The 106,497-nt window shown below is 30.9% G+C and overlaps 1 long non-coding RNA gene across 2 annotated transcripts; it reads left to right on the top strand.

Moving 5' to 3' along the window:
* Positions 1–4,095: 4,095 nt before the first annotated feature.
* On the top strand, positions 4,096–95,394 carry LOC142320178 (uncharacterized). Of its 2 annotated transcripts, none has more exons than XR_012755310.1 (3): positions 4,096–4,227; positions 88,088–88,295; positions 95,328–95,394. It is a non-coding gene; the product is annotated as an uncharacterized LOC142320178 (long non-coding RNA). The 2 variants fall into 2 exon arrangements; XR_012755311.1 differs by lacking the exon at positions 4,096–4,227 and adding an exon at positions 86,625–86,827.
* The last annotated feature ends 11,103 nt before the right edge of the window (positions 95,395–106,497 follow it).

The following is a 106,497-nucleotide window of genomic DNA, read 5'->3' as shown; positions in this document are numbered from 1 at the left end:
TATTTAGTTATCTTGGAAATGACTAATACTCATGCATTCAGAAGATTAGTATGGTTTACTTTTCTTTTTAGAGGTTCAGTGTGAATTTTAAAATATTTATTATTTTACACCTTGAAATAATTAACAAGATACTGAAAGAAAAATTTCAAAGAAAGTAATTTAAATATTTTCATATGAATTTATCTTTCAGAATTAGTGATAATTTTTTTACTGATTTTGTGTATACATATTTCTGAAGTAGAAAGACACACATACACACATACACACACACGCATATATATATATATATATAAATGAGTAAAATTACTCAAACTTTTTTATACTTAAAAAAAAGAAAAAAAAGTAACACTAAAGCTACCTGTTAAATTACTACTTCATTTAACAAATTATCATTTGGATTTTGACATTTGAAAGCAGACCTATTACTTAGCATAGGCCTCACTCCCAATATTCCATGCTTCTCTAAGACATTTCTATACCAATATATTCCTGCAGCCTCCATCAAATCATTCTTCCATTGTTTCTTCCATCTAATTTTTATTTTTACCACAAAAAGTAACTTTTTTGTTCACCTTACACCATCCAACCTTGCCAGGTAGGCAGCCCATTTCCATTTCAATCTCTTAATTACTCTAACTTCATCTGCCATTAGTTTGTTGGTTTATCTTTTCACAGTCTATTCTGTCTTTTATTTTCATACTAAGTATGCTTCTTTCCATTGATCGTTGGATGACCCTCATAATTTATTATGGATTTCTTCGGTAAAATCTAAGTTTATAAACTGTAGGTGAATCAAGGTATTACACAACAGTATAACAACTTACCTTTCTGTATACTGTTCACTTGATTGTTTTTCATAATGAATTTTAGGGTCAACACTTTTTCCAATCTGCTGCTATCCTTTTTTGGGTCTTCTCTCTTGTTCTATCCTCAAAGCTCGAAACATCCTAAAAATGATTAAAAACAGGTGATGTATTGTTAAACAACTGTTCAAATTGAATAAAACAAGTTAATAATTAATCATGGTTATGACTAGTTATTATCTAACTGATTTTAATTGTTCTAGTTCTAATTATGGTTTTTTTTTAGTAATTTTTACCAGTTATTTTGTAATGAATAAAAAAATGTGGTTTATCTGAAATTGATGTTTATATTTGAAAGCTGCCATTTTCTTTTTATAAATTGTAGAAGGTTGAAATTTTCACAGAACATTTTTAGAACCTTTGTCAAAAGGGCTGAATAGTTTCAATAGAATTGGTAGGGGAATGAGTGTCCCTCTTTATGGGACTCTTAGTATATACATATATATATATATATATATATATATATATATATACTAGCTGGTCAGGACGTGCTTCACTTGCCTGACCATCAGGAAGTTCTGCTCCTTGGATCCCCTATGTATTCTCATTACCCTCATGGTTCCCCCTGGACCTTTGACATATTCATTATCCTCATGGTTTTGAGAATATTAAATATTCTACAGATATTCATTAAAGAAAAAAAGTCAGCCATTTTACTTCAATATATTTCTTTTGCCATGATGACCAAAACTAATAATGTTTTTTCCTTTAATCAATATCTTTAATATTTTAATCCTAAAGAGTGTAGGGCCTCAATGGCTTAAAACCTTTCCTGGGCTAACATGAATGTATCCTGAAAATTTGAAAGCAATCAGTTGGTTGGTTCTTGTGGGATGCTGTTGCAAATAAACAGACAGTTTCACAAATTTTCACATTTATATGTAAAATTTAAAAAAATTTCGGTCGCAAAAGAAAAAGCACCTTCATCACTCTAAATTTTTTTATCAGTTACATTAATACTAATTTTCCATCATGTAGAAGAAAATTTACCAGTTTTTATAATACAAAATTTACTAAATGTTGAATACAAAGGCAAAAATTGCTTGCACAAATAACAAATATATTTCTATTATGTGATCAAAGGAACTACTTTATATTATTGTACTTTTTTAGCAACATATCTTAAGAGAAAAATGTTGTAAGGCTTTTTAAGACAAAAAAGTATGATTTTTAAGGCTTATATTGTTGTGGAATACTTCCTATTATACTTTCTAATGAAAGCCAGCATATGATTACATGTTTCAATATTTCTTTGTATTCCATGAACAGGAGTTTAAATGAAGAGGGGGGACTCCAGTAAAATGCATAAGAATTAACATGAATGCATAAGAATTAAGCGTGCCTGCTCTAGCTTTATTAAATATGCAACAATTAATTGTTGTTACATTTTGATCTTTATCTGCCTATTCTACTTCTGACTGCTTGATATTATTTCACCAGTTTTAAAATCTGATAATTTTTATGTAAAATCAGTCTTTGGATTTAAGTTATCAGTCTTTAATCAATGATAAATACCAACCACTTCTTTTCTTATTCTATCCCCCATCATAAATGCTAGATTGGTTCTAATCAATGACTTTACAAATGAAAGGTGACACTTCCATAAGGTGTGCTAATATGTGCTTAAAAATTTGAACCATGTAAAAAATAACTTCATTGACAACAAATTTATCACTTAGATTATGTTTTATTTTGGCTTTGTGCAAGAAAATTTGAAAAATGCTTTCTTACAAAATTATGAGATTTTATTCAAAATTTGTTAATTTTTCAGATTCAGGAGATGATGAGTGAGAGCTTTGAATTTTATGTATGTACATAACTAATATTTTTTGCTTAAAGGTTCGACAGACGTTTCTACTATCCTTTGGGTGTAATAATTTAGTAATATGAGAGGAATACAGTAGCAATACTAGTTATGTATCGTTATGGTCAAATGTAGTTGAAGGTTGTTATACAGCAAGATAACTTTGTTAACATGATCTATTTAAGGCTGGTCACCAACCCTTATTTTAATATATCATCTTTGAAACCATGTAAGTCTTCAAATTTGATGGTCATTTTGATTACTTTTTTACTTCCTTCCTATTGTAGAATACTAGTGATTTATACTGAAAATCACCATTATTCCAAAAAAAATTCTTTTATTAATTTTTTTATGGAATTATTATTACTTTTTTTTAATTTGTACATAAATTCACTGCATGAGCTTTTCTGAATTATTGTATTTCATTACTTAAATTCTTAATTTTCTGTTTTAAATAAGTTTTTTCTTTAAAAAAAAAAGAGTTGATAAAAAATATAACAGGCACATTAACTCTAGAATCATAGCAATAAACACCTATACATTATTCATGAGAGGTTTGACAAACTATTCCTAAAAAAAATATAAAAAATTTTAATTAATTCTTAAAAAGATTATGTTTAATTGTAACAATCTTGCAGTATACAGTATTTTACAAATTTTTTGCACTGTCACTGCCTCAGGCAACATACTATCTTGATGCTTCACGCAAATGTACTTTTCACAATATCAGTCTTACTACTTAATTTGGCTGGAAGAAAATCATATTTTTTCAACAAAAATAAAAAACAAATTTATGGTTCAAAGCTAATAAACTTACTTATATCTACAGAATATTGTTGTTATTACATTTTGCAATTTAGGTTTCAAAAGAGTAAATAGTTGAAATGGCTTAAATTTACATACCAATTATTTTTTTGTTTCAAGGATTAGTAATTCAAATTGTTTAAATTTTATTTTTATTTATTATTCCTAACATTTATATTGCAATCTGTTCAACTATTAAACAATAAGCAACTTCCTCCTGCATGGACCAATGAGATGAGGATGATATGTATGACATGTAAATTTGGAGGTGTAGTTTCTCTTGTAGACTCAGGTTGACCATTACTGAGGTGTGTGATTAATTTAATCCCAACTACCAAAGTACAACTGTATTCATTGTCTAGTATTCAAACCCGTATAAAAGTAACTATCCTTTACTAGGATTTAAACCTTCGACTTCGAAAATCAGTTGTTAAACAAGTGATTTCCGAGACGAGTTTATCATTGAACTAGTCCGTTGGGATGTTTAAACTTGGCGCTAAATTTATATTTGAATATCAGATGTTTGACTGGTAGATGTGAGATAATGCAGGCGTTGGATATATTTACGCACTACCCTTGGGAAAGTTTCGCTTGTTCACGGACCTGTTTCATCAGGCGTAGAATACGTTGTTATTACGCTTTTCGTACTTGTGTATTGTAAGATGAGTTTGCTACAGCAAATTTTGTGATTATTAATCGCGTATTTTTTGTTTTAATCTCTGCAAGCATGAAATGAACTTGAAGAATTTGTAGTTGGTAAGATGTTTAATATTAATATTAATTAGTGTAGTATTTTGTATTTAACGGGTCTTGTTTCTAATATGCCTTGTTTTTCTTTTGGTTTTTTATTCAGTTACTAGCTTTATTTTCTACCGCTAAAGTGACTTTTCATTCAGTGAGGGAGGCTGCATATTTGAAATCAGTATAAGATTTAATCATATTTATGATATTTTAACTTCATTTTTAGGTAGCATTAGAATTATTTTTGTTAACTTTTATTAGCTCAACCCAAAATCTTAATTTATATGATAAAACGATAAACCAAAACGTTGATGGGTTAGAAGTTAAAATATTTTTAAGCAAAAGGAAAATCGTTTGTGGGAATGTTAAATCAGTTGGTTATCTTTTTTTTAATTGAAATTAGTACTTTTATATTAATCCTTATCTGATTTGGAGCTGTTGATTTAGGAGCATAGAAGTTATTTACAATATATTATAACAAAAAAAAACTGTTTTTAATTCTCTCTGAAACTGCTGATTTATTAAATGAAAGATATGACAAAATTCTAATTTGGACTAAAGTATATTCTGTGCTACATTAATTAAATAAGTACTAGTCAGAAATAACTGTTGTGAGACCTTTTCTATGTTTTGCTCTTGAGTTAGTGATAAAAAAAATTAAAACTATAAAATTTTTCATTGACAAAACAAACCAAATTTTATTAATGTTTGTTATTTTTTTTTTGATGTTTTAGAAAATAGTTCTATGATTTATAAATTTTAGGATTTTTGCAGGGTAGTGGTTTTTTGTGTTTGTCATATGCTTTTTGAAATCGCATAGTTTTAGTGACGTAACAGTTTTACAATCTAATACTACAGATGATTACGCTACTATGTTAAACAAAATAATTTGTGATAGTTTAAGAAATTCATGTTGTCCAACACAGACTAGCTTGTTGCACGGCTAGTGAAAGATCTCACTCAGGTTTCAGCTACTATGGTGAAATGAGGTCGTACTGAAATTTTTAGGAACTTAATTAAGGAGCAAAATTAGTGATTGCTTATGGTTTTTGAACTAAAAAATCATATAAAATAGGTCCCAGAACCTTATCTGCAGTAGTTTTTGAGAAATTTGCTGTGAAAACAAGTAAATTGGGGTAAAATACCCTGTTTTTTATGTTTGATGTACAGTAACTTATTAAATAGGTAATAAACACATAAAACTTTTAAGTAAAACTTGTAGATAATTTGAATTTTAACAAAATGGTGTAAAATAAGTTGAATAAAACAAAGAAAAATTAGAAAAGTTCAGATTTTATTTAGAAAGTTTCTTAAATCAAAGTGCGTTATTTGTAGCAGTTTATAATAAATGTTCAAAAATGAACACGCAATTTTCAACACATATCTTGGCATGATTCTGTGTTGCTTTTGTTGCTCTTTTTAGTTCTTCAGGGCTGTCCTTAAGTTGCTCAGCTGCATCTGTAATGCACACAATTAATCCCTGACAAGAATGTATTTTTCAACCATCCTGAGACACAAAAATCTAAAGGTGTAAAGGTGTTAGATCAGATAATCTAGGTGGCCAGGAATGTGGTCCTCCACGACTGATCCATTTCTCAAGAAAATTATGATTTAAGTGAGTGGAAATGGCACAAGAGAAGTGGGGAGGCACGGTGACATTGTGCTAGAAGTATACTTTCAGCACTAGTCTGAGGTCCAGGAGGAAAGCGCCCTCGCAAGACGATTGGGTGAGTCAGGCAAGCCTGACAGCCTCTCTTTTTTTACAGAGGAAGCAAATTTCAATCGAGATGGCATCAACAATTTACACAATGAGTGTACATGAGCAGAAGTAAATCCTCATGAAACAGTGGAAGGCAATTTTCAACACCCATTTAGCATCAGTGTGTAATGCCACAATCAGCTGTTTGAACTATTCATATTACCTGGACACTTAAATGATGAGGTCTGCTTGCACTTTCTTTAAGAAAATTTTCCGCAGCTGCTCAAATTTTGCTCCTTAATCAACATCTTAAAAATTTCAGTACAACCTCATTTCACTAGATTAGCTGAAACCTGAGCGAGATCTTTCAGTAGCTGGAACTCACAAACAAAGCATTTTGGGGCTTATCTGAACTTTTTCCATTATTTTCATGAGTAGAATCAATTTTGAAACTCCCAGGAGAACTTCATGATATGATGCACCTGTATCTTCTACTTGTATTTTTTGTATACTTTATGTTGAGGCTTGAAGTAAACAGTCTGCATGTGTGTAGTGCGTGTAAATACACAACACACATACATATGACAACTTTCAACCAATTGATGCAATCCACCAAGTGGACAAAAATGACACTTCACTTTTAAAAATAGCTACCACATGATAAGAATGTTAATCATTACTTATGCCTGTAATTAATCGCAGATTGTCACATTATTAGTTATCATCCAAAAAAAATTACAATGAACTTATAAACCGTACGGTAAGAGTCTCGCAGTTATTATTTCTTCTGCTCATAAAACAAAAATTTCTGTAATATAAATTACAGTAATATATAAAAAGTAAGACACTACAATTCTATTATGAAAATCTGTTATTTATTTAATTTTGTTTAAAACAAATAAATTTTATATATATGTAATAGCAATAGATATAAAATAATAGATAATAAACAATGTTTAAGCATTCCATATAATAGGCAAAATATAGAAAAATTTGTTACATAACTTATCGGCCCAGTTTCATTTATATGTAATACATTTCGCATTTACAGAAATAATACAATTCTTAGGATTATTCATTGTTTAATAAATGAAATCGGGGCGGTAAGGATTTTGTAACCAATTTTTCTATTTTTTGCTTATTATATGGAACACTTAAACATTGTTTATTATCTGTTATTATATATCTATTGTCTATTACATATATTTAACTTGTATTTTTTTTAAGCAGGGGGATAAACTCATTATTAATTTCAAAAATGACCCCTCGTAATCTAATGTTAGTGAAGATGAAAATGAGTTGAGTGAATGTGGTTATTTATTGGGTGATTCACCCTAAGAAATTAAGAAAACCAACAAAAAATGGTAATAAATTATAAAATAAATTTTAATTCATTTTGTGCAAGTAAATAATATTTCAGGGTTTATGTAAAGCACTTATAAAATTATTTTCATCTTTATGTTTATCATTTCATTAAATCTATTGTTTTGTATAGCTACTAACTGTATCACAATTACTACTGTAATGGTAAAACTAAGTTATCATCAAAGATAACTTTAGTATATTTAACAATTTATAACATTTTCTTAATTTAATAAACATTAAATGTTTTAGAAATACTGAGCAATGGGCAGCTATTTCTGAATTATTATTATTACAATAAAAAATAAATCAGGTGTGCAGTAGTTTTGTGCAATTTTGTGTATACCCGGTTCATACTGCTTGCTTGGTATCTGTTTTGTTTACTTCAAGCCTCAACGTAAAGTAGACAGATATTAGAGTGGTCGATTTGTATTCCACCAGTTGCAGAACTCCAAGTGTAGCAGACCATCCATCTCCTGGGGTAGATGTTGAATTGGCTGTTTATTATAAGGATATAACTTGTTTTGTTTAAGTGTCCTCCAAACCGTCGAATACAAAACTCCAATCTGCTTAGAAAGACCTCATTTAGTAATGCATGTAACCTGTCATGTTGAACAGACCATTCGTAGCTGGTACGAATATAGTGAACATTTCTCGATGACTGCAAAAAGTCGCACTAATGGTTTTGGGATCTGTAATTCTGTGATTCAGAAAATGTATTTCATATTTTACTGCAGCAGCCTTAGCATTACCATTAAACACACTCAAAATGAGTATCACATCAGTGTATTCCTCTATTGTAACTGAATATGGTATTACTTCATTGGCAAACAAACCATGTTCAAAACAAAATTCATAGAAAACCATCAGTAACAACAGTGCAGTTTGCAGTACCCAATATACTTATGTACCTTACAGAATGAGTTAAACATACAATATTGCACATTGATGATCAGTTGTTATTTTATTGCCAACTTTGAAAAAATAATTTTTCTAATAATTTATTGCATTTCTGTCATTAATAAAAAAATTATTATCTAAGTTATTTATTTTTATTTTACATTTATTATATAATTTCCAGTTTTTTTAATTTTTTCAATAGCAATTTTTAACACTAAATCTTGTTTTACAAATTTTTACATCATAAAAATTCTGTTTACATTAAATAAGTATTTTTCTGACAAATATAGTAATGTACTGTTTAAAAAAAATAAAGAGAAATACTTGACTATATCTGTACACCATTACCAAGCCAGCAGGAATTAATAATTATGTACATCAGCTGAAGCGTAGATTATTATCACAAGACACCAATAAACATTTAAAATTTTAAATTCAGCAAAATATCACAATAATCTTAAGAATTATATTTTAATTCAATACTCTTCACAATTCCTTGAAAAGAAATTTAAGCAAAACTACTTTAAAATATGATAAAGATTAACCTTATTTAAACCTATGAAATTAAATCTTTTTTAACATATGCTTAACAGATAAAATTGACTTTAATATAAGTTTATAAGGTTAGCGTTGTATGTCATTAGTCATGTTCTGCAATGGTAGTCTCCTTTACAGTCAATAATCTTTTGGGAAATGATCTTAAAAAATTTGAAATAGTTCTCAAATTTAATTCATTTAACTCACTTTCAAGATAATGAATGATATTTATTGTTGTTTCACTCTGTGATCAATTTTTCTACTGTTGGAGACCCGCATTGTACAGCAGTACAACTTTTAAACTGTCTACTTCCAGTAAATAAATGTTATACTAGGAATCCATTTCCTCTGTAAGTGCTTGAATATGATTCCAATGATTTCTGATCACTTTATGTTACCTCACATTTGCCTATAAGAGATACTATAGTATCGATCGTAGGTACTTACTTAGACCTATCTATTCTAAGTTAGTCATCATTTACTGAAAAGTTGTAAAATAATATTTACACATAAGTGTTTAGTTGTAAAGTATTATATGAGTAGTTCATTGTTACTGTAAGCCCAAAAGTGTTAACATGTGGAAAGTAATTGCCAACTAATCTCAGATTAAGAATCAAAGAAGAAGTAGAAACCTTGTATAATATAAATTTTGCCAAACTTTGCACTACAAGTGCTTATATTTTTCATTATTTTAAGGTTTTTTATTTTTGTTTATTTTAATTTTGAAGTTAATTCAATGAAGTTGATTTAATTTGGTATGGCAAGTTTGAAGTTTAATTTTATATTTATTATGATTAACTTTTTGTTTCTAAATATTTTTGAAAATATTTCTTTTGTTGATCATCAAAGACGTTTTGTTGTTAATTTGTACTGTTTAAAAAAATAAACTTGTGTAAAAGTTTTTTTAAAATTGCTAAATCTTTTCTCCCTAAAGCTTAATAAAACATTATTAGCTTCATTTATTTTTCATAGTTTTATATATATAAAATCTTATTTTACTGAAATTTATATTTTTAAGATTTATATTATTCCTTTGTTCTGTTAAATTATACTTTAAATTCTAATATAAATCACCTAGTACAGAACATTGACAGAAATTATGGTAAGATATGTCTTACCTTAATGGCCTGTAGTAGGTGGTTTATATTAAAAGAATAAAAAAATATATATGTGCATATAAAATTATTATCAATGTTTTTTATTTTGTTTCTTTTACTGTTTTTATAATCTCTTCATAATATCTGAAACTATGCTTCTGAATTAGGATTCATCATTCTGAGATACAGTTGGCGTTACTGAAGATGGATCATGGTAAATTGAAGTTGGAAGTAATTACTATATAACAGATATGTTTTCTACCCTGGCTAGTATCCTCATTTCCCCGAGGGTTTACTGCAGTCACCTCTTGTATTACAACCAATACGTTCTTTTAGTTGCAGCTTAGAAAAAAATAAGATTGAGGGACAACTCTTATTCTAATTCACAATACATGCTTAGTCAATGTTTACTGTTAAGCTAATTTGTACGAATATTTATTTTTATATGATATAAGTTGTGTTTTATATAATATGTAAACACCAAAATATTTATATTTCTTACAATAAGAAATTATATGTCTGTCATGTTTTTCTCTGTTATGTATAAAAAGTTAATTATCCTGACTTTATGATATTCAGTATCATAAATAGTAATACATTAAAAAGAGAAAAAAATTATATTGAAATCTGTTAAAACTTCCATTGAGTGGCAATAAGCTGGGAATGTTTATCTAGCTGTAAATAGGTAAAGGGTGAATTATGAGATCTGTAAGGATTAGTACTTGAGCTATAAAAAATATCCCCGAGTAATTATTTTAATATAAGAATTATTTTTATTTTTTTTATTTTTTTTTCTGGTTGATGATATCACCATATAAGATAAGCTTGAAGCTTGTGTGTGGGATTTGGAAATGGAACTATGTAGGCTGAGATGCAACCTCTCCGCCATGGAGATAAACATTAAGTGGGTAAACTACCATTATCTATTTGTATTGTTTGTCAGCATTTATTTGAATGGTGTGATGCATTTTTACTTTTCCTTCTGTTCTGTTCAAACTTTTTATTTTAATTTTCTTACATCAACCTATATCTTAATTGATTTGCTTTAACCACTCTATTGGCTGCCTTTAAGAAAAAAAGACAACTAGGCCTTGAAAAATTCAGGATGAAGTTGTGTACTTATTGACTGCTGCAGGCAATAAAAGCGCTCAGTATCAGGTAGTGAGATAGGAATATGCAGAATATTGCAGGAGAAAACATAAGGACTTTGATGGCAGTCAAAAGGTAATAGTAATGATATAATTAAATATACAAGATTAGGATTTGCTAATAAAGTCTTGTTTCATTTGTATTAACAAGTACCAGTTCTTTGATTTCTTCTCCTTATGTTCACAATTATGTAAATGATTTGTTGGTTTAGTTATTTCAGGTATTATTAAGTGTTTCATTTAGTAGAAGTATGTTTCCTAGATGCTTAGATGTGAGAGGAGACTGTTAAATACTGCAGTTAAAATTTATTAGAAAAGATTCAGGTTAAAAAGTTAGATTTAGAATAGCAGTTACCCTGCGTAATAGGTATTTTATGTTTTAATGCAGTCTACTAGTCTACTGAACTAGAGAATATCTGGTGTTCCAATGAGAGTCAGTTACATACAACTGTTTAATTGACCCATAAGAACTTTTTTGTTTTCCTTTTAAATCAATGCAGTAATGTCTTACATTCTAAATATAATACAGTTTTGCTATTCTTACTTGCCTAAAAAGATGAAATCTGTTGAAGTTTGCTTCCAGCTAAGGTTTGTGCCATATGCATACACAAACTATACAATTGAAATCTATATTAAAACAAACCTTAAGAGTAAATTATACATTCTGTTAGAGTACATGTCATATTCTACTGATGATTCAGTTGCATTTGTGTGAAAAGAATTATGATAAGCTGGTTTAGTATTTGTGCATTTTAAAATTTAACAGTAGGGCTTTACTTTTGAAAGTAGTGATTACAATGATTTTTACCTTAAAAATTAAATTATTAATTTTACATAAATAATGCATCGCTAGTGCTGGCTATTAACCTAAACTTTGTAAAACAGAAAAGGTGCCAAGCTATAGTTTTATTCAGTATAAATTTTGTGATGCTTGTTTTTTGAGCATAAATAAATTACAATATGCAGTCTGTATTGTATACAAAATTTTTCCTTTATTAAAAAAAAAGTTTTATGACTTAAGTTGGTGTTGTATTTGTTTTTGGTGGTACATTCAAGTAATTTGAGAGTATTAAAAATTTTAGATGTTTATTTAACTGAATAAAAGGTTATGCAAAAGATTTCTTTTGTTGGGTAATACTTTTCTCTTTGATTTATAATATGCTGTTTAAATGAGACTTTTCATCTTTTAAAAGCGTGCTTTAACAATTTATATGAATTCATTTGATTAAGGTATATGTATAGTGTCATGGCGTGAATGTAAAATAAAGCAGTTATTCGTATTAGGGTCGCTAAAGTGGCAGCAGAGGGTGTTTGGATGGTATCATATATTATCACGACAGAGAAGTGTTTTCAAGCTCTAATCCCTTTAAAAGCTATTTCAAATAGAAGACTCCAAAGCCAGATATTATGCTAGACAATGAGGTAATTGTCCTTCATCAGACGATTCACACAATACATTCTAAAAAGTAACAGTCTAATTCATCTAATATTAAGATTATTATTATATTATTATTACTATTCTTTGTGATGAATGTGGTAAACCATCATAAGAATAAAGTTAACTTAATGATTGATAATATTTTTATTACCTTAGAAATAAAATAAACTTTTAATAAGTCGTCTAAACTCTATGATTACATTAGTAATTTAAAGTCAAGATTGATTTTTGGTTTTACTTCACCAAATTTAAAAAAATATATTACACTTAACCTATTTTAAAAAGCTTGCACAAAACAATAATTTGAGAGGTCAGTTATAATATGCTGATTTTGTATGAATTATTATTTAAAAATAAAGTAATTTTTTATTATTTTGCTTCTGAATAGATTTCAATGCATATTATTACATATATTTTACTGTAACATACTTGGAATATTACTGAACATTCATATATTATTTTTCCTTGCTAAAATTTTGCGTTTAAATAATTTTAAAATTTTCTGCTGCCACTTAGCAAATTAAATGTTTGAAAATTAGGACAACTTTAAATTATTTTATATTACCATTTATAGTAACAAGGCCCAGTCACCTAGTAGGAGTTTTATGACTTATATTAAATTATAAAACACACACTCGACTATTATATATTTTTATATTGATTATGTTCAAAAGCAGTAAGAGCAGTTGTGGAAAAAATAATGTAATTGCTGTAGTGTTAATCTAATATGTTTTAAACAAGGGTAATTTTTGTTTTTTTGTTTTTTTGCAATAAATGTTAGGTGTGGAACAAAAAAATAGAACAGTTTTATCCACACTGTTCAATGTTCAAAAAAATTATTGTTACTTTTAATTCTATTTCTAAAGTTGAACGTTGACCCAATTAAAAAAGAACAAGAACTGTTACACAGTGTTCAAAAAATGACGCAATCTTATGGAAGAATATTTCCTTCTTTTGTTGCTGGTTTAATTGAGGAAAAATGAGTTACACAATGCAGCAGAGGATATTCATTGTCTCCCAATATATTAGATGTGCCAGTTATGCCCAGACCCAGAATGCCTTCATAGAGAAGTATGATGTGGATGCACCAAAATAGTCCTCCATCAAACTGCTGTACAAGTTCTAAGAGACGGGGAATGTGGCAGATGCAGCCAAAAGTGGTTAACTGGTTAACACAACACTATGACTTTCTTGGATCAGTGTTTTCATGAACAAGTGATTTTCAAAGGGGTTGTGGCCCCCTTAGTCTCCTGATTTATCCTCTTCTGACATTTTCTAATGGGGATACCTTAAGCATGCTGCTTACAAAACTCATCCTCACACTATTCCCGAATTGCAGGGCAAAACTGAACAGTGTGCCATTGCAATTCCTCAACAAATGTTACTACATGTGTTTAAGAGCAAGCGATGTTCTATTCAATTATATGAACCGCGTAATGGAGCCCACTTTCAATAACTAACTTGTTCAACTAACTCATATTCCCATAAGGTTATGTCACTTTTTGAACACACTTGATTCTCATCAGTTTTGATTCTCATCGAAATATATTAACCTTGTTTTTAGAACCAATTCAAATGAATTTGAAAATCAATTAACACAGTTTTACTTTATTTTTCTACCTTCATTTAAAATCATTAATTTTAAAAACTTTAAGCCTCTCAGCAGATGGTTAAGCAAAGAATTGTACACTTCATAACAAGAATTGTTTTTCCTTTTTAAAAAGATATTTATTGAGAAAAATCAATTTTTAAAAATAAAAGAGTAATCATGCAGATTTTAAATGTAAGCAGAGTAAATTTACATATTAATGTTATAAATATTTTGATTTGATATTAATTACAATATAATTAATATTAAAATTTGTTGCTGCAGAAATATTTGAAATCTTTTACAGCATTTTTAAACAGTATAGCAATTGTTCTTATGCTATTAGGTCTTATTGTAATAAATGTTAACCGTTTTTATAAAGACAGAAGAAACTTTATAAAAATGCTCAGAATCAGGCCTTCTTTTTCCTGTTTAGCCTCTGGGAATTACCATTCAGGTATTAGTTCAGAGGATGAATGAGGAATGAAGTGTAGTCTTGTACAGTTTCATTTTGACCATTCCTGAGATGTGTTGTTAATTGAAACCCAACTACCAAAGAACACCATTATTCAAGATCAGATCCATATAGAAGTAACTGTCTTTATTAGTACTTGAATGCCTGGAACTCTCGACTTCCAAATCAGCTGATTTGGGAAAACACGTTTACCACTAAACCAGCAGCCTGGTGGGTTAACTCAAAATCAGGCCTGCTGTTAACAATTTTAACTACATTTTATTCTTTAGGTATTCTTATAATGTTCTTAAAACATACTTATATAAATCTGTATTGCAATGTGTATGTTTTCAAACTAAACTGCATTTTTGTATTCGCAAAAAATTGCAAAGCTCTATTTCATTAAACTGTTTGTTTCGTAAAGGTTTTGTGAAAATCCAACAGTTAAAAATTTATTTGAAATTTTAACAACATTACTTACGGATTCTTATTTTTGTGTGTAAAGTAAATGATTTGTTTTTCTAGTATGGTAGGCTGATATAAGAAAGTTATATAAAGTTCTTAAAATGTCATAGACTAGAATGAAATACAGATACAAAGTGATTTTATGCTAAAGCATGAAAGTTTTTATTTTATAATTTATTTTTTTCAGTTGAAAATTATAGGAAAATCTACAACTTATGGAAGAAAACTTAATCATCTATTGACTTTTCTTTTAAAAAAAGGAAAAAGTTCATATGAGGCAGCTAAGAATAGAGGGTCGAAACAAATTTTCTCTTATCAAAGCCTCAAAATGTTCCAAGTTTAGCTGGAACACTTTTTTGATTCTTAGGTAAATTAAAAATGAATTGAGATTGAATTCATATTGTACATTAAACTGTAAGATGAAGGAATGTATATTGCTGAGCAATTCATTTAATACAAATTTTTTTTTTTTACTGTTGCATTTAAGAAACCTAATTTTCACTGTTAAATCAATTTTAGCTTGTACCTGGTGGTATCCATCAATAAAAAAACTTCTTGAAAATAAACAGTAGATGAAGTCTACATTGTCTTTCAAATTAATCACTTATTAACTCACTTTGTAGTACAGTTTCAAACAATAAAATTAAAATAGTCCTTCACTAAGATAAGATAAGAGTAACTTTAAAAATGTAATCTTAAACATTACTTTATGTAATAGATTAAATGAATTAATAAGAACATTTAACACCATCTCTGTATTTTATCAATTTCTATTTTACTTTTTGACCTTAGTCTTATTAATTTTAATGTTGAATTCATAATTATTCAAATAATCAATTCACTTAAGCAATGTTTTTCTTATTACAGAGCCAACTTATTCATGATTTTCAACTACCTATTTTTCAATGTAAAAATCAAACAATACAGACAGAGGCAATAAGGAGTGTTAGTTTTTTCTTAAAATAAAATACTTTTTTTTTTTGTTTACACTTAATAATATACTTTTCAAATTCATTTCAAGATCATCATAGACCTTCATTTTATGCAAACTTAAAAAAACTTTCTTTCAACGCTTTGTAAGCAGGACACTTAATAAGAAAATATCTATATTTTTATTTTCATATAAATTACGAATACTGCAAATGCTATCCCCTTGTATTGAGTAGATATTCCATTGGCCTAGAATCAATTTTAGTTAATTTTTGTTAGTGATTCGTAGTTGATTGATCATGGTTGATTAAAATAAATTCAAGTTTACCTTCAAGTATTTATGTAACTACTCTATGTTAGTAAATAGGACTTCATTTTGAATTTCTTACCTGTTCTAAATCAATTCCTCTCATATTATTTCTAAAATTTTTGATTACATCTTATATCGTACTTCTCTGATTCATAGTACAGTAAATTTAAATCCAAGTTGCAACCGCTCAGATAATTTTTTAGGATATCCTCTATGAGACTATTTCTTCTTAATTATAGCTTAATGATATAATATGAACTAGATCTTGACAAAATAACAATTATAAAATTTATTTAAAATGCTCATTATTTTTTTTAAATATCAATTACTCAATATTTTGGATCCAAAGGTAGGGTTTCTCTGACTACTGAGTCAGAAAGCTTATCTTTCGCTATCCAGGAGTCGCATTTTATATGGTTAATGTACAGTTTGTGCTACTTTTGCCATGGCAATACTCGTTTTGGTTACTCTTCTGCTTGCTATATCGTAAAATTTACTTGGTGAGGAGAAAATTACCCATTTCAAGTAAGTATCTGTATTTGTCATCATATTGTGTCGCTTTCGTATCTAAACTCTGGAAACCTCTTAACATCTATTTGACTTATAAAATGGGACTTTGTAGGTTTTATCCATGTTTACTCACAATTCTTTTCCCTTACAGTACTTTTTTAGGATATTCAGCAACTCTGCGTTCCAATGGATCTGAAAGCAAAATCATGTCATCTACATAAATTAGCATTATCACAGAGGTCAGACCATCAACCAAGATGGATTTTCAGATCGCTTTGCGAAATATTCTGAAATGTCTAAGATAAATAGGGAGAAGAATTATAATATAGATCGAGAAGCTTATTCTTGGAATACTCCTAAAAATCATACATTTTTAAATCGCCCTTGCCCATTGCTTACATATTAAGTCATGATTAATTACAAATTCATTAAAATTCCTGTAATCTTGCCACTTATCCCAATCTTTTATAAATTTAACCACAGTTTAGTATGATTAAGTGAATCGAACTCTCTTCAAAAATTTACATAACTACGAGGACCTGCCCCCTCTCTAGCTAAGTGATATTATTGATAAAGCTTCTCAGAACAAAAGGGTTACTTCAGAGCATTCTCTTTCACCATTAAATGCATCTCTTCTGCCTATTGCTTAGCCTTTTTTTTTCTGTTATACTAGTGAACAGTATTGCCACAGGATTAATAGAAGCAATCACCCTTGTATAATGAGTGGATAAAGACTAATTGTAGACCATACATCCAGCACAGGTTCCATGTTCATTACATTGTGTAATATATATGCATCCTATCCCAGTGAGTTATTTTTAAGGATTTTATTCGTGAATGCATATGTACTTTATGTTTTATTTCTTTTGGCCCTCCTTATTGTTCTCCACAATTCCCTGAAAGTAATGTGATTCAATTCTGGAGGAGAAACACAACTATTTTACACTATTATTATTATCATTCTACCTACGCAAAAAAAATCAAAAAATATTAATTTTTAAATTTGTTATATTTTCCCTCATTAGTTGTATTTTATTGAATTATTTTCATTACTGTAATGCTTGAATATTGTTACAAATGATTAACCTCTTGCTGTAATTGTCACTTACAGCACAGGTTCATCCAGCACAGGTTCCATGTTCATTACATTGTGTAATATATATGCATCCTATCCCAGTGAGTTATTTTTAAGGATTTTATTCGTGAATGCATATGTACTTTATGTTTTATTTCTTTTGGCCCTCCTTATTGTTCTCCACAATTCCCTGAAAGTAATGTGATTCAATTCTGGAGGAGAAACACAACTATTTTACACTATTATTATTATCATTCTACCTACGCAAAAAAAATCAAAAAGTATTAATTTTTAAATTTGTTATATTTTCCCTCATTAGTTGTATTTTATTGAATTATTTTCATTACTGTAATGCTTGAATATTGTTACAAATGATTAACCTCTTGCTGTAATTGTCAGCATATTTATGTCTCAATTGAAAGTCCTTGAATCTATTACCAACAAATGTGTAGCTTTCCTCACATCTTATTATTAAAAAATTACTATAATTTATTGTGTGCTTGTTACCACAGATTAATCAATAAAAACATGATTCAGTTCATAGTTTATTTCATAATATAGAATGATGATTATTTTATAATTAAACAATTACATTTTAACAATGGTAAACTATATTAAGGAAAAAATCTGACTTGATGAATTCAATAGATCTGTTGGTAAAGTTTCTGGCTGAAGCATATATGCTTAGGATTTTTTCAGTGTTATTTATTTTTGGTGGATTATTGAACATTAAGAATTCTATTTATTTAAGTATAAAAGCAAGATGATATATTTCTCTTTAAAGTTATAAGAAGCATAAATCAAATGTAAAAAAATAAGTATAAAATATTACTATAAATACAAAATAATTACAAATTGGATTAACTTGCTCTTCTTTAAATACCAATAGTTATTTATTTCAGGAGTAGGAACTGCTTGTTAAAGTTCTGAATATTTTATATGAAAGTTATTAAACATTTTATGTTAGTTCATCATCCATCTCTTAAGATTTTTTTGCTATTTGTCGAGTAAATACAATTTTCACAAAAGAAAAATGGAGCATCTATTTGATTTTTTTTTTCTTATTGAAGTTGTCACATAATTTTTAGTTTGTTAAGTTATTTTCCTTGTAATATGCAACTTCACTGAATAAATTAAAAAAAAAAAAAAACAATTTTTCTGTCAGGAAGTTTTCTTCAATTTTAATTTTTGAAACATTCTACCAGGATTTTAAATAAATTAAAAAAAAAAAAATCCCTAAGACACTTTGACAAAATGCATCCTTACAGTCTAAATTATTTAAAAAAAATAATAAATAAAGGCAAAAACAAATTCCATCAAAAGAGGATGGATGGCTAGCTTGAATTAAAAAAGATTTGTTTCTCTAAAATTTTTTAAAATTTTATTCTCTTTAATTTTTATCCATTGTGAAGTCTTTTGTTAGAATAAAAGTTAAGAAATAAATTGAAAAAAATTCTCCATCCCTGATCAATGAACAATAATTTTCTCCCAGAAGAATCTCATCTCGGAAGTAGGACAAAAACTATTTTTAATTAAACTAAATTTACTTCTCTCTCTCTCTCTCTCTCTCTCTCTCTTTCTGTATGTCTGTGGGTCCGTCCGCACGTGCGTGTGTGTGAAATACACGTATGTGTACGTGGCACACACATATTTTCATCATCATTGTATGCCTTGAGACAGGGCTCTTGTACCATTTCCATCTTCCTACGCCTTTATTTTAGCTAAGTGAATACTTACCTAAACTTTAACTAAGTTTCTGTTACCTTTTAGTTCATGTGTGATTAATTAATACTCTTTTTAGCACCTTCTGTTGATCTAACGTTGTTTTAATCAGTCATTCTCTTCTCATAATGAACTCTAACCATTTAGTTTTTTTTCATTCACTTTCCTTATTACTTCTTCATATTCGCTCAGTATGTCCATTTAATTTTCTCCGTGCTCTCACTAAAAGTGCCTCCAATCTTCATTTTTCCTTTTTTCTAAGTATCCATATTTCACATCCAAACATAAGTATGTTACAAACATAATATTCACAAGAAATTCTTTGACAATTTTAACTCCACCTTACTAAATAATTGTTTCTTACAGTTAAATGTTAAGCCACTTAAATCCTAAGCCACTTTTATTCTTGATTTTATTTTTATTTTTGAAATGTTCTATTTACATGATATTACTTGTAATTACCTGTACTATTTTGCTTGAGCACTTCATCCTTTTTTTTTTACATATATTGGGTTTATTGTCTGCTATCTTTATTACTTAAAGTCTTTCTAACATTGTTTATTGTTTTTGTAGAATATCTAAAGTGCTTCTTCTTCTTCTTCTATAAAATTATGTCATTTGTAAACCTAATACAGTATATTTTTTTTCAATGCTGATTTTTTTCATCATCTTCTAGAACATTTTTGACCATGTCTTTAGCAAAAATATTGTAAACTTTTAATGATAGGAATCACCTTGCCTTAATCCTCTTCTTGGGTCAGACTACTGAGTTTGAGCATTCTTTATTGACTCGGCCATTTTCTGATTCTGGTTCAATCGTTTAATTAATCATATACCTTTTCAATCTAGTTTTTGACTTCTTAATATTTCTATTATTTTATCCTATTTTGATGTGATCAAGTACTTTTTCCATATCTATAAAATATACTTATTCCTTTATCTCTTTCTATACTGTTCACCATTAGCCTAAAAAATTATTAGCCTAGTTGCATCCTTTTTCCTTCTCTCAATCTGTGTTGTTTTTATTGTGTAAACCTTTTTATTGTACTAAATAAGAAAATATTCTGGCCAAATCCCACTGTTGTAGATGTTATTAAACAGTTTCCTCTTCTCTTGAACATTCAGCAACTTTTACTGGTATGTTCGTCAATCCCACTACTTTTCCATTCTTTATGTCTTTTATTGAATATAAAATAATTTTAACATTACTGCTACTTCATCATTTTGATTCATCTTGATTTTCTATGGAAGGATTGTTTGTTTTTTTATTAGACTGGTATATTCCTCCTTGCAGTCCTTATTTAAGTACCCATTCCAGTTTTTAATAACACCTTACCAACTCTTATTTCCAATCTCTTTAGTTCCTGAACACTTCCTGTTACTCCCGTATTACTTTTATATGTCTTTTACTCTTTTAATTATTACTTCATATTGCTTCTCTTTTCCAGATTTTAAACAGGAAGGAGTACAATGTAATCATTATCAATGGTGGTTCTTGGCAACTCATACTCCTTTTTATCACATTTCTGAATCTCTCTTCTGCATTATAAAATCAGTTTAATGTGTACTTTCATTTACAGGTAATTTCCTTCTGTAGAATCTTCTTTTATGTCTTTAAATCGAGTATTTATTATGAAATTTATTTGCCTTGTAAAACTCAATCTGTTCTCTCTTTTTTGGCTTGATGATTATCACCACATATGCTTGAAGCTTATCAACGGGATATGGAAATGGAATTTTGTAGCATATGAAAAATGTGCCTGACTGGGATTCAAACGCTGACCTTCCGGATGGAAAGCCAAGATGTATCATTATAGTATAACGTGTTCGCTGTTCGACCGGCATATTGATGAGACTAAGAAACTAAAAGTTTATTATAAATTCTTTTGATTACTCTAGATACATATAAACAAAATAAATAATAAAAATATTAAGTACAATAATAATAATGATAATAAATATATATTTCATACAAAATAGTTATTCAAACAAAAAGGGCTAGATTTGTTTAATGACAGTTAAACTATAAAAAACCAAAATACAATCCAATTTACTAAAAAAATCGTTAAACTGACTGTTAGAAACTGATATTGCATTAATAACAAGATAACTATACAAAGTCTTAAGTTCGTACAGTTCACTTTCTGCAAATATTAATACTTTTACCGATTATAATAGAACTACCTTACACTTTATCAATGAGTAGAATTCTATCATTTTCATTACTATTTACTTATAACTCGCCAAACAACTATTTGTATTCTCCTACTGTGCACAAAGTAATGCTCGTGACGTACTGCTCGCTCGATGTTACCAAACGCTTACTGTTACCGCAACCGCGTTGAATTCGGGTATGGGAACCTACTCTGTTACGCTTGTTATCAAGACTGCGCTGAGCATGGCCGCGCAGAAATATTCCCCTACTGCTGGTTCCCGGCCGTATTTATACTTCCTGCCTACAGAACCAATACCCGACTCGTCCGTTTAATTGTTGAAGCGTAATAATTTTCATTGTCCGCGCCCTTAAATTTTTTGTATAAATTTTTTCCGGTCCTTCTGGTCGAACAAGAGCTTTTGGATGTGCCATTCATTGTCTGCATTACAAAAAAATTCTTCTTTTCATTTTTCTTCTGAATGGGAAGAAATCCGTTATAGCGGTCGTGTAAAAATAGATTATTGCTTTTGTGAATTCACATTGAAACTAGGTTTGCTTCATCAGTATTTTAAAAAGTTGTGTATCATACTTTTCTTCAATATCTTTATTCATCAATGTATAATTTTATAAATTTCCTCTAAAATTATATTTATTTCTTTCTTTTAATGAACAAGGAAAACGTAAGAGGTTAGGTTATTGTTACTATTGTGTAGTCTACAGGTTCTAAGTAATCACTGTGAGTTTACTGTACTAATTTTGGCTGAATTGATTATGGGATACTAATAAGTATTTGTTTTTAGTGACAATTTACTATAACATAATTACAAATTATGGTACTGGTAGTTTGCTAATAATGTTATTGTTGTTTCTTTGTTAATTTTCCCAATGCTTTAGTTTTATGAAGCACAAGTACATCAAGATATGTAGTACACGTCCATTAATTTTAAATAAATGATATAAAATTAGTTGTTATTTTAAATAACATATTTTATGTTATTTTATAATCATTATAAAAGTTATATTATTTTAAATAATCATGAGATCTTGCCGATGGTAAGGGAGCTTGAGTGCTCAGTGATACAGAGCAGCTGCACCGAAGGTGCAACCATATCGCAGAGGTATCTGTTGAGAGCCAGACTAAGGAATTTATAATACGAAAGAAAAGGTCGATAGGTGGAATATATTGAAGAGTTATACGGAGGAAATTAATTAGAAACTGGTGGTATAGAGGAAGAAGTGGATGAAATGGGAAATACAATGCTGAGATCTGAATTTAGTACAGCATTAAAAGATTTGAATGGCAGAAAGGCTCCTGGGATAGACGGGATACCTGCAGAATTACTGCTCAGTGCAAATGAGGTAGCTATAGATAAATTATACCAACTAGTGTGTAGTATTTACGAAAAAGGGGAAGTTCCGTTAGACTTCAAAAAGATAGTTATCATGATACGAAAGAAGCAGTTGCAGATAAATGTGAAGAATACAGAACAAATAGCTTTACAACTCGCACATCAAAACTTTTAACTACAATTCTGTACAGAAGAATTGAGAGGAGAGTAGAAGAAATGTTAGGAGAAGACTACTTTGGTTTCAGGGGAAGTATAGTGACAGGGGAAGCAATTTTAGCGCTGAGATTAATAGTAGAAAGAAAATTAAAGAAAAACAAACCAACATACATTGCATTTGTAGGCTTAGAAAAGGCATTTGATAACATAGACTCGAATAAAATGTTAATCATTTTAAAAAATTTAGGTTTAAAGTATAGAGATAAAAGAACAACTGCTAACATTTACAGAAACCAAATTGCAACAGTAGTAAACGAAGAAAATAAGAAAGAAGCCGTAATAAAAAAGGGCGTCAGACAAAGATGTTCCCTATCCCCGTTACTTTTTAATTTTTTCATAGAACTAGCAGTTAATGATGCTAAAGAACAATTTAGATCCGAAGTAACAGTGCAAGGTGAAAAGGTAAAGATGCTACGATTTGCTGATGATATAGTAATTCCAGCCGAGAGTAAAAAAAATTTAGAAGAAACAATGAATGACATGGATGAAGTCCTACGCAAGAACTACCGCATGAAAATAAACAAGAACAAAACAAACGTAATGAAATGCAGTAAAAATATTGTAGATGGACCATTGAATATAAAAAATATAGGAAGAGAAAAGATTATGGAGGTAAGAGAATTCTGTTACTTGGGAAGTAGAATTACTAAAGATGGACGAAACAGAACTGATATAAAATGCCGACTAGCACGAACGAAACAAGCTTTCGATCAGAAATGTAATTTGCTTACATTAAAGACTAATTTAAACGTCAGGAAAACATTTTTGAAAGTATATGTTTGGAGCGTAGCTTTATATGAAAGTGAAACTTGAACGATCGGGAGTACCGGAGAAGAAAATATTAGAAGCTTTTGTAATGTGATGCTATAGGAAAATGTTAAAAATCAGATGGGTGGATAAAGTGACAAATGAAGAGGTGTTGCGGCAAATTGATGAAGATAGAAGCATTTAGAAAAAAATAATTAGAACTATAGGCGACATATTAAGGCATCGTAGGATAGTCGCTCTGATATTGGAGGGAAAGGTAGATTGAACAAATTATGCAGGCAGGCAACGTTTGGAAATGTAAAACAATTTGTTAGGGATGTACCGAAATGGAACGACTGATACTAGATAAGGAATCTTGGAGAGCTGCATCAAACCAGTCAAATTATTGAAGACTAAAAAAAACTTAAATACATAATTTAAATCTGACTTCTTAATAATAAAAAATTTTATTGTTAAGACTTCTACGATTTAATTATTCATGTAAATTAAATCTTTTTTATACAGAAATTACGTTTGAAGCCGGTAATGTTGCCATTAAAAACGCTTGAAATCATATTTTTACAACAATCCTTCCGTATTCATTAATTGCAGTTACTTCATTAAAGTGGCTTTTTTGTAAAATAAAACTAAAACTGAAAAAAAAAATTAAATTTTAAGCTGTAAAATTTGTCATTGATTATTCGTGTCTATAATTTTTTATTTTAACTAGTTTTAAAAGAATAAAAATTGTTTATTTAAAGTTTTATATTTGTCAATTACGCAGCAGTAAGAATTACTCATAGAAGTACTGTAAAGTGTGTACGTACACATACCGTACGTATATATTGGAAAATGTTTTCAGTTTTATCGGGATGTGCGGCGGTGTTGTCGGCGTTAGAACAGTAGCGAAGAAGTAAGTCGAAGGATGAAGTTTTCTTTACGAAGAAGGACGTGACTACTGCGGCATACTTAACCATCAGATCATAAAGAGTGGTGTGGGTTGAGGGGTGAAAAACCTGAAAGAAGCAGAATAAAGTTCCCGTGTTCAGGAATTACCCGGCTTTGTCAACAAATAGCTTACCATTCCCTGCCTAACACCTTAGTTTGCTTTCTAGTCTATATGTTGCCGAACTTGAAGAGAATAGAAGTTTCTCCTTTCATATTTTACACTTTTATAATCGCATTAAAATATTAAAAGAAATAATTATTTAACCTTAAATATGCGTTCAATACTTTAGATGTTTTTAAATTTAGCGTACGGTTTTGTGTTACGGAATTTGCCATTAATAGCAAAATTCTAATTTCTGTTATAATTTTTTACATTTCTATGAATTTGTGACATTTATCTAACTGTTTCCAGCTGTTTGTTAACAATCGCTGAGAAAGTCTTTCACCTAACATATCTTTATCAAGTTCCTAATTTTGGATTGCATATTTATAAAATCAAGATCGCTTCTTGTTCATAGATTCTCCAATTTAAATACTGGAGTTCTGTGCTGTTGTATTAATACCAAGTAGATGCTAAGGACCTCTTCGGCTTTAGGTACTATAAATGATTTAAGTTCAAAGATTTTAATAATATAGAAACAAAATTAGTTTTTTCTGTTGTTCCAAAGGACAATTAATTGTTTAACGTACTTTTAAACTGATCTAATGAACAATTTAAACGGGATGTAAAAGTAATAAAATTCTTACTCGTGCTTAAGTTAACTTCTTGAACCGGTAATTCGAAATCACATTTTATAGTCATCCGCTTTTTTTGGTAATACAATTGTATTATCGTTATAAAATTAATATTGTATTTAATAAGTATTGAAATTCTAATTGAAGGATTTCAATCGATAACTAAATTTATCGTTTCAAAATATGTTGAATTTTTCTTTTCTTTTCCTTAATAAAAGAGGACAATTTGTTCCTCTTTTTAAAAAATCCTGTTTTATTTCTAATAGTTGATTGTACATATTTTGTGTATTGCACACATTTTTATAGCCATTCGCTCGTACGTTTTATATACGACTAAGTTTTAACTTCAATTAAAAAACTACAAATTTTCGTGGTAGAAGGAGGTTTTTGTACGAGTAGCGATGTGGTTAAAGGTAGGTACGTGCATGTGCGTGAGCACGCGTGTTTTACTCTGTTCGTCGCTGTGATCAAGTTCTTTATGGGCAATCCATCATGCGCCAGCTTATTGGGGGGAGGGGGACAGCAGATGCCATGACAAATGGACTGGCAAAACATAAATGGGGATGCTACGTGACTAAAATACCTTTACTTCTTCGGTCTACACACCAAGGACAGTAAAAGCCTGCCTGTTAGAATCGTCAAGTAAAGGATTTTTTAATAACATTTATCCTATTTTTGTTTTTATTTTTAGCTATATCATATACAGTCAGTAGTAACAACTGTAGTTTTTTTAGTATATACAATTATTTCTTTATCTACATTTTTTTTTTGTTTATGATTTAGTGTTCATACAGTAACTGTGAAATGTTGAATAAGAGGATATATAGTCAAATGTATTGAAGTTGTTAACTGTCGAACCTTTAACTATATAATTTATCGTTTAGCTTGACTTCATTTGCTACCTGAAGTTAATTTTATCTGAAACCCTTATCCGATCATTTTATTTGTTACTTGTAAAAGAACAGCTAGTACTCTGAATCTAAATAATGCAAAAATCAACTGTTGATTTACAAAATCAAATTGTTTTAAAAATCAACTGTTGATTTCTACGTAAGTGCAAGAGCTAAGAGTAGTATTTTGTTCTACGTAAGTGCAAGATCTAAGAGTAATATTTTGACGTATATTTTTTCATATATTTATTTGCATTTTATCTTTCATATCAGATCTCCTTATATATAATAATTTATTTCACGAAGCACATCACCAACCGATTTTTGCAACCAGTTCTAAATAATTGTTTCTCTTTTTGGTAACAGCGGTGGTGGCTTACCGTGATATTATTCTATCTCTTTTTTAGTGAATGAACGGAAATGAATAAGATTTCCGTTAATTCATTTAGTAGAGTTTGTTTGTCCTTAGTTATCTCGATAAAATATTGGAGCGATTTGCTATATTTCTTCCGCAGATTAAAAGTTTTTTTCTTGAATTACATAGGCTTTATTAATAATTATGCGAGTCATCCACTGTCTTTCAAAATTATTTTCCTTTAACACTCCTTTGGCAAACTGTATAGTGAAATTCCCTATATTTTAATTAACTAATTCAGCAATCAATTAAAAATAGAATAGAAGAATCTATTATTAAAAAGTAGAGATAAAAAGTACGGAATTTTATTCAGATTCTTGATTTTAAATGTTAAAAAATACAGGTTCAAATTTTTTTCATTTTTAAAAATGTTATCAATTTTTTAATTTTAAAGAATTTATTTTTCTGGGCGGTATAAGTGAGAATATATTTTAAAAGCTCTATTGTACTTAAACAGTTGTGGTTATGGCATTTTATAAAACGTTATTCTGGGTACAATATTTCATTTTTCAATTATTGTGTATGTGCTGATGAATACAGATACAAACACATCAAGTGTTTCCTCTCTTGAGGAGAAGATCTTTTATCATAAGTTCACTAATTTTGAAATTTGTTTATTTGAGTTTGGAAGAAGATAATCTCTAGAAATTTTGGAAGGATACCAATTAATTCTGCCACTCTGGAATATGGGTAATTTCGGATCCTTTCTAAATCCAAAACATTCTTTATGTGATCAAGATATTTATTTAAGAAAAGTCTTAGCCTGTTTTCAAATAGATCTTTGATATCTTAAGAAAAATCGATTTGTTACAACATGTTTATTTGAGCTGGTAATCGAAAACCGTTTACCACTGCCCCCATTCTTTGAGGACACTACGATCTCTTATACGGGGTTATAGGCTGAGTAGTTGCCCGGTACATAGAAGGAACCTGGAATCACTCCCTAAATCAATGGATAGGTTTTTTGTTTTTTTATGTTAGCTCTTTGTGAAAAGATCATCTATTTTGTTTATCCATCATTTTTTGGAGGCGGAGTTATTTCTTACTCCGTCCTCCTCGATGGTCTAAAAACTCGGTATTATCAAATATGTCCTACATTTCTTGTCGCTTGCATTTTATAGCGATGCTGTGGTGTTTGAATTGTTCTTTTTCAAAAGGTTTTTTTACTTCTGGAACGAGCAGAAAGCTCATTAGAGTCGAAACGGTCCGTTCGCTTCTTGCTCCTTTTTACTAAATGAGAATCTTATGAGCCTCTCGATGCACAAAAGAAAGTTTGACAAAATGGTTATTTTTTAACGTAATATCTATATAATAAATAAGCTTGTCACCTCCATTTGTACGGTTGTTTACTTTCATAATGCTCATCAGGGCACAGACTTTTTAAAAACTTGCAAAAGGGAGATTAATCTAATCGATGGTTTAAATGTATTCTTATTTTAACATATTTTATTAATCACGTTGAAACGTGATAATAATTTTTTTTAAGTATTAAAAATTATAAATAATTTATTTTAAAGTTACACGCATTTACTCAAAGATACAAACGTGTAAAAATATTACACACTTTACACACAACATAATCAAAGTTTGAAACTCATTTCGTAAATGCAGAACTAAGATACACATTACGATAAATAATCACTCAATAGATAAAATAATTACGATACGCAACTTTTGCACATAGTTCATAAAAACCAATATCTCAAAAACTGAAAATAATGAAATTTACATACATACTAAACTTGTTAAAAAAAATTAACCAAACAAAAAAAATATTTTGGACTTATTAAAAAAATAGTAAAATATACAAAATAAATTATTCAATTTAATATCGAGGAAGTTTCTTAAACATTTTAAGACGGGCACTACTAAAGCAACACCTGGAGTTGAAAGATCCATATAAGATCAGTTAGCACTGAAAAGGTCTTTTTGACTTTTAAGGATGCTATACTGTGGAAAAAAAATTTGAAACGAAAACGTAATTTGACGGTTTTCTTAACCGTGCGGTGTAAAATTTAGTAGAAATTATATTTTATATAATATTTATTCCGTGCGTATCAATATTTATTACTGTGAGAAAGCCCACCAACCACCGTCCAGTTGTAGTCCCTTACTACCTCCAATGTTACCAGAAAAAATTGTTGATAAAAAATCTATTGTAAATATTTTTTTTAATAAGCGTACTCCTATTTCTATGATATGAGCACTGAATAATGTACGCTTTTTTCGCAAAAGATTCAATAATTAAAGGTAATTGATGATGAAAAATTTATTAATATGTTATTGCATGCAGATAACTGTTTACCGCATTGCAGTAATCTACATTAGCTCATTGTAAGCGAGTTGCAATAGTCCATTTATTCTAACGATAAAGTGAGCCATTACGGTAAATTTTTTCTTTCTGCTTCTATATAAAATCCTTTTAATGTATATATAGATATATATTTGAAAATTTGTATATATATATATATATATATATATATATATATATAAAAAATGCGTTTTAGGCATTTTTGTTTGTTTAAGAATGTGCGGCGCAGGCACGCAACTCTAATCGTGATAGGATACTTTTCATGATTTGTAGTTACTTTTCAAGGAACATTTAAAAAAAAATCTGATGTGGACACCACATGACTTCCTTTTACGCCTATTAAATTACATAAACCCACTTTTTTAAGATGAAAAGTACCTAAAATTTTATTTCATTAATAACTTCTATTCTTTTCATAATTTTTTTGTATTGTTATTATTTATCGTAAAAGTTTTTTTAAAATTAGAGGTTAATAATTATTAACATACAGAGTACTTTGACATATTTTTCACTCTATTAAAAAAAGGATTGTTTACTGTGATACAATAACAGTCAAGTTTGTGCTAAGTGTTATTCTAGCCGGTGTACTGAAAAAAACTAATACCTTTATTAACAAGAGCGTTATTATTTTTGTCCATTTAAATACAGCCTACGTTTTTATATTTTCTACGTCTTTTTGAATCATGATTCATGCTGTTTAATTTTTTTTTATAATTTCCCGGCTACAGAGTTATATTGCATTGCTATAAGTATTCTGTATAAGGGAAATTATGGGGGTAAATTCGGGCTATTCGGGGTAAATTTCACATGTCGAAGTTTTTGCAGATCTTCATAGTTTCATAATACTATCTACAAAAAAAAGAAAAGAAAAACCATCTTAGCACTGAAAGATTCCCGAAGTGTGTATTGTACGTAAGCACGTATGAATTTGTTGGTCTGTTCTTCGCGCTTGATATCTCCAGACTGAATGGACTGATTTAGATTAAATCTGTCATGGTAATTTCAATATACGAAGCATTGATGCCGTTTAATTTTGGTCACAATCGGTCAGAGCACAGGCACAGGGAGATATATCTTGTGGACCTCAAGTATCTCAAAGTTCTGTTGATTGTTCAGTGCTCCTACTTGTATCTTAGATTTTTCTGAGGGGGTATGGTTTATTCAAACACCTACAAAGCGGGGGGAGCAAAAAAAGTTTTTTTTTTGTAGTTTCTTGACTCACTTTGTCACTTTTTTGTACTAATTAGCTTTAGAATAAATACTCCACTTACAGATCCTTTCGTGTCAGCTGAAGAGTATTAATGTTACATTGGTATTTGAAGTGCCTAATAGTCAGAATTGTTTAACTTTTTCGGCGAAGCCGGGAAAAGTTCTGCAACTCTTGTCGATCTTTTAAAAATATTATAATGTAATTATGACGTACATAACGAAGATATTAAGTATACGATTATAACATAAGAAACGCAGATATCTTTGAACTAAATTTGTATTGATTTTAATATTTTATCCATAAAATTTTGTTTGTTGTATGATTTTTATAATTTGAGACGGCAATTTTTACTTTGAGTGTTATCTGTATATACGTGTTCTGGATTATCTAAACAATATTTAGTAAATAAGAGATAATTACAATTAGTTGATGGTTTTTGAGTTTACATCTCTTGATATATTAAATTTTAAGGATAAATGACCCATTTTAATGGAAATCGGACATTGATTGGAATTAATCGAAATTATTTAATGAAGTGATGAAAAATTAAAATACTGGCATATAGTTTCAGAAATGTATTCTGTATTATCAGTTTAAGTAAGTTAAAATTTTTATTTTATCTCTTGAATTTATTCGATTTCCCTTTCTTGCGTACGTTATATTGTTATAAAACCGTAGTTTTGAAACTGTGTTAATAAATATTAATTTTTTGAAATATTTATTTCATCAGTATTGTGATTTATAAACATTTTAATAAGTTTCCATACGTCTACTTTATCTTTTTAAAGTTCTACTTTTTCTTTACAGTAGTTTATCAAGTTTATGAATCTTAAATGATATAATTTATTTTTAACACGATTCTTCACTTTTAACTGATTTTCTTTATTGTTCAAGTTTAATGCTTAAATCAGATTGTTTCTAATGGAAGATCGTTTGAATGAGATGTATAGACCTTCTAAAATTCTTAAATGGAATGATCACTCATTTTAATTGAAAAGTGTTATAGGATACAGCTTTTTTCAATCAACTTCCTGTCCCGCTAAAAAATAATTTTAGCATATTGCCATTTATTTATTATATTTATATACCTTAACTTAAATAATATACAGAATGCTTCAGGAGGAAAGAGTAATAATTTAGGAACTGATAATAATAATTTAATAATAAGGACTAATAATTTATTGACTGAAATAAGGAAAACGTTCATACATGTACGTCCGAAAACGCTTTGTTATTGACTTATGGCTAACGAAAAATTTCACCCGGATTTCAGTTCCCCCAGTGAAATGCGGTCATACTGAAAATTTTAAGGCGTAAATTTGATAGTTTCTTATGCTTGTTGACTTGAAAAACCAAATAAAACAGCTCCCAAAACTGTATCCCCCCCCCGTAGTTTTCATATTTTCCATCGTAAAACAGAAAAATTTTGTTACGGAAACAATTTTTAGGCTTGTAGTACAATAACTGTTTTAAATAACTGATAAAAACGTAAATTTTATTATCAAAACTTGTAGAGATATAATTCTGAGAAAATTAATGTAGTAAAGTCTATGAAAAAAATTCATATTTAATTATTAAAAACAAAAACAGACAAAACTTAATAGAAAAATGTTATGAATTTATAAAAATTAAAAACAGCTAGTTTTAGAACAATAAATGTATTACTTTGAAAAATTTAAATAATTTTAATCTAATTTAAAAAAAAAAAAACAACAAAAAACTATGCTTTATATTATATTAATTTATAATAAATTTTCGAAAATTCTACCATTGATATCATTCACTTTTCAAGGCTTTCCTTACATTTTTTGCCGGCAAGCTAATGATATTCTCGCGTTCCTTGATGAAGGCAGCAGCATTGAGAATGCGAGCGATCAGTTCATCACGTTTGTATTTTTTCTTGATTATCTCACATTTTATTTATCACCATAAACTGTCATCTAAGGAAGTAAGGTCCGGTGTTCTGGGTGACCAATTTACTGACCCTCTACGTACAAAATATAATCTTACGTACGTAAGAATTGTCTTACTTCAGTCGTGAAATTGTGTTGGTGCTTCATCAAGTTGATTACTACATTTCGGTTCATTTCGCCTATGAGAAATTTTCAAGCACAGTAAGAATTTCATTGTATAAAAATTCCTGATAATTTCTCCCCTTGAAAAATTGTTCTAATATGAAAGGGCCTATTTATTACAGCTGTTTTTTATTTTTTACAAATTTGCAACATTTTTCTGTTAAGTTTTGTTCTGTTTTGCTTTTATTAATAACATTTGATTAATTTTTGTTTACTGTAGACTCTGTTAATCACTTTTTCAGAATTAAAACCTTTTCAAGTTTTAATAATAAAATTCACGCATTTAGTAGTTATTTATTAATTTAGCATGGTCATTGTATTTTAAACCTAAAAAAGAAACCTGTTTTTCCTAACCGAATTTTTCTGTTTTACGTTGGATATCTTAAAAACTGCGTGAGATACAGTTCTGGGACTTTATTGATTTTTCAGGTCGAAAAACATAAAAAACCATCAGGTTTACTTCTTACATAGGCCTTAAAATTTTCAGTATGACCGGATTTCACCGGAGGAAGTGAAATCCGAGTAAATCTTTTGCTAGCCCTAACTCGTAAACAAAGCATTCTTGAACGTGCTATGTTTGTATGAACGTTTTCCTTATTTCAAGCTCTAGAATCAGTTCCAAAATTATTTACCTTTCCTCTTGAATGATTCTGTATACGAATGTATATAAATGTATTTTATTGTTTTTTTTTTTTTTTAATCATTTTAATTTTTTTTATTTTTGTAAATTACTAAGAATTTCCTTAAAACTTATTATTTTTTTGCAATCAAAATACTTCCTTTATTTCGTACTAGGAAGTAAAAATAAGTTTAATTATTTTTAACGTCCATTGATGAGATTTATTTTTTACTTTTAATATATTCATCATCATGAAAACATACAATATATATATATATATATATATATATATATATATGTGTGTGTGTGTGTGTGTGTGTGTGTGTATAGAATAGTTAGAAAAAAAGGAAAGAAACGTCTGAAATCAATTGATTTTAAGTTCTTAGTTGGGCTAAATAGGTTAACTGAAATCTTCTTAGTTTTCTTTGTATGTTATTTACTTATAGGATTTGGCCTGTTGCCATTAAATGAAAAACTTTATAAGAAATGAAACTTTTTATTTACTCATCGTTTATTTTCTTGGTTTCTCTGTTTATTGACGCAATAAGTATTTATTCAATCTTAAGTAAGTTACAGTAATCCATCCCTGCGGTAAACATATATTATGTAAATATATATACAACTACTTGCTGTAGAGCATTGACATTTAAAACTTACCAGAATAGATATAGGTTCGATGATCTGAATTGTGGCATAATTGGAAATACTACGCCTGTGTGTCTAATATTAATCATCTCTTTGGCTAAATTGTGAATTAAAATCAACATATGTAATTAACAGATTATAAAAACGTAGCTCGAAGTTTTCAAGCAAAGATGTTCTGCAGTTATTAGCAAAATACGCGCATGACATACATATTACAGTAAAAACCGAGTTTCTTATAGTGTTCATTTTTTTTTAAGTTTGTGTAATGTTATTTTATTTTGGGTTATTTGAAAATGTTTTTTAAAAATAATTTAAAATATTTACCCAGATGAATGTTATCTTGATTTTTATTACATATTAATCGAGTTTCAAAACACCATTGGCTGAACAAAAATACTATTACGGTAATATTTAGTTTCCATTATCGACTTTTTTATATACAGAGTGTTCCATAAGTTTCCTTACATAGGATAAATAACATTTTTTCATGAATACTGAACTCAGTATTCATGAAAGCATATTTCGGTTGTGCTTAACTAAGCACAACCGAAATATGCTTGTAATGGCGATGATGATATGTTCCTTGAAATGATTTACGTGTTGCATCTTTTCTTGATACACCATGACCTTCATAGAATAAAAGTTTATTTTTCTACCATCATATTTATTTGTGGTATATTCTGTACCAAAAATGATTTCTTGTTGGTTTTAAAAATCTGAAATCTATTAGCTAGTATATAGGACATTAATTTAACGGCAGATATTATTTTATTGGTAGGAATATTTATGTTAATATAGTCAGGAATCAGTAGCAGAAGAAGAACAAAAAAAAAAAAAATAGCGGGAAAGATCATAACGAAATGAGAAAAAGGTAATATCATCAGCAGAAAATATAAGGTAAAAAAGGAGTTAAGATCAGAGATAGAAGGACATAATACAAGTGTTATGGATTACCGAGTCCCCAGAGAGATTTGTAGAAGGCAGAAGAATGCAGATAAGTTCAGAAGTGGTAAACAACACTACAACGTTTGTGTTAAGAGATTATCTGTATGTGTTAGGTTTTCCTAAAAGTGAACTTACCGGGTTCAGTATTTTCGGTGGCCCGCATTTCTTTTGTTTGAAATGTGACTAGTACGTTTCAGGAGAATAACAAACTTGAACGCCCTAAAATAAGAGCTGGAGTTCAAAGCCTGTTCTCATTCAATTTCATGTCGTGTTGGTTATTATCTATAGACCTACACGACAGACAGATGGATCTATAAGTTAATAAGATTGTTAAGGGTTTCTAAGCCAGTATTATCAAACCTGAAAATGGAGGTTTATTTGTACACGAAACCATCTTCATCGATACAACGCTTTTTTTCTCTATTTTATTGGGGTGTATTTGTTTATGAGTCTGTGAGAGAGGATATGTGTGAGCAGACATGATTAAATCTGTGGAAAAAAATTTAAATTTTATTGTGAATTATTTTTTAAAAGAAAAGATAATATAAGATTACGTAGCACGTATAAACAGATATCATTAATTTAGGTTATTTAAATTCGGTATCTTTCAATTTGATTTTATTTTGTTGACTCACTAGACTTAAACAAAATATAAAAAAGCTAAGTTATTTAATAACATTAAAAAAATGAATAATATTGACAAATAAATAAGTCACGTTTAAAGGTAACGATGGGATGAAAAAGTTACCTGAATACTCTGACAATGGTATTTTTGTAAATACTACCATTCCACTATTCCATCTCACCACGCTTCTAGTAACCATTGCTATATAATTCTGTACATCTCATTTGTAATTATAAAGAGTAAAACAATGGTGATAATTTTATAAGACATCTATTTTTTTCTTTTTATTAAAAATTGGAATACTTTGTTTAAACGTTTATCTTGTACAGATATTTTTACAACTAGGGTTTTTTGAAATTCATTTATAAAATAAATGTTATTATTTTTTATTTCTTTGTTAACAGCTAAAACTGCCGCAGAAGCAATGTTTTTTGTGTTTATTTATTTCTTTTTTGTACCTGATGTGGGTTTTTTACCCCATCGATTCAGCTACGTTTAATTTTTATGCTAATTTTTTAAACTCGACATATTTAAGTCCTTGTGTTTTTTAATTTCAGTCTTTGTCTTCCTTTAGATTTTGCTCCCAACACACTCCAATATTATATAATTATTAAATCTGACAACCAACCTAATTCGCTTTAGCTAGTTTTTTGTTAATTATTGTAAAGCAATAAGCTTATTTTTTTTTGTCTTCAGCTAATCCCGTATTTACCAATACCAATTTCCCATGTTGTACTTCAACTGTTTGTTTAAACGAGTTGTAATCTTCTTGTCTTAATGTGTGATAGTAGAAAGGAGAACATTAAAGATAAAAAAGCTGGCCAAGCCGGGTATAACTCGCCCGGCTACATCAGTCAAGTATCAGTACCTTGCATAGCTTTTTCCTTGGAAAGTCGTAAATTCTTTAAAATTCAGTCTTTAAAATTCTTATTTTTATTTTTGTAATAAACGTTTAAATATGTTACAAAAAATAAAGTTTTTCATATTTTTTTAAAAGTTTAGGGCCTCCGTATAAATAGGACTTTTTTATCGATTGTAATACCAAAATAGCATTTAAGCATCAAAATTTCCCAATTTCAAATAAAAAATTTTTGATTTTGGGAGCTCCCTTAGTGTGGGTACGACAATTTAGGAAAAAAATATTTTTTTTTTAAGAAATGTTCCTTAACAAAAAAATAAATTTAAAGAATCGTTCAAAATGTTAAAGAGTAGAGTAGTATAATTTTTATAGTAATGAAAAAAATTACTTTTTATTTTGTGTTCGAAATATACAGTGGCTCAAAATGCTTAAATTTTAACTGACCGTAAAGTGATATTTTTTAGAGATGGGGAAAATTAAAAAAAACAAAAACAAAAAATTAAATATTCAAATATAAGTTAATCTCAACAAATTTAAGTAAAGTTTCCCTAAATCTAACATTCCTTCCAATTAAAGACAAAAGAAGATCGTAAAAAATTTTCTTTTTTAAGGTTTGGGTTTGTAATTTTGAAAAATTTTAGACATTTTTTGATAGTACTAAATATGACGTATAAGACACAAAAAAAAATTAAAACCGAAGGGAGATAGAGGAAAGAATATATATATATTTCAATTTTAAGAGGTGGGAGTTAATTTTTTTAATTTTTTTTTTTAGATTTTTTCCAAAGTAAATCAAAGAGTTTTCCAAATAGCCTCTGCAGAAAATCGAAATTGTTTTCTTCGCTATATCCCCCAACCCCTGCACTAATTTTTAAAACAAAATTAATATATTCAATGTCCCACGTTTAGATATATTCGAGCCAAATTTGAAAAAAATTGGTTTGGTCAATCCTAAAATATAGGGCCAAAAGAAACTGCGACACACCTACGTACACACATATATACATATGTTTTTTTGAAGTCCATAGATGAAATAGTAGGACCCTAAAACGTAAAGATTTGCAGAAAACCGACATGCCATTTTTGAACCGTAATTAATTTAAAATACACCATTTAATTTTGATCACCATAATTTCCCCTTTAATAAAGCTATTGTAGCTATATTCGACAAATATATAAGGATTTGTCAGCTAATTAAGAAATATCGATTTGAATGTAACTGATCATTGAAAACTGAATTTTTAATTCAGATGTAGAAAATCTATTCCTTCATTATGTTATTTAAGAATTAATTAATGTATTATTCATTGAAAAATGTATTCGCCTGTTAAATATTTCAAAATAAGTCTGTTCATGAATAATATTTTTTCTTAATACGATTATTTAATGTACCAATTTATATGACTGACTATGAAGAAAGAACTACTCATATTTGCTGAGGTTCTAAGTAAAATACGGTCGGATCCATGTAGCTGTAACAAATGTAGCGAGATATATTTTTTAGGTGGTTTTTCGTGAAATTGAATATGGAGAGAATGTATGAGGCCTCGCATTTCTAGAGAAAGCGCGTTAAAAGAATCTCTTGACTAGAATAATGGTGAAATAAATTCTTTTCTCCCTTCATTTTTTTGTTATATATCCTACTTTATATTTAAAAAATGTAGAATGTAATTTCAATGTTTTATTTCTATAAAGAATTATTGTTCTATTACTGGTGAAATTTTCTGTAAGATTGGGTGGTTAGTCATATACTCCCGACCTTGTTGAGAAGTATATTGATTAAAATTTTCCCGCGTACGAAACAAATGTTTTTATAAAGTTAAATTTTATTTTTAGTTCCAACACATTATTTAGTCATTATTAATATAATATTTTACATTCTTGCAGAATTTTTCGTATATATATATATATATATATATATATATATATATATACGAAAATCTCATATACGAAATCTTCAATCTCATTTTACGGTGTTACGTGTATGATTATTTCAGTTGTATGTGTATTTTAGAAATAAAATGCGACAAAAATAAATTCATACCTCATAAGTGAAGTATGCAAATCAAAATATGATCAATAAGCACAGATAAAAAAGTGTAAAAAGAGGCATAATGATATATAATTTATTTATTTTTAATAACACTTGTTAATAAATTGCTTTGTATTAATCATATAAATAATTATCATTATGCCTCTTTTTTATCTGTGGTTATTGATCACATTTTGATTTGCATACTTCGCGTGTGAGGCATTAATTTATTTTTGTTGCATGTTATTTCTAAAATACACATACAACTGAAATAACCATACACGTAACACCGTAAAATGAGATTCAAGATTTATGGACCTTAAAATGTAAGCGTGTATCTTTTAACACAATACGATTTTTGAAATTAACTTATTTTTATAAATGGATAAGCGATTTTCGTACGGATTATTTTACATTTTATGGTGATTTTTTTTCTAGACCCCTATTCATTTTGATTCGCTTTGTTTTTGAAATAATAGAATGAAATTATTTTGGTTTGATTTACGTAGTAATTTATTTAAGGACAGTAACAGATTGGGGTAAGGCGAACGCTTTTATTTAGAAATGATAAGTTCATCACAAATTAATTAGTAATTACTTTATTAATAATTAATTACTTCCCAAACATTTTATTGGATAAAATTAATCCACATCTGTGTTATAAAATAAATCTGCAAGAAATGAATTATCCTGCTTCAGTAACTCAAAATTTATACAAAATAAATGTTTTGACGCATTTCTAAATTTCTGACAGCACGCTTCAGTAGTATACAAATAAATAGTAATAATTAACACACTTCATTGGATAAACAAGAGAAACTCACTGGACTCATTTAAATAAAATCTACTTTTGCCAATCATCTCGCAGAAACATAATAAAAAATTTTTCCATAACGTAGAAATTTCTGTAGGTAACTCGAAAAATTATAACTTCAACTTGTGGGTAGGACCACAACTAACCTGGTGGGAAATTATAGTAAATATATGTACATACCATTATTATTATTATTCTATTAACGTAATTGTATAAACAAATTTGAATTTGAAAGCTTTTCGTTTAATTTACATTATCATGATTGTGGAAGAAATCTCTCTCTTTTGATTACTTACAAATAGAATCTTGACGTTCATATTTTTGTATTACTAATAATTTTAACTCCATAAATATGGTTTCAGAATAACTTTATTGATTTTTAAATGTGAATTTATAAAGGTAAAGATTATGGAAACTTCTACAGATTCAGAATAGGATAGAATCAAAATTATTTTTCAAGAAAAGAATAATAATAAAATAATTAGAAAAACTAAAAATAGAATATATCTGTTTTCAATAAAGATAGAAATAATACACTTTTCAGTATCAATACAAAGAAAGGCGAGATACGGTGTGTAGAAAAAAAAGCTACACGATGTGTATCTGTAACTGGAAATACTTTTACTTTAAAATTAAGTAACCGTTTGACATGAATTTTTCATCTACTTTATGCATATTTACATTCAGAAATTTTCAAGTTATATGTATACCATTCAAAAGTTCGTAACCGTACTTCTGTAAAGTTATCCATCCACTGGCGTAAAATCTTCACTTGAAAAAATAAAGCCCGATCATTCCACCGGCTAAAAAATTCATACCAAATATTGGCTTGTTGCAGGTATATCGTACTTGTCACGGATTTTACAAGGTTTTTTTAGTGTCCAAAAGCGGCAGTTTTGTTTATTAACGAAGCTACCCAAGTAAAAACGTGTGCGCAGGTAACTAAAGATAATTATTTTTGAAAATATGTCTTCCATTTAATCTTTCTAAAAACCATTTAACAAACCGCCTTCATTGCAAATAATCATTTGGTTTAAATTCTTGAGTTAACTGAATCTTTAATTCACTCGTGAGGAGATTACCTATGAGAATTCGCCGCAAGGAGTTTTTCGCAACGCACAGTTGTGAACGACGACGAATGGATCTATATAGCAAATTAACAATCTCACGCACAATTGCGATTTTCTCAACGACTAGAACGCCTGCCCTCGGGCGTTTAATATTAGCAGCCGAACACGTTGCTTTGAATTTCTTAATCGGACTAGGAATTGTTGTATCATTATGGGTATTATAATGACCAAGAATCGTACGAAGCTTTCGAACAGTCTGCGTAACATTCACCGCTCTTGTAATGCTCTTTACCAACCAAAAGTCGTTCTGTTGTATAACGCTCCTTCACAACTGATTGCAACAAAACCAGATGTCAGAAATTATAGTAACATAAAGAACCTATTATAGGAATGCTTAATCTGGATTTACCTCAGTATTTTCTAAAATATTTTATAAACAAAATTGAATGAGGCTGGTGATGTTACATACTGAACTTGAATTTAATATTTTCATATGTATATTTCAGAATAACTTAAAAAATTACGATTTAAATCACGATAAATGGAAAGAACGGCGGGTTTCCGTTCAATCTCTTTGTAAAATAGAAAATCTGTAAATCAGTTTTGATTATATCATAAATATGACAAAAATTCAAAATCATCTCAGTCGTGACGATTCACGAGGTCGGGCTGAGACTTTATTATGAATTTCTAGTAGTTTTCACAAACATAGAATAAGATCTATTTTGATTTATGTAAGGACACAGTTTATACTCTGTACAAGTACTACTTATGTTATTAATTGTGTGTGTGTGTGTGTTTTGTGCATGGGGAGGTATAAAATAATTTTTTTTTAAAATATTCTGTTAGCCTTTCATATGAAATAGCATAAAAAAGCAGTTAAATATTATGCATTAGTGTTGTTGAAAACTAAGTTAACTTGTGTAAATCCTTAGTTTTCCCGATAGAACATTTGTGAACCTTTAAAAAATATTTCAAAACTTTTATGGTTCTTTCTACTTCCCTATTATTACCTACGGGTATATCTTTTGGGAAATGCATGTAAAACGCTTCATAAAATGGTTTCTCATTTCCTACAAAACATTTTCTCATTCGCCACGCCTTGATAACTTTATATTGCGTCACAAAATAAAAGTGAAAACCTCATCAGCAAAAGCTCTCCACGAGAATTACTTCATCGTAAAATAACATAACATAAAATTTTCGTTTTATTTAGGAGAAAATTAAATCAAAAAGAAGATATAGTGATTATCACACTGGTTTCTTCATCAGCTGGTTTCTGGTTCGATTCTCTGCAAGCATCTTTTTTCTTAGAATTTATTTTTTAAAATAAATGATCAGCATGGCTAATACTACGAGAGGTTATCTCTAAAGTAAAGACCGTTTTATTGTAAAAAACTTACTTCTCCTTATACTACTTCTCGATATAATCGCCACATGAATTAAGACATTTAACGTAGCGATACACCAGCTTCAATACACGCTCGTCGTATTCTTCTGCCGTCAGTACATTTAGCCGCTGATTAACTGCGTTTCTAAGTTCATCGTCACCCGCGAATTACTTACCACAAAAAAATTCTTTCAATTTCCCAAACAAATGGTAATCAGAAGGAGTTAACTCCGAGCTATATGGTGGGTGATCGTATATGTCCCATCCGAATGTTCTCAGTAAATCACGTGTCGGACCCGCAGCATGTTGACGTGCATTATCGTGCAGCTGGACGACGCCGTCGGTGAACCGCCCACGTCGCCGATTTTGAATGGCGCGCTGCAACTTAGAGTATCGCAGTAGGCTTCTGCATTTATAGTCGTTCCACGTGGAATGAAATCAATCAGTAGTATGCCAAACCGATCCCAAAAGACTGTGGCCATCAGTTTGCGTTCAAATGGCTGCGGCTTGACCTTTGCTGATCTGGTTGGTGATTGAGGCTGACACCATTCACTTGACTTCGGTTTTCTCTCTGAGGTGTAATACGAAATCCATGTTTCATTGCCGATAACAATTGAATTAAGGAACTGATCACCTTTTTTTGTGTAGCACATCAAAATTCCAAAGCAGATCCCATTCGGATTTTTTGTGACGTTCTGTTGTGCGGCACCCAACGTGCACAAATCTTTCTGAAGCCTAAATGGTCATGAACAATACGGCCAATGTGAACAGCTGTTGAAACATCAGAAAAAAGAAGGGCCAGGTCGGAAATCGTTGAGAGACGATCTTTTCTGATTTCATCATCGACGTATTTCAACAAGTCCTCGGTGATTATCCAGTGCCTCCTCGAACGTTCTTCATCGTGCACATTAATTCTGTTATTTCTAAACCTTTCACACCATTTTCGGACGTTTCTTTCATTCATTACATTATCACCGTACATAGAAACCAGTTGCCTATGAATTTCAGCTAGCTTAACGTTTTGATGGTTTAAAAAACGTATGACTCCACGTATTTCACAGTCGACGGCAATATCGATTTTCCTATTCATTTCATAACGTAATAACTCGCACGTAATCAGTGATACTACAACGCGACAACTTACAATGTAGTATGTACATTACTAGCGTGATCACGAACGACACAGGTTCACCAACCGTAAGGAGAGAAATTTCCCAGCGGTCTTTACTGTAGAGATATTCGTCGTAATAAAAAATACAAAAAAACCAAAAAAATTACAAAATTATATTTGATTACATATAAAAAAATATTTGTTAAAAAAGCTTTTATTTAACTAATATTAATAATATTAACATTAATAAAAAAAGGAATCAAATTAGAAAAACACTCTAAAAAGAAAAAAAAAGAATTACATCAAATTGAGAATTTAAAAAAAAATTACGATATATTAACAAATAGAAAAATACACTGAAAAGTAAAAAAATAAATTATATAAATATCTAATAAATAACCATAACTATTAAATAAATGTAATAATTATTAAATTTTAAAATTAAAAGTAATGAAAATATGTAGTTAAATAAAAGCGTGGCGCAGTTTTTATAATTTATTTAAAACAACACTACATTTATTTTTACAACAATTAATCTTCATTTTTATTTTCAATAACGACGCGAGGAGGCGGAAAGGTCTGCTGGAACCTCTCCAGTTGAGAGTGACTAGCTATAAGTAACAATCTGGGAAAATGCACCACTCGCTTTCTTAGTACGTGTTCTCACATAGTTGAAGTTCATCTTCGAATTCTGCTTGTAATCTAAGCCAAACTGAACGCATTCTTTCATTTTAATTAATTATGGATTTTTATTTAATGAATTCATAATTACGATTACAATTATAATAATGATAATAATTAATAATTTTTCAGATTACCGTCAAAATATAATAACTTTGTGATTTCTAAATTGAATTTTTATTTTTAATGTTATTAACCCTTAAAGGTCATCTCGGTGCAAATTTGAACCATCAAAGAATTAAAACTTGAGTTATTTTATTATAGATAAAAAAAGAATATACATATACTAAACAGTCTCAGTAAACAAAAAATATATTTTAAAATACAGCAAATGTCTATAAATACTTATTCGAAAAAATTGTTATAAAAACTGCGTCACGCTTTTATTTAACTAAATATTTTCATTACTTTTAATTTTAAAATTGAATAATTATTACATTTATTTATAAGATATTTATATAATTTATTTTTTACTTTTCAGTGCATTTTTATATTTGTTAATATATTATATTTTTTTGTTTAAAATTCTCAATTTGATTTATTTCTTATTTTTTACTTTTTAAAGGGTTTTTATAATTTGTTTCCTTTTTTTTTAATAATGTTAATATTAATATTAGTTAAATAAAAGCTTTTTTAAAAAATATTTTTTTACATGTAATCAAATATATTTTAGTAATTTTTGTTTTTTTGTATTTTTTTTGTTTGTATTTTTTTAAGACTAAAAAAAAGTAAAAATATTTATTTTTACACATCGAAGTAACATACGTGTACCAAATTTCATTGATTTTCCTACGATAGATCAAAAGATATAGCAGTTGCAAGATGTGATTATTCGTAAAGCGAGTTAAATAAAAAAGCTTTTAATAAAAAGATACCTCATATTTTCTGTAAATAATTTAATCTAATAATGTAATAAATCTACTAATCTCTAGTAACCTCTATTCTTTATTATTTCTTCCGTATTTCCCCACGAAACAGTTAATGATTTTCTTTTTTTCTTTCTTAGGACTAACGCTTTATTTCTTACTAAATTCACATTATACCATACTTAGGGAAAAATTGAGAACATAAATCATTGGTTTGATTTTTACCAAAATAAAACCACAATGAACTGTCTCACAAAAATTTTTTTGTGATTTTTGAAAAATAAAATTGATCCAAAAATGTTGTGAAGACAAAAAAATAAAAATTAATTTTTTTTAAAATAAATGTTTTGTATTAAATATGTATTAAAAATCAAAATTTTCTATCATTTTTTATTAAATAAATTTTATTTAACTAAGGATTTTAGCCAAAAAGTTAAAGAAATTGGGTGATAGAAGACTGTATAGAGTTATAAACTGTATGATTTCTAACAAAAAAGATCAGTGGATAAAATCATAAAATTGTTAGTTTTTAAAGGATTTTTGCATTAACTTATTTGATAAATTCTATATTTTTTTCACAATTAGATAAATGATTTCTCCGAATTTTTGAGAAAATTTAATACACAAATTTTTGGAAATATATACAGAGTGAGCAACATAAAACCTAACCTATAATGAAACCGCTACCTATCATTATATTGTTTATGAAAGAATCTCACAACTAGCGCGACTAGTGGATGTATATGTTACTACTGATTGTTGCTGCCGTTTGTTAAGTAGATACGTGCCAGTGCAGTACACGTTTTGTTGAAGTGCAGTATTGTGACTGCAGTTGTGTTTTTGTAAAACGCCTTATTCAATTCAGTAGAAGATAGCTGTAATTGAGGCCTATATTCGTTCTGGATCGTTTGAAGAATCACGTCAAGTATTCATAGAAAAATTTCCGAATGCCTGTATACCAGTGAAGAGTGGCATACACGATTTAGTTAAGTAATGGCATACAACAGATATGGTTTCAAATGCAAAACAAAATAGGCAGCCTTCCGTTAGCACTAGACAGGCCACTGTCGATACTGAAAGGAGAATTACCGCCAGTCCAAAATAATCACTACGCATTATCCTAACAATTTGGTGTTAAAAACACATCTTGTAAAATTCTTCATCAAAGTTGAAACCATACCGCGTTACAACTATGCAACTGAAGGAGACAGAAAAACCGAAACGACTTGATTATTGCAACTGGCTTCTCGAAAACACTGTTGGTGGACAAGTAGACCCGATGTCGTATTTCATGTCAGACGAGGCATGATTTCATTTATCCGCCGTGTTAATTCGCAGGACACCAAGTATTGGATGGCGAGGAATCCTCACAAGATATTCAAGCATCTACTCCAAGATGAGAAAATTGTTGTTTGGAGTACCGTTTCTGATAATTGTATAGTGGGACCAATATTTTTTGACCAGTGTCAATAAATTGTTTATCTCAAAATTTTCGAAGAATTCTATGTACAATTAACTGATAATAAAGAAGAATACAGCCTCTTCCACCAAGACGCAGCAGCGTGTCGCACATCAAACGTTTCACTCTGAATCACGTTTATGCGGTTTTCACAAATGAACGACCTGTCAGCAGAGGACATAGCCTTCACGTTCCCCAGAGTTGTCTACTTGCGATTTTTTCCTTAGGCGCTACTTAAAAAAGAGAGTTTATGAATCTAATCCCCACAGTATTGATGAGGGTGAACATTCAACGAGAAATCAAGCAATTGACAACAGCATTCTACGTCAGACGACTCTCAATGTAATCAGCGAGCACAAAAGTGCATCGATGCCTAGGGTGGTCAATTTGAACAATTTTGTAAAAAAAGGTAATTAAATACAATATTTAAATTATTAATGTTTTTCTTATTTAATTTATCCGTATCATTCATAAAATTTCATTCCAACATAACTTACCGATTCTGCAGCGATTACGTTATGAGTTCGGTTTTAAATTGCTCAACCTGTATTTTAATTCTATTAAATTGCAATTTGGTTTTCAATTTTTACATTATGCTATTAGAGATTTTACAGATATAATAAAATAAGTTGTAATTAGGTAAAAGCAGCAGTAAGTTGTATAACATTATCAACTAAATGGCGGATTTTTCCAATCTCTTAAAAAATATTTTGTAATTAATTAGTATAATATCTTGCATACAGAAGTCGCATACTAGATTTCAATTTTTTCGTTGACGAAGTTTTGAGATATGAACCGTAATTAAATTAACGACTCTTTCCGCTTTTTTTTTAATTGTGGGTGTTAAATTAAGACTGGTCACCCAAAAATCCTATTTTACACCAATAATTAAGTTATAAATTACAGTAGAATTGGTATAAAACCAGCTAAATATTGTAATTCGTATATATGAAATATTTGAGAGGAGTTGGTGGGTTTCTGAAAAAATATTTTTTTCAGAAATTGTTTTGCCAGAATTTTTATCCAGATACTATATTTCAAATTTTTGTCTTTCATTTTCTCAGTGGATTTAAAAAAAATATAATACTCGTATTATCAATGTCACATTTAATTGAAGTCACCCTACCAGATTTTAAACGTTTTCATTAAATGAAGTTATAAAAAAATATAACTGAATTTCGATAACCTCTCCATTTCTGTTGTTAAATTTTAAAACTAAAATTAAAAACATGTAATACATTTATACAATTAGCTGTTAAATCATTATAGAATTAGTAAAAACCATTGACTGAAATTCATACATTTAAAATGATTGAGGAAAGAGTTATGTATTGTTGCTTAAAAAAATCTGATGTGGACACTACATGACTTCCTTATACGTCTATTAAAATACCTATACACTTTTTTTTTTTTTTAAATGAAAAGTAAATAAAATTTTATTTCATTATTAACTTCTGATATTTTTATATATATGTATTTTTTTTTATTGTTATTGAGTTATTATTCATCGTAAAACTTTTTTACAGAAGATAATAATTATTAATAAATCAGTATAGTTAAATTTTTAAAAAAGTTAAAGAAAAAAAGGAAATTAAGTCTGATTTAAATCGATGTGTCTTCCCCTTGTAAGATCCAAATATTTAATTGATTACAATTTTATTTGGCTATAACTCTGGAACCAATGAAAATAAGTACTACTTATGATATATCGTTGAAAAGCTCTCATTGAGGGCTTATTACTGTAGTTAAGAAAAAGTTCAAAATCCAAAGTTTTTAGATTTTGGGCTTTTTTGGACACTGTTGCTCCAGTAGAATGCAATCAAAAGGGGTGGTGCACAACTAGATGTTACAGAAGTCCCAAATCCAAAATGTCAACATCGTACGGGTAATCGTTTTTGAACTATGCGAGATATGTACGTACAGACCGTCCTGCCGAAATTAGTCAAAATGGATATTTGTGTTGAAATCTGAAAACAGAAATTTTTCGCGATCACAGTAATTCCTCGTATATGGAAGTAAAAAGGCAAAAGATAAGAAAAGCAATCAATCCTTAACATGTATTTTAATTGACATATGATGCCCTGAACCGCCGCATCTTCCTACTTTCTCAACGGATTTAAAAAATTAATAGAATCAATGCCTGGGTATAGAAATGCTAAAAAAATTCAAGCTTCTACATCAACCCTGTCCTAAGATTTTATGCGAACTACAGCGCGTTATAAAACCACATACACATATTTATGTAAGCGGTTTCTGTCGAATCTCGACGTTATACCGTACCCTGAATCAGAAAATATGTTTATTTACATCGATACTTTTTTTTTTTACAAAATAGCAAAACTTTTCCGGTATTTTGTTGTATAATTGTCGGAACAGTAAAATGGATTGTTGATAAAAGTAAACGCTAACCTAATTCTAAGAATGAAAACGACAGAAAAAGTTACATTACAGAGATTAAGTACGGGTAAAAAAGTTTTAAGACAAATTTGCTTTATTAAGTCACGTCAATATGTCGCTCTAATAAAATTTAATGACTTATATTACATGTTGCGAGATTGTTCTTTGTTATTAAGCTTGTTTAACCGGTCAAAGTTTTTATTGTCTCGTGAGTTATTGTGTTAAAATTACGTCTTGTGAATTTACCTAGGTTCTTCTCTATTTTCTTATACCAAAATTCCCGTTAATCATGAATTCATAGTACAGTTCTCTGTAGACAGTTTCAATTCAGCGTTCCTTATTTCATCAAACCATGAAGCAGAAAGTTTAAGTCGAGGGGACTCACTAGTCGGTAAGTCGTACAACTTTGTCGGGGATATGTCTGAGGCCGTCTACAAAATCCACCCTGTGGAAAGTTTTATTCACCCAAGCGCAAGTTTTCATCCCTCACGGGATGAAAACTTGTCTGTTCGAAGCTTTACACAACTTAGTTTTCACCTCTTTATTCATTTCCGTGACAAAATGGTATTACACAGTCAGTTTTGATATCACGTATCTTAGATGTTTGAGTAAACTTTAAATTGAAATATCAACTAGTAAATCTTCAATAAAAGTAAAACATTTTAAATTAAGTTAGTCTTATTTTGTTTTAAGGTTGGCTTATTGGAATGTTAATGTAAAAATAGGTTTTTTTTTCTAATAACAAGTGTATAGAAAAAATAATACTAGACTTTAAATATTTTACACGTTTTTTACATTGTTTTTATCTTTGATTTTTTTTTTCTGAAACAAACATGTTATTATTATTATTATTCTTTTATTACTTTAACATGTTACTCATTTGTATATATTTATTGCATATTCGTGATACATAAAGGTTTAATGACCAGACTGAAAAAAAATTGTACTCCATGCAGTTATAATCATAATAATGTTAATATATTTTTTTATTGACTTTCCTGAAGAAAAGGTCGCACGGTAGTAGTGAGGAGTGAAATTGCATTTTTTCCATTTTGAGGTATGAGGAGGTCGAAAATACCATTCACTTAAAATGTAATTTCCTTATATATGTATGTATAGGTTACTAGCATCCCCGTCGTTTCTTCACTCGCGGTTTATGGTTACTTGCGTTTACCGTCGCGGTCGGGGAATGCATACGACTCGCTTCGCTTCCCTTTCTTGTTTAGCCATGAGTTTCTTCCCCCTGGACCCCTCTGTGTTCATTAAAATCATGTTTGTGAGAATAACAATGATAAATAAAAATTAAAGCCTGTTCAATTTATAAAAACTATCATTGTAACTTCTTCAGAGCAACAGTTTGGCAGTACAGAACCCACTAATAGGTTTTTAGATTTCCCATCGTGGCTTCGCTTGCGAAATACATAACCAGAACTAGAAAAATAAATTACCATCACAATGTTACCTAATCTCATAAAGATTAATTCAATAGCGGTAGCATAAATGACAAAAAAAAATTATGTTTTTTTACCGCTTAAAATATGAAAATTCAAATAAAAAGCAAAAAATGGTTTTTAGATATTTATCTAAAGAGTATTTGCAAACGCAAACTGAGTGAATATCTCGTTTACTATAGTTAGAAGTGGGGAAAATTTGCATTCATTGATCGAAAATTTTTACCGTTCTTCCCCCCTTTCAAGGCCGAATTTCAAAAAATCTAAAAACTAACTTTTCGATATTCACATGAAGATTATCCATACCAAAAATCAAGGTGATATATTTATTTTTTACGGAGAAATTTCAAAATAGTTAATTTCATTATTACACCATTTTAGTAAAATAGGATATTTTCAGATATGACCATGTGTTCTGTAAAAGTTGTATGATAATACTGTGTATGTCGAGGGGGGGGGGCGGTTGGGGGGTGAACTCGCAATTTATTGAAAAAAATTTAATTTGTGATGAAAATTCCTATACATTACGTAGATTATTAAGTAAAATTATTTTTAAGGCAGGGGATCGCAATTATCATTACCAACTGCTGTACTCAGCGATTTGAACCTACGGATTCCAACTGTGGGGTATGACAAGCGAGAGTATCATTGAAATCGTACAGAGATTCCAGATCGAACTCTTGTGAAATATAATAAAAACACAGTGAGTGCAAAAAAAACACTGAAATACACGATTTTCTGGGGACTAACCATTCGAGAAGAGATGTGACGATTTGGTGCAAGATACAAAACGAGACTGAACAGACATATGAAATGGCTTGCAGTTAACATCCTGGATAACAGCGAGGACGTAAGGCGCCGAAAGCGATTGCATATTGGTTTGTTTGGCATTTCTCCCGCCACCACCCCATTTGGTCAACCTTAAGCATAAGACCGAATGTCTGTGCCACAAACGGCAACTGAGCCTCGGAGCAGTTTAGCGACTAGTATCCTAACATAGCTGCTACAGCAGTTACACAACAGCGTGAGCGTATTAAGCACGGTGCCATACACCACCGGCTTGCGTGTCCCAACCGCTCACTCGTCATATATTTGCTAAAGTGGGTAGGCGCACCCCTTCAACTAGTAAAAATATATATAACATCCATAAATAAAATTTATTTCGTGTTGGCAGCAATTCGCTGCCACGCCTAGGTTGCTGAATGCCAGCAAGTACCTGTCCACCATTTTATAGCGCTTGGAGCCATAATAATTGGCTGGTGGTCATCCATACTCAGGGTTAGCTTCCAACAGCAGTACGGTAAGAGTCTTTCCCTTAAGTAAACTACGGATGCCGGTTGAACAAAGCAACCGCATTTAGGAACTCCCACACGGTCCGACAATGTGGCCCTCGCCACATCGACTCGCCGCTTGTGAGTGGTCAATTTTCCTCTTGATTTCAAGGTTCCAGGGTGGCCGGGTCTCTGGCACCCCTCAAGAGCAAGGCAGTCAAACATCAGGTGCTCATTTGACTGGACCTCCCCGCAGACGCACAGCTTATCAGCTGCCCGGCGGAACTGATACACATAATGGTTCAAATTGAGGTGGTTCGTGAGCATCTGGGCACCCATTGCCCTTAGAAATGAGCTCGAAGCATATCGTCCCCCCAGATCCTGTATAAACTTGTACAAAGATCTTCGCTTTGTCGTGGTGTCCAATTACAGCTGCCATGCTTCTTCCATTGCGAGGCTCTGCAGCCTCTTCCGCAGGCGGGAGATGGACAACTAAACGAAATTTAGATTTGGTGTATTATGATTACCGTTCCGCTCCGGTACTGCCCCGGCTCGAAACCGAATCCCAAATATTTTAGCCTCCCGGCCTCTTCGCAATCTCCACATGGCTGCCCGAACTTTCGTCACTAAATCGATTGGGAGAGCCTTTCCCAATACGGTGGTAGCCTCGTAGGAGGTTGTTCTAAAAACACCATACAATTAAGGATATGCGCTGGGCTCTCTTCATTTCCAACCTATGGGCCCAAACGGGCGCAGCGTAAGAGGTCATACTTTCGAAGATACCTCGGAACACTGTGTACATTTGACAGCCTGATAACTGATAGTCTTTCCGACCAATCCTCCTAAGTTTGTGCATCACTGAGATGGCTTCTGCCGCTGCTTGCCTAATGTGGTTGCTAAACAGCAACTTTTCATAAAAAAAAAAAAAAAAAACACTTATGAACTCTAAATCGGCTGATTACACAGCCTTTATATTTAATAGGATGGTTACGATTGTACCATAATTTTTCTGCACCCTTGAGATGCATAAACTTCGTGTTGGGCACAGAAATCTTTAAATTTTGCATGTCCATCCAGCTCTCTGCGGTTAATAAGGCTGCCTGCGCCCGGTATTTTAGCTGGGATTGTGAATTACCACAAACTAAAAGGATACAGTTATCGGGGAAAGCCTGGGCCGTGACCCCTTCTGGAAATTTCAATCCCAGAAATCCGTCGAATACCAGGTTCCACAGAAGAGGACTGAGAACGAAACCCTGCGGGCTTCCCCTGGTAACGGAGTTTTCCACAATTAGGTGCACATCCTCAAACATAACCGTATGGTTATACAAATATTCACGTACCACGGCCTGCAGGGCTACGAAGCGATTGCATATATTAAATCTGTGAGTTTTCCGGAATTTGAGATGAATCAACTACCCTAAGATGTTGTGCATTGTTTTCATTTTATTTCGCCACTTACTTTTGGTGGTTCTTTGATTGTTTCTTTGTTTGATTAGTATAATAGATGTAGATTTGTGTAATTGATAATACTATTTTTTTATGTTTATGCTGTTTATGCTCTGAACTTGATTAATTTTCTTTGGACTCATCTTTGTATGTAATTATTTATGTTTATGTATACTGTGCAAGATATGTTTATATATCTTCCAGTTATTTCAATTGAAATCCCTCATTGCATGTCATTTCTTTTTGTATTCAAATTTACTTATAGTTCCGGTAATTTGGAACTGATTTAAATTAAACACTGCGCCCAAAAAATCTTCTGTTTAAGTTATCTCGAAAAAACTTCTTAATGGACCACCATAGACGTTTTTTCGCTAATAAAAAAAGATTCATTGAATACAGAATAAAATCCCGAATTGAGGACCTCTGTACGTTATAATTAATTATCAATTATATTATCACGCAGCAAAAATGTGAAAATCTAAATATATAAAAGGCAATGTTCGTATGTGTATCGCTATAGACAAAAAACTACTGGAATGATTTATGCAAAATGCACGACTTTTGCAAGATGGTCCGGAGAGAGTTTAAAGTTATTGAAATCCTCGATATGAACAGTAAAAAGAAGGTTAGGGGTAATTTGAACAAACTTCTGTGTTTAGAAATTAGATTGAATTAAATGTGATAGGTAGTGCTATTCTGACAATTGGATTATTTTATGTTGTGATTAGAAAGTGGAAGGTCACTTCATTTACACTCATACATCCTCATTCATCCTCTGAGGAATTATCTAAACGGTAGTTACCGGAGGCTAAACAGGAAAAAGAAAGAAAGTGGAAGGTTAAATTTTGTGAAGTTCCGTAATGTTCAATTTTTTAATGTTTTATCAAACATTCAATTGCGTTCATATATATATATATACATGCAGTGCTTCGCTATTGCTGGATTTGGGCAATAGCAATAAAATCTAGCAATAGCGAAGCACTATCGGGTTAGCTAGTAAATATATAAAATCGATGCAGAATAAAATAATAATTTTTAATGTGTTATTTGTAAATAAATTAACATATGTATTTTTTATAGCCTGTACCTAAATTTTGGTAACAACACATTGTAAGTAATTAACACTTACAAAACGTAAATAGGGAACTGCTGAGTGAGATTAACACAGACGTGTTAAAAATATACTTATTTTTCAGTATTTGAATAAATAGAATATTAAACAGTAATTAACGTTAGTAATTAGAAATGGTGAGTAAATACTATGTTTAAACATTAAATAACGTAAATAATTTAAAATGATTTTACTTAAATAATTACTAATTTATAGAAATTTTAACCACAAATGTAATTTTCTGAATAAATTGCGCGCGCGCGCGCACGCACACACATTTTAATATTATGCAATATTTTCATACAATGTTTAACCCTTAGCTGACCATGATATGAAATAACTTTTTTTTTTTAATTTTCCTGATGAATATCTCTTTAGATGGACCTAATTTAAGCAGGGATATGACTTATATTAAGAATTTTAACAAATTAGCTGAAATTTAAGCCCGGTACTTACAAATACCGTTGGGCTCTGAGATGCTACAAGGTCATATCACTCAGCCAACTTATAAGGACTAAGACATTTTCTTTACATGTTGTGGATTAGCTTACTAGATAGTATTATTCTTTTCTTTAAGCATTATATGTTATGTTACACACACAATTTTGTAAATGAAATGTATAGGAAAAGTTCTTATGCTAATAAATGTATTAGAAAAATATTTCATACCACGCGATACAACTATCTGCTTATTGACTTATTGAAAATCACTATTCAAGCTTAGAACATTATTTAGATATTATTTTAGCCATAGTATTATACATGATACACATCAATTAAACAACATGACACTTTAACACAAAAAAGTTTTGAAACACTTCTGACACAGCAGTCAATAAACACCAAAACCATACATTATCACAAACTATACATTTATAATAACTATTTACAGAGTATTACCGTAGTTTTACAGTCTTACTTTTCAGTTATTTTATGAAAAGCAACAAAACAGTTTTCTTTATCATTGCAACATAAATGAACTCCACAATGGCTACACTTGCTATATGGTCGAGATTGAATGCCATTTATGCTACATATTTCACACCGTCTCCTAATGTCTGTAAAAACTGGCCAGTTGACACCACGATTTCCCTCCCTAACATCTTTAGGCACAGGAAAACTTTTACCTCTGCGCTTTTTATTCTGTTCAGGAAGCTGCTCAAGACTTCTACGTTTAATGAACCCTTTTTCGGTTCAGTGTATGTTAGGAGCCCTCGTGCAACTGACCGTCTAAAGTCAATCAATGGAATTTTTCCATCTATTTCACTGAATATTAAATAAGAATTAATGAACGCAATTTTCAATAAACCCCAAAATAATCTGTGCCACCACTTCTTGCACCTGCAATTAATTTCATAAACTGTACGTAGTCGATCAGCGAGATCAATTCCCCCCATATATGAATTGTAGTCTGCAGCTACTAGTGGTGCAGAGACATCTCGTTTTTTCCCATCATGGAATTTTCTGCTCACTTTACTAATTTCAGAACCGTGATAGTTTGAAGCAAAGGCAACTACTTTAGTATCTTTCCATTTCATTATCATGTACCATATTACGTGGTACACCCTTCCTATTCATTCTAACTGTTCCACAAGCTAATGTATTTTCAGATTTTAGTTTTTCTAATAAGGTCAATGTTGTGAAAAAATTATCTAAAATAATAATTATTGATTTTCCTCATTCTTCTTTCGAAAGATGTAAAACTACACGTTCACACAATGAAAAATTTTCAGATTCTTCTTGCAGTGTATCGTCTTTACCCTGATGTACTCTAAATTTTTTTACATAGCCCTTCATATCACCAATGGTCCATAATTTGAATCCACGTTTTATTGGTTTCATTGGGTTGTATTGTTTCATACTGGTGCAACCCTTGAAACGTATCATTGTTTCATCAACAGTTAATTGCCTTCTACCACTGTATGAAACTGCAAATTTGTTATTTAGTGTTTGAATCATGGTTCTAATTTTGAAAAGTTTGTCTTGGTTGTTATTGGGAATGATTGAATTGTCATTAACATGGAGGTTACACAAAATAGCATCAAATCTATTTCTTGACATTGTATTTGCTATCTCTGGGTTATGTAAATCTTGGTCACAACTCCAGTAGTCCTTCCATGACGGTAAAATATTGTAGCCCATGATCATATTTATACCCAGAAACACATGGAGTTCTTTTAGTGACAGGCTCAAATTTTTATGCCGCTGGGTAGCATAAAGGTTACGTTGATAAACAGTATTTTCGAGTTTCACGAACGATCTCAATAAAAATTTCAGTACCCGTATTGCAATGCGCAAACAAATTGCAATCAACACCTGTTGGCAAGGAATAATCTGATATGACAGTTGCTTTTTCTTGTTTACGCCATTTTCTATGTATTTCTTCTCCAGTTGGTTCTTTCACAGTTTTACTTTTAGGCCTACGTTTTTTAGCACTGCATTTACTATCAACTTTTTTAGTCTTTTAATTTTTATTTGATATGCTCTCAGGTACAACCTCTCTAATTCTAGTAATTTCTTCATCGAAAACTAAGTCAAACATATTATTAGTATTCTGTCTAGTTTCAAAGATAGTTTCATTGTTTTCACTTGGATTACTTACATTTACACATACAGCATTGTCATCATCATCTTCAATATCTGTTTCAAAATTGTTATCTAAATCTAATTCGTCCAAATAATTAATAATTTCACTATCAGTCACAATTGTATCCATATTGAATAAATAAATAACTAACGATAAAACAAAAAAATAAATACCAATCAGCACACTAAATATTGACAACTGTTTTTAGGTTAGGTAATCGAACCTAAAACAACACTCAAGGAGCCCGTCGGTACTTACAAGTCCACTTCCAATAATGCACCGTTTCTAACAACATAAACAATAAATCCTTTCTTTTTATGTTTCTCACGACAACTGATCAACCAAACTTTAAGAATTAAGCGTATATTAATGTTTATTATTTCACTATACAATACACAAACAGGTTGAAGTCAACCAAACCAACATCATGGGTAACCACAGCAACAACATTTTTAACAGCCACTTGATCGTTTTTCAGGGCTGCCAACACTACTTTTTTTTACTGTTTTTCAGTAGTTAAAACGATACTTGTGAGTACCGACGAGTCCTCGCATGCTTTAGTGAATGTATAAAACTGAATATTGGAAAAATACATCTGGTACTTGTGAGTACCATCGGTCAGCTAAGGGTTAAAGAATACATGGTCATAACTGAAAGTATCCTATTTTATTACATACGTAAGCTACTTTGTATTTTACCATTTATATGTTACAATTTGTAATTAATGTACATGTGTTATTTGCTTCTTTCAGCTGAAAAACCATTCGTGTGGTTACAGCAGTTAAGTAAATTAATGATATTGTTTTATTTTTATTTTCTAGAAAAAAAAATTTGGATATCGGAACACACCTAGTCATCATCTTATTCTTTATTGAAGACCCAAATGGGCTTATTTCAAAAAGTGATATATGGAATTTTTCATTTTTTAGGATATAATGTTTTTATAGGCAAAGTATGAAATTTTATTCTTTTCTTATTAATTATACCCATTATATTCAACAATGTCTATATTTTACTGTTAGTAATTATTTAGTAGGATGATGTCAGTATTTTTTAAAAGTTTTTGTAGATATTTTAACAGTTTATCAACATGTTTGATTTGATTAGACTACGCAGTGGCATAATCCTATGGTGTTTTATTCTGCGTCCGATTTCGTGTCTGTGAGGTTGAAGAACTTGGTTCGTTCCTCACTTTGTTCTTTCTGAAGATATTTCCTAAATAAAAACCATGCTCTAAAATAAATTAAACTAGATTAGTTTTGGATCTTAATGTAATTGGATGGTGGTATATTCTGTCATTCTACATAATTATTGGTTAGTATAAAATGTGGGTTTTTTACTCAAAGAAATCTTTGAGTAGTTGGGATATGACTTAAAATTTACTGAATGCATCTTACTAGTACACGTACGTGGTATCCGTAATACAGTTTTACGATCGGTGTGAATATTTTTGTATAATATAAAAAATTACGTGATAAAATTTATGAAACTCGTTGTAGCTAATTAATTTTCTCAATACATTATGGAAATTGTAAAAGGGGAAATAATATTTTATAACATAAATATAAGCTTAGTCTATAACGGAAGGTAGAATACAGTGATTAATGAGGTGAAGGAAGTGTGCATCGGGATGGCAAGCCGACATTCATTTTTTATAGAAACGATATAAATGAACTAGAATAGCTATTAATCAAAATAATTTTTATTTGTTCGCAACGGTATTTAGAGTATATAAGCTGAAAATATTACAACTAAAAGTAAAAATATAATATTAAATTAATATGCGTGCGTTTTTCTTTATTTCATTCCATTTTTACTGTTCTTACACTTATTACGATAAGAACTTTAATAAGTAAGCTAAGAAATCACTAGTTCAATTCGACTACCCACTGGTTGGAATTTGATTCTCATCTCAACGTTTCACTTTAAACTTTTCAAGATTATTAAATATTTATTATGTTACGAGACTCTTATTCCCGTTTAAAATATAACATTAAATTTCAGCTTTTTCAAAATGTCAAAGAACTTTCAATACACCAAAATGAGTGTTCAGTTCTTTGATACCGGTTAATTCGAGTCATATAGGCTGATATTTAGTAAAATTCTTTTGCTTTCACTACCATTTGCAATAAATTACTTAACGTGTATTTATTAAGTATTATATATTAACGTGTATTTGCTATATTTATTATTTAAATATGTACCGTTGTTTAACTTGTGTCATAGTAGTACGCATCTAATAATTTTAAATTAACTTATTAAAAATGTTTATAAATTTAGATGCTGATTTTATTATTTCATATAATTATTATTTTTACATATTAATTTGGTCTATACAACATCCTTCTTTTATTAATTATGTATTTTGTGGTATGCTTTGATCAAAATTTTTCTTGACCACTTCCAGGCAAGTTCGAAAACAGTTCATTTTCAGGCTGCCATCGTAACAGCATACCGACACATATATGAGACAATCTATATAATCTGCAATTGAATTCTAATCTGAATAAATTTTGTGAAATAATTCATAAAATTACTTTAAATTTTTATTGGGTGACTCTGTTTATCCATTTATCTTTATGGAGATCTGCAGTCTCGGTATAGAATTTTCAGGTTATAGCATTTTAGTGGTTAGACTGAGATGTCAAGACGTGATGAAATGTCAGGTGATGTTTGTCTTTCTTCATTCGAGAAAGATTTATATTTGAAAGTAAGAAAAAATTAGTTTTTGTAAATAAAATTCATTTGGATTTTCTTAACTGTAATAAATTCACTTCATTTTTATAGTTATTTATGTACTGAAAGGTTTTATGTACTGAATCTATTTCATAGATTAAGAAATAGGTAAATATGTTTTATTTCCTAGTTTTTTATTACATTAAACGAATAGGCTAGTTGACTGTTTTTGAGAAACCGGTTTATATTATGAGTCACGGTCTATTTTATTAAAATATAAACATTATAACACATAATCGATCATTTACACGATGTATTTTGCATTTTTTAAAACCGATTAAAATTTTCCCGCTAAAACGTTCCAAATTGTCATGGCCTGTCGTATGACGTCACGCCTTACAAAACAATCAAATATGTGCTGGAGTGTTAAGAAAATTATTAAATCTAAAATGAATTACAAGTTTTACAAGTACTGTTTTGGTGCCTCAGTGTGAAAATACTACCGTTAAAACTCCAATCAAATTGTTTATTTAATTGAATACATGTTTAATTAACAAACTGTATACAATTTCGCACGAAATTGCAGACGACTAATAGCCGTCCGCCTAATATCCCGTTGACCAATAATTAGTTAGTTAATTCTTAGATGGCAGCACTGAAACGCTGTATTTAAATAAGAAATAAATAAATAAAATTATAATCTAGCGAGCGTAGGTTAAGTTTGGTTAGATTATATTTATCTGCTTTATAATGTGCTCTGTTTTGTATCAAACATATCCGTATGTGGAAATTGGTGGCTAAATATTTTTCAATATTTATTTCATTCTAACAACGTTTTTTTTTTTTTAAATTTAATTTTCCTATGTTTTGCATTTAGTATTCTGGAGTATCAAACTTTATTGTATTTTAACATTGACCATCAGTAAAATCTGTTTTATTAAACTATTTCAACTTGCATTACATCTAGGATTTTGAAAGGTGAAATTCGTAGATTTCACTTAACATTCAAAAGTTTTTTTTTTACTGTTTTTGTCACCTAATAATCCGGTTTCACTACTATTAATTAATTTTTCTTTTAAAGGACTTCTTTTCTTATCAACTTCTCATTTTTAATTTTCCTTTTCCAGTTTTTTGTTTGTAAACTGAACCCAACCTTATAATTTTACCAGCTCGATTAAATTTAAGTATTCAGTCTTCTGTTGCGCTCCTTTTTCTTCCAGTGTGGAATATGGTGAATAATATAATCATTTACAGTCGAAAATTACAACTAAAGATATTGTATTGTAATTGTAGAAATCCATTTACCATTTTCCTATCTTTTACAGTATTAAAATTTTAAAATAGCGATTCAACAATCTACTTGGCTTAATTTATATTTGTATTCTCCAGTAATTTTCTTTTATATAGAAATCTCTATCCCTTTTCTTATCTTAACAGTTTTTTTCTTGTGTTAGTTTGTCCAGTTCTGTTAAGTTAGTCGTCTTTTCATCGGGTAAAGAACTTTATTGTAAAAGCACATCCTATTTCTTGTATTTATTGATATTTGAAAAACATTTTAGTTTTTGTTACTATCTTCTTTGTTAACCTATTCTGCAAAAATATTGATTATTTTATTTTATTCGTGGTTTTGAAATAGTACATATTCCAAAACAATGAATAAGAGTATACAACGTAATAATATACTTTACGTATCATTTTTCAAAAATATTAATGGAATAAAACAACGATTTTTCTTTCTCGGGGAAAATTATTTCATATTTCAGCCAAACAATTTTAAAAGATACAAGTGAATGTAAATTTGTATGTTTTTCGAGAAAACTTTTATTCTGATACTATTACTACTATTATTATTTTATACTTTATTCTATTATTTTAGTAATAGTATTATTCTAGACATTTTTTGTTTTGTTTTCTTCTCTTCCTCGGCTCTTTAAAAATGTACTTATCCATTTTTTTTTCAATTCCTGGAATAATAGAAATATTTTTCTGTTGCAGATGCTAAGCAACGTAATATTTGTATTAAATACCCATGTATTTTGGAAATCTAATTACACTTTTATTAATAGTGTATAAATTTCAAAGAAATCCTTGCACAGAACTGCGCAAGAATACCGAATTTTTGTTCCCGACGTCCAATTAAAGGGTGTCCCAAAATGAACTTATATTTTTAATTTGTCATTTTTTCGCGGTAAAATCAGAGTAGATATTTTTATTTGCTGTTATCAGTAAAAAAATAGAGGAAAATTATAGAAAAGTTCATACTAGGACAACGCGTGGAAATCGTAAAATAACAATACAACGAGTTGGTATCGAGTTTTCATGTGCCTCATCGCTGAAGATGAGGCACATTTTCTTCTCATCGGCTTTGTCAGTAAACAAAATTGTCGAATTTGGAGATCAGAAAATCCAAAAAAAAAGTTTAAGAACCTTTTTTTCTTCCTTCTATGCATTATGCATCGTCGACGCGTCACCGTTTGGTGCGAATTTTGGGCTGGGGAATTGATTGGACCGTACTTCACTTCAAAATGAAAATGGGGATACAGTTATCGTCAATGGAATTCGATATTATGAGATGATATCGAACGATTTATGGCCTAAAATTAATCTGCTACAGCGCTATCTAGACGGTAAAGTAAAATATGATATTGATGGCTAAAATTAGAATTTACTTGATGAAGCTATACAATTCATATTCTCACTTCTTTCCTTTATAATTTTCTTCTGTCTAATAAAGGGATTAATTTAACGATCACCTTAACTTTTTCTGTATATTCTCGAAAAAGATTTATTTAAAATTACAAGACTGATTTTTTTTTTTTTTGTAAATAGGTGGCTCAAATTCTATAATATACCTCAGTCTATTAATGTGAAGTTCTTACGTTGCATTTGTCCATTCATTAATTTGGATCTTTATATTAATACAAACAAGTTTCTGGAGAGAATAGATGAATTCAAAGCTTTCACGAATTTTTCGGCTACAAAATTTTAAGAGCGAAATAATTGCAAATATCGATTTAGGAGCTGGATATTTTTTTAAAACGTTTTGGCGAACATTTTTCGGAACACTTTTCTAGAAATGCGGGAATTTTCTTATATCTGAAATTTTATGATAAATTTAATGGTTAGTTAATGGCTTTGATCCCTATTCACCAGATTCAGTATTTCGGTCGTATGTGTATGTTTTACTGATCAGAAAGAGAGAAAAGTATGAATTGAATAAAAATTATATTCAAATCACATTTTCATGTATCTGTGTTGTTTTATAAAAAGGGACACCGCAGAAGGGATTTTAATATATACCTCGTATCTTTTTATTTATTTTAGGAACGTAAACTGTAATACCAGCCTCCCCTATTAAAGCGAGCTGCTGACTGTACAGTATATGTTGCGTATGTTTGTGCACGTGTATGCATACAATCGTATGCATACGTATCATGATTGTTAATTATGTTACAAATTTTAGTACGCTAAAATTATAATACCGCTTGTATGATGGAGCGGATTAGCGAACGTTGAGAGAGAGTAGCGATCGGTACGTCATGAAGCCGAGCTGAATAATGGAATGCCAAGTGCGCATCTGCCTCAATTAAATTATTCCACTTACTAACAACGTTATGGATGAGTGGTGTAGGCGCCGTTGGATGACAACAATAAAATTATAAATCAAAGCCATTGTAGATTTCGACATTTAAAGCTTCCACTCTTCACAGACAGAACCTCACTATATTTAGCCAAGTTTTTAACGTCGACCGGTCTTTGCTTAATAAGACAATCTAGTTTATACCAGAAAAACCGCGAGTAGATAAATATATATATATTGTTTTAATTAAACAAATTCGTAGTGGTATTTATGATGTTAGAATCTACTGTAATGTTTTTAAATTTCATTTAAGTGCTAATGCAATATACAATTAATTAAAAACTTAATTTTTTATTTAAATTATTACACAAGACTGCTGTGATGTTATATATAGGGGTATATTATCTGATTATGTTCATTGATGATATATCTAAGTTTTCATAGAAAGAAAATTGGCGAAATCAGTCTAGTGGTTGGGAGACTCTGTCAAGATTTCTGCCAATTATTTTAAATACATATAGATTAATAACCAATTATTCAATTATTTTCTTATTAACCAAACATTAACTTAGAAAATTTTAGGTAAGTAATCTAAATAAAATAGAGTTTATCCTTATTTTATTATTTTATCTGTTTATATTTTATTTTTAAGATTTTAGTGATGCAGTAAGCCTTCAAGTTCGATCGAAGATTCTTAATATTTTTTTAATATTTAGTTAGAAAAGATTAAAAAATAAAATATTATCTGCCATCGGTCTTTCTTTACTTTGATTTTCAGCGGTATGCGTATAGAATGAATTTTAAGTATGGAATACGCTAAATGAAAGAAACGAGTATAACGATTTATTTTTAATATTCATAAGTCATCCGTCAATAAAAAATGTCTGCAAGGTTATCAGTAGGCGTATGGTGGATATAAATTTGAAAAGCATTATAAGTGATTAACTATTGTGGAGGTTCTTATTTTTTAGATATCGAGTATAATCCTCAGAGAGTCGGTTCGTTCGCTGAGTTACCTCTTATGCTTTTTTCTACTACATCATTTTCAACAATAAAATTCTTTTAATATTATTTTAAAAGAATAATAAAATTTGTCAAGCAATTGGGTGTTTCCGCAATTATCACAAATTTAATAACGTTTTTACTGTTTATCCTAAGTTAATCGTTTACCATGAACTATAATTATAAAAAAAATAAATTTTGCGCTTATAAAATATGTATCACGATCTCGAGTTATACGACTAAAGCTAATATTCTTGCATATTATGATAACCTCACTAATTTGAGTATTGTAAAGGTAAGTCCAGATTTGGATTCATATTCTGAAGGAAATTCATTATAATAAAACGTTTTTAAAAAAATATATATAAACACTCCTCCACTCGGATGTTTTGTTTGTCTTATTTTTAATATTATTTCAAAAAATTACTGTTGAATTGTTATTTAACATCTTATTAGATTTGCTACCTTATGTATTTTTGGTTACACAATGTTATATTCACACTTGTTGACTCCGAAAATAAGAAGGCATTTTACGTTTATGATTTGCGAAACTGGATCTTACGTCATTTTTAACACTTCTATTTTTTGTATATTTTTTTAAGATATTGCCGGATTTGATACGGTTAAAATATCAAATCAACTTAAAAGGGTAAACTATAACTGAGACAAGAGTTTACCTAAAGTTATGTTATTAAATTTTCTCTAAAATGTCTAAACGTCTTTCTGCTTTTTTAATTAAGGTTGACGTTGTTAAAAACAAATAAAATCAAGTCGGTGCAAATTAATTGAATTACATAAGCTTAAATATTTTTATAAGAAAAATACATTTTTGCAGTTTTTTTGTAGAAATAAAAAAAGGAAGGCCTCTAAAAATTTAACATTTTATTAAAATTAAGAAAAAATTATGCGTGATTAAACATAACCAAGTATATAATTTAAAAAATGCTTTACGTATTTTATTTTTTATCTTAAAACTGAGCATAATATTACCCAACTTTAATTAACGAGATGTTGCCTCTTGGACTTTATTTTTGTAATTCCAGCTTGAAATAGATCTTATTCTTTGGACTTAAATATTTGAATTTTATGTATAGTTTGTTTGAATTATATTATATACCTAATGTTATTTTCTTAATTATTATTGATAGTTTTATTATCGTAATTTTTTAAATGTTATTTATTTTATATTAAAGTACTAGTCGGTCAGGGTTCGCTTTGCTCGCCTTACCGTCTAGCTAGGTTAGAGTCCCTGAATCTCTGAATTCGTTTAATATTTTGTTGAAATCCTTTCATTGGAATTATGCCTTTACAACAGAAGTAGCATTGAACCTCTAAATCTAAAAACATGAACATGTTCATGTAACTACAGCAATTTGAATTATTTAAAATTATCAAGATTTAAATCTAGAAAAGGTACTGGTTCGTAAATAATTAATTCTTTTTTTTTAATCATGGACTCGTTTTTTGAAATTTAGATCCTTATTTCACACATTAGAATTTTTAATCGACTTTATGGAAATTAGTAAAAAAATGTATTAAAAAAAATACCTTCAAATTTGAGTAAAACACCGCCCAGTTGTTTATTTTTGAAAATCAATAGGAACTAGTTTATTTCACGGCTTCCCTGACGTTTCGGTTTTGTGTAATGAACAGGTTATAAAAATATGCCATCTACAGTCTTACCGAAGACCTAAATTCTACGTTATGCAGTCTTCTGACTGTTAGAAACTAAAAACAAAAACAAAAACTTATAAAAGTTTTTGTTTTTGATGTTTTTCTTTATCGCACATGTTGAAGTTTTATGATAACGTTAATGGGTATAGACTGGCCGGAAGTCGTTATTTAAGCGACAATTAAGAGTAACATACCTTGCTACTGGTGTATAAGGCCCTTAAAATAGGCCTTAAAGATAAAGTGCGTCTTTTATCGTAAAGGTTTCGATTATTTCTGAAAGCCTTGCGCGTTGTCTTTTGACTTTAAAGATGTATATCGTGGCACCCCTTTTGATATCTTAAGAACTTTATTGAGACAGATAACGCAACAGCGTTCTTGACCTTCTTGAGACTTCTTGCATAACACGGGCTGTCATTGGAGGAATCCTGCTGAAGTTCTCTCACCAGATTAATGAGTTACTGAGTCGAGTTTACGAATGTATGTATACTGTGTTTAACTAAAATTTGTTACATAATGCCAAATTAATTTTAAAATAAAATGATGTCCTTTCAACAATTTGTGATTCAGCAACGAAAAATAACAATTTTAAAATAGGACAAGTAGCAAAAATGGATGGAACGCCGCTGCTCACATTTGATGAACTCTCAAATATGACTGTTGCGGAGAAAGCTAAAAATAGCGTTACAGCAAAAACGTGTAGACATAAAAAAACACACTACACTGTAATACTTGTGTTTTGTGCTGATGAATAATTTCACCTGCCGCCGATGATAATTTCCAAGCGGAAGACTCAACCTAAGGAAAAGATACTGACATTTGTGGTTGCGAATGTGGATGAAAATGGTATGAAAGTATGAATTGTTAAAGTGTGAGAAGGAGGAAAGGTACGATACTGAAGAAGAAAGTTCTTCTTGTACCTGATCAGTTATGATCACACTTGATGGTGTCCATCAAGCAAAAATTCCAACTGTGCAATATCGAATTGGTTGTTATTCCAGGATGACTATCACATCTCATCTACAGTCCGTTGATGTTTTATTAAACAAACCTTTTAAAGTGTACACGAGAGAAGAGTGGAACAAACGGATGATGGACACCAGTGTTCATCAGGTGACGCCTGTTGAAGGGGCTCTGAAACCGCCCATTATCACTCAGATGTGCGAGTAGTTGAAGGTCGTTCATGGTCACACATGAACGACCAAATTATCATTAGATTTCTTCTTAACTGTTGTATATCAGTAATGACGTTGATGTTAAGTAAGGATAATTTTTTTGTAAATGGACAATGATGATAAGAAGAGGAGGAAGCAGACTTTGATGGTAACAATAAAGTGAGTGGGGGAGAAGATTTAGATGTCAGTGTCACGGATTTGCTCTCCACTGCAGTGGGTTTGGAGTTATATAAGGTCAGTGCCCCGTTTAAAAGCCTTTACAGAATTGCGAGCTATTACACTATTTTTAATTTTTAATTATTGTTACTCTTATACTTTCAATTTTGTTTTTTCCTGAAAATTTGTGTTTAAGTTTCGGATGCGTCTTGTGTACCGGAAAATACGATACATTCCATATCAGAATTATCAATAAAAGTGAGGACTGAAATGCTTTTCAACTATCCTTTTCAATTAATTGAATATACTGTTGCACTTCAGAATTATAAACGTAATGAAATGCAGTTGATATTTATTTCTGGACGGTTTTTTAAAGTGAATACTTAACCTACCTCTTTCTCTTGTAAAAATACCTTGTATACTTTGACTCGATTCAATAGAAAATTAATTATCTAAAATCGAAAAAAAATCAATAACAATCTAAATTTATATAAATTTTACGTTAACTTAGGTCAAACAGAATTGAAATTCAGTTTTTGAATTTGGTAGGCGTTCCGTTCTGAATTTGTCATTAAATGATTACAAGTAAGGTTATAGTAACTGATTTTGGCAATAGCCATTAATATCTTCAGTATAATACTGAAATAATAGCCTACAGTTAATTATTATCAATCCTGAATAATTGCAATATAAATTATCAACCTTCATATAAACTTCAAAATTGCAAGGGTGACATTAAAGAAAAATTTTGATCTAACAATGTACAAGTAGTTCAATTACGTAGTTAAATATTTATTGTTAAAATTTATATTATTTTAGCGATACAGCTTTGAATTCTTTTATTTCATGGGTTCTCTTAAACTCAGATGTTATTATATTAAATTCACTTTTTTTTTAATACTAATAATTATCTAATAATTAAAACTGAGCGAAATTTTATTTGTTTTTCCCCATTATTAACCGAAACCCTTACAAAAGGATCATACCACAATATGAAGTAGAATTATTTCAGTCCATCAGCATTTGTTTTATGTATCCATTTGTTCTGTTTGTAGATAATTAACAGTTTCTAATATTGAGACTAATTAATACACTTATTTCAGGTTTCCTTTAATAAAAATTAAAATGTTTATATATTGATTTATTTCTTTCCGAGTCATCAGCCATTTGACTGGTTTTATGTTTTTCTTAAATCCTTTCCGTTCTGTGTTAATCTTTCAGTCGTTTCATAATTACTATATTCTTTCTCTTAAAATACCAGTTTTATAAATTCTATCCTTATGCATTTTTTATAATTATTACATATTTTACATCCTTCTATACCAATTTAATTAGATTTGGATGTCTGTAGTTTAGTTCTTGCTTGAGCCAATCTGTTTGGATATTTATTTTACAACGTCCACGCTTCGTTTTACACGGAGTTCGTAATTTTACTCCCCAAAATAAAAAGATAAAAAAAGTGTAAGTTATGGTATTTTATGTTCACTTTAATATCTAATTCTACACTATCATCCTCATTTCAACTGTTATATAAAAAGATTCTGTTCATTTAGTAAATAATTAAGTCATATCATTCATATATTTAAGGGCAAAGGTTTTTCAGAATTATTACTGCAGCGATTAGAGTTGTGGGGGTAATGAAATCAAAATTTTAAATGAATGTCAAGCAGGATTCAGAAAAGGTACACTCCACGGTTGAGAATAACTTCTCGTTATGAACGTGAATAGTTGATCTCAATAATGACTCTGACACAGGCTGTGAAAAATAGATGGATGGAGAAGCATTTTTGCTTAAAAGAGGAAACACACGTTCTTCAGGATTCGAGACCAATCTAAAGTTAGTATTTGATGAAAAAATTAATTTCAAAACTAAAGATATTGTTCTTGACAATATTTTAGGTGACAAAACCACCTTGGTATCTCCTCTTAAAAAAATAAGAAATAAGAAAAATTAGAACTGTTAACTCCTAACAAATTTTAAAACAGTTATCACTATTATAACGAAAAATTTACAATAAAAATGTAATTCATGATGGATTAGTAAAATTAATGTATAAAAATAAATTTTCATTTTAAGAAGTGCTTATAAAATTTTCCTTTTTCCCAATTTGTTCAGTAATCTTTTTAAGTTAAAAAAATTCGAGTTGTAACACCTCTTAATATGTAACTCCAACATTGGATATTTAAAAAAAAAATAATTGGCCCAATTTCTCCAATTACACAACTTGTCAAACCAAACATGATTTTAGATTCAACTACTGTTGAAAAATCAAAATCAAACAACGGCCCACACAAAAATACTGTACGTAAATGCAGAGTTCTGTTCCTATGATTTTGATATTTTTCAATTCAGAGAATTTCACAATCGATAAATAAAAATAAAAGGGATTGTGTAACCTTTTCATATAAAAACTTTGGTACAATTACATTTTTCTATAAATGTAATGTTTAAATTCGAAGGTTCTGTTAATCCAAAATATTTTTCTTATTTAAGTAATGAGTATTGTTGAATTATAACCGATATAGTAGTTTTCTCAAAATAATATAGCTTGGTAAATAATTGTTTAGTGTGTTTTAAAATCTAAATTTAAATAGTTGAATAAAGTAAGAAAGGATTTATATAGGTAGGAGATTTATGTAGTAAATTTTATATTCCGTTTTATTCAATAAGGTTAAAGTTTCAATACAGTACAGTTTGTTTAATAAAATAAAATTCTTATCTTGTTTTAATCCTGTTAGTTAAAATAATTGTTTTTTTTGTTTTTTTTTTAGACTTACCGTAATGTATTGTTAATATTTCCTTTAAAATATGTAATATTTATAGAACAGAATTATAAAAAAATATTTTTCAAATGAAATAGATTTTCATAATAATTAAGGTTTGATTCATACGAAAACAATTACAACTCTCTCTTCCTACTTCGTCATCACCTCTTTATTCATTTATCCTTCACTTCATTCCTTTATTCCTTCCTACTTTAGATTAGACAACTTTGCTTTTCCATGGAGAAACCGGAATTGTGTATAACTTTCCTCCCTCGTATTTATAGCCTCTCATTTGAGAGCTCCGTCATCACTAAAGAGGTATATATTCCTATTCGTGCGGAATTATTCCCTTTCGATAGCTACCGAACATGCATGACCTGGATTTGTTCTGCTTCAGTGCTTATCATCATTTTGACGTCACACATTGTCGGGTCGGTGTAATAGGCTGGTATGAGAACGGTTCGATAATTTAATGAATAATAAGTTCCTATTAAATATAAATACGCTTCTTTGCGTTATCTTAATTATATTCAAAATTAAATATACTTTTATTTTTACATTAATTTACATTAAATCTACTTCATTTTACTCATAAATTTATTTTGAATAGTATCAAAAAACGGTTCATTTAAAGAACATAACATTTAATATCTTCTATTCGGTACCTAACTTTAATCATTATTTCTGGTCCACCAAAATCTGGGATCTGATTCTTCTAGTTCAGGAAGAAATCAAAGGGGTTTTGTCAAGATTGTAATCTTTCCATAAGCCTGGTGCACGAATCAGGTCATCTTAGAATATTAATTTTTCAAAATAAGTTCTACCTTCAAGGTTACTTAAAAAGCTATTGGTATTCTAGAGGTCCCAGGCCTAATGTAACTCTACATTCCTTTCGTTCCGAAGAGAAAAGATACGGAAGAGAGGGAATCCGTTGTACGGGGAAGCGAGTAAGACGAATGCAGAGATATCACTTGTCCGCATGTGGTTGGAGAGATGGAATCAGTTGATAAAAGAGCAGATGGATCCACAGACTTCCAGGTCCTAGGCAGAGCTTAAACTGCCTGAGATGGCCGGACCGCAAGCATGGAATTGTGGTGCGGGTTCACCCAGTTTCTTACCGGTGACGGGTAAGAAACCGTCACCGTACTCGCGGACGTTGAGACCTTCTCGGAATGCGATTATTGAGGGAGTTGGACATCGCAGAACACACGGTATTCATGTCCAGTCGGTTCCCGCAATATTAGGAAGCATGATGGAAGGATAACATTATTCCTAGATAACATTATGAGGACTATGCTTTTGACTGAACGGACGGGGCACATGGTGCCCTCGATTTTGGTGAAGATTATCCATTCGAAGATGTGCAAGGGTGAATAATTCCTCCTGAGTCTCCCGCAGAAAAAAAGCGTGGGGCCAACAATAGGAGCGTGAAGTGACACATGGGATGCTGTAGTAACACCGTAATTTAGGCCTGTTGTAGAAGTTAGTTAGTTTGTGTCGTAAGTTAGGCCTCACGTTGTAGAAGAAATGCCAGGCATCTTTAAAACACCTGATTAGGGGTTTTAGTCGGTGGCCCGCAAGGGAGAAACCCACACTATCTTGTAGTTTGAGACCAGATGGTGCCTATAAAAGATTTTCCTTCCTCCGACGAAAACAGCTCTACATTCTTGAGCCTACCTGTAGTTAACAAAAATTGAATTATTTTGATATATTTTGTATTTCTTTTCGATTTCATGCTTACAGTTGCTTTTCGAGTAAAATCCTTACAGTTGTTGAAGATGTCTAAACATTTTGTTATTCTCAGATCCCCTCTGAGACCTCATGATGAATATAGAAAATAAATGTTGAAATCGTTATCAATAATTAGTGTAGTTAATATCTATTAAAATCAATACTCATAAAAGTAAAACCATATACAAGATCGTCACAGTATAATCTCAGTTTTAAGTAACCGTTTAAAAAATAAAGCTCTTTTAAAGAAGTTCATTATCTCTATTTTATGATTTAAATTTTGTTCATCGTGATCAGCAATGGAATCGTGCGTAATGAAATTTAAATTGGAAGTCATCCATAATTGAATTGAAAGATTAAAAAAATCTTGAAATAATACTTTTAATGTAAAATAATTGTAAAATTGTTATTCCAATTTTACCAGTTTTATTTATTTTTTTAGTTAATATGATTTAAAGATATATTTTGTTTTTAATAACATTAAACTATATTGCAAAAGTATGTTAAATAATTCCATTCATGGGTCTCTCGTTTCTTGTTGGATGACCTTTATACGGAAAGGGCAATGATTTCGCAATAAACTTGGTAATTTTTTTCTTTAACTACACATACTAATATCTCAGGGTTACCGAAAATAGTATCCTTATCACTTTTGTTTGTTTTTGAAGACGTGTAATAAGATAAAATTTTACATACAAATTAAACAATTTGTTTTGTTGACCATGTTCTACGTTTGACCTTTGAGATGATTAGATGGTTATTTTAATTGCATTTTAAAGAAAACGACTGTAGGGTTTTATTAAAATTAATTCATTTCAGTTTGAAGTTTCTCACATCTGTTTAGTGATAAAATCTTCCTAAATTATAGTGTTTTAAGTAAAAAATTATGAAAAGTGAATTAACGTCTGATTATTTGTTACTGAGGAATGTTAAACCACTTTTCAAAGACAATTAATTTAATTTTTTTAAATTTAAATTAAAAGAAATTATTAAAAAAAAACATGTCCAATCTCAGGAATCTATATTATTCTTTTTTAAATCTCATTTTTTCAGTAGTAAAAAGAAATACTTCCTTTATTGTAGATAGGTGAGCCAAAATCCTAAAAAATAACACAAGTAGTACGTAAATGTCTCTTTTCTTCAACACTAATCTATAGAATTTCAGGACTTTGGTGTTACGTTACGGCGGCCATATCGGATTTCCCCCACCTCTTCACCAGGAGCCTATAAGATTGCTGGCTCCGTCCCTTTCCCTCACCCTTGACCAATCAGATTCGAGTATCCCGTCCTCTTGGTTCCACCCATCTGGTGCAGCCATCTTGGATTTCCCTGTGGGAAATTCTCTCATCCCTCGCAGTTTCCAAATGAAATGTTTTTGCACTTTAAATAATAATAATCGAATATTTAAAATGTTGCTGGTATTGCAGGACCGTCAGCTGTAGTGTTGTCTGCAGTCACACTCGCACAAATCGGCGGGATTATTGGTTTGTGTAGGTCTTAAACTCAATCCCCCGGTTGATTGGTACCTGGTACATTAAGCCTCACGACTACACTAGTCTACCAATTCGTAAACTTGAAATCAATTCTATATAAACCGCACGGAATTTTATTATCATTACTATCGAGATGAAGTTATATTATGTAATTTAATTGTATTTATTTTTAGTATTATTTTTACTCATGCAATATTCTAATCCATCGCCGGTTGGACTTGTTCCGACCGAACAATCCTGTATCTTTCAGCGCCATTATCAAGATTATTTTATTGTAATTTAGTGTGAAATTTATTAATAAACAGATTTTATACAAAAAATAACGCACAATCCTGTTCTCTACACTTTCAAAACTCCCAACACGATGACGTTTGGATAGTATCTAGTTGGATAATGCAGTCCCGCCCAATGCACCTGTTTATCGCAATATCTAGAAGGTCTGCTCGGAAGTCATACCGTCCAAAGAGTATTGCACAGTGATTTTAATCTTAATTATAAAATAATAAAATAAAACAAAAAAACTTTAATGTCTTGAACTGTGTAATAATATATCTTGCTCTTATTTAGGTAAATTATATTTTTCTTTTTCACTAATTTGTCGGGATCATTACTTTAATTTATTACGGTTGGATCAAATATACATTTTAGAAATGTAACTGTAAATTAATCTTTTCTAAGTTTTGATTCCCTAGATATAGATACTCACACATACACAAACACTAAAAAAAAAGCATTTAATATTATTGTAGAGTAAAAACATTATTCTGAAGGGTTTTTAAATGAAATGAACAAAACTAAAGCTAATGCCAATAGGTTATTGGATTCTCTCACAATAACGGAGGACTACAAATATATACCCATGTATGGTGAAGTTAATCGATACAGCGCAGAAAAATAATTTCTTTTTCTGTGCGCTGTTCCTTACCAAATAAAACAAATAGAGTTAACTCCGAAAGCAAACGGTATACTCCATTACAGTATGTCCCGTATTTTGTACTACAATACATTTTCGCATTAATTCCAGTCTGTCTAGACTAAATACACTTATATCTCTTATCTAACTATTGTTCTTTAGTATTTCGTTTATAATTATCCGTATAATTTTTCTACAAGCACTTTTAACATGTTTGAGAATTTTTTTTATGTCTACTTTTATTTTAAATAGAAAATTAAGTTAATAAATGAACAAAATTTAAAGAAATAATAACAATCCAACTGGAGAGTACCAAGTAAAAAGTAACCAATGAAAGAGGCTGTGCTAAGCCTGGAAATTTAATCATAACTTAAAGTGAACTTCTATGTTGGTGTTAAATTATGAATAGTAATATTTAAGTTAATATTGTCTAAAAATTCAAATTCAAAGATAGTAGAGAAAGTATTACTTTTTTTTCTTATTAAACAATTTTTAATTTATCCTTGGTACAAAAAAATAATACCAAATTAAAGTGTAGGCGAAGAATAGTCACAGTCGCAAATTACCAATTTTATAGGAGATTGTATTTTTTTTTTAATTACGAGTATATTATCTACTGATTCGAGTAATTTTCTTTTATTATAATTAGTAACACCGATGTTAAATAACTTTTTTAAATTTTGAAACAGGTTCCTACTGATTGTAAAATATTTGTTTTCCACGTACGGTTCATAAGATATGTACAATTAATGTACAACTATTTCAAGTAATCAGAAACTAAAAGGTCAAGTACGATATAACATAAATAAGACTTAAGTTACTCCTTGCAATAATATGTATACACCTCATCTTTGAGGGCGTGAAATGCAATGTGGAATACACTGGTTATTGTTGGTTTCATACAGACTGCTTCAAGGCGTCAGATGAAGCTTGATTTATTTAAATTAATATATTTACATTTTTTAAGATAAAATATTTATAAATATTCATAAAACAAACAAGTTGCAAGTTACCACCTTGCGTAATTTAACTCTCCAAAATTCTTGGAGGACTCTCTGTCTTCGCTTTTCACCCGGAACGTTAAAGAAATTATTTCAACTTAAAATATATATATAATGTAAATCCAAAACAGAGGTAGTAAAATACTTGGTAACATAAACTACCTTAGTAAATTACAATATATAGTAGAAATTAAGTAAAAAAAACTGATTAATTCTTTGGAATTTCCTGATCAGTAATATTACATTTTGGTGAACGAAACTTAATCGTACCTCCCCTTTTGATTGCAATCGACTGAACCAAATGTGTCCAATAAAGCCCAAAATAAAAATAAAAAAAAGATCCAAAGAAAATTGGATTTTGGAATTTTTCTTACCTGCAGTACGAAGCACTCATTGAGAGCTATTCAACGATAAATCGTAAGTGGTATTTATTCGAGAGTTATAACCAAATGAAATTATAATTAATGAAATATTTGGATCTTATAAGGGGAAGTTACATCGGTTCGGATCAGACTTCACCTCCTTTTTTTTTAACTTTCTTTTTATTTAAATATATTGATTTATTAATAATTAAGAGGTTAATAGAAATTAATTAACCTCTGATTATAGAAAAAAAATTAGGATAAGTAATAATTCAGTAATAACAATAAAAAAAAATTATGAAAAAATATCAGAGGTTATTAATGAAATAAAATTTAATAGCCGTTGGTAAAAAGGTGTCAACAAAACAAGGAAGTGATTTGGTGTCCACATCAGATTTTTTTTTACAGTATTACCTGTTTTTAAGGATGTTGTATTTTTTCCATGTTTGGCCTAGCAATTTATTATTGGTACGTCTATAAACTTAGAATTGTTAATTAACTGTTTTATTGTTTTATAGGAAGTAACATGTTGGATTTCTTAATTCCCTCCCTTAGATCTTAGATTTTAAAGAGAAATTATTCTCTTAGTCACATTTTGTGTTAAAAAATAATTTGAATTACTAAGCCTGAGATTATAGCAATCTAGCCACAATTATTATACAATCTGTTTGGTTAAATAATTCAAATTTCACTTTAGATAACAAACTGAAAAATACTTGAAAATCTTAAGAGCGGAATACTTTAACGTTTTAAAATTAGTTATGCTTTTAATTTGTCAAAATAATTGCCTTTTTATTTTACTTTCAAAGAAATCAACAATGTACGGTATCTTACTAAAAGAAAAAAAAGAAATCAAAAATATGACTACAGAAGCTGTATTGGTACATTAACTTTTACAACCTTCTTAATATAAATAATATAGCTTGTTTTTTTCAAAATATATATCATTGAGGGAACTGAACAGTATACAAACATGTAAGATTTAGGTAAAGGAAATTTTGGCACAGAGCTCAATATGGAGTGGTAGGATTTAGGTAGTTCGTGTTTGTTGGTATAACGTAAGGTGCAGAGTTTACATGGTCCCTGCTCTACGATAGAACAACAAATACTACTCTGTGAAAAGCACCGGGGTGAAACTTCTTGTTATAAATTGACCTTACCCGGAAAGTTTTCCGCTTGTCAACAAAATTGGACAACCTCAAATTTTTTTTTCTTGATGATTTCCCCACATGAGCTTGAAGCTTAACTGTAGAATATGGAAATGGAATTTTGCAACGTATGAAAAATCCCATGCCTGACCGGGATTCGAAACCGGTACCTCTGGATAATTTTATGTTACTTGTCATCAGATTTGGTTTTTGTTTCTCAAAAATGGTATTTTAAACATAAAAATAGCTTTCTTAAAAAGCATAAACTGAAATGAATTTACACTTAATGATGGAAAACCCTGTCTCAAAAAATTAAAACGATTTTTTGTACTATATTTATGTACTATGTTACACAGAAATCACATGGAAATCAAAAAAAAAATCCGTCTCGTAATATTTGTGCATCCTGTTTTTGTGATTACACTAACACTAAATTTTATTTAGTATTAATTTTATTTATTTTTTTTTTATTTTTTGCTCTGGTAGTAGGGGAATTGTTTATTTAATTGTATGATCGCCTTCTTAATTATTTCCATATTCTCAACATATGGAGTGTGACAGATAATATTAATTGATAAAGAGCTTCTTTAAGGAATAAAATCTCTTCATTTTACAAAAATAGTAGGCTTAATGAAAACACAGTTATAAAAAAATAAAATTTTTAATAAATAAACGTCTAAAAATAAAATTTAACAATTTAAACATAAAATTTTATGTTTATGAGATTATAGACTAATCTTACAAAAATGTCAAACGTCTTATTTTAGGTTTTTATTTTTGAAAATTTAAGATATGAAAGTTTTTGAACCTTTTAATTAAGCTTAAAAAATTATAATTTAAAAAATATTTTTATTTATCTTTTTATATTTATTTTGTGAAATTCGTCTGAAAGTAAGTGCTTTATTTTGAAGTTATTAGGTAAATACGATTATATAGTTTACGTAAATTGTCATAAACTGGAAGTGGTGAAGTAAATAAGTGACAATTGTGTAACGAGTCGAGCAAAGTGGAAAATATTTTTCCAAAAAAAATAGTATAATAAGATCAAGAAGGCGCTGCAGCTACAGCTGCGTCGTCTGTTGCTATAGAAACGAGAGAGACTGGCGCCAATTTAGTCTAGACAGACTAGAATTAATGCGAAAATGTATTGTAGTACAAAATACGGGACATACTGTAATGGAGTATACCGTTTGCTTTCGGAGTTCACTCTATTTGTTTTATTTGGTAAGGAACAGCGCACAGAAAAAGAAATTATTTTTCCGCGCTGTATCGATTAACTTCACCACACATGGTTATATATTTGTAGTCCTCCGTTATTGTGGGAGAATCCAATAACCTATTGGCATTAGCTTTAGTTTTGTTCATTTCATTTAAAAACCCTTCAGAATAATGTTTTTACTCTACAATAATATTAAATGCTTTTTTTTTTAGTGTTTGTGTATGTGTGAGTATCTATATCTAGAGAATAAAAACTTAGAAAAGATTAATTTACAGTTACATTTCTAAAATGCATTATTTGATCCAACCGTAATAAATTAAAGTAATGATCCCGACAAATTAGTGAAAAAGAAAAATATAATTTACCTAAATAAGAGCAAGATATATTATTACACAGTTCAAGACATTAAAGTTTTTTTGTTTTATTTTATTATTTTATAATTAAGATTAAAATGCGTTTATTCGCATTAAAATATTATTTTCCCATGATGTGATATTGCATTCTTTACAGAAGCAAAAATCAAAATCTGATAATTTTTTTTCTTTGTTTCCCTATACACACACACGCGCGGGCGCGAGCGCACATACTACGATACGTGTATGTATTTAACCAGAGAAATCATTGACAAGATTTGTTTTTCCGAACTGTAATTTGTTAATTTTTGCTATTCTAAATTAATTATTACGGCTGGATCAAACATGCATTTGAGAAATATAATTGTAAATTAATTTGTCCAAAATTTTACATGTTAGGGCAGTAGGTACATCTGTTATTCGAAATTGAAGAACATTAATTTTAGATTTCTGTTAATGATATCTGAATATTAAACCAGAAACTGAAAATAATTCTGATTTAATAACTGTAGTGTACTAGCTCTTGTGCAGTGATGGTTCCCTCATGGTGTGTTACCTATGGTAATACAATCTACTAATCGTAGTTAATTAAAACAAGATGACTCTACAAAAAATATCTCCTATTCTTCAAGCAGATAATAATTCGAATAATATTCGAAAATTTCGGCGTATCTAAGTTATCAATTGATGTACATATCCATAAATTTCTAATACATTTAAAATTTAAACATACAAATTGATATTGATATCTGTGCTTATATGATTAAAAAAAAAAGAAAATATACAAATGGCTTTTAATATAATAACATTGATTAATATTATTGTCAATGTTATCCAAGTATAAAATAAACATCGCAGTTTTTAATCAATTATTTTAATTAAAATATTTCTGAGAATTATTTTCGAAACAGTTACGTAAAACTTTTAAAAAATACGTGTGACACAATTCGATTAACACCAGTCAGAAGTATTTTAATAGCTACCGCTTTATGGTTGATAAATGTCTGAAATATTTATATAAAATAAGTGGATTCTAAAAAATATAAATAAATATCAATATAAAAAATATAATTATGTGTTTATCAATTCTAACGTGCGAAATTGCTCAGAATAATTGGTTTAGAATTAATCAAATCTGATATTTGTTTGTAGGAAGAAACATTGATAGTTGGTAATTCTTTACCGTACCAAGTTGTACAATTTACAAGTTATCCAGATTCAGACCTAATGGACTTATCAGAGTGAGATTGAGAAGTGGATGGAGAAGAAATATCCTACATAGTGATGTTTGTGCGAGAGTTCATATCCACTTACTTTGTTTAACTAAGTTAAAGCACTAAACTCATAGTTCCCTTCGATGAAATCTCTAATGTACAAGACATTATCCTTCAGTTATTTTGTCCTTAAATTGTGTTAATTTATGTTCTGAATATATGTTATTTGTAATACCTTAAAGAAATTATGTATGTAAATTCGAAATCGGTTGTAACGTTCATTAAGTTTTGTATTTGCTACGAAATGAATAATAATCATAGTTTTTGTTAGTTAAAATTACAAACTATAGAATAAAATGTGTTTATTAATCAAACTGAAGAACGCTCCATTTTATTCATATTATATACAATAATGCATTTTAAACAACATACAAAATGTTTTATTGAATTAATAATAGAAAATTATTACCGAGAGGAAAGTTCCTCCTATTTAATGGCGCTTTCGAAGGAATATTGGAAGAAATAGAGGAATGAGCTACAGAATACTGCTGATAGATCTGAAGGTAGTTGCGTAAAGTTGTAGTGCTGTTGCCATGTGAAACCTTCCGCATAGCAAAGCGCCTACTAAATACTTTATTGTTATACTAAATATATGCTTTATTTTTATCATCATTCGCCATTACTGAGTCACGAATTTCCAACAGTTGAATGTTTTAACGTAACAGAAAATTAAAAATTTGGATATACTTTCTACAGTAAGTTTATTAATTTAAAGAATACTTAATTTTTCTTCATTTGATTCTAATATTATAATGTAAATTATTTTCGTGTTTGCGTTTGATTATCTCAGTTTGATGATTTGTTACCAATGATAAAATTTCATTCACGAGTTAATTCTTTCTAAATTTTAAGAGAAAAGTATGGCAAGAATTTATATGTTTTTAACCACCTGATAGGGAATTTTTTCTGAAACAAAATTTAATCTAATTTTTACAATTTAGTTCTATCGGTTCACCCATCTGTAACTTTGAAATACGGGTGAGTGACAAGTACTGTTTTAAATAGTAAATATATTTAATTTAATTCTATGCCAAACCGTGGACGAAATCAGATCTTCCTCTTCTCTGCTACTCCTACATTATATTGGGTGATTTTAACTAACATCACAAACTGTGAAGCTATGAGGAAACTGACGATAATCGTGATAATGTTGAAAGATGGCTGGTTTCTAATGGCTTGCATTTGGTATGTGATGCAGAAAAAGCAAAGAGCCTTCTACTTTGCAAGATAGAGAAAGGATTATAACTCGGACTAGCATTTGTTATCAAAAATATCGATGTGGATACCACTACCAGCTAGGCAAGAGTTCCTCTACAACTTCCCTCACAATCAACATAGACCATTTAAGACCGTCTTAGACATAAAATTTCCATTTCTTAAATCATACTGAGAAGACCAAAGTGAAAATTTGGTATGGCAAAACGGAAGAAATTCACTCGAGATTTTGATAACGACATACGATGGATACAGCCATGTGTGGAAAGTTATAACAGATGATTCGTTGGAGTCACTATTACTGCTCCCAAGAAGAATATCCCAAGTGGTTTAGGAGATCGATTTTTTAGGTTTTAGGGCTGGAATGAGCAATGTCAACGAGAAAACCTTTTTTTTTTTTTTTGTTAACGATGAGTCGGAGGAACTCCATTTACGAGCAAAGTGTCGGACTCGCAACAGGCTACGTAAGATTGTGTTAAGTGGGTATGTGTCCACGCACCCGCGCGGACGAACGACGGCTCCGCATGCAGCTGTCTTTCGCTCTCCAGTCATTCTCTTCACCTGTATACAGCACTTGATCAAAGTATTAGAATCCTCTCCTCTTTCTTCTAGTTCTTTAGTACAAAGCGTCACTCTGGCGAATTCCTCTACTGCTTGCCAGTTATCCTCCGCTCTTAACATGTAGGAAAAAGTCACCAAGTCAGGAATTATTTTCCTGGTTCAGGCAGCTTTCACACCCGTCAAACTCGCAGGGTACTCGCTGTAACATCGTCCTAGCTAACTCCACGGTATCTGTCAATGCGCCCTTGGACCAAGATATCAATAGGCGAACTCCGGCCACAACACAAACCGCCTTGTAGGATGCCGTTCGATATGCAGCAGTCACTCCTAATAAGATTCTTCAGTGTATTCTTTTTAGCCTTTCAAAATTCCTCTTGAAAGCGACTGCTGCTTCCTACACCGGTGCTGCATACAATAAAGTGATACCAACTTGTGATGACATCAACCGTTTCAGGGCAGCCGCGGTTTCTCAGCTCTTCATCATACCTCCAGCACATGCTGGCTGAATTTGCAGGAGTTATAAATGGTCACCTCCAGATACTTTACAGCGGTCCCAGACCGAATGTTGTCGCATTCGGTAATCCGCCTGCCGGTAAGCGTTATAAACCAGCATTTATCCGGAGAGAGGGCTAGGCTATATTCCTCTATCAATGCATTTATCGAAGCAAGTGCCGCAGTGCCTCCGTCCTGGGTCTCCATTTCAGTACATTCGCTCACCAGAATTGCCAGATCGTCCGCAAAGGCTGTGCTCTAAGTTCCAGGCGGCAATCGAACCCTAAGTACTCCCTCGAAAACAATTTTCCAAAGGAGGGACCCCAACACCGACCCCCTGAGGGACCCCCCACTAACATCTGAAACCGAAGACTGTCCTCGAGCGTCTCAGCGTGCACCCTCCTGTTTCTTAGATAATCACACACCTGATGTAGTGCTAACACTAACACCCCTGTCTTTGAAGGCGTTAATGATACAACTTCATGGTACGGAGCCAAAGGCATTCCGGACAATCAATAAAATTAAGATCGAAATGCCCCTGGTTCTCCATGTCTCGTGACGTTGAGCGTCCAGTTCACTTCCCTAATAATGGCCTGCAGTGCAGATCTGCCCTTAACAAATCTATACTGGCTGGCATAGATGCCCCCGCCTTTATTAGGTTCCTCTATGATCCGAGCAGTAAACATCCTCTCCACCGACTTACACAAATTATTCGATTAACATAGCGGTATTCTCTCACTGGATCCTCCGTTGTTCTCTTGGAAAGGAAGACCGAGCGTGCCTCCAAGGGGAAAACGCACCGCTCTCGAGTCTCTGATTAACTACGTCGAGACGTCCCACGGCCGCCGGGCAGTCTTTTCCACATCCTCGCCGGATTCCCATCAGGGCTCGGGCTTTTCTTTTGTCGCCAAGCCTATTGATAGCGGTAACTCGTCCAGAGTAAAGCGGCACTTCTCAAAATATGGTGGCAAGTACGAGCAGTCGCCTACCAAACCATTTCCTAACGATTTAACAAGCCCGTCCCCAGCGATCATCGTTTAGATCGTTACAAAAATCACGCCATTTCTGTCGCTTATTCTTTTTTATCTCAAAACATAGGGCTTTTCTATCATCCTTGTTCCTCTTGCCCGTCAGTACCACTCCGTCGCATTCATTACATGTGTCTTCTGAATCGCTATAAATTGAAACGCATCTGGGCTATCTGCGGTGCCTATCAGTAGGTAGCTTTGTGGACTCCACGCTTAACCTCAACTCGCGAAATCTCCTGCTTCACTGCATCTTGAAGAGATTACAGCGTTAGCAGAAGCCTCTTGCACAGTATCTGGGTAACATTAGCGACCAGCATCTCCACCTGACGATCCGACAGTCTTCTAACCATCCCGCTATCCCTAACCTTAAAAGACGGGTCCCGCATCACTACGAGCGAGTCGCTGGCGATGTTATTTGTAAGTACTTCTATCGGTGGAGATCCGGAAGGGATCGGCTGGGAAAGAGAGGAATATGGAATTACTGATAAAAAGGAATTTCCCCTTCAGACCACCGCTACACTTACAAAAAGAAAACACTACTCGCCAATAACTGAAGCAAATTATTCTAAGTACTTGTTTACTTAGAAGAGAGAACAGAAAGTTTCCTGCAAGTACAGGCAAAGCGATCGGTCACTCGAATGTAAGTCTTAAAGCCAGAGGCAATAAAGTCGAACCTCTAAGAATTTGAATAAAAAATGTGTCCGATATCTAATAATCACCAAACTTTAAAAACACCAACCACTAAATATTACCCTACAAAAACCGTCCGACCAAACCTTAAATACCACCAAAAGAAAAACCAGTCAAAAACGCAAAACACCTGGATCGATGTAATACACGTCTGCACAGTATAGAATCTCCAATTCAAAATATGTCAAGAAACCTATGATCAATAATATCTACATTGCAATATAATTATAAAAATATTTAGGATTGTTTTCATCTATCACTTGATTAAAACAGAACTACTTTATACTAAGGTTAGTAGGATAAAACATTTTTCTACGTATTTAATTTTCTGTGTATTTAATAGCTTATAATAGGCATAATTTTTATATTTTTTAAATCTAGTATCTGAGAATATAAAGTCTGAAAAAATGTGTGAATTAGTTAATGGCGTTATTTTATAACAGTTACACAAATTTTAAGCCTGCCTTAGCGTAGTGTTAATAAGGTTTAACACATTATTTTTTATTTACGATATTTTAAGCCAGAACATACATACTGAATATATAAAAGAAATACTGGTGTAGAACATCTCTCACAATAAATATTAAAATTCTTTTATGTTTTACATTATTTTACCATTACATCAATGCAAAATGATATAATGTTGAAAGACAAGATGAAAAGGGTTCTTTTGACGCTAGTTTAAATTTCCATAATGTTGATGTGACGTTTAAAAAGTACCCTTTAAAAAACATTTTTCTCTTTACAACCAACACCGACTTTTTTATCCGGCTCTTTTATTTTATCTTCGTAGAATTTTTAATTTATTTTATTTTTATTTTAACGTTCTTTTTATTTTTAAATATAGCTATTATGTAAATTAAATGCTAAGTGTAATTTATACGTTACGACAATTAAATTAGTAAAATTGCACGGGTTATTTTAATTCTGTACTACGTAACGTGTCAATTCTTATGTTTAAATATATATATATATATATATGTCATACTGGTATGTTATGACTTCTTGGCGGTTCAATACAACAAAAAAATTATAAAATTAATTATCTTATGACAAGAAAATTGAGTGTGTTGAGCCCGTGACTTTTCCCTAAGTTATAAATAAAATAATAAATTGCTATGACATTAATTTAAACATTCTCTCTATATGAAAGTTTCATATTCTGTATAATATTTTTGATATCTTTACTGAAACAATAAGTTCAAAAATCTCAAAAACGACTTAAGTTATAGAAAATTTTATTTTGCAGTTAATAATTTATTTTTTTCATGGGAAGTAAATTTACCTGACATTTATTTTTTTTTTTCCGTAATGGAATAATTAACAGAATGATGTGGCGATGAACTTAAGGGTTATCTTGTACTTACCCTTAGATCTCTTATATTAAAAATAATGGTTATTTTTGCTCATTAATACTTTTTAGTTTATTAATGTTACTGTAATTTTAGGAGATAAATCTTAATTTTTGAACTGATTTCATATATGTAAAGTAATCTACGGCCGCTTTAGACAAAAGAAAAAGAAAATATTGCAATTATTTCGTCGATTAACATACCGAAGTTATGTTAATATCGTGTATATATTATGTTGTGTATTATCATATATTATGTTAATATATGTTTTTAACAAAAAAATTTCCTCTATCGAGGGAAATACATGAAATTCACTATGAAAAATTTAAAAAGTAAATTTTTTCGTGTTGCTCAGTATACAATGGAAAAATTACTGAACTATTATTATATATTTTTTTTTTATCTAGAATTTTACGGGCATCGACTGCTAAGGTCATTAGCCCTCGTCACAATCTTTAAAAGAAATTACTATCACCATCTGGATCGTCATATGTAAGGGTGTAAAGGGCCCTTACATTTTATTTAAAAGCACAAACTACACAAAACATTTAAGACATAAAAGACAAGGACAATCACAAACACTTATGGGGCCCCGATATTAAAATTTGAGATAAGGTTCTCAAATGACCATGAAATTAAAATTAAAATTAAACTTATCAATACCATTTCTTTCTTTCTTTATATATATATATATATATATAAACTACCGCTTAGAGTATCTTTTACCACAGCTTTAAACTTTCATTTTATAGACTTTTAAGAAGTCCACTGGCGTGTAGAAATGCAACTATATTTTCTTCATTTCCATTATCCAGATCAGCACTAATATTATTTGTAAGACGGAACCTCTTTCTGAGGTCCTCATATATGGTACACTCTTCTATTAGATGCTTGATTGTCAGTGTTTTATTACAAACACCGCACATTGGTCTCACTTCGCCGGTTAACAAATATAAATTTGTTAATCGCGTGTGACCGATTCTAAGTCTGGTCACCGCTACTTGTTCACGGCGAGTCAACTAAAGTCGCTTTTCCATTTATAAGGAGAAGTTTTTACTGAGTTTAATTTTGTATTTAAACTCCTCCATTCAGCGTTCCACTTGCTTCTTACTATGTTTGTTAGACGGTTTTTAACATCTGCCACTCTTACAGGAAATGCATCCAAATCATCGCAGACTGTTACCTTTCTGGCAGCTTCGTCTGCGATTTCATTACCTGTAATACCAGCATGCCCCGGAGTCCATACAAATACGCATCGCTGTCCTCGTTGTTTTAGAACGTATAAAATGGACAGGATGTTTGCAATTAGGACATCCTTAATGATTTTGTTCCGAATTGGGACAAGTGCACTTAATGAATCGGAACATATTAGCACTCTCTCTTCGCAATAGTGTTCAGTGTAGCGAAGAGCTTGCTGAATTGCAGTGAGTTCTGCCGTGTAGACACTGGCCACATCTGGCAGTTTCCAAAAGTGGGCTTCTTCATTTACATATATTGAGCATCCAACACCATGTTCGGTTTTAGAACCGTCAGTATAAATTCTAATATGTTCTTCGTAGCTACTGACGTAGCTATAATATTATTATATTATATTATATTATATATATATATATATATATATATATATATATATATTAATTAGTATTTTCGTGTGTATACACACGGCAATACTAATATACACTGCTTTGAAATATCAAAAGGTAAATTCTTGTTTATTTTGCTTTATTACGGTTAATCTCTTTCAAGTTTAATGTTGTCAGAGGGGTAAAAAATGTCCTGAGAAGTAAGTATTTTCATTTAATAGTTATTTTTTTTATTAACATTAAAAATGATTTTATAAAATTCTTTAGTTATTTACAAAATTTTTTTATAATCTACAAGAACATTGTTTCTTATCTGAAATAAATATTATATTTTAATTATTTTTTTAAAAATTATTCATTTTTATTGTTTTTCATATTGTTACTTTTTTAGTGTATTTATTATTATGAAGTTCATTGAGTATATTGAAAATAACAATATAAACTGTTGTTTGGTATTGATAAAGAGATAATTATAAAAAAGGATGAATTTGAAATTGATGACTATGTAAGATTTAAAGAAAGATTGAAAAAGATTTTTATTGGGTTATTTTTATTCCTGGGATTGGTCTTAAGATTAGTGATCTAATTACACAAGCCTGCGATGGTTGTGTTGTTTATTTTTTGGTAATCGTTTCTTATGTTTTTTTTAGCGCTGAATCGGTAAATAACCTTCAATTTTTCCATCACATCAGAATTTTTCGCAAATAGCAAATTTCAAATTTTTTAAAAAGTTAAAAAATTGTGAAAATGTGATACAATAAAGTAGATATAACAACGAATTTTTGTAATAAATTAAAATAATATATTCGCCTCTCTCCGTGGCACGAGTGGTAACGTCGTAGCCTGTCATCCCAGGTTCGAATCCTGGTCAGGCATGGCATTTTCACACACGTTACAAATCATTCATCTCATCCTCTGAAGTAATACCTAATGGTGGTCCCGGAGGTTAAACAACAAGAAATAAAAAAAAATTACTTTGTTGAATTATATTGTGCATTCTTGTAGCTAAATAGTTTAATGGCATAAAGAGAACGGCGGGGGGGGTGTCATTGACTCCTTAATTTCTAATGAAAATTGCCACAAAATAAGCCTAATTTCTATTATACTGCATTTTTAAATTTATTTTTATTTAATTAATTTTTATGACGTATGTCATGCTTTTGGAAACCACTCCTCCTTTTCGCCCATCCTTAATGACGAATTATGTAAAATATTACAATTTTGTTTCATGTGTCGAAATTTCTTTGAACGAATTATACTCTGTTTTACGCTTTTCCCTCTATGTTCTCTATAGGGTTCATCTCGTTTCAACATCCAGCAATAGTCTGCCATCATCATAGTAGTCCACACTTTCCTTGATACGTCCTTTCATACGTTTACTTCATGTGCTGATGAGATCTCTCACCCATCTCTTGGCTAACGTCACCCAGATTTTCGTGAAAATCTTCCACATGTGAATTTAGAAAGTGAACCTTCAAGCTTATGGAACTTTGAATTTTGTAAGCCTTGGTAAGGTTTAGAATTCTATGAAAGTTTTTTCTATCATTTAATAATTTGCTTCTTTAAATTATCATCATTATAGGGGGTATATTATAACCTAGTAAATTAGATTGTACTTTTATCCCAATCTGCTCGGTACATTATTCTAAGCAATTGTTACGAATTTTGGAAAGTGATTCGTTTTTTCTACCGACAAAAACGAATGTTTTTTTTGTACTTTTTAAACATTTAAATAAGTACATAATTGTTAAACGCTTTTACTGTGGTGAGAAAACGTGCTAAAAATTACGATGAAGTAGAGCGGAACATGCTGAATTGTACGAACATAATTCCTAATTTTCTTTAAGTCTACAGTAGCAGGTGATGAAACAGAGTTTTTGAGCCCGACACATAACCGTTGGTCATTGATCGGAATAAAGATATTAAAAATCTACTGAGTTAAAAAAGAGACAGTTGAAAAGCAAAGCTAAAATGATGTTGAAAGAATTTTTACTGTCTTGGATTTAGAGACGCCCGTACGCTCCAGGATGTGGAACAGTCGGTAAAGGTTTTATGTCGTTTCAAATACGTTACTCGTGGGGAATGAAAAAAAGATCTATGAAAATTAGGAAATTCTTTATGAAAACACCTCTACCTATTTTTTGCACGTAATCAAGTCATTTTTAAATAGATAATCGTATATGATTTCCTTAATTCATCCCGATTACACTTCACATGGTTTCTTTTGTAACTTTCTTTTGCTGAAAATATCTGAGAGGATATGAAAATCCCAACATGGCCTAAGTTGTTGAATGACCTTCTGAAAAAACAAAAATGTTTCGAACAAAAGTAAAAGAAAGATGTGTACAGTGCATTAGTTAAATTATACTAATATTCATGTGTTTGCAGACTATGAAAAGTTTTTTCATTGTTTAGGGTAGGATGTCATGTTTGTTACACGAGGAGTGTTATGAGTTTAAGTCCGTATTCTATTATAATTTTCTGTCAGGTAGAGAATTTACGAATAAAACTGAGTTTAAATATGCCCATAGCAGGACTCATGCTATTAGAGACTATGTTCAGTTGTCAAGTAAGTTTAGCATGGATCTTATTACATAAAAATAAACTGTTTAAGTGGCTGGCAGTCTGTTGGCATACAATTGTACTGACGGTTGTTACAAATGGTTGGTTCTTCATATCTATAGTTAGGAGGAGTAATTAAAAAGACCGTAGAACGTAATTATAATTGTCATGAAGCAATGAATTTTTTGTTTTGATTTTTTGTTGCAGGTATTAATTTTAAATTCCATTCATCGATCACTATCGTTAGTGCTTTATAGAAATGAATTTCAGACTCATACTTGATAGGGCTGAAGGTTCTATTTACAATAAGCCTAAAATTACAAGTAATTGGTTTAACGTTATACAGAAAATGTAGTATTTCAAGGAAGAAATATGACAACTGACAACGGTCGTTATGACCAATAGTTGGTGACTGGTAAGATAAGCTTCTTATTACCTCACAATTAAAGTATTATTATTATATACTATATATAACTAATATTATTTCTTTTAAAATAACTTTACCGTAATTACATTAGTTAAGTGTCTTTGTTTTAAGATATCGTTTTCATTTTATTAATATTACCATTATAAAAATATTAAATGAAATTTAATTAAGTAATTAAAAGATCATATTTCGAAAGGATCTGCCATATTTGTGTTCAACCTAGTATTGACTATTATACTTATCACCGCTGTTTTTAATCCATAAAAAAATATATTGCTTGAATTTTTCACTACTTTCTTGAATTTGATATAGGACTCGACATTTTTGAGAAAATTCATAATTTATTTAAATTTTTTGAATTAATTAAATTGTTCCTGTGTCACTTTGGCTATAACAGAAAAAATATGTTCTACATGTCTGCGACCAAAAAAATCGAATCACAGTTGAACTACAGTTGCACCACCCAGTGATCGACCCGCCGCCCAGGGAGGTGTATAGGGCCTCCCCAGACTCGCAGCGATCCTTCTAGTCAAAATAAATAAAACCATGACGGCTTGCGCCCTAGTCAAAAGATAAAAACATGGTCAAAGATAAAATGACAAGATCAAATGACAAATTTAAGATCAAGCAGTTCAAAATTTATAATGAAATATTCATGAAGTTCCAAAAATCATAAACCTTCGTTTTTGGTTTTACCACTGATTTGATAATAAAATAAATAAAAAATATTTTATTTTGTATGTTTTTTTTAAAAATTATATTTTTAATCAGTTTGTCTATTATTCAAACGATTGATAACTGGATGCCACACCTTAACCTAGTCCTAGTTATGTATGTCTTTTAAGTACAATATGAAACTATCTCTGGGAACGAAAACCGATTATATTAAAGTAATTCTGTTTAAGTAAACCTTCCATTGATATGTTCTTTTCATGAATATTAGAAAATAATTTTATACTAAATTTAACAAAATGATGTCTAAAGTGAAATAGAATTAGTAATGTGAAGACCTTTAAACTTTACAGCGCAAAAGGGAAATTCCGATCGTAATAGACTGTGGAAAGTGTAGATAGACCAAAAATAATGTTATTTTTTTAGTCATATATGAAACGCTATTTAATGTACAAGAGATGCAACTGAATTATGAATATCAAAGCTGTTTCTAGGGATTCGTATTTTTTTTTTTAATAAGAAAATGATAAGTATTTAAATATAATAATAATAATATTACAGTATAATATATACTTATAGAGTATATATAAAACAGTATACAGTAGAGTATTATACAGTATAGTATAATGCAATATACTACTAGCGCTAGCGCTGGATCTCGCTTTACGAGATTTTTCTTCACTTTTTTCGTTCATTTTAATTTTTTTAATTTGATATTTTTTTTCTTTTGTTTATTCATTTGTTTTATTTCAAAAGTATTGAAGTTAACTATTGATATACCAGTTTTAAAGGATGATGCAATACTATATCAGATTATTTATTCGATATCTCTCAAAAATGAGGTGGGCAGGCGATCATTGATAACATATATAGGGGTCATTAGCTTTCATATAAACAAAAATTTGGCGAAATTGGTCTGGCGGTTGGAGCTAGGGGACTCACTCAAGGTTTTACTTTGATTTCCCCGCAAGGAATAAACAGTAAATTGGGTTTTTGTAATATATATATATCAAAAATGATGAAGTGGAGGGGGCAGGCGGCTCATTTTTTTAAATTTTGCTATATAATAAAAATATTTTTGTTCATCTGATTTTACTAATCTTATAAGTTCTATTTTTAACATTCCTTCGGTGTACTTGATTTTAACTATTCGGCAGTTTTCAATTTCGGGTTGAACCGTTTGGAATTTTTTTGTTTTCAATGGTACGGCTCATTATTACTATGACGGATCCTTCAACAACAATTTCGTACATGTCCCGCATTTACCCATTTCATCTAAATAATAAATTGTCTTACTCTCTTCAGAGAATTGTTTATGTACTCTTAATTATTCCGTAGGCTACGAAATAACATCTACACGTTAATCAATAAACAATTATTTTATTTAGACATGAAACAAAAATTCCGTGAATTTCAAGTACGATGATTTAATGTACTTCTAGAAAAATTCGGCAGTCCAGAATCTGTATTCATGGCAATTAATATCTTGTTCAAGTTAGGAAGCTTGTTACTAAAATAAAAGGAATGAATTTTTCTCTGATTGCGGTTTTAGTAAAATCGTCCAATTTTTCAATCCTTTTCACACATTTTCGAATTTTTTTAGGGCTAAAATATTTACCATAAATTTTGTGTTTCTTTATTATATTAAAAATTGTTCTTTCGTTAACGCCTGTTGCACTACTATTTTTCCGAGCAATGCCTCTGACAAACAGTTTCAAGGTTATCTTGTTTCAGCGTGAGACCAGCCATCAAAGATAACTGGATGCTGCATCAAGAAAATGCACAACTTGACACACTGCAGTCTCAAGTAATTAGTTTTTGGCACAGAAAAACATTCCTGTAATTCCTCAACCTGACTTGAAGGACACAATTTTAGAAAATTAGAAAATTTTTAAAAAAATGTATCCGACCACGTGAAGGACATTCCGGTTTCTGAATTCCAAAACTAATATGAAGAGGGGGAAAACCATTTGAAGCGTTCCGTGGCTACCAATGGGAACTATTTCGAAGGAGATAGAATTTATGTATAATTGGATTGTTTAAAAAAATTTTTTGAATCATGACGTACCAACAAAATAAAAATCATAAGAAATTAAACACTGATGTTTAAACGTTTGGTTCAACAGTTAAAAGGTGATTTTTTTTAAAAAATTAAGAATAATCATACTTGTATAAATATTTTTCTCTTTATTAAATATATTGGGTTTATAAAAGTAAATTAACTGAATTGCAAAATAATTTACTTAACAAATTAGTACAAAAATTAAGAAGATATTAAAAATTGTATTAAAAAGTAAAATATTTTCAATACAAATAATCTCACAGCCTGGAATAAATGTCTTCAATTTCATTAGTTACTTTCATTGAAAAATAATTCATTAAGATCTTAAATTTTCAGCATAGTGGCCCTCCACTATCATTATGGTTTTATTTCTGTTTATTTTTTTATTTATTAATTAAAAAGCTTTTTCTTCTTACATTATTGGTGTTGAACTAGTTTCTTTCTGTTTAATAATTCTTTCCTTTGTGTTTTATTCTCTAAGCTATTACATTAGTTCTATATTGTTCTTCCATTACTGTTTTACTCTTCACTTCTTGATTTATGAATTATTGTAATTTTTAAAATGTGGGTTCCCTCCTACCCACCTCACTTTATCACCTCAGAATAACCATGTTATTCATCCATTTCTGATTCCTCTTCACTTCTTGATTTATGAATTAATGTACTTTTTGAGGTGGGGGCCCTCCTCCCAACCTCACTTTATCTCCACCCCAGAATAACCATGTTATTCATCCATTTCTGTTTGCTGTTCACTTCTTGATTAATGAATTATTGGAAATTTTTAGAGGTGGGGGCCCTCCTCAACACCTCACTTTATCAACACCCCAGAATAACTAAGTTATTCGTCCATTTCTGTTTCTTCTTCACTTCCAGATTTATGAATTATTGAAAATTTTCAGAGGTGGGGGCAATCCTCCCCACCACACTTTATCATCACCCCAGAATAACCATGTTATTCATCCATTTCTGTTTCTTGATTAATGAATTATTGGAAATTTTAGAGGTGGGGGCCCTCCTCAACATCTCACTTTATCAACACCCCAGAATAACTAAGTTATTCGTCCATTTCTGTTTCTTCTTCACTTCCAGATTTATGAATTATTGAAAATTTTCAGAGGCGGAGGCCCTCCACCCCACCTCACTTTATCAGCACCCCAAAATAACTAAGTTATTCATTCATTTCTGTTTCTTCTTCACTTCCAGATTTATGAATTATTGAAAATTTTCAGAGGTGGGGGCCATCCTCCCCACCACACTTTATCACCACCCCAGAATAACCATGTTATTCATCCACTTCTGTTTCCTGTTCACTTCTTGATTAATGAATTATTGGAAATTTTTAGAGGTGGGGGCCCTCCTCAACACCTCACTTTATCAACACCCCAGAATAACTAAGTTATTCGTCCATTTCTGTTTCTTCTTCACTTCCAGATTTATGAATTATTGAAAATTTTCAGAGGCGGGGGCCCTCCACCCCACCTCACTTTATCACCACCCCAGAATAACTAAGTTATTCATCCATTTCTGTTTCTTCTTCACTTCCAGATTTATGAATTATTGAAAGTTTTCAGAGGTGGGGGCCCTCCTCCCCACCACCGTTTATCACCACCCCAGAATAACCATGTTATTCATCCATTTCTGATTCCTCTTCACTTCTTGATTTATGAATTAATGTACTTTTTGAGGTGGGGGCCCTCCTCCCCACCTCACTTTATCGCCACCCCAGAATAAACATGTTATTCATCCGTTTCTGTGTGACTTCGCTTCTTGATTTATGAATTATTGGAAATTTTTAGAGGTGGGGGCCCTCCTCCCCACCTCACTTTATCCTCACCCCAGAATAACCATGTTATTCATCCGTTTCTGTGTGACTTCACTTCTTGATTTATGAATTATTGGAAATTTTTAGAGGTGGGGGCCCTCCTCCCCACCTCACTTTATCGCCACCCCAGAATAACCATGTTATTCATCCGTTTCTGTGTGACTTCGCTTCTTGATTTATTAATTATTGGAAATTTTTAGAGGTGGGGGCCCTCCTCCCCACCTCACTTTATCGCCACCCCAGAATAACCATGTTATTCATCCGTTTCTGTGTGACTTTGCTTCTTGATTTATGAATTATTGGAAATTTTTAGAGGTGGGGGCCCTCCTCCCCGCCTCACATTATCACCACCCCAGAATAACCATGTTATTCATCCGTTTCTGTGTGACTTCGCTTCTTGATTTATGAATTATTGGAAATTTTTAGAGGTGGGGGCCCTCCACCCCACCTCACTTTATCGCCACCCCAGAATAACCATGTTATTCATCCGTTTCTGTGTGACTTTGCTTCTTGATTTATGAATTATTGGAAATTTTTAGAGGTGGGGGCCCTCCTCCCCACCTCACTTTATCGCCACCCCAGAATAACCATGTTATTCATCCGTTTCTGTGTGACTTTGCTTCTTGATTTATGAATTATTGGAAATTTTTAGAGGTGGGGGCCCTCCTCCCCACCTCACTTTATCGCCACCCCAGAATAACCATGTTATTCATCCGTTTCTGTGTGACTTCGCTTCTTGATTTATGAATTATTGGAAATTTTTAGAGGTGGGGGCCCTCCTCCCCACCTCACTTTATCATCACCCCAGAATAACCATGTTATTCATCCGTTTCTGTGTGACTTCGCTTCTTGATTTATGAATTATTGGAAATTTTTAGAGGTGGGGGCCCTCCTCCCCACCTCACTTTATCGCCACCCCAGAATAACCATGTTATTCATCCGTTTCTGTGTGACTTCGCTTCTTGATTTATGAATTATTGGAAATTTTTAGAGGTGGGGGCCCTCCTCCCCACCTCACTTTATCGCCACCCCAGAACAACCATGTTATTCATCCGTTTCTGTGTGACTTCGCTTCTTGATTTATGAATTATTGGAAATTTTTAGAGGTGGGGGCCCTCCTCCCCACCTCACTTTATCACCACCCCAGAATAACCATGTTATTCATCCGTTTCTGTGTGACTTCACTTCTTGATTTATGAATTATTGGAAATTTTTAGAGGTGGGGGCCCTCCTCCCCACCTCACTTTATCACCACCCCAGAATAACCATGTTATTCATCCGTTTCTGTGTGACTTCACTTCTTGATTTATGAATTATTGGAAATTTTTAGAGGTGGGGGCCCTCCTCCCCACCTCACTTTATCACCACCCCAGAATAACCATGTTATTCATCCGTTTCTGTTTTACTGTTCACTTCTTTATTCATGAATTTTTGTAATAATGAGCAACGAAAATTATCATGGAAAATATTACGCCGCAACAAATTTTATATGTTTATTATTACACCATTTATAATTCTAAAAATCAATTTTCTGTTTGCCAAACTTTTAGTTCTTCGTAATTTTTATGGTGCACGTAATCGTCCATCAGAGCAACTTATTCGTCCGAATGTTGATAATTTTTGAAAAACATTAATTCTACTTCATGAAAAACCAACAAGACCTGTAAGTACAGACGAAAATATCGGTATTGTCAGTGATAGTTCAAGAAGATCGGAAGTATCTAAACCGCATCCTGCTACCAAATTATTCCATTCATTTAATCAATTTTGCGACCGAATTATTTGACGTAATATTCTAGTGAATTGTCCTCCAAGATCATGTGACTTAACACCAGTAGATTATTTTCTTTGGAGATGTTTTGCTCTTTGTTTATGCTGATAAACCAACAACAATTCACGCTTTGGAAGGAAACATAACTCTTGTTATTAACAACATAGGTCCCGAATTACTTTTAGTTTGGTTCAAAATTGGAATTGTCGAATCTTACTAATCGTGGTTGACATATGCCGGAAATTATTTTCAAAAATTAAACGGGAAAATTATGTTTGAGATAAAAACAAAATTGTTTTCAAACTTACCTTTTCATGTGTTTCAAAATTCAAAACTTCAAAATTCTATCACTCTAAAACAAACACCCATTATAAATGTTGTAAATGTGTACCACCATCTTTTCCAGGTCTTCGTTATCACGTTTTTACCTTATTTGAAGCTTTTGTTTTCTTTACTTATTATAAAATTATTTTTTTAATTTATGTAACTTGTAATTATTTTTAGTTTTTACACATGCACTTTTATTAGATATTTGAATTGAATTAAATGCTTAAGTTACATGACGTTGCTGTGTTACGAATTAAGCACTGTTATAGAAGATTTTGTTCCATTGTTAATATTTTTATTAATAAAAAATAAAAATACTTTATTTAATTCGTATGTAATAAAAAAATTTAATCTTATTTTTTATAGATGCAGTGAAAGTAGTATCAGAAAAGCTGCTGACTGTTGTAAGGGACAAATACTGCATGACTTGCCTGGCTATTCCGATCAAGTATACAATTCCTTGCTCAAATTTTTCATTGCAAAACTTTCTAGCTTCACTGAAAAACTTTACAATTCAATTATTCAAAGTCTAATTTTTATTTTCGTAAAAAATGTTTAAATATAAGTAACTAAATCATATATATATATATATATATATATATATATAAAAGTTTGAACTGACGGTGGTTTTGTAGTCTGGGGGATGTGAAACGGGAAGATATGTCGAAATATCTTAATTATTTATTATTCCGAAAATTAATAATTTTCGGAAGTGGAATCATGGTACCCATTACGATAGGTAGCTTTCTTATGAAATGTACCTAAATTTGATTTTTTTTTTTAAAGAAAAAATTCTGTATTATTTATTAGCCTAAGGTACTACATCATAGACATGTAAAGGAAAATTGTCACAATTTAAAGAGAATTTTATTTTTGTGAGTACAAATACGTAAAATCTAGTGGAAAAATTTAATATTTTCCCTTGCCCATAATTGAAGTAAGCCGTCACCGTCTGTTTTTTTTTTCAAAATATATCTCAAATTTTTTATTTAGATATATTTCTCTCTGTTTCTATTTGTTTGTATCAGTATAAAATATATACTTACATTATATCTTCGTACATAATCATATCGTCTATACGTACGTACGTATATATCTCGCATAACTCAAAAACCGTAGGATGTTTAGCCGTAGGATGTTGAAATTTTGGATATAGGACTGTTGTAACATCTGGATGTGCACCTCCCGTTTTGATTGCTTTCGACTGGCCAAAAGTGTACATAAAAGCCCAAAATCCAAAAATATTTGAATTTTGGACTCTTTCTTAACTGCAGTAATAAGCCCTTTTGGAGAGCTTTTCAACAGTATATCATAAGTGGTACGTATTTTTATGCTTTATGAAAATAAGTACAAATAGTTAAATAAGAGTTAACTTAAGAGTTAAATAACTCTTGACTTCAGAGTTATAACGAAATAAAATTTTAATTAATGAAATATTTGGATCTTAGTAAGGGAAGGCACATCGGATCTAATCAGACTTCATTTCCTTTTTTTAACTTTTTGTTTTTGATTTAAATGTATTGATTTATTAACAGTTATTAACCTCTGATTGTAAAAAAAAAATTCACGATAAATAATAATTCAATAATATTAATAAAACAGAAAAATATGAAAAAATATCAGAAGTTATTAATGAAATAAAATTTAATGTACTTTTCATTTAAAAAAAATGTGTATACTCGTATGTAATGTAATAGGCATACAAGGTATTCATGTGTTGCTATTACATCAGATTTTTATACCATAATATTGCAGTAGAAAGTAATCGTTAACAAAAAAAATTAAAAATAATACCATTTTGTGTTCCGATATTTTTTTTTTTTAATATCCATTCATTGATGTTATCTGAGAGATATTTACTGGTGGAATTTTCTGTTCATAAAAAAAAATAATCGGAATTAGTGAATTTGGTTAGGAGTAAGATTTGAGGAAGTTTTGTATTAAAACAAAGACGTAGGAATCGCAATGAGTACGTCCTGTTTTATTTTTAAAGCTAGGCAACAAAGACTTTGTGGGAACCAAGACGTTAAAGTTTGAACCGTTAAAGAACCAAGATGTTTGAGTAAATTATTCACAATAGTTTTTGTGAAAAAAATTCCCTTTGAGGTGCCTCAAATATATAAAACAAATTATATTATTTCCTACGTAAATAATTAATTATACGGGAACGAAGTCCATTCTATAAGTTCAGGGTAAAAGTGGTATTTATACTGTATAGGTTAAAAGTATAAATGTTGATTATCTGTAAATAAGGGTTTTTTTAAAGTTATTTATAGTTTTTCTCTTACATTTCTTCACTGTTCCTATTCTTTTTATAGCACCTACATACAACTAATGATTATATTTACTGGTTTTAATTGTATATTTCTGTGTACAGTAAAGAAGTTTGATAGACCATTATTGTCTTGTAATTTGAATGTTCCCGTGTTATTTTCAGTTATTTTATTTGACGCAATTCAAAGTTATTAGTATATTTTAATAACTATTAATTTCGGATTCAATATATGAAGAAAAAATCAAAAAGACAAATGTTTTTTGGCCTTTTAATACTGTTCTACTCTTAGAATTTCTGGATTGAATAATTACATTAATAATACAAAAACCTTGCTGAAATAACTTGATAACATAGTCGAATTTACAGCTTACATTGTTTACTTTGTTATATAATCTGTCATTTTCACCAAAAAAAAACGAATTTCGTTTTGATGGAGAAGTAATTTAATCTATTTAAATCTGTTTTAATGAAAATTGCTTTAAGTTAAGATGACAGCAATGGCGCAAAGGCTAAAATTCTTCTCTCAACGACAACACCAGTCTAAACTGGTGTTGTCTAAATGCATTGAAGAACGTTTATGTTTCTGCCACTTGTAGAGATGCATTTGGATACATGCATACGCTATTAGACTTAAGTATATTTGTTCACGCGCTCTCTTGCGCGACATCGACAAACATTTGTCTTTTAATTTTTAAAACACAAAATATCATATTTTTTACGTGAATAAGTTTTCACATGTAAAACCGTGTGCTAGTGCGCTAAATAGATGCATAAAATAAACCTCTGGTTGTTGAATTGCCTTTACAATCACTTTAAAACGTGATTGTAATGGTAAAGCAGAATGTTTTTATTGCGTGACAACATACGTTTTACCTTATTCCATGATTCAATCAATATATTCATACTGTTTAATTACACCTGACTGGAACGAGAACAAGCCTATTCATAGTTTTTTTTTTTTTAATTGTATAATCTCTGCATTCGGAATACGATTATTTATTTCTTATCAAAAGGCGTATCTTAAAAAGCTTTTTTTTTTTAATTTTATTCAGATTTATTTTTTCTTTCAATTTTCACCACTTCTTTTATGTAAGACGTTCTGTAAAGTACCAGGTAATTTTGTTTTAAGCAGTGTTACTTGGTTTTCCTGAGTCTTTGATTATTTACACATTATTCTTTATGTAGATTGTAAATAACACTTCTTTTTCTATATTTCAATCAATTTTCTGTAAAAGTTTTATAATTTATTCCATTCTGTTTTATTTAATAATGTATAAAGATCATCGTAATCTCAATCAGGTAGCGTTTTCTTTTTTCTATCTTGATTTCGATGACAAATATATTAATTAAAAATGTTTTCTTTGTATTTTAATTTTTTGTGAAAATGAACCGGCTTCATCGAATATACCGGTGACTATAAACTATCCTAGATGGTGTAGTGTGGCTACATTAGATTTCAAGTGGATGGTGGAGTAGCTGTCATATTTATCATTTATCTGCTCCTACTTTGTTTAATTTTTTTATTTAATTCAGTGGACTCTTAACTAGTGTGGCTTACATAGTTTTATATTAGCTATATTTTTTCAATTGTACTTAGTTTTAAACAAAATAATTGAGATACGAGAAATTACCCTAAGGTAGCGTACCGTAATATTATGTAAAAAATTTCTCTGGAGATTGCTGGTCTTATATTTTAATTGAAAAAAAAGAGATTAATTGTCATTACACCAGACAGAATGAAAAGATTTATTTTTACATGTTTATCAAAATAGTTACTTAGATTATTATTATGCATATACCAAAAATCAAGATGATATATTTATTTTTTAAGGAGAAATTTCAAAATAGTAAATTTCATTATTACACCATTTTAGTAAAATAGGATATTTTTAGTTATGACCATGTGTTCTTTAAAAGTTGTATGATAATACTGTATATTATTAAAGTGTGTGTGTGTGTGTGTATGAGGGGGGAGTGTGCACGCGCAATTTATTGAAAAAAATTAATTTGTGATGAAAATTCCTATACATTACGAAGATTAATAAGTAAATTTTTTTTCAAAGCAGAGGATCGAAAATATCATTACGTAATAAACAACTGCTGTACTCAGCGATTTGGACCAATGGATTCCAACTGTGGGGTACGACAAGCGAGAGTATCATTAAAGTCGTACAGAGATTCCAGATCGAACTCTTCTGAAATATAATAGAAGCACAGTGGTGTGCAAAAAACACTGAAATACACGATTGTCTGGGGGCTAACCGTTCGAGAGGAGATGCGGCGATTCGGTACAAGATACAAAACGAGACTGAACAGACATATGAGCTGGCTTGCAGTTAACCTCCTGGATAACAGCGAGGACGTAAGACGCCGAAAGCGATAGCATATTGGTGTGTTTGGCATGTCTCCAGCCACCACCCCATTTGGTCAACCTTAAGCGTAAAACCGAATGTCTGTGCCACAAACGGCAACTGAGCCTCGGAGCAGTTTAGCGACCAGTATCCTAACATAGCTGCTACAGTTACATAAAATCGTGAGCGGATTAAGCACGATGCCATACACCATCGGGTTACGTGTCCCAACCGCTTATTTGTCATATATTTGCTAAAATGAGTAGGCGCACCCCGTCAACTCGTAAAAATATGTATGGTATCATACCATTAATAAAATTTATTTCGTCTAGGCAGCAATTCGCTGCCCACGCCTAGGTTTCTGAATTCCAGCAACCTGTCTACCATTTTATAGCGCTTGAAGCCATAATAATTGGCTGGTGGTCAGCTATATCCAGGGTTAGCTTCCCTGTGCGGTAAGGCAGTGCGGTAAGAGTCTTTCCCTTAAGTAAACTACGGATGCCGATTGAACAAAGCAACCGCATTTAGGAACTCCAACACGGTCCGACAATGTGGCTCTCGCCACATCGACTCGCCGCTTGTGAGTGGTCAATTTTCCTCTTGATCTCAAGGTTCCAGGGTGGCCCGGTCTCTGGCACTCCCAAGAGCAGGGCAGTCAAACATCAGGTGTTCATTTGACAGGACCTCCCCGGAGACACACAGCTCATCAGCTGCCCGGCGGAACCGATACAGATAATGGTTCAAGTTGAGGTGGTTCGTGAGCATCTGGGCAGCCGTTGCCCTTAGAAACGAACTCGAAGCATACCGTTCACCCAGATCCTGTATAAACTTGTTCAAAGATCTTCCCTTAGTCGTGGTGTCCAATTGCATCTGCCATGCTTCCAGGCAAAAGCCTGGTCCGTGACCCCTTCTGGAAATTTCAATCCCAGAAATCCGTCGAATACCAGGTTCCACAGAAGAGGACTGAGAACGGAACCTTGCGGGCTTCCCCTAGTAACGGAGTTTACCACAACTAGGTGCGCATCCTTAAACATAACCGTATGGTTATACAAATATTCACGTACCACGGCCTGCAGAGCTACGAAAGGATTGCATATATTAAATCTGTGAGTTTTCCGGAATTTGAGATGAATCAACTACCCTAAGATGTTGTGCATTGTTTTCATTTTATTTCGCCACTTACTTTTGATGGTTTTTTGATTTTTTCTTTGTTTGATTAATGTAATAGATGTAAATTTGTGTAATTGATAATACTATTTTTTGATGTTAATGCTGTTATGTTCTGAACTTGATTAATTTTCTTTGGTCTCATCTTTGTTTGTAATTATTTATGTTTATGTGTACAGTACAAGATATGTTTACATTCTTCCAGTTATTTCAATTGAAACCCTTCTTTTCATATCATTTCTTTTTGTATTCAAATTTACTTATAGCTCCGGTAATTTGGAACTGATTTAAATTAAACACTGCGCCCAAAAAATCTTCTGTTTATGTTATCTCGAAAAAACTTCTTAATGGACCACCATAGAAATTTGTTCGCTAATAAAAAAAGAATACAGAATAAAATCTCGAATTGAGAACCTCTGTACGTTATAATTAATTATCAATTATATTATCACGCAGCAAAAATGTGAAAATCTATATATATAAAAGGCAATGTTCGTCTGTGTATCGCTATAGACTAAAAACTACTGGAATGATTTATGCAAAATGCACGACTTTTGCAAATTGGTCCGAAGAAGGTTTAAAGTTACAGAAATCCTCGATATGAACAGTAAAAAGAAGGTTAGGGGTATTTTGAACAAACTACTGTGTTTAGGGAGTAGATTGAATTAAATCTGATAGGTAGTGCTGTTCTGACAATTGCATTTTTTTACGTTGTGATTAGAAAGTGGAAAGTTAAATTTTGTGAAGTTCCGTAATGTTCAGTTTTTTAATGTTTTATCAGACATTCATTTGCGTTCATTTAATTTATTTATATATATATATTGAAGCACTACCGGGTTAGCACTGAAGTCGAACACGCGTCGAATGACTTGATGAATGGGATATTGAGGGCGAGACGACGGGCAATGCGATATGTTGTTCGTTTCAACCACGATGCTCCGCCACCACCATCATCAGCATCACCATCTAACCATCAAGAAGAAGATGCAGAATCCGATGGGTCCGCAACGGATTTCAATCCGAACGACAACAACAGCAATAACAATGATAATCAGCCACCATCATCGCCATTACCAGATAATGAATTACAAAACATACATGAAATTATCGATGGTGTTAATGGACAGAGTAGTAGTACCAATCATTGTGTTCGTCGTGGACATCAATGTCGACGTCGACATGTTCGAGTGTGTCGTCGTCCGGAGGTCACAGTCGTGAATGTTAGTTCGACACCATGTCCACGTCGATCTCATTGTAGAACTCTAAATAGAATTCTACAACAGGTCGACGCTAATTCAAGCCAGTCTGTTGAGGTGATGGAAACTCATCAACCGACAGATTTCCGATCTGTTTAACAGAATCAATAACTGTCGAGTTGTTGGTTTGCAGTCATCGATACTGCGAAGGCTGTATGCGAAAATTAGCGAGGTACAGCAGAAATTGTCCCGTCTGTCGACGAGATGTATTGGGCTACCGCAGAAAAGTAATTTTTTTAAAAAGTTATTCATATTATTTCATATTTTTTACATATAATTTTTTTCACTTACAATAAAAGAAAGGCAATATATAGCCGCACGAAAATTAACAATAGTCATGATCAATAATTTATTACATAATGGTTTTTTTAAATAAAAGTCAATATATATCCGCATGATAAAAAAATGAACAATAGTTATGGTCGAGGACTACTAGGGTTTCGTTGGACTACAATAGTCATGTCCGTTGGCTATGAGCACTTTGTTTACGGTTTCTTGGTCTCTTTTGTGGAGTGTTGTCGTCATTTTGCAAAGGGTTGCAATAATTTTGCAAAGGGTTTTCCTACAGTATCCATTGCAAAAGATTTTAGACACGATCTGTACAAAAAAAAGTCTTTTTAATGATTCCATTATGTACACAAGCGCGTACGGGATCATAAGCACTTTGCACAGTATATTTTCTATTAACAAGTCAAACTTCTTCTCCTTCTTGTTGAAATTGAGAATGCTATATATCTTAGCACGAAGTCAAACAAATTCACGAATAGCTTTTCCATTCATCTCGTCTTTGAATTTACCAAGTCGTTTCTTATTGGTATTACTAAAACATACGTGATCGCAAGGGTAATATGAAGTCGCGATCGATAATGTGAAGAATATCGTTGTAAACGTTATCGGTCACGATATGATACATCAGACTGTCCTTATCGGTCATTAGAAGATTTATATTATGACCGTACTTTTCCACCATGTAGTCATAGTGGAATTCGTACATGATCATTTTGCTAATGTCCAATACGGTAAAACCGATGTAGATTGGACTATTGAGGAATATCTCCGTTTTCTTCAGACTTACCCCGACGAGATCCTTGTTATAGATGTACCAAGCCTTAACTCTCGGTTTTGCAATCACCTTATCCAGCTTACGTTCGTTAGTGACCAGTTTGAAGTCTATTCTGTTTCGTACGTTTTTCAAGGACTTGCCGTACACCGCGTTGTTCATTAACTTGAAAAAGTCCTTTTCAAAACTGTTTCGTCCTTGCGCACGCGTTTCAGTATTGAAGTCGATGTACGGTTTCAACCAAGGAGACTGGGAGAATTCCAGAACTCTGTAAACGTTTTTCACTTTCAGTCCTAGTCTAGTGTATAACTTTAGGTTTCTGTAATGTAAAACATATTGTGCCTTGTCGTACAATGTTGTCATTAATTTCTTTACGGGACATCTCTTTATGTCCTTCAAATAGGGGGACAACATGTCATCGGTTGGTACTAATCGTTCTGGTGCGAGAGGGTAATCTTTGTGACGATCGTGCAATTGTTGTGGATACTCGAGATCCACTTCCAAGATGTAGCCCTTTTCGCCTAGATCGTCAACCCCGTTAATATCGATATTGTCAATCTCTTCAGTACTCAACCACCTAAAATTAGCTTGTGGTAAGGGCTCAACCATGGCTCACCCGTAAAGGTTGTTGGAATCATAATATTGAACTTAGGACGTGGGGTCGGATGGGTCATATTGATCCGGAATATTTGGGTTGTTCGCCTTTCCGTACCCGTGTGAAATCATAGCTATACCACCGTGTGTGCCTTTTTCAACAAACAGATGCATATCTATGTCTGTCAACAGTTCCAATTTTTGACAGGTAAATTTTAACATGGCATTCCACGTGAAATGGGGGGTGGAATAAAAGTGACAGGGGTCCAAACCGTAATATTGCATAGACGTACTTCGGAAATTTTCAAATACGTCCGCCAACAATAATACATCGCTAAGAAGGTAAAGATAGTGATAATCGCCTAACGTATTGCAGTCAAATATTTCCCACACGTTTTTGGTGTGGGTGTAATCTTTGGCTGTTATGTTCTCTCTTCTTAGCGTGCTGTAGAATGCCGTCTGCTGTGGAAGTTCGGTTTCGGAAAACTTGTTTACATGGGTCATGTATTCGTATGGGTAAACGCCTTTAGGGATTAAACAATCTCTTTTCTCGGGTAATGGGTAACAGTGCGTGAGACGTTTAAATACGGTGTCTTTGCCCTGACAATCTTTTACTAGATTTTCTACAAGTTTTTCGAGGTACGACGAAAGAAATTGTAAAGAGTCCAAGAACCTCAATGGACCAACGGACAGTGACTGTATCCGCTCAGACGTGTTGGCGATACAGTTTATTTTTACGTCGTCCTTGTATTTTCCCAAAGCTTGAACTATGTGATGGCTATCGTAACCGCGGAGGTTATAAAAAAATACTGGAATATGCTCGGTGCGTTTACAATTTAAATTGCACTGATAATGACATGCACCAAGAAACCGCCCTGTGGTATGCGAGTGATGACGTACACGATTGTCGTTCAACTTGCAAAGACAAAGAAAACACTCGGTAGCCCTTTGAAATGGATCCCTGTCTTCGGGCGTCATCACTATCGGTTTTCGACAATCATAATTTTGTGCAATCTATCGGCGTGTTAGAGCAAATCATCCAGCATCTTTTCAACGATATTTTCACCATCAGTTCTCGCTTGGTAGACGACAGGACCTTCGGAAATCTGCCTGTCCTCATCAACGATTACATAGACGTAACCGGATAGAAGATGATGGGCTACCTTATCGGTAAAACTAGTGTTAGAATTAGGGGTGGCAGTGTCCATCGGATGAACAAACGATTCGAACCCGCATACACCGCATACGGAACGTGGAGTGTGGACGAGTAGACCCTAAACTTCATCACGCATTCCCATTCTTTAACGATCGGGTAATCTTATCCTTTGTGCACCGTGTCGCTTACACTCGATGAAATGTTTGTTTAGGTTTTGTGTAGCGACGAGTGAACCTGATGAACTAAAACGGCGCAGACAATACGGACTATATTGACTGCTGCATCGACTCTATGTTAAACATGAATGGAGACGAGATAGCCCGTTCATACCCGGTTTGGTATTTATAAGGCAATAATGGAATTTATCTCTCGTGCGCGCTGATTCCCGACGCTGCGATTGGATAGCTTCAGACCGCGTCGGATCCACAATTCTTCAGTCGAGCGCCACGTCCCGCACTGTAAACATCTTTCTCTACGTTGTCCGCTGACGCACGCACGCGCACACACCGCCGCCTCCCAGTGCACGATCTACGACGAGATCCTCACTCTGTGACGCGCGCCTCCCGACGCCGTCGCATGGACAACCAGGATCATTCTCGAGGTACGTCGTCAAAAAACACGTCACAATCCAAGATGGCCGTCCACCGCCATCTTGGCGGGCTACGGCGTCACTGACGTCACTATCCAAGATGACCGACCACCTCCATCTTGTCCACCATCATAGTCGCTATCTCAAATTGGCGGACAAGATGGCCGCCAAGATAACCGACGGTCGCCATCATGGATTCCAAGATGGCGGACGGCCGCCATCTTGGAAGGACGTCATTTTTGACGACGTACCCCTATTTCCGTACTACTATCGGTCTAGTGGTTGGGAGGCTCTGTCAAGAATTCTGCCAATTATTTTAAATACATATAGATTAATAACCAGTTATTCAATTATTTTCTTATTAACCAAACATTAACTTAGAAAATTTTAGGTAAGTAATCTAAATAAAATAGAGTTTATCCTTATTTTATTATTTTATCTGTTTTTATTTTATTTTTAAGATTTTAGTGATGCAGTAAGCCTTCATGTTCGATCGAAGATTCTTAATATTTTTTTAATATTTAGTTAGAAAAGATTAAAAAATAAAATATTATCTGCCATCGGTCTTTCTTTACTTTGATTTTCAGCGGTATGCGTATAGAATGAATTTTAAGTATGGAATACGCTAAATGAAAGAAACGAGTATAACGATTTATTTTTAATATTCATAAGTCATCCGTCAATAAAAAATGTCTGCAAGGTTATCAGTAGGCGTATGGTGGATATAAATTTGAAAAGCATTATAAGTGATTAACTATTCTTGTGGAGGTTCTTATTTTTTAGATATCGAGTATAATCCTCAGAGAGTCGGTTCGTTCGCTGAGTTACCTCTTATGCTTTTTTCTACTACATCATTTTCAACAATAAAATTCTTTTAATATTATTTTAAAAGAATAATAAAATTTGTCAAGCAATTGGGTGTTTCCGCAATTATCACAAATTTAATAACGTTTTTACTGTTTATCCTAAGTTAATCATTTACCATGAATTATAATTATAAAAAAAAAATTAATTTTGCACTTATAAAATATGTAGCACGATCTCGAGTTATACGACTAAAGCTAATATTCTTGCATATTATGATAACC

The sequence above is a fragment of the Lycorma delicatula genome, chromosome 2 (assembly GCF_047948215.1).
Source record: "Lycorma delicatula isolate Av1 chromosome 2, ASM4794821v1, whole genome shotgun sequence".
Classification (NCBI taxonomy): domain Eukaryota; kingdom Metazoa; phylum Arthropoda; class Insecta; order Hemiptera; family Fulgoridae; genus Lycorma; species Lycorma delicatula.
This window is presented reverse-complemented; position numbering and strand designations above follow the sequence as displayed.